The 144,179-nt window shown below is 38.1% G+C and overlaps 7 protein-coding genes, 1 long non-coding RNA gene, 1 other non-coding gene and 3 pseudogenes across 9 annotated transcripts; 8 read left to right on the plus strand and 4 right to left on the minus strand.

Annotated features, from left to right (window-relative positions):
• Positions 1-27,747: 27,747 nt before the first annotated feature.
• On the minus strand, positions 27,748-27,855 carry LOC112787479 (small nucleolar RNA R71). Its single transcript, XR_003194891.1, has one exon. It is a non-coding gene; the product is annotated as a small nucleolar RNA R71 (small nucleolar RNA).
• A 28,039-nt stretch (positions 27,856-55,894) lies between these two features.
• On the minus strand, positions 55,895-57,218 carry LOC112785605 (26S proteasome regulatory subunit 7-like; annotated as a pseudogene).
• A 62-nt stretch (positions 57,219-57,280) lies between these two features.
• LOC140173063 (26S proteasome regulatory subunit 7-like) lies at positions 57,281-57,890 on the minus strand (annotated as a pseudogene).
• Positions 57,891-69,075: 11,185 nt separating this feature from the next.
• Positions 69,076-72,577, plus strand: LOC112785606 (uncharacterized). The gene is made up of 5 exons (XM_029296590.1): positions 69,076-69,170; positions 70,206-70,473; positions 70,699-71,690; positions 71,795-72,191; positions 72,326-72,577. The coding sequence occupies exons 1-5, from the start codon at positions 69,076-69,078 to the stop codon at positions 72,575-72,577; spliced, it is 2,004 nt and encodes a 667-aa protein (XP_029152423.1).
• Positions 72,578-74,951: 2,374 nt separating this feature from the next.
• Positions 74,952-77,553, minus strand: LOC112784308 (uncharacterized protein YDL183C). Its single transcript, XM_025827460.3, has 8 exons — positions 77,316-77,553; positions 77,116-77,180; positions 76,921-77,019; positions 76,712-76,759; positions 76,487-76,556; positions 76,328-76,399; positions 75,816-75,944; positions 74,952-75,296 (listed from the first exon to the last, which is right to left on the minus strand). The coding sequence occupies exons 1-8, from the start codon at positions 77,517-77,519 to the stop codon at positions 75,150-75,152; spliced, it is 834 nt and encodes a 277-aa protein (XP_025683245.1). The 5' UTR covers positions 77,520-77,553; the 3' UTR covers positions 74,952-75,149.
• A 1,451-nt stretch (positions 77,554-79,004) lies between these two features.
• Positions 79,005-79,547, plus strand: LOC140183001 (uncharacterized). The gene has a single exon (XM_072230990.1). It carries the CDS (start codon positions 79,005-79,007, stop codon positions 79,545-79,547), a length of 543 nt encoding a protein of 180 aa, XP_072087091.1.
• Positions 79,548-79,682: 135 nt separating this feature from the next.
• Positions 79,683-80,384, plus strand: LOC112785607 (uncharacterized). The gene has a single exon (XM_025829064.1). It carries the CDS (start codon positions 79,683-79,685, stop codon positions 80,382-80,384), a length of 702 nt encoding a protein of 233 aa, XP_025684849.1.
• A 14,894-nt stretch (positions 80,385-95,278) lies between these two features.
• Positions 95,279-106,144, plus strand: LOC112785608 (uncharacterized). The gene is made up of 5 exons (XM_072230992.1): positions 95,279-95,396; positions 96,353-96,435; positions 102,967-103,034; positions 103,149-103,279; positions 105,392-106,144. Exons 1-5 carry the CDS (start codon positions 95,279-95,281, stop codon positions 105,949-105,951), a joined length of 960 nt encoding a protein of 319 aa, XP_072087093.1. The 3' UTR covers positions 105,952-106,144.
• Positions 106,145-108,802: 2,658 nt separating this feature from the next.
• LOC112785610 (lectin 7-like) lies at positions 108,803-122,152 on the plus strand. The gene is made up of 3 exons (XM_025829067.2): positions 108,803-108,943; positions 117,710-118,213; positions 121,985-122,152. Exons 1-3 carry the CDS (start codon positions 108,803-108,805, stop codon positions 122,150-122,152), a joined length of 813 nt encoding a protein of 270 aa, XP_025684852.2.
• A 2,863-nt stretch (positions 122,153-125,015) lies between these two features.
• On the plus strand, positions 125,016-128,059 carry LOC112785611 (V-type proton ATPase subunit a3-like; annotated as a pseudogene).
• Positions 128,060-128,995: 936 nt separating this feature from the next.
• Positions 128,996-129,445, plus strand: LOC140182757 (uncharacterized). Its single transcript, XR_011878853.1, has 3 exons — positions 128,996-129,093; positions 129,191-129,231; positions 129,393-129,445. It is a non-coding gene; the product is annotated as an uncharacterized lncRNA (long non-coding RNA).
• Positions 129,446-134,748: 5,303 nt separating this feature from the next.
• On the plus strand, positions 134,749-136,848 carry LOC112785061 (probable mannitol dehydrogenase). Its single transcript, XM_025828468.3, has 5 exons — positions 134,749-135,352; positions 135,430-135,543; positions 135,623-136,136; positions 136,212-136,368; positions 136,442-136,848. The coding sequence occupies exons 1-5, from the start codon at positions 135,249-135,251 to the stop codon at positions 136,651-136,653; spliced, it is 1,101 nt and encodes a 366-aa protein (XP_025684253.1). The 5' UTR covers positions 134,749-135,248; the 3' UTR covers positions 136,654-136,848.
• The last annotated feature ends 7,331 nt before the right edge of the window (positions 136,849-144,179 follow it).

The following is a 144,179-nucleotide window of genomic DNA, read 5'->3' on the forward strand; positions in this document are numbered from 1 at the left end:
TTGAAAAAAAAGAAAATAAAATAAAAGCAAATTGAAGACTAAATTAATTAATTAATTAAAAAGATTTTGGAAATTAGCAATAAAAAATATATGATTGAAAATTATTTTGAAAAAGATATGATTGAGAAGATATGATTGCAAATTAAAAAAATATATGATTGAAAAGATATGATTGAAGAAATTAAAAAGATTTGATTTTTGAAAAAGATTTGAAAAGATCAATTTTTTAAATTAGAATTTTGACTTGACTAAAAAAAAGATATGATTTTGAAAATCTTTGACTAATTTAATACAAAATTTCGAAATTTATGAGTAAAATAAGGAAAAGATATTTTTTTGATTTTTGAATTTTAATGAGGAAAGAGAAAAACAATAAAATGACACTAAACTTAGAAATTTTAGATCAAAACAAAGAGAACAAACAAGAAAACTTTGAATGTCAAGATGAACACCAAGAACACTTTGAAGATCAAGATGAACACCAAGAACAAATTTTTGAAAAATTTTTAAGTGAATAAAAGCACAAAAACACCAAACTTAAAATTTTTATAAAATCAAACACAAATTTTCAAAAATTTAAAGGAAAACACAAAGAAGACACCAAACTTAGAATTTTTAAAGATCAAGAAAGAACTAAGAACATGCAAATTCGAAAAATTAAAAGAAAATAAAAGCATGCAATTGACACAAAACTTAAAATATGAAACTAAACTCAAATAAAAGACTCTAAACCAACAAAAATAAATTATTCCTAATCTAAGCAACAACATAAACCGTCAGTTGTCCAAACTCGAACAATCCCCGGCACCGGTGCCAAAAACTTGGTGCACGAAATTACAATCACACTTTTGCAACTCCGCACAACTAACCAGCAAGTGCACTGGGTCGTCCAAGTAATACCTTACGTGAGTAAGGGTCGATCCCACGGAGATTGTCGGCTTGAAGCAAGCTATGGTTATCTTGTAACTCTTAGTCAGGATATCAATAATTCTCATATTTAATTGTAAAAAGTAAAAGAACATGAAATAAATACTTGTTATGTAGTAATGAAGAACAGGTTGAGGCTTTGGAGATGCTTTGTCTTCTGAATCTCTGCTTTCCTACTATCTTCTTCTTCATGCACGCAAGGCTCCTTCCATGGCAAGATTTAAGTTGGGCATCACCGTTGTCAATGGCTACTTCCCGTCCTCTCAGTGAAAATGTTCCAAATGCGCTGTCACCGCATGGCTAATCATCTGTCGGTTCTCGATCATGTCGGAATAGGATCCATTGATCCTTTTGCGTCTGTCACTACGCCCAACACTCGCTAGTTTGAAGCTCGTCACAGTCATCCTTTCCCAGATCCTACTCAGAATACCACAGACAAGGTTTAGACGTTCTGGATCTCAGGAATGACCGCCAATAATTCTAGCTTATACCACGAAGACTCTTATCTGAATCATGAGGCTAAGAGATATGCATTCAATCTAAGGTAGAACGGAGGTGGTTGTCAGGCACGCGTTCATAGGTGAGAATGATGATGAGTGTCACGGATCATCACATTCATCAGGTTGAAGTGCGAATGAATATCTTAGAATAGAAGCAAGCGTGATAGAATGGAAAACAGTAGTAATTGCATTAATTCATGAAGAACAGCAGAGCTCCTCACCCCCAACAATGGGGTTTAGAGACTCATGCCGTAGAAGATACAATATGAAATGTGTAAAGTGTCATGAGGTACAAGATGAATCACTAAAAGTAGTTTTTATAGTAAACTGGTGACCTAGGGTTACAGAAAATGAGTAAGCTAGGGTGTTTAGTGTAAAAATCTACCTCCGGGCCCACTTGGTGTGTGCTTGGGCTGAGCATTGAAGCTTTCATGTGTAGAGACTTTTCTTGGAGTTAAACGCCAGCTTTTGTGCCAGTTTGGGCGTTTAACTCCAGTTTTTATGCCAGTTCTGGCGTTAAACGCCAGAATTCTTGAGCTGACTTAGAACGCCTGTTTGGGCCATCAAATCTCGGGCAAAGTATAGACTATTATATGTTGCTGGAAAGCCCAGGATGTCTACTTTCCAACTCAATTGAGAGCTTGCCAATTAGGCTTCTGTAGCTCCAGAAAATCCACTTTGAGTGCAGGGAGGTTAGAATCCAATAGCATCTGCAGTCCTTTTTCAGCCTCTGAATCTGATTTTTTTTCAGGTCCCTCAATTTCAGCCAGAAAATACCTGAAATCACAGAAAAACACACAAACTCATAGTAAAGTCCAGAAAAGTGAATTTTAAATAAAAACTAATAAAAATATAATAAAAACTAATTAAAATATACTAAAAACATACTAAAAATAATGCCAAAAAGCGTATAAATTATCCGCTCATCAAGTCCAAACCTCATTCTTTTTGAATTGGAGCAACGCTTCTTCCATTGCTTTAACCCACGATAGATCTTCAAGATCGTCCTTCACATTTGAGGCTCTATTTGAGATAAGAGAGCAAAGTTATTGATTTCGGCTCTCTTTCTACTTGAGGATCTAGCGGTGACTCCTTGGGATGGATCTCCAATGATGAATTCATGTGGATAATTCTTCAAGAACTTCCATTCTCTGGGCCTTTGTAAAGAAATTTCAGTTTGGTCTTGATTTTGTTATGCAGTGTTCACATTTACAGAATCTCCAACTTCTGTGGAAAGCAAAATAGAATTGTCTCATCAATTTTGATTAGCAGAGTTAGAGCTAACATTTTCCACAGAAGGGACCGATTTATCCCTTCCTTGATCCTTTTGTGAATTTGAATCATCTATATTTCCTGCAGCATCTTCTACAACGGTACTTGAAATGGTGTTAGTATCACAAAATGAGACATGTATGAACTCCTCTATGCTCCGATGTTATTTGAGATAAACTCTATATGCTTTATTAGAGGTTGAGTAACCAACAAAGATACCCTCATAAGATTTTGGATAAAATTTTTTAAGATTGTCTTTAGTATTCAATACAAAACATTTGCATCCAATAATATAAAAATACTTAAGATTGGGAGGTATTCCTTTCCAAAACTCATAAGGTGTTTTCTTTAAAACTTTTCTAATGATGGTTGATGGACGAAAATTCTTATGCCGGTATAGAAATTAGCAATGAGTCCGATCGTGAGTATAGTCTAACCGACACACAAATATCACATCAAACAATTCTAAAATCTATGACCGAGAGTGTTAATCCCGGGTCGTCCTCCCTATGAATTGCCTTAGAATGCACATTATTAATTAGGAAGTTTTTTGTGATTTTGAGAGTTGACGCAAGAATTCAAACTAGCAAAGGTGTACAACAATTAATTGGAATAAAGGCCTTGGCCAAGGGTGAGTAATGGAAGTTCCATCATTGTAGTTTCCTTCAATTGTGATAAGAGTTTATTATTACTTCACTTAGTTAACCCCCTAATAATGGAGGAAAGTCAAGTGAAAGTAACTAACTTGAGTCACAAGTCCTAGTCTCACCCTAGGAAAGTCTAGCTTTAGTGCACTCCAAGTCAATTAGCAATTCTCAATTCCTAATCAATAATTGATATCCACTACTCAAGTGTCTCCAATAACTCAACCCCTAAGCCAAGTAAGAGAAATCTACTCCATAGCTAGGGTTATCATTTTCTCAAATAATTGGTAGGCAATCATAGAAGACATGATGAAATTGAGAGAAAAGAATTGAATTAAAGCTATCTAATTCAAGCAATCATCAACAATCAAGCAATTGAATGAGACTCCTCAATTCATTAAGCAAAATTCAAAGTAACAAGGTCACAAATCTAGATCCAAGTGATTGAATCAAAAGAACACTAATTAAGAGTAGAAGAAGATTAGATCTACAACTTGTATCAAAGTAAAAGTAAATTAGCAATGGATCTCACCAAGAAGTCAAAGGAGAATTGCAATAGAAAGAGTAAAATCCTAGAGAGAAGTTAGAGTTTCTCTCTCTAAAAGCAAAATGTAACTAGCTACCCAAAAATATCTAGAATTATGCCTAATTGTCTCAACCCCCCTAATCCTTGGTCTTCTTATGCTTTTCCCTCCAAAATTCTGCCCCAAAACAGGGCCTACAACTGCCTGAAATCGCTGGTCACGTTTTCTTCTTAAAAAATCACGTGCGCCCATCGGTGCGTACGCGCACAGTACGCGTACGTGTCCTTGGGGTTTTTCGCGACCTACGCGCAGGCGTACAGTGCACACACGCGTCCAAGGATTTATGGCCCAGCTATATAAGCGCGCCGGCTTCTCGTCTCGGCTCTATCGCGCTGGCTCTGAGGGTGCACATCCACGCGTACGCGTACGGTGCGCGTGCGCGCCCATGCCCAAATTCCAAAACTCTAATTTTTTCCATGCTCCTTTCATTCATACATGCTTCCTTCATCCCTCTTAGCCATTTTTGCCTTATAACTTCTGAAATCACTTAACAAACGGATCACGGCATCGAATGGTAATAGATGGAGGTTACAATATATCAATTCTAATGCAAAAGAAGCATGTTTTCATCTATGAAGTAGAGTTGGGAATGAAGCACAAAATCATGCATTTTTGTATGAAAAAGTGTGGAAGATCATTGATAAAACCCTCAAAATCTATACATGATAAACCCTGAAAACGGGGTTTATCAACCTCCCCACACTTAAGCTATAGCATGTCCTCATGCTAAGGGAAAGCAAAAGATCAAAGGATCACAAGAGAATGAGACTCATGGGATGCAATCTACCTACATGAATGCAACTAGGTTGTATGCCACTATCTACTTGGTCAAAAGCAATTCAATCTTCCTAGAACATATATATAGGTACAAAGGGCAAGACGATGGCAATGCATGAACTCTACCAATTTTAATCATCAAAGTGAAATGTGCACAACTTGCATGAAGAACGCTCGCGAGAGCCGGAAACAAGGAATTGAGCTTCGAACCCCTCACCGGAAGTGTTTGCACTCTATTCGCTCGGTGTATAGGGTTGATCACTCAATCCTCCTCTACTTCATGCTCTTCCAAAGTTTGTTCTTCCTCTAATCAATCAACAATTGTCCTATGCATGCATACATATATCATGAGGTCTTTTCTTAGGTTGTAATGGGTTAGGGTTAAGGTAGGGTTATATATTTGGCTAAGTGGGCTAAAAATTGAATCCTTTGATTAACTTAAGCTCCCCACCTAACCTATATAAATCCTATAAAATTATGTACTAACCTAACTACCCGTTCCTCACTTTTTCACATACTCATGCATTTACTTTTGATCATTATACATATGCATTGATTTATCTTTAAGTCTTACTTTGGGGCATTTTGTCCCCCCTTTTTTTTCTTTCTTGCTTCGTTTGAATTTCTTTTCTCTCTTCTTTTTTTTCATTATTTCTTTTTTTTCTTCTTTTTTTCTTTTTTTTCTTATCAATGCATATGGTCTACACATTTGGTCAACACATGAGTATGTATCCACTTCCCAATATTTTTAACAAAAACAATAACATGCTTTTACCTTAACCAATGCTCCCTCCCGCGCTCTCTCACATTTGAATGACACACACACTCTAGCCTAAGCTATTCAAGGATCCAAATAGGGACATTCATGGTTTTCAGCTTTTGGCTTGTAATGTGCTAAAATTATTGATTAGGAAAGTCCGCAAATATGCTCATCATGCACCTTTGGAAAGTTGCTGGTGCATTGCATAAGCCGAATGACATATGCTTATAGGCATAAGTTCCAAAGGGGCAAGTAAATGTTGTTTTTTCTTGGTCCTCTAGAGCAATGTGTATTTGGAAGTACCCCAAATAGCCATCTAAAAAGCAATAATGAGATTTACCGGATAATCGATCGAGCATTTGATCGATAAACGGAAGTGGAAAATGATCTTTTCTAGTGGCTGTGTTCAACCTTCGGTAGTCAATATAATGCATACCCACCAAGAGTTTTGCACCCGTGTAGCTATGAGTTCTCCACTTTCATTCTTGATGGTGGTTACTCCAGACTTCTTTGGCACAACTTGAACGGGACTCACCCATTCACTATCCGAAATAGGATAGATGATGTCCGCCTCGAGTAACCGGGTTACCTCTTTCTTGACAACCTCTAAAATGGTAGGATTTCAATCGTCTTTGAAGTTGTCACACGGGCCTAGCTCCTTCTTCCAAGAAGATCCGGTGCTCACACACTTGGAGGCTCATCCCCACTAGATCCGCCAAGCTCCACCCTATTGCCCTTTTATTCTTCCTCAAAACACATAGCAACTTCTCCTCTTGTTGAGGATTTAGTTCCCTTGCCACGATCACCGGGAACTTATGGGCTTCATCAAGGTATAAATACTTTAGGTGGGGCGGTAGTGGCTTCAACTCTAGCTTTTGCTCTTGACTCGACACTTGAACTTCTTCACTTGGGTCTTCACTACTTTCTTCAATCACATGTTTCTCATCTAGCTTTGCATAATGCACTTCGGCCATAATATTGTCAATTAAATCACACCGGAATATGGAATGGTTCTCCAGTGGGTGCTTCATTGCTTCTTCTAAGTTAAAACTTACAACTCTCCCATCTATCTCAAATGAGTAGGTTCCCAAATAGGCATCCAACTTGAATCTAGAGGTCCTCAAAAACGGCCTCCCAAGTAGGATAGATGATGTCCTTTCGGATTCACTTGGTGGCATCTCAAGGATATGAAAATCAATTGGAAATACCAAACCCTTTATGTTGACCAACACATCTTCCGCAATACCCGTCACAGTTATTATGCTCTTGTCTGCCAAGACAAACCTAGCCGTCGACCGCTTCAACGGTGGGAGCTTCAATATATGATAAACAGAAAGAGGCATAATGCTAACGCATGCACCAAGGTCACACATACAATCAATGAATTGGACTCCATCAATGATACAAGAGACTAAACAAGGGCCCGGATCAACACACTTTTCCGGGATGGCTCCCATCAAAGCCGAAATAGAACTCCCCAACGGAATGATTTCTAACTCATGGATTCTATCTTTGTTTATACACAAGTTCTTAAGAAATTTCGCATATTTAGGCACTTGATGTATAGCATCAAATAGAGGGATAGTTACCTCCACTTTCTTGAACATTTCCACCATTTTTGGGTCGAGTTCTACACGCTTCTTAGCCTTTCTTGCCAATGTAGGAAATGGGATTGGTTGAGTAACTTCCTCTAAGACTTGCTCCTTTCTAAGGACTTCACTCCTTGGTTGAGGGTCTTCATCTTCGACTATCACATGTGCTTCCTCTTCCTCTTCTATTTCTTCTACCTCCACCACATCCTCCTCCTGAGGAACTATCATTGGACTAGATGCCTTTGAGCTCTTTTCTTTCAATTGAGTTCCGGACCTCAAGGCTACGGCATTGATGCCACCCTTGGAGTTCGGTAGAGGTTGAGAAGGTATGACACTAGAGTTTGGAGCTTGAGGAGTAGAAGTAGAAGGTGGCTCCATACGAGCAATGAGGGCTTGGAGGGTGGAAGTAAGACCATTAAGACTTGAGTTGAGTGTATTTTGGAGTTCTTTTTGCCCTTGGAGTATGGATCGGAGTGTCTCATCTTAATTTGAAGAATGGGAAGGGTATGTGATTTGTGGTGCTTGTGATTGGTTGGGTTGAGGTAGTTGTCTATGAAGTGGTATGTAGGTTTGGTAGTTCCTTCCTTGGTTTGGTTATTGAGGTGGTGGGTTTTGGGAGTATCGGTTTTGTGGGTTGATGGTATTCCATCTTTGATTGCCTCCATTGTCCCTACCTCTTTGTTGATAATTGTCCCGCCAACCTTGATTGGAGTTATCCCTCCAACCTTGATTAGAGTTGTTACTCCCTTGGTTATAATTGCCTCCTTGTTGGGGGTACCCTTGGTTGAAATTGCTCCCTTGTGAATGGTATCCTTGATTAGGGCGTTCATAGAAGGAGCGATCATAGAAGTTATGGGTAGCCGCTAGAGTGTTATCTTCTTAGAGACTCGGACATTCATCCGTGTAGTGGGAGTAGCATGAACAAATACCGCATACTTTTTGAGGGACCAATTGTTGGCTTTGTTGGTGTTGAGGAGATGGTGGAGGTTGTTGTTGATTCACTTGGAGTTGCTTTAGAAGACTTGTCATCTCACACAAGGTCTTAGTAAGGGTAGCGGTCTCACCACTAGAAGAGACTTCATTCACGGCCTTTGGTTGGTTGATTCTTCGTCTAGCATGTTGAGTGGATTCGTCCAAGTCGGTAATGAGTTGCTATGCCTCCTCTGCTATCCTATAATTTGACAAAGAACCGTTGCTTGAGGCATCCAATAGATTCTTATCTTGTTCCCTCATGCCTTGGCACACATAGCTTAGCAATACTTGGGTGTCAATCATGTGGTTCGGACATGAGTCAAGAAGTTTGCGAAACCACTCCCAATACTCATATAGGGTTTCCATCTCGCCTTGTACAATACATGAGATCTCCTTTCTTAGCTTGTCCGTCATTTCCACGGGCATGAATTTATCAAGGAATTCTCTTTTAAGCAAGTCCTAATCAGAGACAACATTCACTAAGTAAGGTATAAAACCACTCCTTAGCTCTTCCCTCAAGAGAGAAAGGAAAGGCAAACAACCATATGGCCACTTCATCAGATCCTTCCCGCCTAGTGGTCGAGCAGACACCATGAAAGACCTTGAGGTGTCTAATTGGATCTTGTGCGGGAAGTCCATGGAACTTTGGTAAAAGATTGATGAGAGCGGTCTTGAGTTCAAAGTTTGCATTCAAGTTGGGATGAAGCACATGAAGAGGTTGGAGAACAAAGTCCGATGCACCCGCTTCCTTGAGAGTAACTCTCCTTGGAGCGGCCATATCGTCAACACCTAAATCAAAAGAAAAACTATTAGTAGTATCAACGGAAGAGTAATTAGTGCCTTCTTTGAATGACGATTCGGAATTCACCTCGGATATGGTTGGTGAATTGGTAAAAACTTTTTCACCTTCCTCAAAGGCCAACCGCCTCCGAGCTTGCCTAATATGAAGCAAAGTTCTTTCAATTTCCGAATCAAATGGGGCTAAGCTCGGATTCGGTAGTGAATGCGTGATAAACCACTATTTTATGGTTTATCTTGTGTTTAATTGAGTGGTTTTTGTCAAGCCTTTACCCACTTATTCATATGATTTGCATGATTTTATAATCCCTTCCTAGTATTGTTTTATGATCGAAAACTTGCTTCCTAGATATCTTTAATTAGTATATTTTAATTCTCCTTTATACCATTCGATGCCATGATCCGTGTGTTAAGTGTTTCAGGCTTTATAGGCAGGAATGGCTTAGAGAATGGAGAGGAAGCTTACAGAAATAGAAGGAACACAAGAAACTAAGGAGATGACCAGCGAACACTGACGCGCGCGCATGGCTTACGCGAGCGCGCGGAATGGAGAAAATTGCGGTGACACGTGTACGTGGCTGACGCGTACGCGTGGATTGGAGTTTGCACGAATGACGTGCACGCATGGACGACGCGTACGCGTGACAAGGAAAGACGCCAAATGACGCGCACGCGTGACTGACGCGTCCGCGTGACCTGCGCGATCTACAAAATTAACAGAAAATGCTGGGGCAATTTTGGCCCGCGTTTTGACTCAGTTTTTGGCCCAGAAACACAGAATAAAGCCAGGAAACATGCAGAGACTCAGGGGAGACGGAGATACACAATCACATATTCTCATTAGGATAGTTTTTAGGTTTCTAGATCTGAATCTAGAGGGAATTACTCTTCCTCTAGTTTCCCTTTACATTCCTAGTTTATTGCTTTCGCTTTTTGGATACTAAAGAGTCATTACCTCCGTTGAAGATACTATTATAGTTTGTTTCCTTACTTACTCTTTTATTTATTTATTCCATATTCTTAATTCTTGTTTAAAGTGATAATTGGATTATTTTCATGGATTGTTAAGGCAAAGGATTACTTTTACTTTTAATTAATTTCCAATCCCTATTTTATTTTGAATTATTATGTCTTCTTCTTATATTTCTATGAGCGTTATATCCATGTCAATGGAGTAGATTCCATACTTGACAAAGGAGTTGATTAAAATGAGACACTTGAGTTGGAAGGCTTAAGTGCTGATTAAACTGGAAGTTATTGGCTAGTTCTGTATTTACTAATGCTAGACCTTCCCAAGGGAGAGGACTAGGATTTGCGAATAAGAGTTAGCTCAATCACTTGACTTTCCCTTATTTAGTAAGGGTTAACTAAGTGAAAACAACAACCTTTTTGATACTACACTTAAGAGATCCCAACAAGGATAGAACTTCCAATTAATCATTCCCCCAGTCAAGGCTTTTTATCTAGAATATTAATAATCATTCTTAGTTTTTATTGCTTTAATTCACAATTATTTAATTGCTCATTATTCAACTCTCAAACTCTCTTGGAAACTCCTAATTAATAAATTAGCATCCTTCCTTGCAACTCGTTGGGAGACGACCTGAGATTCATACACTCAGTATTTTTATTCTAAACTTTTTTGTGGCAACCTTTCTAAATTGATGAGGCGAATTTTTGCTGGTTAAGAGCTATACCCGCAACGCTATTCTATTATATTATAATCTCTTAATTGGTCTAACTTCTGTAGCTCGTCAGGTTTTGGCGCCGTTGCCGGGGAGTTGCAATTGTGTGCTAAATTATTAATTAGTGTACATATTTTTATTTTTATTTACATATTTTATTTTTATTTATTTACCATGAGCTATATGTTTCTTTCCTTGAATGACGCGTTCACTGTCTGATCCGAGCTTAGCCACATTTGATCCTGAAATTGAAAGAACTATTTCACGTATTAGGCGAGCTCGACGTCGGTTAGCCTCTGAGGGTGGTGAAGTGATTGTTATCGATTCACCAGTCTCATCTGAGGGCAAATTTAAACCGCCATCTAAGAGCGAAATAAGCTCCTTTACTACTGATTCAGTTTATTCACGTGCAGATAGCATGGCAGCACCTAGGAAGATTACTCTCCAGGAAGCTGGAGCCCCAGATTTTACACTGCAGCCATATCAAGTGCATCACCCAACTCTGGCTGTAGATTTTGAGCTGAAGACTGCATTAATCAACTTGATGCCCAAGTTTCATGGCTTACCTGCTCAGGAGCCTATCAAGCACCTAAGAGATTTTCAGACTACCTGTTCTACTATTAGGCGTCACGGTGCGAATGAAACTTCTATTCTGTTAACCGCCTTCCCGTTTTCTCTTGAGGGAAAGGCAAGGGAGTAGTACTACTCCAAACCTAAAGCGACTGTTACCAACTGGGATACGCTCAGGAGAGAATGCCTGGAAAAATACTTTCCAGCTGAGGTTACAGATAGACTGAGGAAAGAGATCTCCTGCATTGTTCAAGGAGAATCAGAAACTCTTTATGAGTACTGGGAGCATTTTAAGAACCTTCTGGATACATTCCCCCATCACATGAATGACAGGCTAGTGTTAATCAGCTATTTCACTCAAGGCATGAAGTCTCAGGATAAAACTACACTAGATGGTGCTAGTAATGGTTCTCTGAAAAAGTACAAGACTGCAGATGAAGCATGGCAACTGATCACCGACTTAGCTGAGTCTACTAGGAATCACAGGCACAGGAATAGCCACTCAAAAGATGTTGTAGAAGTTTCTTCTAGCACTGATACTTCTGCTCTTACACAGAGTATATGTGAAATGACCAACCTACTGAAGCAAATGCAGTTGAACCAACAACAACAAGCTCAGCCTTCCACACCACAACAAAACCAACAGCTAGTTCCACAAAGAGTATGCGAAATATATGTTGATTATAGTCATTATACTGATGAATGCCCTCAGCTCCAACAAGAAGATAATACTGTGGCAGCTACTCATAACTTCTATGACCGCCCGAATCAAGGATACAATCAACAAGGCGGCAACTACAACTAAGGTGGGAACTACAACCAAGGATGGCAGGACAACTCCAACCAAGGTTGGAGAGATAATTCTAACCATGGCTGGAGGGACAACTACAATAGAGGAGGTAGAAACAACCAAGGAAATCAGAGGTGGAATAATAACGACAGCAGAATCAGAACCAACCTTACAGAGCTCCTCACCTAAGATAGTCACAAGGACCCCAGCATAACCAATAACAAGTCCCACAGATCACTTATCCTACTTCCTCATCAAATGACGAGATGCTTCGTTCTCTTGCACAAGGACAACAAGACATGCAGACTACACTGAACTATACTCTGAATGGTTTGAATGCCACTTTACAAGCTCTCGCCGCCCGGATAGATTCATTACCTACTTCTACTAACTAACATTTAAGCTCCAGTGGAATTCCTTCTCAACCCTTACCTAACCCCAAGGGTGGCATCAATGCCATCACTTTAAGGTCCAGAACTACACTGCCAGAGAGGAATCAGGAGGAGCCAAGCCTAATAAAACACGCCCCAATTGAAGACTCAATGGAAGTGGAAGATGCTGAAATGGAAGATGCTGAAGAGGAAAATGAAGTACAAGACAAGGTTGAAGAAGAAGTAGCTCAGCCAAGGAATGGAGCACCAAAGGATGCAGAAGCTGCAAGTGGCGCCATCCCTATCCCATTCCCACACCTTGCAAGGAAATCCAGAAAGCAGACGGAACTTGATCCCAAAATGGTAGAAATTTTCAAAAAGGTTGAGGTAACTGTTCCCCTTTTTTATGTTATTCAGCAAGTACCTAAATATGCAAAGTTTCTGAAAGATTTATGCATACATAAAGATAAAATTAATGAACTAGAAACTATTCTTTTAGGTAGTTCTATATCTGCTTTAATGGGAGGTATACCTGAAAAATGTAGTGATCCAGGTCCATGTATGGTAAACTGTACCATTGGAGGTATAAAATTTTCTGATTGCATGTGCGATTTAGGAGCATGTGTTAGTATAATGCCATTGTCTATATATGATACTTTAAGACTCCCTCCCTTAAAAAGGTCGGCAGCTCATTTTGTGTTAGCAGATAAAAGCATTATTACAATAGTTGGAATTGCTGAAGATGTATTAGTGAACATTAAGGGGCTCACATTCCCCATTGACTTCTATATCCTGGAAATGCCCCCTAATGACTCAGGAAGACCATCATCAATCATGCTTGGAAGACCATTCCTGAAAACTTTGAAGTTCAAGCTGGATGCATTCTCAGAAACTTACTCCTTTGAAATAGATGCCAGAACAGTAAGTTTCAGTTTAAATGAGGCTATGAAGCACCCTCCGGAAGATCATTTTATCTTCCAGTGTGACATCATTGATGAAACTATGGCTAAAGTTCACCAAGAAGAAGTAGAAGAGAAGCACATGGAACAAGGTCCAAGTGTGGGGACACCATCTGAACATAATGAAGACACTTTACCATTACCACTAGCCCCGGATGATCCAGAGCCCAGCCAAGAGCAGAAATTAGAATTGAAGCCCCTTCCTCCACACCTCAAGTATGCTTACCTTGAGGACAATCAGAAGTTCCCAGTTATCATTGCAAGGGAACTCACTTCACTACAGGAGGAGCAACTGCTTAGTGTGCTGAGAAAACATAAGAAAGCGATTGGATGGAGCTTGGTGGATATAGTAGGCATCAGCCCTAAAGTTTGTGAGCACAGAATTTATTTAGAAGAGGAATCAATACCCGTCCGTCAACCCCAAAGAAGATTGAATCCCACCATCTTAGAAGTTGTCAAGAAAGAAGTGATCAGGCTACTTAAAGCTGATATCATTTACCCCATCTCAGATAACGAATGGGTCAGTCCAGTACAAGTGGTGCCCAAGAAGTCTGGAGTCACAACAATAAAGAATGAGCATGGAGAGCTCCTGACAACTAGAGTGCAGAATTCATGGAGGGTTTGCATTGACTATAGGCTTCTCAACCAAGCTACTCGCAAGGATCACTACCCCTTGCCATTTATTGATCAGATGCTTGATCGCCTGTCAGGTAAATCCCATTACTGCTTTTTAGATGGTTATACATATTATTTTCAAATTCATATAGCTCCTGAAGATTAGGAGAAGACTACTTTTACATGTCCCTTTGGAACGTATGCATATAAGAGGATGCCTTTTGACTTATGTAATGCACCAGCAACTTTCCAAAGATGCATGATGAGTATATTTTCAGATCTTATTGAGAACTGTATGGAAGTATTTATGGATGATTTTAGCATATATGGTGATTCATTTGACCTTTGCTTGGATAGTTTAACTAGAGTATTAGACAGGTGTGTTAGTTCAAACCTTGTATTGAATTTTGAAAAATGTCATTTTATGGTAGAACAAGGAATTGTTCTAGGACACGTTGTCTCTAAAACTGGTATTTCTGTAGATCCAGCAAAGGTGGATGTCATTTCTAGTTTACCTTACCCCTCCTCTGTGAGGGAAGTCCGTTCGTTCCTTGGCCATGCAGGTTTTTACAGGAGATTCATTAAGGACTTCAGTAAGGTAGCATTACCTTTATCCAGACTGTTGCAGAAAGATATTGAGTTCGAGTTCAGTAGGAGCGGCGCTGGCCCAGCACGAAGGTAATGATCCTTTCGTAATAGCTTACTGTAAATCATGTTGCTTGTATGCGAAGTTTGTATTCGTAGGTTTTGATGAATGACAAACCAACAAATGACATGAAAGACAAACCAACAAACTACTTGAATGAACAAGCATGTTGAAAGATCAACCAACATTCAACGTTGAGGAATGAAGAGTTGAAAGCAACACAACAACAACAAGAAACTCAAGTCCAGAACATTTGAAGACAAGTATAGTGTCTTAGGACTTAGGTAACTTCTTGTTAAGAACCAATTGCTAAATCTCTCAACACACACTCACAAAATGTTTTGATGCACATCTTGCAATTCGATGCTAGCCAAATGGTTTAAAAAACTTGTTTTCAAAGGTACAAAAGCATAGGAATTGACTCCAACAAGTTTGAGATCAATCCTAAGTATTTTGAAGTGATTTTAAGCCATTCTTTAAGGTTTGCATCGATGCACACTCATCTTGCATCGATGCAAAGCATGCAACGACTTGTTGCATCGATGCAAAGATGTTTGCATCGATGCAACCTAGCTGAAAATTCAAATTTCAGCTTCAAAGACACATTTGCATCGATGCAAAGTGTTATGCATCGATGCAAATGATTCAAAAACATAAAAAACGGCTAGTTTTAACAAAACGGCTCCATCCCATTAACTCCCCAACGTTTCTAAGGTTTGGGAAGTCTATAAATAGATGGATTGAAGCCTTTTTTCACTAACGTGAGTATTTGCAAACTATCTTGTTCATATTCTTTCATTCTACACATTTTTAAGGTGTTATAATACACAATTTGAGAGAGCAATATCAATTGGTTCAATAGTGCTAAACTTGTAATCATACACTCTTCTAGAGAGTACTCATTTCATCTCAACAATTCTTTGAGAATTGTTTTCTTGTAACACTTTGTAAATTGGAGTGTGATCTCCAAGGTTGAGTCAAGAGTTATAAACACTATAGTCGGTGAGGATACCAAAGAAGTATACTAAGTACTCAAGGCAAATCTTAGAGAAGGAGTCTCTAAGTGGAGTGGGTTAGTATACGAGTGGTGATCATATACCGTGAGGTGTTAGAAACTAAGGACTCGGATTGTAAAAGGTTTTGTGCGAGCACCTTGAAGCTTGGCAATAGTGGAACTTCTCAATAGCGATTGAGAAAGAAAGTGGACGTAGGACAAGGATTGTGCCGAACCACTCTAAATAGCGTTTGCATCTCTCCAAACTCATCTCTTCTATATTATTGTCTTTTACCTTTGAGCAAATAAATTGTGATTGAAAAGTAGCTTCGTAAGTACTTAAGAAATAGCTTAAGTCCGATTGGTGAAAAGCTTGATCAATTTATTTGAGTTGGTGTCTATTGGAAAGTAAAAGCTCCTTATAAATGCTTAGCAATTGAGTTAAGCTCTTGGAAAAATACTAATACAATAACACTTTTGTATATTGTCTTTAACTTTCGCAAAAAGATTCATTGTTGTTGCAATACTCAATTCACCCCCCTCTTGAGTAATTGTGCATAGGTTCTACAATGGCATCAGAGCTTAACCCTTTGAAAGACTTAACCGTTTAAGGGAAAAGATCATGGCAAGCACAAGCTTTAACAACAACAACACTAGTGAAGGTAACTCAACCGCTAGACCTCCTCTTTTTAGCGGAACAAATTACTCTTATTGGAAAAATAAGATGAGAATTTGGATCCGTTCTCAAGATGTGAGAATTTGGAAAGTGATTGAGAATGGAAATCACATTCCAACAAAGACAACAAGCGCTAAAGAAGGAGAAGTCTCCGTCTTAAAGCAAGTACCGAAAGGAGAAAATGAATATAGTGACGATGATTGGAAGAAAGTGGCAATGAATGATAAAGCCATCAACTTCATCCATTGTGCACTTAACGAGCATGACTATATGAAGATCTCTACATGTGAAACCGCTAAAGAGATTTGGGATAAACTCCAAATCACTTACGAAGGAACCGACCACGTTAAAGAATCAAAGGTATTTATGTTGGTTCATGAATGGGAAAATTTTAAAATGAAAGATGAAGAGAGCATTGAAGAAGCTCTTGAAAGACTCTCCAAGATCTTCAACAACCTAAGCATGCTTGGCACAAAATACAATGATAAACAAATTGTGACCAAGGTGCTTACAAGCCTTACACCAAAATGGAACTCCAAAGTGAACGCCATTGTGGAAGGAAGGCTCTATGATCAACTTACATTTGATCAACTACGAGGTAATCTTCTCACCTATGAGATGACTATGCTAAATAGACAAAAAGGTGAAGAAAGCAAGAAGAAAAGTCTCGCCCTTAAAACAACATCACTACAAGAAGAGAGTGATGATAATGAAGAAGAAGGAGATGAAGAATTTGCACTCTTATTAAAAAGATTCAATAAGTTTGCAATGAAGAAAAACTTCAAGAGCAAAACAAAGGTACCAAAATGCTATGAGTGTGGAGAAGTTGGACACATTAAACCCAATTGTCCAAAACTTCAAAAGGAGGACAAAAACAAGAAATTTAAGAAGAAGGAGAAAGCATACATATCATGGGAGAACGAGGATGAATCCGACTCCGATGACGACGAGGTTGCAAATCTTTGCTTAATGGCAAGCGAAGAAAAGGTTAGTAATGACAACTCCACTTCTTTTAATTTACAAGATGAATATGATGCCTTACTTGAGGTGTACACAAAACTTACCCAAGATTATTCTCTCCTAAAGAAAAAGAATATGGATCTTTTAAAACAAAATGAGATGTTGAAAAATGAGAATATCAATCTTGGAAAAGATAAGTGTAGCACAAGTAGTGATCCATACAAATCTTGTAAAATGCATGAAAATGAAATTACAAATCTTAAGAACACTTTAGCTAAGTTCAATGAATCTTCAAAGAACTTAGATAAAATGTTGAAAAACCAAAAGCATGTTCATAATAAGGAAGGTTTAGGTTTTGAAAAAGGAAAATTTAAAAATACTAAAACTCCTATTAGGCAACCGCAAGCCCAAAAGGCAAGCATGCCTAAAAGGAATGAAGCCTTTAAACATCCTCCTCAACATGCTTCATTTAGAAATTATAATCACAATGCATATAGATCAAAAGATGTTGCATTTAGGAAACAACCTAGGCAACCATTTAGAAACATGCATAGGATGCATAATCCAAATGTCATATGTCATTATTGCAATAAAGTAGGTCATATAGCACCCGTATGCTTTACTAGAATTAAACATATAAACTTTCGTAGTCAAGATACGAGATGGGCACCTTATGGGCATTATGCTCATACTAACCATCAAGGACCCAAATTCACTTGGGTACCTAAATCCCAATTTTAATTGTTTTGTAGGTACGTGTTGGAGCTAAGGATACAAATTGGTATGTTGATAGTGGATGCTCCAAACACATGACCGGCGATGAATCAAAGTTCACCGCAATAGAGCCTACAAACGGAGGAAACGTGATCTATGGAGACAACAACACCGGCAAAGTAATCGGCGTTGGAAAAGTTGGTAAAAATTCTTCTACCTCCATAGATAATGTTATACTTGTCAAAGGTCTCAAACATAATCTCATTAGTGTTAGCCAACTTTGTGACAAAGGAAACTTAGTTACCTTTGACTCAAAATGTTGTTTGATAAAAAGGCAAGACACTAATGAAATTGTGCTAATTGGACACCGTGTTGACAATGTATACATGATTAATATAGATGAAGTTTCCTCAAATGATGTGAAATGCCTTGTTAGTAAAAATGATGAAACTTGGTTATGGCATCGTAGAGTAGCTCATGCTAACATGGACCATCTTAGCAAGTTGGTCTCTAAAGAGTTAGTAATTGGCTTACCAAAGCTACGTTTTGAAAAAGACATCCTTTGCGACACATGTCAAAAGGGAAAACAAGTAAAGGCCTCTTTTAAATCTAAAAACATTGTTTCAACAACAAGGCCATTACAACTTTTGCACATGGATTTATTTGGTCCTTCCAGGACTATGAGCTTTGGTGGCAATTACTATGCTTTAGTTATTGTTGATGATTACTCTCGATTTACATGCACCTTGTTTCTAGCAAACAAGAGTGATGCATTTCGAGCATTCAAAAGATTAGCCAAAGTTATTCAAAATGAAAAGAATTTGCATATATCATCTATTAGAAGTGATCATGGTGGAGAATTTGAAAACAATCTTTTTGAAACTTTTTGTGAAGAAAATGGCATTGAGCATAATTTTTCCTCTCCTAGAACACCACAACAAAATGGTGTGGTTGAAAGGAAAAATCGTCATTTAGAAGAAATGGCGAGAACTATGCTCAATGAGGCTAATATTCCTAAGTACTTTTGGGCGGATGCGGTTAGTACCGCGTGTTATGTTATGAATAGGATTATCATTCGACCTATTCTTAAGAAAACACCGTACGAATTGTACAAAGGAAGAAAGCCAAATATTTCCCACCTTCACGTCTTTGGCTGTAAATGCTTTATTCTAAATAATGGAAAAGATAACTTAGGCAAATTTGATGCTAAGGCTGATGAAGGAATCTTCTTAGGCTACTCTTTAACTAGCAAAGCTTTTAGAATATATAATAAACGCATCATGACTATGGAAGAAAGTATTCATGTCGCTTTTGATGAAACTAACCGTTGTTGTGCTAGAAAAGATTTTGATGAAAATGTAGAAAACTTTGATTCACTAAATTTGAATGGTGAAGACAAAGAAAAAGATTTAAATGAAGCCTCTACAACAAAGGATAGTGTTCAAGTTGAAGAAATTGAACCATCACAAGCACAAATAAATGCACTTCCAAAGGACTGGCGTACTTCAAAGGATCATCCTCTAGACAACGTCATTGGTGATGTTTCGAAAGGGGTAACAACTCGATCTACTTTTAGAAATTTATTCACATATAGTGCTTTTGTTTCTCAAATTGAACCATCTACCATTGAGTCCGCAATTGATGATGAACATTGGGCTATGGCAATGCAAGAGGAGCTTAACCAATTCAAACGAAATGACGTTTGGGAATTGGTGCCTAAACCAAGTAATCAAACAATTGTAGGAACAAAATGGGGTTTTAGAAATAAACTCGATGAAAATGGTACAATTGTTAGAAACAAAGCTAGATTGGTAGCTAAAGGTTATAATCAAGAGGAAGGCATTGATTATGATGAAACTTATGCTCCCGTAGCTAGATTAGAAGCTATTAGGATGTTACTTGCTTTTGCATCCTCTTATAACTTCAAACTTTATCAAATGGATGTTAAGAGTGCCTTTCTTAATGGTTTCATTCAAGAAGAAGTATATGTTGAACAACCTCCCGGTTTTGAGGATTATGAAAATCCTAATCATGTTTTTAAACTCAAGAAAGCTCTTTATGGTCTTAAACAAGCTCCAAGAGCTTGGTATGAACGTTTGAGCAAGTTTTTAATAGAAAATGGTTTTAGAAGAGGGAAGGTTGATACAACTTTATTTATCATGATTGAAAACAAAAATATCCTTTTGGTACAAGTTTACGTCGATGACATAATATTTGGTTCAACTAACGAATCACTTTGCAAGTTTTTCTCAAACCTCATGCAAAGTGAATTTGAAATGTCCATGATGGGCAAACTCAACTTCTTCCTTGGTCTTCAAATCAAACAAGGAAAAGAAGGAACTTTTGTTAGCCAAACCAAATATTGCAAGGAATTGCTCAAAAGATTTGGAATGGACAATGCTAAGGCAATGGACACACCAATGAGCACTACTTGCTACCTTGACAAAGATGAACAAGGTAAAAACATAGATGTAAAGAAGTATAGAGGCATGATAGGATCATTACTTTATCTAACGGCAAGTAGACCAGATATCATGTTTAGTGTATGCATGTGTGCGAGATACCAAGCTAATCCTAAGGAATCTCACTTAAGTGCGGTGAAAAGGATTATGAAGTATCTCATAGGAACATTAAATGTTGGATTGTAGTATCCGAAAGGATGCACTTGTGATTTGATTGGTTATTCCGATTCCGATTTTGCCGGTTGCAAATTGGATAGGAAAAGCACTAGCGGCACTTGTCACTTGCTAGGAAACTCTCTTGTTTCATGGCATAGTAAGAAACAAGTAAGTGTAGCCTTATCTACCGCCGAAGCCGAGTATGTAGCCGCCGGTAGTTGTTGCGCCCAAATTTTATGGATGAAACAACAACTTGTGGACTATGGACTCATGCTTGATCACATTCCTATCAAATGTGATAATACTAGTGCAATAAATTTAACCAAGAATCCGGTTCAACATTCAAGAACCAAGCATATTGAGATTAGACATCACTTCATAAGAGACCATGTTGAAAAGGGTGATGTGGTTATTGAATTTGTCGAAACTAGTAAACAACTAGCGGACATCTTCACTAAACCTTTATGTAAAGAAAGTTTTTTTAACATCCGAAATGAACTTGGTATCTTGGATTCTAATCTAATATGATTTGTTTGAATTCATTGCATTTATATTACTATTTTTGTATCTCTTACTAACTTAAGCATTGGAGATATCCAATTAGCCATTGTTTTGTAGGTTTATGAGTTGATCTTGAGGTAGATTGAAAAAATTTGAAGATTATAAACAATGGAGGATCAACAAATTGAAGTCTATAATGGTTTAATTGATATTTCCTTCATAATTTTGTTTAATGATTAATGCTTGTATGCTTATTTGGTGAATAACTCAAAATAGGCTTGGTACCCCTATTTTAAGTTAATGTGCATGCTTTAATATATTTCACTTCTTTAGGGGGAATTATGCATGCTTGTTATATATAAAAAGAGGAAATCAAATTCTTTTTGAAAGGGGGAATATCTCATCCTTAAGATTAATAGAGATATTGAACTTAAAAAAATTCATTGTTTTATGCATGCTTCTATGACACATTTCAAACTCCTTTCTTTTTGATAATGTCAAAAGGGGGAAGAAAAGTTTGAGGATATTTGAAGTTTTGAACTTTTGAAAAAGAAGAAGTTTGAGAATTTAAAAAGAAGAAATAAGTTTGCGAAACAATGATTTCAAAAAGACTTCCGCTAAGAAAAAAACTTTTGATATCTAAATCGTTTTCTTTGAAAAACGCCCTTTAAGGGAACAAATGCACATATTTAGGGGGAACTCCTGCAAAATTTTTTTGTGAAGTCTTCTCCAAAGCTTTCTATAAAACAAAGTGCATTACTGTTGCTTTCAAAATCATTTATAAATGCATATCCTCAAAATTGGTTTGTCATTATCAAAAAGGGGGAAATTGTAAATCATGTTGCTTGTATGCGAAGTTTGTATTCGTAGGTTTTGATGAATGACAAACCAACAAACGACATGAAAGACAAACCAACAAACTACTTGAATGAACAAGCATGTTGAAAGATCAACCAACATTCAACGTTGAGGAATGAAGAGTTGAAAGCAACACAACAACAACAAGAAACTCAAGTCCAGAATATTTGAAGACAAGTATAGTGTCTTAGGACTTAGGTAACTTCTTGTTAAGAACCAATTGCTAAATCTCTCAACACACACTCACAAAATGTTTTGATGCACATCTTGCAATTCGATGCTAGCCAAATGGTTTAAAAAACTTGTTTTCAAAGGTACAAAAGCATAGGAATTGACTCCAACAAGTTTGAGATCAATCCTAAGTATTTTGAAGTGATTTTAAGCCATTCTTTAAGGTTTGCATCGATGCACACTCATCTTGCATCGATGCAAAGCATGCAACGACTTGTTGCATCGATGCAAAGATGTTTGCATCGATGCAACCTAGCTGAAAATTCAAATTTCAGCTTCAAAGACACATTTGCATCGATGCAAAGTGTTATGCATCGATGCAAATGATTCAAAAACATAAAAAACGGCTAGTTTTAACAAAACGGCTCCATCCCATTAACTCCCCAACGTTTCTAAGGTTTGGGAAGTCTATAAATAGATGGATTGAAGCCTTTTTTCACTAACGTGAGTATTTGCAAACTATCTTGTTCATATTCTTTCATTCTACACATTTTTAAGGTGTTATAATACACAATTTGAGAGAGCAATATCAATTGGTTCAATAGTGCTAAACTTGTAATCATACACTCTTCTAGAGAGTACTCATTTCATCTCAACAATTCTTTGAGAATTGTTTTCTTGTAACACTTTGTAAATTGGAGTGTGATCTCCAAGGTTGAGTCAAGAGTTATAAACACTATAGTCGGTGAGGATACCAAAGAAGTATACTAAGTACTCAAGGCAAATCTTAGAGAAGGAGTCTCTAAGTGGAGTGGGTTAGTATACGAGTGGTGATCATATACCGTGAGGTGTTAGAAACTAAGGACTCGGATTGTAAAAGGTTTTGTGCGAGCACCTTGAAGCTTGGCAATAGTGGAACTTCTCAATAGCGATTGAGAAAGAAAGTGGACGTAGGACAAGGATTGTGCCGAACCACTCTAAATAGCGTTTGCATCTCTCCAAACTCATCTCTTCTATATTATTGTCTTTTACCTTTGAGCAAATAAATTGTGATTGAAAAGTAGCTTCGTAAGTACTTAAGAAATAGCTTAAGTCCGATTGGTGAAAAGCTTGATCAATTTATTTGAGTTGGTGTCTATTGGAAAGTAAAAGCTCCTTATAAATGCTTAGCAATTGAGTTAAGCTCTTGGAAAAATACTAATACAATAACACTTTTGTATATTGTCTTTAACTTTCGCAAAAAGATTCATTGTTGTTGCAATACTCAATTCACCCCCCCTCTTGAGTAATTGTGCATAGGTTCTACACTTACGCATCTAAAACCTTAGACGCTGCTCAGTCTAATTACACTACAACTGAAAAGGAGCTTCTAGCTATTGTTTTTGCTCTGGACAAATTCCGAGCATATTTACTTGGTACTAAGGTAGTAGTGTACTCGGACCATGCAGCTCTAAAGTATTTATTAGCTAAAAAAGAGTCTAAACCAAGACTAATACGTTGGATACTTGATGAGCGGATAATTTATACGCTTTTTGACATTGTTTTTAGTATGTTTTTAGTAGGATCTAGTTACTTTTAGGGATGTTTTCATTAGTTTTTATGTTAAATTCACATTTCTGGACTTTACTATGAGTTTGTGTGTTTTTCTGTGATTTCAGGTATTTTCTGGCTGAAATTGAGGGACTTGAGCAGAAATCAGATTCAAAGGTTGAAGAAGGACTGCTAATGTTGTTGGATTCTGACCTCCCTGCACTCAAAGTGGATTTTCTTGAGCTACAGAACTCGAAATGGCATGCTTCCAATTTCGTTGGAAAGTAGACATCTAGGGCTTTCCAGAAATATATAATAGTCCATACTTTGGCCAAGAATAGACGACGTAAACTGGCATTCAACGCCAGCTTTCTGCCCAAATCTGGCGTCCAGCGCCAGAAAAGGATCCAAAACCAGAGTTGAACGCCCAAACTGGAACAAAAGCTGGCGTTCAACTCCAAGAAGGACTTCTACACGTGCAACACTCAAAGCTCAGCCCAAGCACACACCAAGTGGGCCCCGGAAGTGGATTTATGCATCAATTACTTACTCTTGTAAACCCTAGTAGCTAGTTTATTATAAATAGGACATTTCACTATTGTATTTGACATCTTTGGATTATCTTTTGATCTATTGATCACGTTTTGGGGGCTGGCCATCTCGGCCATGCCTGGACCTTTCACTTATGTAATTTTAACGGTAGAGTTTCTACACTCCATAAATTAAGGTGTGGAGCTCTGCTGTTCCTCAAAAATTAATGCAAAGTACTACTGTTTTCTATTCAATTCATCTTATTTCCCTTCTAAGATATTCATTCGCTCTTCAACCTGAATGTGATGAACGTGACAATCATCATCATTCCCTATGAACGCGTGCCTGACAACCACTTCCGTTCTACATTAGATTGAATGAGTATCTCTTAGATCTCTTAATCAGAATCTTCGTGGCGCAAGCTAGAATGATGGCGGCATTCAAGAGAATCCGGAAAGTCTAAACCTTGTCTGTGGTATTCCGAGTAGGATTCGATGAATGAATAACTGTGATGAGCTCCAAACTCGCGATTGCAGGGCGTTAGTGACAGACGCAAAAGGATAGTAAATCCTATTCCAGCATGATCGAGAACCGACAGATGAATAGCCGTGCCGTGACAGGGTGCGTTGATCATTTTCACTGAGAGGATAAGATGAAGCCATTGACAAGGGTGATGCCTCCAGACGATTAGCCATGCCGTGACAGGGCATTGGATCATTTTCCCGAGAGATGACCGAAAGTAGCCGTTGACAATGGTGATGTATCACATAAAGCCAACCATGGAAAGGAGTAAGACTGATTGGATGAAGATAGCAGGAAAGCAGAGGTTCAGAGGAACAAAAAGCATCTCCATTCACTTATCTGAAATTCCTACCAATGATTTACATAAGTACCTCTATCCCTATTCTCTTATTTATTATTCGAAAACACCATTATCAATTTATATCTGCCTAACTGAGATTTGCAAGGTGACCATAGCTTGCTTCATACCGACAATCTCCGTGGGATTCGACTCTTACTCACGTAAGGTATTACTTGGACGACCCAGTGCACTTGCTGGTTAGTTACACGGAGTTGTGAACCATGGTCTTGGCATCATGTTTTTGGCGCCATTTCCAGGGAAAGAAAGAGCAATGAATTTTACATAATTAAAGTGTAATCACGATTCCGCGTACCAAGTTTTTGGCGCCGTTGCCGGTGATTGTTTGAGTTTTCGGCAAGCTTTTGGTCCGGTAACATCAGTGCCAAGTTTGATCCGGCAACAGCACCAAGTTTTTGGCGCCGTTGCCGGGGATTGTTTGAGTTTGGACAACTGACGGTTCATCTTGTTGCTCAGATTAGGTAATTTTCTTTTTGTTTTCTTTTCAAAAAATTTTTCAAAAATATTTCAAAATTTTCTCCTTTGTTTTCGAAAAAAAAATTAATATAAAAATGTTTTCAAAAATTTTATTCAAAATTTTTAAAGAATGAATTCTAGTATTTCATGAAGCATGTGAAGCCTGGCTGGCTGTAAAGCCATGTCTAAATTTATTTGGACTGAAGCAGCAATTTGTTATCAAGAGCAAGCTAGTTGTTGCTAATCCACCTGCTGCTGTTCCTGATTCACCTGCTGAAGCTTGGCTGGCCATTGGCCATGTCTAGTGTTTTGGACCGGAGCTTTCATTGAAAGCTTGGCTGGCTAGTGAGCCATGTCTAATTCCTGGACTGAAGTTTTAGACTAAGAATGCAAGATTCCTGGAATTCATGTTAAAAATTTTGGAATCCTTATTTTTTTCTTTTTCATATAATTTTCGAAAAAAAAATCCAAAAAAATTAGAAAATCATAAAAATCAAAAACATTTTTTGTGTTTCTTGTTTGAGTCATGAGTCATGTCATAAGTTTGGTGTTATTTGCATGTGCATCTTGCATTTTTCGAAAATTTCATGCATTCATAGTGCTCTTCATGATCTTCAAGTTGTTCTTGGTAAGTCTTCTTGTTTGATCTTGATGATTTTTTGTTTTGTGTTGTATGGTGTTTTTCATATGCATTCTTGAATTCTTAGTGCGTAAGCATTAAAGAATTCTAAGTTTGGTGTCTTGCATGTTTTCTTTGCATTAAAAATTTTTCAAAATTGTGTCTATGATGTTCATCTTGACATTCAAAGTGTTCTTGGTGTTCATCTTGACATTCATAGCATTCTTGCATGCATTCATTGTTTTGATCCATAACTTTCATGCATTGCATCATTTTTCCTGTTTTCCTCTCTCATCATAAAAAATTCAAAAAACAAAAAAATATCTTTCCCTTTTTCTCTCATCAAATTCGAAAATTTGAGTTGACTTTTTCAAAAATTTTTAAAATCAAGTTGTTTCTTATGAGTCAAATCAAATTTTCAATTTGAAAATCTTATCTTTTTTAAAATCTTTTTCAAAAATCAAATCTTTTTCAAAATTCTTAGTTATTTTCGAAAATTCCAAAAAAAAATATTTTTCAAAAATTTTTTTCTTATTTTTATATCAAATTTTCGAAAATAACATAATCAATTAATGTTTTGATTCAAAAATTTGAAGTTTGTTACTTGCTTGTTAAGAAAGATTCAAACTTTAAGTTCTAGAATCATATCTTATGATTTCTTATGAATCAAGTCATTAATTGAGATTTTAAAAATCAAATCTTTTTCAAAACTAATTTCTAAAATATCTTCTTATCTTACCTTTTTCAAAAAGTTGGTTTCAAAATATCTTTTCTAACCTCCTAACTTCTTATCTTTTCAAAATTTGTTTCAACTAACTAACTAACTTTTTGTTTGTTTCTTAACTTTTTCAAAACTACCTAACTAACTCTCTCTCTCTAATTTTCGAAAATATCTTCCCTCTTTTTCAAAAATCTCTTTTTAATTAACTAATTATTCTTATTTTTATTTTTGATTTTAAAAATTTTCGAAAAATACTAACATTTTTCAAAAACCATTTTCGAAAATCACTAACTCTTTTTCAAAAATATTTTTCGAAAATTCTCCCTCTCCCATCTTATTCTATTTATTTATTCATTTACTAACATCTCATCTCACATCTCAACCCTCCTCACAGTTGTGTTTCTTCCATTACATTACATTCTTTGTCTCCCCCTCTTCTTCTACTCACACAGGGATCCCTATACTGTGGTATAAAGGATCTCTATTATTATTATTATTTTTCTGTGCCCTCTTCTCTGTCATATGAGCAGGAGCAAGGATAAGAACATTCTTGTGGAAGCAGATCCAGAACCTGAAAGGACTCTGAAAAGGAAACTAAGAGAAGCTAAAATACAACAATCCAGAGATAACCTTTCAGAAATTTTCGAACAGGAAGAGGAGATGGCAGCCGAAAATAATAATAATATAAGGAAGATGCTTGGTGACTTTACTGCACCTAATTCTAATTTACATGGAAGAAGCATCTCCATTCCTGCCATTGGAGCAAACAACTTTGAGCTGAAACCTCAATTAGTTTCTCTGATGCAGCAGAACTGCAAGTTTCATGGACTTCCATCTGAAGATCCTTTTCAGTTCTTAACTGAATTCTTGCAGATATGTGATACTGTTAAGACTAATGGAGTAGATCCTGAAGTCTACAGGCTCATGCTTTTCCCTTTTGCTGTAAGAGACAGAGCTAGATTATGGTTGGATTCTCAACCCAAAGACAGCCTGAACTCTTGGGATAAGCTGGTCACGGCTTTCTTAGCCAAGTACTTTCCTCCTCAAAAGCTGAGCAAGCTTAGAGCTGATGTTCAAACCTTCAGACAGAAAGAAGGTGAATCCTTCTATGAAGCTTGGGAAAGATACAAACAGTTGACCAAAAAGTGTCCCTCTGACATGCTTTCAGAATGGACCATCCTGGATATATTCTATGATGGTTTATCTGAGCTATCAAAGATGTCACTGGACACTTCTACAGGTGGATCCATTCACCTAAAGAAAACGCCTGCAGAAGCTCAAGAACTCATTGACATGGTTGCTAATAACCAGTTCATGTACACTTCTGAGAGGAATCCTGTGAGTAATGGGACGCCTATGAAGAAGGGAGTTCTTGAAGTTGATACTCTGAATGCCATATTGGCTCAGAATAAAATATTGACTCAGCAAGTCAATATGATCTCTCAGAGTCTGAATGGAATGCAAGCTGCATCCAACAGTACTCAAGAGGCATCTTCTGAAGAAGAAGCTTATGATCATGAGAACCCTGCAATAGCAGAGGTGAATTACTTAGGTGAACCTTATGGAAACACCTATAACTCATCATGGAGAAATCATCCAAATTTCTCATGGAAGGATCAAAAGCCTCAACAAGGCTTTATTAATGGTGGAAGAAACAGGTTTAACAATAATAAACCTTTTCCATCATCCACTCAGCAACAGACAGAGAACTCTCAAAAAAATACTTCTAATTTAGCAAACTTAGTCTCTGATCTATCTAAGGCCACTGTGAGTTTCATGAATGAGACAAGGTCTTCCATTAGAAATTTGGAAGCACAAGTGGGCCAGCTGAGTAAAAGGATCACTGAAATCCCTCCTAGTACTCTCCCAAGCAATACAGAAGAGAATCCAAAAGGAGAGTGCAAGGCCATTGACATAAGCACCATGGCCGAACCTGTGAGGAGAGGAGAGGACGTGAATCCCAAGGAGGAAGACCTCCTGGGACGTCCAGTGATCAATAAGGAGCTTCCCTCTAAGGAACCAAAAGACTCTAAGGCTCATCTAGATACCATAGAGATTCCATTGAACCTCCTTATGCCCTTCATGAGCTCTGATGAGTATTCCTCTTCTGAAGAGAATGAGGATGTTACTGAAGAGCAAACTGCCAAGTTTCTTGGTGCAATCATGAAGCGGAATGCCAAATTATTTAGCATTGATGCTTGGGAAGTTGAACCTCCCTTGTTCATCAATGAACTAAGTGATCTGGATCAACTGACATTGCCTCAGAAGAGACAGGATCCTGGAAAGTTCATAATACCTTGTACCATAGGCACCATGATCTTTAAGGCCCTGTGTGACCTTGGTTCAGGAATAAACCTCATGCCCCTCTCTGTAATAGAGAAACTGGGAATCTATGGGGTGCAAGCTGTTAAAATCTCATTAGAGATGGCAGACAGTTCAAGAAAACAGGCTTATGGACAAGTAGAGGACGTGTTAGTAAAGGTTGAAGGCCTTTACATCCCTGCTGATTTCATACTCTTGGATACTGGGAAGGAAGAGGATGAATCCATCATCCTAGGAAGACCTTTCCTGGCCACAGCAAGAGCTGTGATTGATGTGGACAGAGGAGAATTGATCCTTTAATTAAATGAGGACAACCTTGTGTTTAAAACTCAAGGATCTCTCTCTGCAACCATGGAGAGGAAGCATGAAAAGCTTCTCTCAAAGCAGAGTCAACCCAAGCCCCCACAGTCAAACTCTAAGTTTGGTGTTGGGAGGCCACAACCAAACTCTAAGTTTGGTGTTGAACTCCCATATCCAAACTCTAAGTTTGGTGTTGGAGAGTTTCAACAATGCTCTGCATATCTGTGAGGCTCCATGAGAGCCCACTGTCAAGCTATTGACATTAAAGAAGCGCTTGTTGGGAGGCAACCCAATTTTTATTTATTTAACTATATTTTTTTTAGTTATATGTCTTTGTAGGTTCATGATCATGTGGAGTCATAAAATAAATATAAAAATTGAAAACGGAATCAAAAATAGCAGAAGAAAAATCACACCCTGGAGGAGCATCTGTCTGGTGTTCAGCGCCAGAACAGAGCATGGTTCTGGCGCTGAACGCCCAAAATGGGCAGCTTCTGGGCGCTGAACGCCAGAACAGGCATGGTTCTGGCGTTCAACGCCAGAAATGGCACACAAATGGGCGTTGAACGCCCAAAATGGGCACCAACCTGGCGCTGAACGCCCAGAGTTGTGTGCAAGGGCATTTTGCATGCCTAAATTGGTGCAGGGATGTAAATGCCTTGACACCTCAAGATCTGTGGACCCCACAGGATCATCTCAGGATCTGTGGACCCCACAGGATCATCTCAGGATCTGTGGTCCACACAGGATCCCCACCTACCTCCACTCACTTCTTCTCACCACTCTCTTTCACACAACCCCATAAACACTCTTCCCCAAAAACCCTTCACCAATCACCTCAATCTCTCTTCCCCATCACCTCCTCACCACTCACATCCATCCACTCTTCCCCATAAACCTACCTCATAAACTCCACCTATCTTCAAAATTCAAAACCAATTTCCCACCCAAACCCACCAATATGGCCGAAACCTTTCCCCCCTCCCTTCCCTATATAAAGCCCTCCATTCTTCATCAAATTCACACAACACACCCCTCTACACCCTTCTTGGCCGAAACACTTCCCACTCTCCCTCTCCTCCATTTCTTCTTCTTCTTCATCTATTCTTTCTTTTATTGCTCGAGGGCGAGCAAAATTCTAAGTTTGGTGTGGTAAAAGCATAAGCTTTTTATTTTTCCATTACCATTGATGGCACCTAAGACCGGAGAATCCTCTAGAAAGGGGAAAGGGAAGATAAAAGCTTCCATATCCGAGTCATGGGAGATGGAAAGGTTCATCTCCAAAGCCCATCAAGACCACTTCTATGATGTTGTGGCCAAGAAGAAGGTGATCCCCGAGGTCCCTTTCAAACTCAAAAGAAATGAGTATCCGGAGATCCGACATGAAATTCAAAGAAGAGGTTGGGAAGTTCTAACAAATCCCATTCAACAAATCGGCATCCTAATGGTTCAAGAGTTCTATGCCAATGCATGGATCACCAAGAACCATGATCAAAGTAAGAACCCGGATCCAAAGAACTATGTTACAATGGTTCGGGGGAAATACTTAGATTTTAGTCCGGAGAATGTGAGGTTGGCGTTTAACTTGCCCATGATGCAAGGAGACGCACGCCCCTACACAAGGAGAGTCAACTTTGATCAAAGATTAGACCAAGTCCTTATGGACATATGTGTAGAAGGAGCTCAATGGAAGATTGACTCCAAAGGCAAGCCGGTTCAACTAAGAAGATTGGACCTCAAGCCTGTGGCTAGAGGATGGTTGGAGTTCATTCAATGCTCAATCATTCCCACTAGCAACCGGTCTGAAGTTACTATAGACCGGGCCATCATGATCCATAGCATCATGATTGGAGAAGAGGTGGAAGTTCATGAGATTATACCTCAAGAACTCTACAAGGTGGCTGACAAGTCCTCCACTATGGCAAGGTTAGCCTTTCCTCACCTCATCTGCCACCTATGCAATTCGGCTGGGATTGACATAGAGGGAGATATCCTCATTAAAGAGGACAAGCCCATCACTAAGAAAAAGATGGAGCAAGCAAGAGAGCCCATTCATGGAGCTCAAGAGGCGTATGAAGCTCATCACCATGAGATCCCGGAGATGCCTCAAATGCACTTTCCTCCACAAAACTATTGGGAGCAAATCAACACCTCCCTAGGAGAATTGAGTTCTAATATGGGACAACTAAGGGTGGAACATCAAGAGCACTCCATCATGCTTCATGAAATAAGAGAAGATCAAAAAGCAATGAGGGAGGAGCAACAAAGACAAGGAAGAGACATAGAAGAGCTCAAGGACATCATTGGTTCCTCAAGAAGGAAACGCCACCATCACTAAGGTGGATTCATTCCTTGTTCTTATTTCTTCTATTTTTCGTTTTCTATGTTATGTGCTTATCTATGTTTGTGTCTTCATTACATGATCATTAGTAGTTAGTAACTTTGTCTTAAAGTTATGAATGTCCTATGAATCCATCACCTCTCTTAAATGAAAAATGTTTTAATTCAAAAGAACAAGAAGTACATGAGTTTCGAATTTATCCTTGAACTTAGCTTAATTATATTGATGTGGTGACAATCCTTCTTGTTTTCTGAATGTATGCTTGAACAGTGCATATGTCTTTTGAAGTTGTTGTTTAAGAATGTTAAATATGTTGGCTCTTGAAAGAATGATGACTAGGAGACATGTTATTTGATAATCTGAAAAATCATAAAAATGATTCTTGAAGCAAGAAAAAGCAGCAAAGAACAAAGCTTGCAAAAAAAAAAATAGGCGAAAAAAAATAAATAGAAAGAAAAAGGAAAAGCAAGCAGAAAAAGCCAAGGCTCTTAAAACCAAAAGGCAAGAGCAAAAAGTCAATAACCCTTAAAACCAAAACGCAAGGGCAAATAAAAAGGATCCCAAGGCTTTGTGCATCAGTGGATAGGAGGGCCTAAAGGAATAAAATCCTGGTCTAAGCGGCTAAACCAAGCTGTCCCTAACCATGTGCTTGTGGCGTGTAGGTGTCAAGTGAAAACTTGAGACTGAGCGGTTAAAGTCAAGGTCCAAAGCAAAAGAAGAGTGTGCTTAAGAACCCTGGACACCTCTAATTGGGGACTTTAGCAAAGCTGAGTCACAATCTGAAAAGGTTCACCCAATTATGTGTCTGTGGCATTTATGTATCTGGTGGTAATACTGGAAAACAAAGTGCTTAGGGCCACGGCCAAGACTCATAAAAAGCTGTGTTCAAGAATCATCATACTGAACTAGGAGAATCAATAACACTATCTGAACTCTGAGTTCCTATAGATGCCAATCATTCTGAACCTCAATGGATAGAGTGAGATGCCAAAACTATTCAAGAGACAAAAAGCTATAAGTCCCGCTCATATGATTGAAGCTATGTTTCATTGATAGTTTGGAATTTATAGTATATTCTCTTCTTTTTATCCCATTTGATTTTCAGTTGCTTGGGGACAAGCAACAATTTAAGTTTGGTGTTGTGATGAGCGGATAATTTATACGCTTTTTGACATTGTTTTTAGTATGTTTTTAGTAGGATCTAGTTACTTTTAGGGATGTTTTCATTAGTTTTTATGTTAAATTCACATTTCTGGACTTTACTATGAGTTTGTGTGTTTTTCTGTGATTTCAGGTATTTTCTGGCTGAAATTGAGGGACTTGAGCATAAATCAGATTCAAAGGTTGAAGAAGGACTGCTGATGCTGTTGGATTCTGACCTCCCTGCACTCAAAGTGGATTTTCTTGAGCTACAGAACTCGAAATGGCATGCTTCCAATTTCGTTGGAAGGTAGACATCTAGGGCTTTCCAGCAATATATAATAGTCCATACTTTGGCCAAGAATAGACGACGTAAACTGGCGTTCAATGCCAGCTTTCTGCCCAAATCTGGCGTCCAGCGCCAGAAAAGGATCCAAAACCAGAGTTGAACGCCCAAACTGGCACAAAAGCTGGCGTTCAACTCCAAGAAGGACCTCTACACGTGCAACACTCAAAGCTCAGCCCAAGCACACACCAAGTGGGCCCCGGAAGTGGATTTATGCATCAATTACTTACTCTTGTAAACCCTAGTAGCTAGTTTATTATAAATAGGACATTTCACTATTGTATTTGACATCTTTGGATTATCTTTTGATCTATTGATCACGTTTTGGGGGATGGCCATCTCGGCCATGCCTGGACCTTTCACTTATGTAATTTTAACGGTAGAGTTTCTACACTCCATAAATTAAGGTGTGGAGCTCTGCTGTTCCTCAAAGATTAATGCAAAGTACTACTGTTTTCTATTCAATTCATCTTATTTCCCTTCTAAGATATTCATTCGCTCTTCAACCTGAATGTGATGAACGTGACAATCATCATCATTCCCTATGAACGCATGCCTGACAACCACTTCCGTTCTACATTAGATTGAATGAGTATCTCTTAGATCTCTTAATCAGAATCTTCGTGGCGCAAGCTAGAATGATGGCGGCATTCAAGAGAATCCGGAAAGTCTAAACCTTGTCTGTGGTATTCCGAGTAGGATTCGATGAATGAATGACTGTGACGAGCTCCAAACTCACGATTGCAGGGCGTTAGTGACAGACGCAAAAGGATAGTAAATCCTATTCCAGCATGATCGAGAACCGACAGATGAATAGTCGTGCCGTGACATGGTGCGTTGATCATTTTCACTGAGAGGATAAGATGAAGCCATTGACAAGGGTGATGCCTCCAGACGATTAGCCGTGCCGTGACAGGGCATTGGATCATTTTTCCGAGAGATGACCGAAAGTAGCCGTTGACAATGGTGATGTATCACATAAAGCCAGCCATGGAAAGGAGTAAGGCTGATTGGATGAAGATAGCAGGAAAGCAGAGGTTCAGAGGAACGAAAAGCATCTCCATTCGCTTATCTGAAATTCCTACCAATGATTTACATAAGTACCTCTATCCCTATTCTATTATTTATTATTCGAAAACACCATTATCAATTTATATCTGCCTAACTGAGATTTGCAAGGTGACCATAGCTTGCTTCATACCGACAATCTCCGTGGGATTCGACCCTTACTCACGTAAGGTATTACTTGGACGACCCAGTGCACTTGCTGGTTAGTTACACGGAGTTGTGAACCATGGTCTTGGCATCATGTTTTTAGCACCATTTCCAGGGAAAGAAAGAGCAATGAATTTTACATAATTAAAGTGTAATCACGATTCCGCGTACCAATACTGTTGCTACAAGAATTTGATTTAGAAATTAAGAATATGAGTAGTAACCAGAATTTAGTGGCAGACCACTTGAGTCGCCTTGAGCACATTAAGGATGACTCCACTCCTATCAATGATACTTTCCCATTTGATAGTTTGCAAGCAGTATCCGAAGTAGTTCTTTAGTATGCACCTGTAGCTAATTATCTAGTTAGCTACACTTTCCCTCCAAATTTTACTAAGCATCAAAGGGACAAGCTGAAAAGCGAGTCTAAATATTATATATGGGATGACCCATACTTATGGAGGTGTGGTGGTGACCAGGTAATTATAAGATGTATGCCCCAAACAGAATTCCAGTCCATTTTAGAAGCCTGCCACTCTTCTGAGAGTGGAGGACATTTTGGCCCTCAAAGAACAGCTAGAAAAATCTTAGACTGTGGATTCTGGTGGCCTACTCGTTTTAAAGACGCTGCTGAATTTTGTAAATCTTGTTCCCCATACCAAAGGTTTGGTAATATATCCAAGAGGGATGAGATACCTCAACAGATTATGCTTTTTTGTGAAATTTTTTATGTTTGGGGAATTGACTTCATGGGTCCATTTCCAAACTCTAATGGTTACCTTTATATACTGTTAGCTATAGATTATGTCTCTAAATGGGTGGAAGCAATTTCTACTCGTACTGATGATGCTAACACTGTTGTCTTCTTTGTTAGAAACCATATTATCTGTCGCTTTGGATCACCACGAGCCATTGTGAGTGATCAAAGCACTCACTTTTGTAACAGGAGACTAACAGGATTACTGAAAAAGCATGGGATTGTTCATAAAGTAGCAATAGCTTATCACCCCCAGACCAATGGACAAGCAGAAATATCTAATAGAGAAATTAAATGTATTCTGGAGAAGATAGTAAAGCCTCATAGGAAGGACTGGAGTGCCAGGCTACAAGATGCACTCTGGGCATATAGAACAGCGTACAAGACACCCATTGGGATGAGCCCCTTCCGCTTAGTATACGGAAAGGCTTGCCACCTTCCAGTAGAGGTGGAACACAAGGCTTTCTGGGCTATAAGGGAATGCAACATGAATTTTGAAGAAGCTGGTGCTGAAAGAAAGCTGCAACTAGCAGAATTAGAAAACATTCACCTAGAAGCATATGACAACTCCAGGCGATACAAAGAGAAGATGAAGGCTGTCCATGACAAGCACATAAAAAAGGAGAGAATTCAGACCAGGGGAGTTATTTCTTCTTTATAACTCCAGACTGAGGCTTATGCCAGGTAAACTGAGATCAAGATGGGAAGGTCCCTACAGAGTAGAAAAGGCAGAGCCATACGGAGTTTTTCACCTGCGTCATCCTTCTAGCTCCAAATTCATGAAGGTCAATGGACATCTCCTAAAGCTTTATCATGGAGAAAAGATTAAGGATCACAAAGAGCTAGAGGTTTCCTCTTGGAAGACCCACCAACAGAAGCAGAATGATCCTGAAGAACGTCCAACTTAAGGACGTAAAAGCAAAGTGATAGGTGGGAGACAATCCACCATGGTATGATCGTTCCGTTTCAGTCTTAGTTTTATTTTACTTTATTCTATTTTAATGACTCTTCTCATAACCTCTGCATATAGTTGCATTTGCATTTGCATTCTGCATATATAAAAAAAAAGGGGGGGCACGCGACGCGCAAGCGTCGCTGACGCGTCCGCGTCATAGGTGCTTTCGCAACAAGAAGAAAAGAAGTAGAGTTGCGCGGGAGCGTGGCTGAAGGCGTGCCTAAGGCACAAAACACGCTCACGCGTACGCGTCCCTAACGCATCCGCGTCAAATTGCAAAATAGCCTTCCACGCGAGCGCGTCACCCACTCGCACGCGTGACCCTACGAACTCGACGTAAATGGGTATATGGTAGAGAGTTATGATGGAGTGGGGATGGAATGGTGCTGGAAGCACAAGCCCCACCACGCGAACGCGTACCCCATGCATCCGCGTCATTTTCAAAAAGAAGCCATTCACGCGTGCGCGTCACCCACGCGTGCGCGTCACCCACGCGCACGCGTCACCCAAAAATTTGGCAATATGCGAACGAAACAGAAAGTTGCGCGAACGCGAGGCTACTCTCGCGCCAATAGCACAATTCATTTCACGCGAACGCATGACCCACGTGTCCGCGTCACTGGAATATAGCGCTAAGCATGCGAACGCGTGACCCACGCGTCCGCGTCACATGCAACGCACAATTTATCCAAATCAGCGCCAGATATCTTATCTTTTCTTCTCCAAATCCAAATCTTTTCTTTTCCCTTCTTATTTCTCTCTTCTCCCTTCTCCCTTCTTTATTCCTTCTTATTCTTTTACCTTTCTCCCTTCTTTTTCACATCCATTATCAAGGTTCTTTTCTTTTCTTTCCTTTTTACTTTTCCATTATTATTATTATTATTTATGTTCTTTTTCTTCTATTTCTTTTTCTTTTTACTTCCATTATCTATATTTTCTTTTTCTTTCTTTTTCTTTTTATTCCTTTAATTGGTGTTAGAAATTTAATTGGATGATTGTTTTCTTCTATATTTTGCTTGTGAGTATATTAAGGAATTATTTGACAATTAATATTAGTTCTTAAAGGGTTGTTTTCATGTTCAATTTAATACTTTCCATAACATCGTTATCATGCATGCTATGTGTTTGTGAAAAAGTCCGTATGGCATTCCACATTATTTTAAATTATTCTATTCTACTACTCTAAATGCCTGTTATTTTTCACAAAACCCCTTTTATATTTTATTGATTAAATATAATTGTCAATACAAACAGATTGTTAGTTTGAAAGAGTTGATAATCAAACTTGGATATTTAATGCTTGATCTATGCTACTCATGCCTTTGTCGGCATGCCAATAAACATCTTGCATCTACTTGCCATCACATGCACTTGCTATATTTCCATTGATGAACTTTTCACATGGATTCGCGACCATGTGTTAATGACATCCTTCTTTACCGTGCATTGATTATCACTTGTACCATCCTCTTCCTTGCTCTAACCCTTACTTTTAAAAGTTACTTACTTTTTTCCATTTTCAGGATGGCCACCAAGAAAGGTAAAGAGAAAGCTACTCCCAAACAACCAGCAAGGAAAGGAACAAAAAGAGCACTAGTGGCAGAGCCATCTTCAACAACAGTAAAGCCCTCAACAAAGCGAATCAAGAGGATCATCAAGGTCGATGAAAAAGAGAAAGCTTTTCCAGCAAAGGACACTGCGCGGTTCACTAACAGCTACTGTGAGCAGATGTTCCCCATCCTGGCCAAGAAGAATTATAACAATGAGCACCTTCTCATTCTTCCGACCCACATTATTGAATTTGTTGAGCCCCGCATTGAGCAAAGACAATGGGAATTCCTACGGAGACAGCCACGGCAGGTTAACCTCTCATGGGTAGTTGAATTCTACTCCAATTTTCACATGCCAACCATGCCGTCTATCTATGTCCGTCAGAAGCAAGTTCCCATAACTGAAGAGGCCATTCAAAGAGCTCTAGATCTTTCCCCTGCACCAGAAGGATTGGATGCATTTCAAAAATCCTCATTCAAGCGCCAGAAATATCAAATTGACTGGGACGCCGTTCTCAGAGTTATAGCACAACCTGGCAGCAGATGGATCTATGGATACCATCGATCTCGACCTAAGAGCATATTGGCTTCTGCACTCACCTTGGAGGCTCGAGTATGGGCACAGATCATGTCCCATTACGTCTTTTCGAGCACTCACGAGTCCTCCTTCACTGCAGACATGGATGTTCTACTCTGGTGTATCCTTACAAACCAGCACCTCAATTTACCAAGACACATTCGGCATGCTATGGGAAACATACAGATTTCGGATAACCTACCTTTTTCCGCCTTGGTTTCAGATCTAGTCTCAGCAGCCGGAGTCTCCTACAGAGCTGGGGACACCAAGGCCATGATTCCACGAGATGATCAAATTGTCCCTAACGGAAAATACATCAGACCTCCAGCAGCCACTACTAGCCGGCCTGCAGAACCGGCCGAAGATATTCCTTCTGCTTCCACATCACAAGCACCTTCAACAAACCAACTGCTCCATCAGATAATTGAGAAGCTAGACAGGCTTGACCGAAAAGGAAAGCAAAGGGAGCGCCGTAACAAGCGCCGATTTACATACCTCAAGGAGCTGCTTGTTGGTAACCACCCACCTGAAGAAAACCCAGACACCCTGGACTCCACTTCATTTACCAGCATAGGGAGCCATGACGGTCCCGATTGTGGAGATGCTGCTACCAGCCCCCCTTTGTTCCTGACTGATGGCACCGAGGACGGTGCCAAGCTTTAAGTGTGGAGAGGTCGGTCAGTACCTAACTTTCGGAGGTAAATGCTTTTTCTTAACACCAATAAATTATTTATTTTTCTTTTGTTAGGATAGGATAAAATTGCATAGTAATAGGTTATTTACATGGATGTTCTAATTGGTTAAAAAATAATAAGTTTCTTTATAAGACCCTATTTTTTAAAAATTTTACTAATTTAAATCAAAACTTTGGTGTTAAACTTGTTTGGAAGTTGTATTTAGAACATAGTTAAAAGATGGAACATACAACCTGTGAGATTTGAGCTTAATTACATGGTTACATTATTTAACCATAAAAATTTTATTATTGTGTGTTTACTTCTCTATGATTGTAATCTATATTTTGTTCCATCCTATATGTCTAATATTTAATGTGTTATATGCATGCACATGATTGAGGCCATTATTTTATTAACTCACTTATCCCAAATAGCCTACCCTTCCATTTACCTTTGTTAGCCACTTTGAGCCTTTTAAATCCCCTTTGTTCTATATTTTACCACATTACTAGCCTTAAGCGGAAAAATAAGTAATACCCCAAATTGAATCTTTGGTTAGCTTAAGATAGAAATTGTGTGTCAATTAAGTGTGGGAAAATTGTGGGAACATGGGTTAATAAGGGAATGTGTCATGATAAAATATTGGGAATTTAGGTACTTACTCATGTGAAACTAGAAAAATTAAAAATCCATGTGCATTGGCAATGTTATGTTTATTTTTATGCCTCAAAAAAATCCCAAAAATATTCAAATAAATAAGTAATTAGATAAATGAATAAGGGGACAAAATTACCCCAAAGTTAAGTTCAATAAAAATCAATGCATATGTGATACAAGTTAAGAGAAAAGTTGATGCATGAGTATGTAATACAAAAGTGGGAAAATTTTGGGTAGCTAGGCATGATTTAAGAAAAGTATAGAGTGTATGTATAGGTAAGAGCTTAGGTTAATCAAAGATTCAATTTATAGCTCACTTAGCCATATATATACCCTCACCTTTACCTTGGCCCCATTACAACTTTAAAAAGACCTCATGATATTTGCATTAGTACATTAAATACTTGTTGATTGGTTAGGTGAAGAACAAGGTTTAGAAAACATGATTAGAGAAGAGTAGAGTGATTACCCTATACACTAGAGTAACTAGAGTGCATATACACCATCAGTGAGGGTTCAATGCTTAATTCTATGTTCCCTGCTCTCATGAGCTGTCTTCTTACAAGTTTACTTGTTTTTACTGTATAGTTTGAATTGGTGGAATTTAAGTTACTTTTGTCTTGAAGAACTTATTTATTTTTAACCAAGTAGGCAAAAATCATTTTAGCATATAGTTGCATTCATATACATAGGTTGCATTGCATTGCATGAGTCTTACTTTTTCTTACTCATTTATTTTATCTCCTTAAGCTAAGCATGAGGACATGCTAATGTTTAAGTGTGGAGAGGTTGATAAACCACTATTTTATGGTTTATCTTGTATTTAATTGAGTGGTTTTTGTCAAGTCTTTACCCACTTATTCATATGATTTGCATGATTTTATAATCCCTTCCTAGTATTATTTTATGATCGAAAACTTGCTTCCTAGAGATCTTTAATTAGTATATTTTAATTCTCCTATATACCATTCGATGCCGTGATCCGTGTGTTAAGTGTTTCAGACTTTATAGGGCAGAAATGGCTTAGAGAATGGAGAGGAAGCTTGCAAAAATGGAAGGAACACAAGAAACTAAGGAGATGACCAGCGAACACAAATGCACGCGCATGGCTCACGCGAGCGCGCAGAATGGAGAAAATTGCGGCGACGTGTGCGCGTGCCTGACACGTACGCGCAGATTGGAGTTTGCACGAATAACGCGCACACATGGACGACGCGTACGCGTGACAAGGAAAAACGTCAAATGACGCGCACGCGTGACCTGCACGATCTGCAAAATTAACAGAAAACGCTGGGGGCTATTTCGGGCCGCGTTTTGACCCAGATTTTGGCACAGAAACACAGAATAAAGCCAGGGAACATGCAGAGACTCAGGGGAGATGGAGATACACAATCACATATTCTCATTAGGATAGTTTTTAGGTTTCTAGATCTGAATCTAGAGGGAATTACTCTTCCTCTAGTTTCCCTTTACATTCCTAGTTTATTGCTTTCACTTTTTGGATACTAAAGAGTCATTACCTCCGTTGAAGATACTATTCTAGTTTGTTTCTTACTTACTCTTTTATTTATTTATTCCATATTCTTAATTCTTGTTTAAAGTGATAATTGGATTATTTTCATGGATTGTTAAGGCAAAGGATTACTTTTACTTTTAATTAATTTCTAACCCCTATTTTATTTTGAATTATTATGTCTTCTTCTTATATTTCTGTGAGTGTTATATCCATGTCAATGGAGTAGATTCCATACTTGACAAGGGGGTTGATTAAAAAGAGACACTTGAGTTGGAAGGCTTAAGTGCTGATTAAACTGGAAGTTGCTAGCTAGTTCTGTATTTACTAACGCTAGACCTTCCCAAGGGAGAGAACTAGGATTTGCGAATAAGAGTTAGCTCAATCACTTGACTTTCCTTTATTTAGTAATGGTTAACTAAGTGAAAACAACAACCTTTTTGATACTACACTTAAGAGATCCCAACAAGGATAGAACTTTCAATTAATCATTCCCCCAGTCAAGGCTTTTTATCTAGAATATTAATAATCATTCTTAGTTTTTATTGCTTTAATTCACAATTATTTAATTGCTCATTATTCAACTCTCAAACTCTCTTGGAAACTCCTAATTAATAAATTAGCATCCTTCCTTGCAACTCGTTGGGAGACGACCTGGGACTCATACACCCAGTATTTTTATTCTAAACTTTTTTTGTGACAACCTTTCTAAATTGATGAGGCATATTTTTGCTGGTTAAGAGCTATACTTGCAACGCTATTCTATTATATTATAATCTCTTAATTGGTCTAACTTCCGCAGCTCGTCAACGCGTCATACAATGAAGGAGATAAGAAGCTCATGACATCAAGTGGTACTTAAGCAAGATTAGTCCTAACTAACAATCAAACAAACAAACAATCAAGAGAGAAATGTAAGTATCAACATATTAACATATTCACACTAACCAATAGAATGGCACACATAAGCAATTTCCCGGCAACGGCGCCATTTTGATGGACGAAAATTCTTATGCCGGTATAGAAATTAGCAATGAGTCCGATCGTGAGTATAGTCTAACCGACACGCAAATATCGCATCAAACAATTCTAAAATCTATGACCGAGAGTGTTAATCCGGGGTCATCCTCCCTAGGAATTGCCTTAGAATGCACATTATTGATTAGGAAGTCTTTTGTGATTTTGAGAGTTGACGCAAGAATTCAAACTAGCAAAGGTGTACAACAATTAATTGGAATAAAGGCCTTGGCCAAGGGTGAGTAATGGAAGTTCCATCATTGTAGTTTCCTTCAATTGTGATAAGAGTAGATTATTGCTTCACTTAGTTAACCCCCTAATAATGGAGGAAAGTCAAGTGAAACTAACTAACTTAAGTTACAAGTCCTAGTCTCACCCTAGGGAAGTCTAGCTTTAGTGTACTCCAAGTCAATTAGCAATTCTCAATTCCTAATCAATAATTGATATCCACTACTCAAGTGTCTCCAATAACTCAACCCCTAAGCCAAGTAAGAGAAATCTACTCCATAGCTAGGGTTTTCATTTTCTCAAACAATTGGTAGGCAATCATAGAAGACATGATGAAATTGAGAGAAAAGAATTGAATTAAAGCTATCTAATTCAAGCAATCATCAACAATCAAGCAATTGAATGAAACTCCTCAACTAATTAAGCAAAATTCAAAGTAACAAGGTCACAAATCTAGATCCAAGTGATTGAATCAAAAGAACACTAATTGAGAGTAGAAGAAGAGTAGATCTACAACTTATATCAAAGTAAAAGTGAATTAGTAATGGATCTCACCAAGAAATCAAAGGAAAATTGTAAAGGAGAGAGTAAAATCCGAGAGAGAAGTTGGAGTTTCTCTTTCTAAAAGCAAAATGTAACTAACTACCCAAAATATCTAGAATTATGCCTAATTGTCTCAACCCCCCCAATCCTTGGTCTTCTTATGCTTTTTCCTCCAAAATTCTGCCCCAAAACAGGGCCTGCAACTACCTGAAATCGTTGGTCACGTTTTCTTCTTAAAAAATTAAGTGCGCCCATCGGCGCGTACACGCACAGTACGCGTACGCGTCCCTGGGGTTTTTCGCGACCTATGTGCAGGCGTACAGTGCGCGCGCACATCCAAGGATTTATGGTCCAGCCATATAAGCGCGCCGGCTTCTCGTCTCGGCTCCATCGCGCCGGCTCTGAGGGTGCACATCCACGCGTACGCATACGGTGCGCGTGCGCGCCCATGCCCAAATTCCAAAACTCTAATTTTTTCCATGCTCCTTCCATTCATGCATGCTTCCTTCATCCCTCTTAGCCATTTTTGCCCTATAACTTCTGAAACCACTTAACAAACGGATCATGGCATCGAATGGTAACAGAGGGAGATTATAATATATCAATTCTAATGCAAAAGAAGCATGTTTTCATCTATGAAGTAGAGTTGGGAAAGAAGCACAAAATCATGCATTTTTGTATGAATAAGTGTGGAAGATCATTGATAAAACCCTCAAAATCTATACATGATAAACCCTGAAAACGGGGTTTATCAATGGTTCTATTCAAAATATAATAAGCTGTGTTTACAGCCTTTGCCCAAAGGAATTTTGGAACTTCATTTTCACAAAGCATTACCCTAGCCATTTCTTGGAGACATTTATTTCTCCTTTCAACAACTCCATTTTGTTGGGGAGTTCTAGGACATGAAAAATTATGAGAGATTCCAAATTCATCATAAAAAGTTTTAAAATCTTGATTTTCAAACTCTTTTCCATGATCACTTCTTATGCAAACAATTTTCAAATCCTTTTCATTTTGGATCTTTTTGCATAAAGTTAAAAAAGCAATGAAAGTATCATTTTTATGAGGCAAGAAAAGAACCGATCCATATCTAGAATAGTCATCAACCACTATTAAGCCATAATGCTTGCCTCCTAAGCTTTGAGTTCTAGTTGAACCAAAAAATCAATGTGTAGCATTTTCAATGGCCTTTTGGTTGAGATGTCATCCTTGGGCTTAAAAGAGGATTTAGTTTGTTTGCCTAATCGACAAACATCACAAGTGATGTCTTTGTCGAATTTTATGTTAGGAAGACCTTTAACCAAATTTTTCTTTATTTAGAAATTTGAGACATGCTTGCATGTCCTAATTCTTATGCCATAGCCATTTTTCGGATTCCATAGAAGTAAAACATGCTACATTTTATTCTTTTAGTTCCTCTAAAGTAAGTCCATACACATTGTTGTATCTTTTAGCTTCAAACAAAATTTTACCGGATTTTTCACACACAACTAAGAATACCAATTTCTTGAAAATAACCAAATATCATAAGTCACATAGTTGGATAATGCTTAGTAGATTGTGTTTTAATCCATCAACTGGGAATACATCATTAATGAAAGAAGAGAAACTTTTACCCACTTTACCTATGACCACAATTTCATCTTTTACCATTATCACCGAAAGTCACAAAGCCTCCATCATATTTATCAAGCTTGATGAAGAAAGTAGACTTTTCGGTCATATGCCTAGAGCATCCACTGTCCAAGTACCACATCTCATCCTTCTTCTTGGATGCTAGGCAAAACTCATCAGATTGGCTGTGGTCGGCCATGAGGCAGGCTTGAGAGCTGTTGTCAGAATCTTCTTCTTCATCGGAATCATTCTCCAGATTTTCCCAAAAGACCATAAGCCCTTTCTTCTTGTCTTTTTGGGTCTTGTCTTCTTTCTTCAATTTTGGACAATCGTATTTGTAGTATCCCGCTTCCTTACAGTTGTGAAAAATGACCTTGCTTAAGTCCTTCTTTGGTCCTTTTGAGCCGCTTCCCCTGCTTCTTCCTCTTAGTTTCATCATTCTTCTGAGTTTTCTAGCAAAAAATACAAATTCGTCATCTGAACAACAATTACTGGATTCATCATCAAATGACTTAGCACATGATTTGAGAGCAACTCCTTTCTTTTTTGTGTCATTTTTTAAGTGAGTGATTTCATAAGTGGGTAGTTTTCCTCTCAGCTCATCATAAGTCATTTGACTAATGGTACTGCTCTCAGATATGACTATAGCCTTAGTTTTTCACTCTTTTGTTAGACTTCTTAGGACCTTTCTCAGTAGCATATATTCAGAGTATGTAATTCCCATAGCATCTAAGCCGTTGATGATGATGGAGAATCTTTCAAACATGTCACAATGGATTCTCGTTCCTTCATAGAGAACATCTTGTATTCTTTATACAACATGTCGATCTTGGTTTGCTTGACTTGAATAGTTCCTTCGCGTGTGACTTTGAGCTTATCCCAGATCTTCTTTGCTGTTTTGCATCTTAAAACTTTTCAGTATTCCTCAAAGCTGATTACACAGCTTAGCATGTTGACAGCCTTGGCATTAAGTTCTACCTTTTTCTTGTCATCTTCATTCTATTTGGCTTCAGTTTTAGGAGAGACAACTCCGTCAACGCCAGTTTTAGTGGAGATTTAGGGGCCATTCATGATTATCTTCCATAGGTTGTAGTCCACTGACTGAACAAAGATCTTCATTCTTTCTTTCCAGTAGTTGTAGTTTTTTTTCATTGAAGAATGAAGGTATGTTGTTGGACTATCCTTTTGTCAATTGTAAGCCACTAGGTTTGAACCACCGTTGCTAGCCATCAGGATCTTTTTCTCAAGCTACAAAGCTTGATCTCTGTGAGACCAACCTTTGATACCAAATGATGGTAATCAGTGGCTAAGAAAATAGGGGGTCAAATCTTGGCCTCCTTTTAACTTTGCTTGTAACTTTGCTTTCTGTTAAGAGAATACATGAGAGACTTTGATTTTGTCTCCTAACATGGTAGGAGCTAGAATAGAGTTTCTTGAAGGAATAGTAATGGAAAAACGTAGCTGAGTAGAGAAATCAGGAGATAATTTATTTTTGTCTTCAATATAGCAGAACCAGTAACAGAGAAGAGAGTAAAGAGTGACACGCAGATGTATTCTGGTTTGGCTACTCAGTACAATATAGCCTACATCCAGTCTCTATCACAATAATGATGGAATTTTACTATCTTTTCAACAGATTACAAACACCAATTCTCCCTAGGATCTACCCAATCCTATCTGGGATAAGTCCAAATTCTAACCCAACCTGAACTTGACTAGGACTCACCCTAGCTTTCAATTGCAAAGTGCTAACCCAACTTGCAGGAGAATCTCCTCAGGATCATGACATAAAATAGAAATACTAACAAAGGATTTCTGAAATAACTTAGACTTTTTCTCTAAGCTTAACTCTCTGCCTTTTTTCACTCATTGGCTTTTTTTTACAAAGCTCACCATGTTTGGCCTTTTCCAATGAAAATCAGACATACTAAACTGAGAAAAGATAAACTAAATGAAGAACACGAAGGAAAAGAATAAGAACAGCTTAGGGAGTTATGGGAACCCAAACCAGTGCTCTTTCTCTCTTGCATCAATCCTTGGTCGTTTACCTCTATTATAGAGGAGTGAAGCTTCCATGGCTTGAGGCATCTTCAACACATGGTTTGTCTTCTTCTCCAACAATCAGAATCCATAGTGGCGTGGTTAGAGTAAAGAGAAAGGACCAAGGCATTGACATGCTACCATACCTTTCTCTTTCATCCTTTTTCTTCAAGCTTCTTGACTTTGAGCCATTGATGTTTGCTTTGGCCCCAAGTTTATTTCTTTCCCGTTGATGAACCATTGAGTAGCTTTGACTTCATAACCTTCATAGTTTCTTGAACAGTGCTTGGGACACAAAATTTTTCTTCACAGTTTTTCGTTGAAGCATAAATGAAGAAACCACCTTTTTTGTGATTCTTTGTTGCGTTGAGATCTTACCTTTGTTGTAGCCCTTTTACTTTTCCTTCTTGCCTGAAAATGGAAGCTAGCTTTTCGTTCTTCTTTTTGCCCTAGCTCCAGATCTTTCCTCTTTCTTCTTTCTTGATTCAGAGATTAATGTGAATAGAAAGAAAAAAGGAAGAGAGAGAAGAGAGAGTTTTTTTGTTCGGTATAAGTGAAAGAAGATTCAAATGAATTGAAGTTTAAGTTTAGGAGTGTGAGATTTGGTTATGGATCACCGAGTTCGGTTTGAAGTGGATATGGGATCACTTTCCTTCTTTTCTCGCATATGGTTCAGCAGCTTGTAATGAAACAAAGTTTGGTTATGTTTAATATGATAATGGGCTAGAGTGCCTGTATGTGTATGTAGGCTTGTTCATGCTTAATGGGCCAGTTTCATTCTTCTTGAGCCAGTTGGATCAAATGATTTTTCTACACGCTAAACAAAATACATCAGACAACCAATTTGATATATATCCCAATAATGTTTAGTCATCACTTTAATCATGGTTTAGTTGTCTAAACTCAACAAAGACTAAAGTGAAAATCCTTAAAACTTTACTGGATCAAAACAAAGAATAAAATTTACAGAAACCAAAACAAAAAAATATTTCATAAAGATCAAAATCATATATAAACCCAAGTTATTTGATCATTGTAAGTTGTATGTCAACTCTATTAGGACTTTCGAATAAATTACCATTTGGACCCATGAAAGATGCAAGCGTTGACAATTGTACCCATATAAGAAAGAAACGACGATTGTAACCATAGAAGATAACCTCCATGTGGCAAAAGTATCCAAAGATTGGTTACGCATTTACTTCGTTAGTATCTGAACCTACGTGTCAATAAAAACCTCCCAAATCTATCTACGTCCACTGTTACTTTGACATGTGAGTGTTTCAGAGCTAGGAAATACAAAGATTCAAACCCTAGCATCCCTTTCTTCTCCAATCATTCCTTTCTTCTAGATCCCTTTCTCCTCCAATTTGAACTATGCCCTAGAAATTAACAGCATTATATTTTACGTTGGTCCTAAAATACGAACCGTGGTTGAGGACAACCCTTTAACCCCGAGAGATGTCTCTGCGTAAATTTAACTTCGTTACAAGTAATGCAAGTTGCAGCAACGCTTCGAGTTCGAAGTAGAAGAAGAAGAAGGAGGAGGAAAAGAAGCTTGACGGGAGATGTTTCTGTGAGATGAAGGTTGCGTTGATGGAGTCCAGCACGATGACGAATCCAAATAGATGGTTCATCTGATGTCCTCTTTGGAAGGTAATGGATATGCGTTTATTTTTTTGTGAAGGTTCCCCCTTTTTATTTGAATTTTAATTGACACTAGGGTGAGTATATATGTTGATGTTCCAGGTAAGAGACTGCAAATATTTTGTGTGCATTAGGTGGATGAGATCGAAGAAGGTTGGAAGAGTCTGGAAAAATCGTTAGTTAAAAGAAATATGGAGCGTTCTCATGCGAGACATGAAGATGGGTTGACAATTATTGCAGTTGGAGGGGAGAATCATGAGGTTTTATCGATGATGACAAGGAAGATGGAAAAATTTAAGGCTGAAATTAAAAGGAGCAGATTGTTGTTTGCAACCATCGCCTTGGGGGTGATGTTTTGTGTAGCTTGTAACTTGTATTTAGTGATCAAAATATATGAAGGGTGTATTTTGATATTGTTGTTTTCTATGAAAATAGTTTCTTGTTCTTTGAATCAGGATGTGGATTCGTGTGGATTCTCACTGTAGACCCTGGGTTAGTCTTGATTATCTCTTTTGCATAATCACGAAGTCTTGCATACTGAGCAATCTTAGAATCCCTAATCCTCTCCTTTGCTTTGACCATGGATCTGTAAATTTTTCTCTCATTGATCAACACATCATACTCAGCTCTAAAGAATTGATCAGCGTTCCTCACTGTTAAACTTGGTTGCAACCTTATTCTCTCCTCCAATTCATCAACAACCCGCTTTTCATCAGCTAACTTACAATGATTGTCTCTGCTGCAGGTATGTTCATTAACAAAAGTCTTCACCTGATAACTCAGAGGAAAGGACCTCTTAGCACAGTATATTTGCCAGGAAAAATCCTCATCATAGCATATTGCCTTACTTCTGGTTGAGTCACAACGAGGAAAGAATATGTTTCTTCCAAGGTTGATGTTAAACTTTCAGACTGCCTTTCTGAATTGATTAAGTGTTTCAAACTCCATCCCCAACTCCAACCGGACTTGCCTAACATGAGCATCAACATTGCTCTGAGGGAAAACTTGAGGTTGATCTGCATCTTCATCATTTGCTATGCTCCTCAGTTCTTCTGACTCATAGCAATGATATAAAATATTTTCATTAGAATAGTCCTCCTCAACAACAGGGATATAAAAGGATGGAAGCTTCTCAGGATCAGGGTTAGGTATGAATGATTGTCTAATAGGAAGAGGCATCTTTGCTGATCTTCTCTTGTTCACTTTAGGCCTTACCTCAGCTTGCTCATTTGGATTGGATTGATTATTTTAGGGAGTACTATTCGTATCAGATGGTAGAATTGGGTCTCATTGTGAGAGTGGGTTCTTATATGGCTGTGGAATGTACTGGGTTAATTGTTCAACTGCTTGGCCTTCGTTCTCACTGGATCCTAATGCAAAAACTTGTGTTAGAGATGTTGAACTAGCATTATGCCTTGGCTGCTGGTCATGCTCATTGGGGTGTTGTGAAGGCTGGGACTGATTGGATGAAGGCTCGTTTGATTGCACAAGCGTTGTGGGAGGCTAAGATACCTGCTTTGGTGATTGAGTTGGTTGAGTTGGTTGTTGAAGTCTTTCTTGGGCCACATTGCAACTGTCCTCATCCTGGGACTGAACTTCAATATGCTTACTTGCTTCATGGGCCTCCTCCCTATTTTAGGCCTGACTCCTGCTATGGGCCCCATGACAGCCTGTACATGACCCACTATTTCAACATCATCATCATCTTCAACAACTATAAGTCTTCTTTTTAGAGTCTTTTTTGGAGTTGGAATTCTCTTAGCACATGTCTTTAACCTCATTTTTGTATGAGTGATGTTCTCTTCAACTATAACAGGAATATTTACCGGGTGCTCTGTATATAACTCAATCCTGTTACCATTTTACAGCTGTCTCATACATTTTAACTATGTCCATATCAGCTCTTAACATTTTTATCCCATTATCAAGCTCTTTACCCGGTTCTAGCCAATAAAAATCAGTGATGGACGTATATCCAATGTCCTTCCGCAAATCACTGATGAAAAATTCATTCAGGGTATCGACATTAACCCTCTCAATCTCTGTTACTTCCCCACCAACATACAACAGCTTCCTACATGGACCTCTCTCAAACCTTCCTCTATGATTAATAGAAAGAGTTATATGGATGGTGGCCATCTCTGCAAGAAAGACAATAAAAGATCATTCTGTGTAACTACATCAAATTCAAGTGTACGAGAATAAATGTTGAAACTGCAGGTGAAAAACTGAATTTTTAAAAAATGTTAATTAAAGATAAATTTCAATAAGATAAGCAAAGGTAAATTCAATTTGACATGTTCACATATATAAAAGAAAGATAACAGAAATTAAAAAAAACAAACAAGGCAATCCAATTTCCTCCCTTATAGAACATTTGTTCTGTTCTTAGACGCCAACATTAACAATCAATCTTTGTGCAATGTCATGCATATATATAAGAGAAATCCAACAACAACAACAACAATAACAACAATAATAATATAAATAAACAAACAAACAGTGGTACTTCGATCGCTAATGGATAATGGCATAAGAGATTTCTTCAAAATTGATAATGGCATACCTCTATCATGAAGCAAAGACAGCGAAATGTTTTCCACAATGTTTTACTCCGTACAATCGCATTGATTAGACGGGGGAAATTATTTGTCGCGGCATGGAGGTGCGTCATTGTCTTCTCCGACTTTGGACAGTGGTGGTGGCAACGATTGAGCTCTGCTAGGGCACACAGTGGTGTGAAGAGCTTTTTTGTCCAATTTCTTTAACAAAAAAATGTTAAAGTATACGTAGATAGGTTCGAAGGGGTTTTGTTGCCACGTAGGTTCGGATACTAATGGACCAATTGCGTAACCAATGTCCGAGTACATTTGACACACGAAGGTCATCTTGCGTAGTTACAATCGTCGTTTCTTTTTTATATGGATATATTTGTCAGCGTCTACATCTTTTATAAGTACAAATGATAATTTATTCTTTGACTTTCCATACAATACAAGCCCTTCTTTCAAAATATCTCTAGCTGCTGCTACGATGCTCAATTTTTAATTCCTTATTTTATAAATATTTAAATACAAAAATTTAGAAACATGTCAAGTTTTAATAAATTGCACTGAAGAAAATAATTTGAAGGGGATAACTTAAATCTATGAAGTCTAACTTAGTACATGATACATTAAAATAAATTAGTTAGACATCTGATGAAAAATATTAATATGATGTTAACGTGATGAATTATGCACTAAAATTAGTCATAACGTCATAATTTGAATGTTAAGCTTCTAAGCTCTTTTCTATCATGTAAATATGTGCAATTGCACACAGAAATTTGATATCAAATTAGATTTATCAAATTAGATTCCAAATCGAATGCAAGTGATAGTTCGAATGATGATTTTATGCTCGACGGCCTAGGCAACATTCCTTATGAATATAAACATGCTATTGGATTATCTGAATCTATACTCTAACCTTGGGTTAAGCTATCAGATGATAGTCCTCTTCCCAAAAAGCCTTTTTTGTTTCCTCCATCTTCTGGCTTGTTATTAAGCCATAACAAGACTGTTAAACATGCTTCGGAACGTCAAGAGTATTTCCATAGACGTATTTCAAGTCCGAAACTACCACCCAAGTTAATAAAGTGTGACATAATTGGATATTTGCAGTATTATTCAAGGGGTGTTGTAACATTTTGAAGAGGTTGGAATTTGCTAATGTTGTTACAAATATTATTCTTCATGCTTTGCAGGTGGCACAATTTTTTGTTTGTTTCTTGGGACTGTATTGTAACTTCGTTTTAGTGTCTTTGTGCAATATGTATATTATACTAGGTGGTTGTATAAAAGAATTTTGTAGGGCTAGAGTTAGCACCAATGAAAACTATACAAAAAAGAAACCGGATAGAAGTGGATTTAGAATTAAAATAAAAAATCCGAACTTACATGACCGTTAACGTTATCAATATCAGAAGTGTGATATATATTGTATATTCATTAGCTAGAAGTGTAGTTTTTATTTGATGTGTGTTTGGTTATGGTGTTTGACTATCAACAGGTACTTAGCCTTCATTTTTATTAATGGAATTGAAAAAAAAAATTTTGTTTCAACCCAAAACAAATACATTTAAATTCTTGGAAAGTATTTAATGGCACTAAATTAGATATGATAATAGAAATTGAAGACCTGATATAAGTATCGATTTCCACTCAAACATCAGTCTACCTCAATTCTTATACATGATCTTCATTTCTTGATAAAACACAGATTGTTTTAATTAAGCATATTGATTAATCAAATTCATAGGGCAAGTAACCATTATTCAGCAACAAAATCATTCTCGCAGCCTGAAAAAATTACATTTGAGTATAGCCGCTTTTGGGTTATTGACATAGCAGAATTACAAAATCTAACCTCACAAATGTAAAACGCTTTCTTCAGTCTCACTTCTAGCTTGTCACCTTGGAACTGATAGACCGAGCTCTCTAGAACAAATGAACAAAGTCTTAGTTAGAAACATCCTGGAGAAAATAAAGAATGCTTACATAAATCAACGAGCCAGAGTGAAAGAACATCAACAGATCAACTTCAAACAACATAAAATTCCTATGGCAACTGGAAGATCTAAGATCCATTAATCCATAGCAATGGTGTTTGTACAATTTTAGTCACAAACATGTATGGACAGTAGACACATTATGAGGTGACTATTATCTATTATTCTCCAAGCGCTTCGGACAGCAAAGAAAAATATCCCACCTTAAGAACAACATGCATGTCTCACGTCCAATCAATTCCATCTGGCGAAAGTAGCAGTTATGTTAACTACCAACCGTATACTTATTTACTATAAAAGGATAATCTGATTTATATAAATTTTAAGCCAAATGTTCTCATCCTAGAATCAGGTTGTTCAATAACAGTCCTTGATTATCTATTCAACATTAATGCACTCCTAATTTCAGTTTCCTTACATTTTTCCTTTCATTTCTTAATATATCCCACCAGTAAATTATGGAGATTTATACCAACAGATCGATAACACAAGAAAGATGTGGTATAACCATCGCGTAGCATGGTTGTTTTATTAATTTGAAGATTTCTTATTAAAATCACATATATGTTATCTGTTAAGGTTAAGGAGCAGCGAAAGTATTGTAATAAATTGACCTCAATGAAAACTTTGGAATCTAATTGTATCCATCACACCAGAATCATCATACTAATTAATGGATGGAAGAAACATTGCGACTAATCCAATGGGACATCAAACCAAAATACAACAAGTACCACAATTTACTAAGTCTTGACCCAATAGATGAGTTTGGCAACAAAAAATGATTAGAAGACGCATGAAATCCTCTTCATATTTAGATTGCTAAGTTCTAAATTGTTTTAACAGTTTTTTCCATGGTTTCCAAATCTCCCTCCACCGCTTCCATTAGACTAAGCATTCATCTTATCCACTCTCCCTTCCTCCTTACAAGGACTTGTATAGGCTTCCTTAACGCATCAAACTGAAATAGATTACCAAAAATACCCCCATCTAATGTTTTAATTGTTCATCACATTTATTACATTTTAAGTACATGAAAAATATCAAAGAACTAGTCATTTGGGGTTTTCTAAAGGAAATCACCAGACCTCTTTCAAAGAACAATTGATTGCAAGTGCAAGATACTCAACCTCAAGGCCTTAGCAAGAAAATATTGAGTGAAGAAAAAGGAATGAATGTTGTCAATTATTCTAGAAATGATGCTTAAATTGACTTCACAATTTTCACTCGTAAAACTTCTTAATTTCAGTTTTCAGTTTTCAGTTTTCAATTCCAAAACAAAAGAAAACAGGAGGGCATTACTGCACATGAAAATATGAAATCCATTATCCTAACGTACATTTTGTGAAAAAAGCACAACATTTTTATGAAACAGATATGGCTGTATTATAAGATTGCTAAAGAGATTATTATTAAATGTTAAAAGAACACTTAATCTTTTCATACTTGGTAATGAGGCAGTAGGTCAAAAGTGACTGGTCCTGCAAGCTCCCAATTATCTATGTGCCTGCAGGAACCAAATTTTATAGTTAGTTGATAACATCGCATTCACTTTGTACTTTTTGGCATTCAAACTGTTTTATACACAAAACCAATCTACCCAGCTAACAATGCCCCCACTATAAATTAGAGTCAAATTAGACCATGCGTGAGGCTGTTCCACCTTCCAAAACATTTAAAAATGTTCTAGATAGATTGAGCAGAGACACACTACATTTCAAGATTGTGGTAGAAACCAATAAGAGGATCCAGTGGTTCAACAAAGTCCAAAAACCCAATGCAACTTTCTATCAACTCACAGTAGAAAATCTTGATTTCATCCGAGCAATCTATCTAACGCTTTCCATGTAACTACTGTTGGTTCATCCGTATTGTAGTAGCTCGATTCTTAAATAATAAACATACATTCCTTTAGTCCATATATAACAATGTCTTTTCCACTTCAAGAGCTTATTGTGTTTTCAGATTTCCTCCTTCTATGTTTAGAGCAGCATATTAGGAAGGGGAAAAAATGCATCTTTCATCAAAGCTAATCCAATATCTAAACATGTTACTCAGTACAATTCACAGAGAAATTTCAATCTATGAAGCAAGGAAACTAGCAACTCACAGTTGAAGAATTTTTATGGAGGAAAAAGTAAGTATTATAGGCTGGGAGAGGTGCAGCAGAGAGTACCCTGTGATAGCACTCGGCAGCTCCGAGATGTTCTCAGGCATGACGTCATCCTCGCCGTCGCAACCGCACTTTGCAGTGGCAGCATCGACTGCGCGCATCTCAGTTCCGGAGCAACCCTACAACAACAATCACAACGAGAACAACACTGGAATAAAAATTTCGAGCTTTTGAGGAGTTAGTTTTCCTTGGGAACTTGGAAAATAACGACACAGTGGAAAAGAAACCTGGTTAAAATGGATCGGCGAAGAGGAGAAGTAGTGGTGGCGGTGTTGGTGGCTGAGTTGGAGAAGGATGAAGAGCGAAGAGTGGATTTGATGGTTGATTTTATGGAAGAAAATGAAGCTGCTCTTTGCGCGATTCTGCTGCACGCTGAAGCCATTTATGAAGAGGATCGTGAGAACGGTAACAGCGCGATGCAAAGGGTTTATGGTTTTGCGTCTTGCACTGTTGCACTTGCACCACAACGTTGATGCTCATTTTTTTTATTCCTTAATCCTTATTATACACACCTATTTTTTTGCATGATCAGACTCACAACGCAAAAAGTACGTGACGATATGTAATTGGATACTTAAATTGATATTTCAATACAAAAATTTGGAAACCAAAATGTCAAATTCTAATAAATATTATCCACTGAAGAAAATAGTTTGACGGGGATAACTTAAATATATGAAGTCTAACCTAGTATATGATACATTAAAAAAGTTAGTTATTGAAATCCGATGAAAAATATTAATATGTTAACGTGATGAATTATGCACTAAAATTAGTCGGTCATAACATTGAAATTACAATGTCAACTTTCTATGCTCTTTCCAATCATGTAAATATGTGCAATTATTGTACACAGAAATTATTCAATTACTCCTCTGATAACTTTGTTGTTCCAATTTTCCCAAAATAATAATGGCAAATTAATTTCCATCAAATCCATACTTTAGTGTAACAAGGGAAAAAGGTTTGGTACAAGAGAGTAAACCTTAAAAGTATGCATTCCAACATGCAAGTTTCACAAACTACTGATGAAAATAATAACCAAATACCCCTTGAAACATTTTTATGCTAAACTGGTCTCTTATAGAAATAGGCAACAAAAGAATGAACTCAGTTGTAGACCATATACTTCGGAGTTGCACTGAGCTTCTGGTATCCCTTGATCACTTTGTTTACTGCTCAAGGAAGTCCTTCTCTGTTACAGTCTTCGTTCTGGCCCGGATTCCGTACATATCGGCTTCGGTGCACACACTCCTTATATCAGCTCCTGAAGATAAACAAGAAAATCAATGTCTACTAGCAACCGAGAATGGAGCACAATGGAACCACAGAGTTATCAAATTTGCTCAAGAAACATTCAAGTATTTCTCAGTGTGGCTGGAGGGCTTGAAAAACAACAGAAACTGGAACATGAAATATAGATAATGCCGAAATAGAAATGCATTAACAGTATGGGCCTAAGTTAAGAATACTATCCACAATGCTGAGATACTTAACAGTGCTAGTGTGGTTAAAAAGTATGGGCCAAAATTAAGAATCGCCAAGTTTTAGAGGAATTCTCACCAGTGGAATTCGGGCAAATCCGAGCTAGAAGTTCGCAACGGATGTCCCTTTCGCAGTTCATGGTTCTTGTGTGAATCTTGAATATCTGCGTCCTACTTTCTAAATCAGGAAGACCAAATTCCACTTTACGTTACAATCGTCCAGGCCGTAGTAGTGCCGGATCTAGTGTGTCGGGTCTAACAAAAAAGCCATAAATGATCAGACATCTAGCACCTTACAGGGTTTGAAAATAACAAATTTAAGTGCATACTTGATCATTCTCATCAAAACATCTATAAAAACATTGAAATAAAGGGGGAAAATAATTTGATGGGCAAATCAACCAACCTGTTGGTTGCCATGAGAACTTTGATGTTTCCACGAGCATCAAACCCATCAAGCTGATTCACAATTTCAAGCATTGTGCGCTGAACCCCATTGTCACCACCGACACCATCATCAAACCTTGCACCAGCAATTGCATCAACTTCATCAAAAAAGACAATGCAAGCATTCTTTGAACGAGCCATCTGCAGGAGATAACAATTTTAGTTGAATGATATATCAAACAATGATCAAAAGCTAAACACGGGTCCTAGGAAAATATTTACCAGAAATAGTTCCCAAACCATCCGAGCTCCCTCACCAACATATTTCTGAACCAGTTCACTTCCAATAACCCTTATAAAACAAGCATCAGTCATATTAGCCACAGCCCTTGCTAGAAGTGTTTTGCCAGTTCCCGGGACAATAACAAAGAACTCCCTTTGGAGGGTCAATTCCAAGCTTGACAAATTTCTCTGGATGAAGCATAGGAACTTCAACGACCTAGAAAGGAAATTAATAATTTAGTGCCACGTAATATAATTTATTTCCTTTATTATAATTTAGAAAATGGAGAATTTGTAGTATTTACTTCTCGCATCTTTTCAATCTGCTCCTTACAACCACCAACATCATTATATGTCACATCAGGCTTCTCTTCAACCATCATCATGGTAACACTCGGATCAATCTTTGGTGGCAAAAGGAATTTGAATCTGATATTTGTTTCTATCAACCCTGCAATTATAATATGAAGGTCAAACAAACAGCACACATGACAATAAAGTTCCTCTTTTTTACATGGTTATTATTAAATTTACTGATAAAAGACATACCCAACACACATCCCTTCCTCTATGTCAGTGGGGGAAACTTTGTCACCAAGGCCAACAACAAACTGTCATCAATAAAGCAAAAGGAACATTAGACCCAATTTCAAGAAATGAACAAAATGAAGAAACTTGGCATCACATTTGGATTTCATAATGCTTGCAAATCATTGAGATGCAAGTTATGTTCATCAAGTGAAGCTGAACATCTTGAAAACAAATAAATTATCCGAAAATAGGTAACAGTATAGGCACCTTAGCAATCTGTTTCACATTGATAACATATTTAGCATCTTCGGAGTTTGGATTTATAATCTTTGTGCACCTTGCCACCTGTTAAACAAATAACAATAGTTAAAAATTGTATGAAATTTAAAACATACGAAGAAAATCAATCCCACCCGCTCCCCAACTGCCAAAAAAAAAAGGACCTGAAGAGGCTACTCCTCCTGCATCATTTGCTTATCAGACACAAGATCCCACTGGCTTGGTGCGGCTAAACCAGTATCAGATTCCTTGATACCTATTACCACAAGAGGAGGCTAACATCTAAGACACTGAAAATGTAAACAGCAATGAAAATGGCAGATGTTCATTTCTTGAGACCAGTTTACTTTGATGAATGGGCACAAACTAATGACACCACTTATGTGGAAGACGTGATAAATTTCGGGATAGGAGAAGGATACTAAATTAACAACCATTTATAGTCATCAAAACGGGAAACAAAGATAATCAGCAACAGCTACATCTTGATTCAACTTACTTTAATTTAGCAACTTACTTTAATTTAACAACAAAATGCAACTTACTTTAATTTAGCAACAGAAAGATCTACCAAGAAACTAAGATGTGCAGTAACAAGCTAAATATTTTGCACATACCACATAAGTCATTCACTTTCTTTGCCATATCTTTGATTTACTTGTCAACTTTTTTGATACTTGTGGAGTATGGTCCCAAACCCTGCATACATAAAATATATTGTCGAAGTCTGTTTGAAACACACCAACGATGAGAAAACCAATGATCAAGGAAAAGCATTTTTGGTGAACAACAATATAGAGAATCCAAGAGGAAGTCAAGCATCAACAAATGAGGAAACCATCTCTGTATCAAAGTATTACTTATTTTCCTTTAAACTATGGAAGAAAGACATTCAACAACTTACACATGAATTGACAAATCAGAAAATGCTCTTTTTAAACAATAGCATTCAAGCTTTTCTCAATAGGAAGATTCAGCTGCATGAATCAGAAAGTGCCATAGTGCCCTATTGTAAACCATATATATAGTTAAACCATCAAAATCTAGACCTTTTTCTTAAAAAACAATTTTGCTTATAACTTATCATGGTCTTATTCTACCTTAAGCCATTGAGCTACCATATACCTTAATTGTAACTAAATTCTCTGATTGGGCACCCTCATTATCTTTTCAAGCTAGATACAACTAAAATCTCAAATTTACATAACCATTACAAAAAACAACACACAAATCCCAATCAGCAACCTAAAAACCCTTGGCATCCAAAAAGCTCACAATCGCAGGAATATCAAATTTTTTCAAAATAAATATAAAATTCAATCATTTCGAATTTTATACATATTAATAATATAAAAAAAATAATAAATTACCATTTGTATCCATAAAATATATAAATACTGACAAATGTATCCATATAAAAATAAAACGACAATTGTAACCACGGAAGATGGTCGTCGTGTGCCAAAAGTACCCGGACGTTGGTTAAGCCATTTGTCTGTTAGGCTACTTTTGGCACACATAAGCCATCTTCTGTGTCGTTTTATTCTTATATGGATACATTTGTTAGCGTCTATATCTTTCATGAATACAAATGGTAATTTATTCAAATAAAAAACTAATACTCTAAATTATTAAACTAACTAATTAGTTTTAGTGGTTATTCATTTATTGTAAGTCATTACATAAAGAAGATTGTGGATTCAACTCTCACTTCCTTTATTATATACCTAGTTTTTATAAAATATGTGTTATATATGAAGTACGGATAGAGTAGAGTATGATAGAATACACCCTAAACTCATATCTTACTCGCAGATCGAATAACCTACTGTTCATACCCTGACCCAACGCTAAGGCCCAGGACCCAAGTAAAAAGGCCCAACCCAAAGGGTTGACCTCACCCAGTACCAATCTTCGTCTTAGGAAGTCGGTACTCGTCACGACTTGCTCTAAAGAAGTCGGGAACGAGGGTTAGCTGGCAGATAGGCACTCATTTGAATAAATAACTGCCCCTAGAATCTCTCTACCCACTTCCACAAGCCATATCTTAACTTCCCTAAGATAAAGGGACGGTTAACACCCTAAAAAAGTGGCACTACTCCAACGGTGGTTATTGGTTCACCACTATAAATACACTGACACTTCTCAGGTATCTCTAAGTCCCAATACTCTCTAGACCTGTTAACACTCTTGCTAACTTAGGCATCGGAGTGTCTTTGCAGGTACCACCCCCCATTCTTTCGCATGCACAAGTCGGACGGAGGGCGCCGAGTTGCAGATCCACTTGAGATCCTCCTCCTTCATACGTTTGGGCCAACCAACGCCGTCCAGCCCATTAATCTCTGGTTACCCATCATAACATTGGCGCCGTTGCTGGGGACCCGAGAGATCAACCAGTGATGGCGGATAGATCCCCTGAAGAGGGTCATGTAGAGACAGATTCTGAACAAGAGAATCTGAACACCGGAAACAATGAGGTAGACCTGACCCTTCACCAGGAAGCCAATGACCAACACAGGGAAGGCACCTCCGGAATACAAAATCCGAAGGTGAATTCTTCAGAAGGGCGCGAATCAGAGATAGAGGGACCATCCCATGCAACTGAGCTCATGGGATTAGTCCACAGTCGCCTCGAACAGTTAGAACAGGAACGGGAGCGACAAAAGGAAACTGAAAAGAACCTAAAAGAGGAGATGGAGCGACGAAAAGAGTTAGAAAGAAAACTCTTAAAGTTAGAATCCTCCCTCAAAGGTCAGAACTCCCGTGACGGTAGAGAAGAGTCGCCCCTAGGGGGGAAGATCCTTTTAGTGAGGACATAATGAGGGCAAAAGTTCCGAGAAACTTTAGAAGCCCCGATATGGACCTCTACGACGAAACCACTGATCCGAAGCATCACTTGAGCAATTTTAAAAGTCGGATGTATCTGGCTGATGCTTCTGATGCTACGCGATGCAAAGCTTTCCCGACAACCTTGTTGAAAGCGGCGATGAAGTGGTTCGACAGCCTCCCCCCGAGGTCGGTTACTAGTTTTGAAGACCTCTTAAGGAAGTTCTTGATGAGGTTCTCTATCCAGAAAGACAAAGTAAAACATGCACCAAGCCTCCTGAGAATAAAGCAGGAGGTCGGAGAATCCTTACGAGCCTGTATAGAAAGGTTCAACAAAGCATGTTTAGAGATTCAAGACCTGCCCACAAAGGCAGTCATAATGGGGTTAGTCAATGGGCTTAGAGAAGGTCCCTTCTCACAGTCCATATCCAAAAGACACCCCATCTCTTTAAGCAATGTGCAGGAAAGAGCTGAAAAGTACATCAACATGGAGGAAAATGCTAAGCTGGGAGACCTGAGTTGGCGACCTGGGCACCCTCCCTCAACAAAAGAGAGGGAGAGGGAAACCAAGAAGAAGGAAGAACTCGGTCTCGATAGACCAAGAAAATATCACTCTTATACTCCTCTAAAAGTCTCCATAGTGGATGTATACAGAGAGATTTGTAATACGGAAAGGCTGCCACCCCCCAGACCCATTAAAAATAAAAAAAGGGGGAGCCGCAACGACTACTGTGAGTACCATAAGATATATGGTCACTCCACAAATGACTGCTACGACCTTAAAAATGTGATAGAAAAGCTGGCTAGGGAAGGTCGGCTCGACAGATATCTCATAGAAAGGTCGGATAGTCATGGGAAGAGAAAGCGAGATGATACGGATAGAAGAGACCCAGCACCACAGACTCCGGAGAGACATATCCACATGATCTCAGGAGGGTTCGCGGGAGGGGGACTCACCAAATCCTCTCGCAAAAGGCATCTCAAGAGAGTCTACCAGGTCGGAGGAGAGTCATCCGACCTCCCTACTATTTCATTCACGAAAGAAGATGGGCAAGGAATAATCCCTGGACATGATGATCCAGTGGTAATAACTATGATCCTGGCGAATGCCCATCTCCATAGAACCCTAGTGGACCAAGGAAGCTCAGCGGACATCCTTTTTAAGCCCGCTTTTGATAAACTAGGGTTGGATGAGAAAGAGTTGAGAGCTTACCCCGACACCTTATACGGATTAGGCGACACGCCAATAAAGCCACTGGGATTTTTGCCCCTCCACACCACTTTTGGAAAAGGGGAAAAATCAAAAACTCTGAGTATAGACTTCATAGTCATCGATGTAGGGTCAACATATAATGCTTTAATCGGCAGAGCTACCCTTAATCGACTCGGAGCGGTGGTATCCACTCCTCACCTTTGTATGAAATTTTCGACCCAGCGGGGATAGCAACGGTAAGGGGGGACCAGAAATTGGCAAGGAAACGCTACAATGAAAGCCTAAACCTGAGGGGAAAGGGCTGAGAAATCCACACAATAGAGCTCGGAGGTGCAAGGGTTAGAGAAGAGCTACGACCACAGCCAGGAGGAAAAACCGAAGAGATACAGGTCGGCGAAGAAGAAGGAAAAGTCACTCACATAGGAGCCAACCTAGGGGAAACCCTAAAACAAGGGTTGACTAAGCTCCTAAGAGATAACTCCGATCTCTTCGCCTGGAAGGCCTCCGACATGCCAGGAATAGACCCCAAGCTCATGTCCCACAGGCTTTCGGTCTACTCGGGGTCCCGACCTGTACAACAAAGAAGACGCAAGCTCGGCCCGGAACGAGCCCTGGTAGTAGAAGAGCAAGTACAGGCACTCCTAGAAGCTGGCTTCATCAGAGAAGTCAAGTACCCAACATGGCTAGCCAATGTAGTGCTAGTCAAAAAACAAAATGGCAACTAGAGAATGTGTGTCGACTATACCGACTTAAATAAGGCCTGTCCCAAGGACCCTTATCCACTGCCAAGCATTGATACCCTAGTAGACTCCAGCTCGGGGTATCAATACTTATCATTCATGGACGCCTACTCGGGATATAACCAAATCCCGATGTATGTGCCAGACCAGGAGAAGACATCATTCATCACACCCAGAGCTAATTTCTGCTACGTGGTCATGCCATTTGGATTGAAAAATGCAGGGGCCACATACCAGAGGTTGATGAATAAGGTGTTCACCTCTCACCTGGGAAGCCTAATGGAAGTATACGTCGACGACATGTTGGTGAAAACCGAAAAAGAAGTCGACCTCTTGTCAGATCTCTCACGAGTCTTTGACACCATAAGGTTACACGGGATGAGACTAAATCCCGCAAAGTGTGCCTTAGTGGTAGAGGCAGGAAAATTTCTAGGGTTTATGCTGACACAAAGAGGGATCGAAGCAAATTCCGATAAGTGTAGAGCTATCCTGGAGATGAAAAGCCCGACTTGTTTAAGAGAGGTCCAACAACTGAATGGCCGACTTGCAGCCCTCTCCAGATTTTTGGCAGGATCGGCACTAAAATCCCTTCCGCTGTTCTCCCTATTGAGAAAGGGATGTCAGTTCGAATGGACTCCTGAATGCGAGGAGGCGTTCTAGGAGTTCAAAAGATTCTTGAGCCAACCTCCTATTCTAACTCGACCTATAGCTGGAGAAGACCTCGTCCTATACCTATCTGTAGCAAACAAGGCCGTCTCATCGGCCCTGATAAGAGAAGACGAGGCCGGTCAGCACCCAGTATATTTCATCAGTAAAGTTCTACAAGGCCCTGAGCTAAGGTACCACAAACTAGAGAAGTTTGCCTACTCCTTAGTAATAGCCTCACGAAGACTACGGCCTTACTTTCAAGCTCACACAATAAAAGTCCGCACGAACCAACCCATGAAGCAAATCCTCCAAAAGACGGATGTTGCAGGGAGAATGGTTCAATGGGCAATAGAGCTCTCCGAGTTCGACTTGAAGTATGAAACTCGGATGGCGATTAAAGCCCAGTGCCTCATCGACTTCATTGCAGAATACGCAGGAGACCAAGAGGAGAAACCAACTACATGGGAACTCTATGTAGATGGATCCTCAAACAAAACAGGAAGCGGTGCAGGCATAATACTGGTGGATGAAAGAGGAACCCAGATAGAGGTCTCCCTCAAATTTGAATTCCCAGCTTCAAATAATCAGGCAGAGTATGAAGCCTTGATTGTTGGATTGAAGCTGGCGGAAGAAGTGGGCGCTACAAAGGTGATGATATACAGCGACTCACAAGTGGTGACCTCCCAGATAAGTGGAGAGTATCAAGCAAAGGACCCAAATATGAAAAGGTATTTGGAAAAAACTCTGGAACACCTTGGGCGCTTTGCAGAAACCAAGGTCAAACACATAACTCGGAATTTAAATAGCAGAGCAGACGCCCTATCCAAGTTAGCAAGTACCAAGCCAGGAGGGAATAACAGAAGCCTGATCCAGGAAACTCTCCAGGAACCCTCCGTGGTAAAAGTAGAAGACAAGCAAGAGGTCCTTGAGGTAGTCGGACTAAACCTCGGATGGATGAACCCCTTGGTCAAATACATGAAGTTCGACATCCTTCCCAAGGAGGAGAAAGAGGCTAAGAAAATCCATAGGGAAGCACAATACTACACCTTGGTGAAAAATATTCTCTACAGGAGGGGGATATCAACACCATTGTTAAAGTGCGTACCGACCTCAAAAACCACCGAGGTGTTAGAAGAAGTCCATAGTGGGATCTGCGGAAATCATCTCGGGGCAAGGTCATTAGCCAGGAAAGTAATCCGAGCTGGATTCTACTGGCCAACCTTGCAGAAAGATGCCACAGAATTCGTGAAAAAATGCCAGCCATGTCAGATGCATGCAAATTTCCACGTGGCTCCCCTGGAGGAACTCATCAGTATCACTTCTCCATGGCCCTTTGCAAAATGGGGAATGGATTTGTTAGGTCCTTTTCCCCAGGCGCCAGGACAAGTCAGATACCTGATCGTGTGAATAGATTATTTCACAAAGTGGATAGAAGCAGAACCATTGGCCACCATCACCGCCCAAAGAAGTCGGAGGTTCCTCTACAAAAATATCATCACAAGGTATGGGATACCCTATTCCATTACTACAGATAATGGAACCCAGTTCACCGACTCTACCTTTAGAAGCCTAGTAGCCAGTATGAAAATCAAGCACCAGTTCACCTCGGTGGAACACCCGCAAGCCAATGGGAAAGCGGAGGCAGCCAACAAAGTCATACTGGCAGGGCTAAAGAAAAGGCTACAAGATGCAAAAGGAGCTTGGGCTGAAGAGCTCCCACAAGTGCTATGGGCTTACAGGACGACCCCCCAATCCGCCACTGGAGAAACACCATTCCGACTAGTTTATGGCGTAGAAGCCATGATCCCAATAGAAGTCAACGAGCAAAGCCCAAGAGTGATTCTCCATGACGAGATCGGAAATATACAGGGGCACAAAGAGGAGCTCGACTTGCTCCCCGAAATCCGAGAGAAAGCCCAGATAAGAGAAGCAGCGTTGAAGCAAAGGATGACTACAAGGTACAACAAAAAAGTCATTCGAAGAGCATTCGCCCCGAACGACTTGGTCTTGATCAGAAACGACATTGGAGTCAACAAATCAGGGGAAGGAAAGCTCGCTGCAAATTGGAAGGGACCTTACAAAATTAATGAGGTCTTAGGAAAAGGTTATTATAAGGTGACCGACTTAAACGGCACCAAGTTACCAAGGTCGTGGCATGCTTGTAACATGAAAAGGTACTATAGCTAAAAGCGAACTCTACTCCCTGATGTACTCTTTTACCAACTTCATGATTTTTTCCCAAAACCAAAGGGTTTTTTCTGGAGAAGGGTTTTTAACGAGGCATCATAGTATGGGCTAAGGGAAATAGACTGTCAAAAATCCTTAGCAGCAATAAAGTACCTCCCCAATTAATAAAGATCTTTTTACAAATATCTCTTAAATTCCTTTGTTGTTTTCTCTTTCTACGAAACGCGCCGACTTAAGCTCCACAAAACGTGAAAATCCCATGAACCGACCTAGATGGTCGTCAGGATAAAACGACGAGGTACAAGTCGGTGTAAAGAGGTTATAATAGGTGATCGTAAGAAACTCGGGAACATTCCGACTCATAAGTCGAAATGAAAAGACCGAGTAGAAATAGAAAACGAATCGCAAAAAATAACCTAATTCATGAAAACTCAATAAAACAAAATTGAGTACGAGAAATAAACAAAAGAGATCGAAAAACCCGGGAAAAGATCAGAAAGCTGTCCTTAAAATCCTTAAAACAAAAAGGTGCAGAAAGACAAACAAAGAAAGGGTTTTTTCTTTAGAAAAGATTAAGGAGAGTTCGAAAAGTCATTATCAAAAAGCATGCACATACAAGATAACTTAAAAACCCTTATCCAAAAAAGGGTACTTATTTTAACTTAAACCCTTATCAAAAAGGGGTATTTTTTGTTTACGGCCTTAAAAGGCCAGAAAGAAATTGTTCAACAAACAAACATAAAGAGTTTAAAAAAGGGGGGACCCATAGGCCGGGCCCCCATATAGCCAACGAAATTATTTTTTCAAGGGAAGAATAGACGGATCACCACCACCAGAGTCAGAAGGAGCACCACCAGGACCAGGAAGAGAGGCATCCATAGGAGAGGAAGTCGGAGGAACAGTAGAAGAACTCGGAGCGTCTTTAGGGCGAGGAGGGGACTCTATAATCCTCTGCCCCGAGTCTTCAATTCTGACTCGGAAATAATCACGGGGACAGGGGGATCCACAATGGCACCGTCAATGACAACCTTATCAGGATCTAAAGGAGAAAGGTCCAAGTCGGGAGCAATGACTCCGACCTGCTCCTTAAAGACCCTCCAAGCCTCCTCGGCGCCATCAGCAATAGAGTCCTCCAACTCGGCATAGGCCTTCCGAGAATTCAGCAGATCATTCTTCACAGCCACAAGATCTTCAAATAATTTTTGATAGCTGCCCTGCGCTGTCTTCCTCAAGTCCACCTCCATGTTGCATTGTGCTTGCAACTTCCTCCCCTTCTCTCGGAGATTATCTCTCTCCTCATTCAGTTTGGCGACTTCCTCCTTCAACTCCCTCTCATGCTCTTGATATATACGAAGCCTTCCTTCCAGCTCCTCGACCCTCGAGGTCATTCCTAAAGAACTGAGAGGAGCCTTCTCAAAAATATCCAAGAGTTTGTCACAAACCCCCGCCGCCTTGAAACTCTCCTCAACCAGAGTGGTAAGGTGGTGACGAACAGACACATCATCCATGCTTATACGAGCATGGGGGTAGATGTTCTTTCGGACGAATGCAAGAGCATCCGCCTTTACCTCACCAGAAGAGCCAGACTCTAAGGTCTTGCGCTTCTTATTCTCTGGCTCAGGAGAAGGTCGGGCAGAGGGGGGCGGCTGAGAGGAAACAGAAGAAGAAATCACAATGGGCTGGGAATGAGTCCCAACGTTCCGAGGAGGAGGAGGAGGAGAGATAACCGCCCTGGCACCACCAGTCCTGGCGCGAGACCTTGCTTTAGCCTCCTGGACTCTCTGGTAAGACTCCTGAGCGTTTGCCTTCGTCATCTCTGAAAAAACAATATATAATAGATTAAGACAAGTCAGGAAGGCCAATCGGACAAGTCGGTAACCTAACAAACAAATAAAAGCTACCTAGCTGTGCTTGGACAAAGGTCGGGACCCCTGGAGAAACTTTTTAGTGTCCAAATATGGGGCCATCCCCCACACTTCTCGGAGGAACCCCACAATGGCTGCTTCTACCTCGTCCAGGTCGTCCAGACCATATTTCTCGCAGGGGGAGACCTCCAGCCAGTATAAAGGAAATCGGGAAGAAGAATTATCATCCAGAAAAAAGGGGTGGTGACCCTCTACAGCTTGAACTTTGAAAAAATAATTTTTAAAGTCATGGAAGGATTCGTCAAAAAGGGTAAAAACTCTCCGACCCTGTATGGCTCGGAAAGACACCCACTGTTGCTTATTGTTTAGCCCACTGAAGGGTTTGGTCATATGAAAGAGATAGAAAAAAATCTTCAAAGAGGTCGGGAACTCCAAAGCTTGGCTAATAAATTGATAAATTTTCAAAAAACCCCAAGAGTTGGGGTGAAGCTGGGTAGGGGCAACTCGACAGTGATGCAAAACAGACATCTCAAAGTTTGAAAAAGGAAGAAAAACACCCAAACGGGTGATCATACATTCATACATAAAGAAAAAATGAAGGGCCGCCTCATTGGCCCTCCCAAAGCAAACTCGGTCTTCAGGACCCGGGACTACCAACTCATACTTCGGCTCGTCCTCCTCGGAAGTACAAATTCTGTGGTGAGTACGAAGGTGGGTGATAAAATCAGTATCGACCGAGGGTTCCTCCCCTAGGACCGTGACATCAACCCACTGAGAAAAGACATCTACGAAAGCCATTTCTTTTTCTTAAAAAGGTAACAAAAACCTACAAAGGAAAAAAGAAAAGATAAATCAAAAACACGGTCTCTAAAGGGAGGGAATACGGAACTAAAGTCTACAAACCAACCTATCTACAAAATAAAGGCATGCAAATAGAAAAGCATGTTCCAAAAAGAACTAACCTTTATCTGGAAATGAGGGTTGGAGGAAACGAAAGCCTTCGAAGATACAAGAATGCAGCACGAACGAATGAAGGGGAAATTTGAAAAATCGTAGAAACGAAACAATGAAAGAGAGGGAAAGTATTTATAAGTACGTTAGGGACACAATGGTAAAAACGGGGCAGTCATTAAAGACGCACCGTTACCAAGGCCATTAATCCCTACGCACATCCCTAACAGACACGACGCTTGATTAGACGTAACTGTCAGAACCAAAAGGTCACAAAAAGTCACGTCGGTTTCGGACCATCACGTTGGTCCTCCAACAAGTCGGCTACAACCCCGAGTAGTATACTCGAACCCAAATCTTAAAAAGAAATTGGGCTCGAGTAGGGGCACTGTTCATACCCTGGCCCAACGCTAAGACCCAGGACCCAAGTAAAAAGGCCCAACCCAAAGGGTTGACCTCACCCAGTACCAATCTTCGTCTTAGGAAGTCGGTACTCGTCACGACTTGCTCTAAAGAAGTCGGGAACGAGGGTTAGCTGGCAGATAGGCACTCATTTGAATAAATAACTGCCCCTAGAATCTCTCTACCCACTTCCACAAGCCATATCTTAACTTCCCTAAGATAAAGGGACGGTTAACACCCTAAAAAAGTGGCACTACTCCAACGGTGGTTATTGGTTCACCACTATAAATACACTGACACTTCTCAGATATCTCTAAGTCCCAATACTCTCTAGACCTGTTAACACTCTTGCTAACTTAGGCATCGGAGTGTCTTTGCAGGCAAGGTAGCAAAAATCGCGTCTTTACTCGTATAAACGGACGATGTTACGAGTTCGCAGGTCATTCCCGTTCTCGTTTCTACTTCCGCGCCTGGTGAAGCTGGAATTCATGGAATCGCCGTGGAAGATCGTGAAATCGTGCAATCGTGCCGTCTCTACCGCGTCAAAGGAAAGGAAATCCAGAAGAAGAGGATTTGTGGGTTTGAGACGACCCGGCTGGCCCAACCCGAATCCCACTAAAAACTCTTCGATTTCTGTTGCACTTCCTAAACGGTTACTTATCTCCCACTCTTCCACTACTCTCAATCTCTCATTGACCCATGGTATTCTGCATTTTTTTTAGGTTTTTATTCAACGATTTTACACTTTTTTTTTTCTACTATTGTTAGCTTGTTGTCTTCTTAGTTCTTGTCAACACAGCTTTATGAGACTGACTCCATGAGTGTGGTGGCCTCTGCATGATTCATCTCTGTTCTGTGCTTGTGCGCTGCGGACCTGCGGTACCTTGTGCAATCTTATCTGGTAAGTACATAATAAATTAATAACATATTTAGTGATTTATCATCATTACAAATTTACAATTAGTGATTGTTATGCCTTTTGTTTTGTTAATAGTTTAAGGATAAAATAAAAACATGACAGTGATTAATGAACGTGAGTAGTGCTATATCTTACCAAAATTTCTCTCATTCTAAATTTTGTATTTCAAAGATTCCAATATAAATAAGGAGCACCAATATAATACATATATAGTACTGTGCTCAAATATAAGAAAAGTAGAAAATATCAACATCTCTCTCATTCTTAATTTTGTATTTCAAAGATTCCAATATAAATAAGGAGTACCAATATAATACATATATATAGTACTGTGCTCAAATATAATAAAAGTAGAAAATGTCAACGAAACATAATTGGATTGGGATTTAGGAACCTTGTTTTTCATTTAATTTTTTGGTTCTTAAAGCTTTGCTAGTTAAGTTTTTTAATTGCTACCTACAACCTAAATGCTTACATAGTTAATTATATATTTGTTTATAAGTTTATTTATTTTAGTGTAGTGAATTTGATATGGACTACAGAATTTTCTTTTAAAAATAATGTGAATTTATTACTACTGTGTTCTCATTTTAGATTTCATAGATTATAAATTATGTACTTCTATTTGTTTAGGTTTAATATGGCTTCAAATGCGGATAATGGTGAAAATAATACTGGAGTTGAAACTGATCGTGGTTGTGCATCCAAGAAGATCGCTAAAAATACTGCAGGAAATAGGAGTGACAAAGCTTTGAAGCATGGAATTTCGGTTGATGGAGATGCCAAAAAAATAAAATGCAAGTATTGTGATAAGGTGGTGACAGGAGGAGTATATAGGTTGAAACATCATTTGGCAGGAACAAAAAAAGATGTTGAACCTTGCATGGGTGTTTCTGATGAGGTTAAAAAGGATATGTTTGATATTGTTGTTGGTTTGCAAAAAAATTTAGTTAAGAAGACAAGAGAATTTGAAGAAAAGATACAAAGTAAAGATGAAGGAATAGAAGAAGAAGGGGATGCCTTACTTGGTGAGAAGAGAAGGGGAAAAGAAATACAGACACCAGCAAGTCTCTTTAAGAAAAGGGGTGTGAGCACTCAAACAACAATCAACTCAATTTTTAAGAAGGGCTTAAGGGAAGAGGCGTGTGATGAAATTGCTTCGTTCATCTACAATAATGCTATTCCCTTTAATGTTGCAAGGTCTGAAGAATACCATAACATGTTTGAGAAGGTTGCCCGCCATGGATTAGGATTCAAGCCACCTTCTTATGATGAGTTAAGAGGAAAATTATTGAAGAAGAAGGTAGAGTCAACCAAACTAACATTAGAAGAACATAAAGCTGAATGGAAGAAAACTGGATGCACTATTATGACAGATGGTTGGACAGATAAAAGAAGGAGAACTATTCTCAACTTTCTTGTGAATAGTCCTAAGGGAACTATTTTCTTGAAATCCATTAATGCTTCTGATATATGCAAAACAGCTGAAAAGATATTCAAGATGATTGATGAAGTTGTAGAGGAAGTGGGAGAAGAGAATGTGGTTCAAGTTGTAACTGATAATGCAGCTAACTACAAAAAGACAGGACAAATGTTGATGGAAAAGAGAAAGAATCTTTATTGGACTCCTTGTGCCGCTCATTGCATTGATTTGATGCTTGAAGATTTTGAGAAGAATCTAGATCTTCACAAAGACACCATTGCCAAAGGAAGAAAGCTAATTACTTACATATATTCTAGGACTTCTCTAATTTCCCTTTTACAACAGCACACCAAAGGAAGAGATTTAGTGAGACCAGGTATGACGCGATTTGCTACGTCCTACCTTACTTTGGGTAGTCTTAATGAGAAGAAGAATCCAATAATTAGAATGTTCATCTCGGATGAATGGAAGGAAAGCAAGTGCTCAAAGACAAGAGATGGGAAAAACATTGAAAATATTGTTTTGGATAAAACATTTTGGGGAAACATTATCCATTGCTTGAGAGGTGCTTATCCTCTTCTTCATGTGCTTCGTATAGTGAATTCAGAGGGTAAGGCAGCTATGGGATATATGTATTCTGAAATTGATCGTGCTAAAGAAAAGATTAAAGATGCTTTTCAAAGTGTTGAACTAAGGTAATAAAACTAGTAATAAGTAAACATTTTTCTCTCAGTTTTATCATTTAATTATTTACTAATTAACTAATTGTCTAATTCACTATTTGTATGTTTTTCTTTAGTTATAAACCTTTGTGGGATATTATTGATGCAAGATGGGACAAGCAACTCTTTAGGCCTTTGCATGCTGCAGGCTATTATTTGAATCCACAAATTCATTATAGTCCTAATTTTAAGGTTGAGTATGATGTTAAAAAAGGACTTTATGATTGTTTGGATATACTTGTGGGAGATCCTGCGCTCATTACAATTATTGATAGTCAACTTGAAGATTTCAAGAGTAAGGCTAAATTTTTTGGTAGAGATGTAGCCAAGAATGCTCTCAAAACCAAAACACCCTCACAATGGTGGGATTCTTATGGGGATGAACATCCAGAACTTCAAAAATTTGCTATCCGTGTCTTGAGTTTGACTTGTAGTTCATCAGGATGTGAGCGCAATTGGAGTGCTTTTGAGATGGTAAACTTTTAATTTGATATTAACTTAGGAATTTATTTTCTAAACTATAGAATTAGTTAATTATTTAATTCTATTTTTTTAATTAGCATATGTTAATATATTAAATACATACTTGTAAATTTTGATATTATTAGGTTTACACGAAAAGAAGAAATCGTTTGAAGACAAGCACAATGAATGATGTTATTTTTGTGATGACCAATTCAAGATTGGCAAGAAAGAAGTCATCAAGAAATACTGCTGATTATAGCCTTGAAGACTTGGATTCAGATGAAGAATGGATTGTGGAAGATGAAAATATGATAGAAAATATAGAAGAATTTGACACACAAAATGGTGTAAACTTAGCCCCTCAAGAAGATAGAGGTAAAGATGGGGTTCTTTGATTGATTTGGAGATTCCTCTTCTTGATGATGATGTTTTCAATGAGCTTCTCAACTTTTCTCCTAATGAAAATCAAAATGTTGGAGAACATGATGATCATGACTTTAATAAACTGCTTTAGTCTTTATATTTTTTAGTACGATGTTATGTTATCTATTTTGAATTTCAGACTTGTGGTTAGTTTATATTTTTATTTTTGAACTTTACAAATGTTACATTTTATTATATATTTATGCTACTTTATCTTTATTTTATCATTATGTTATTATTTATGATACGTTTGTCAAATTTAAATTCTCATTTTTATTTAAATTATTTAATTTTATCATGTTATATTAATGTTATAATTGATATTGATAAATTTATATAATTGGTAGAATCTTATGTTCCGTTTTACGATTTTACGTTCTACGATTTTTAATTAATTTTCTGATTCTATGTAAAATCTCGATTTTTGCTACCTTGTTTGCAGGTACCACCCCCCATTCTTTCGCATGCACAAGTCGGACGGAGGGCGCCGAGTTGCAGATCCACTTGAGATCCTCCTCCTTCATACGTTTGGGCCAACCAACGCCGTCCAGCCCATTAATCTCCGGTTACCATCGTAACACCTACCCTACTCAAACGGAATGGATCGAATTGGGTGTCCACAGATAGAGTATGAGTATAAATTGCCAGCAGTTGGGAACTTGCTTGAGAGAGAAGCGGAACGCAAGAAGGGATTTGAAATTGAAGTTGCGCATTGAGGGTTTTCTTGGACGACACTTTTAAAAAAGATTTATTTTAAATAATATTTTTTTAAAAAAATTTATAAAAATAAGAATAATTTTATATTTAAATATTTTATCTAAAATAATTTTTTTATTTATTAATTATATTTAAATAAAATAAGATAAAAGTATAATTTTTTTATTTATTAAATAAAAAAAATTTAAAAAATATCTTATAAAAATATAAATTATAACTTTTTAAAAAAATATATTTTTTATTATTTTAATATTTTATTTTATTATTAAAAATTTGTTAAACATACTAAAAAATAAAAAAATATTTGTTATTAAAAAAATATCTTTTTTTATCAATTTAATGACGGCTACATAAACGGCTAATTATTTTTTGTTATGGAAGTAAAAGTGGTGATATACTTTAACATGATAATTTTTGGTATTTTTTAAAATTGTGGAAGTACACAAATTCGTGAGACTGATTTCTGTACTTAAAATTTTTTAATTTTTTTTAACACAAATCTCTGGGACCGATTTGTGTACCTCTCAGAAATTCCTGGGACCGATTTGTGTACCTCTCACAAATCGGTCGGTCCGATTTCTGTACCTCTAGTTAAACGATCCCACATTTAAGTATAACATCCCAACAATTCACATTTAAGAAAAACACCACTACCACTCCAATATTAAAAATAAAAAATTCTACATAAACACCGAAATTTTTTATTTATGCAGTGATAATCGAACTGCTTCTAGACACTACTTCTCCCTGCAATTCTATATAAAAAAATGTTATTGATGAAAAAATTAAGTATTATATATTATATATTTTTAATTAAATAATTAATTATTAAAGTCATTAAATTTGTCTTAATAAAATAATTAAATATATAATAAATAATTAATTCTGATATAATAAAATATTTTAATATTGTATTAAATTTGTGTATTTAAATTATTTTTTAATCAAAACATTTAAAATAAGATGTAAAGGTGTTGTTTGATTCATGTGGTCGATCTTCTTGTTGTTGTTTAAATTTCTATAAAATAAATAATAAATTATTACTTACTCAAAAAACTATATTATTGGACAAAGAAATTTTGGGATCGGGTGGTTTTGGCCATGCTTTAATTGTATAGAATTAAAGATAAATAAAAAAATGAGTAAAAAAACTTAGAGCTAAAAATAAATAGTTCATATTCAAATGTTAAATTCAATAGACAAATAAAAATGGCACTAAGGGATTTTTTTTTCTTTTGTTATCTTTAGACAAACAAAAAAACTTAAGAGCTTTCCAAAATATAAGCTTTTTGTTATCTTAAATTTGACAAATATAATAAAAATAAAAATTACTCCTAAAAAATATTTAAAGAGAAATATCTTTTATAGTTTTTTGAAAATATATATATACATTTGTCTTAATTTAAACCAACTATAACTAATTTCCTAATTCCTATAAAAGAAATTTCCACAAGAATTTACAGGCAATTCAAGTTTAACCACCGTTTGATTATAGAAATTAGTGAATAACAAGGTTATGATACGAAACCATGACACTACTCAAAACTCCCTCATTTCATTTGTTGTTATATATTATTTTGTTTACCAAAGATAGTAAGGGGAGAAATTAGAACTAGAACAAACGACCAATACTCAAAGTCTCATTCATACAATTGAAATTACACTACCAAAGATGAAGTTATTCACGAGTAATATGTACTCAAAACTCTGAGCTGAGTTAGTATCTCTGTAAAATCCTACTTACAAAAATTCATGTAATTACACCTAAAAATGTAAATGAATTAATTGGAGAAAAAAATAGCATGTTGCATTACAAAATTGTGATGATCAAAAAGTAGACTTCTCGTATTTTAGAACATCTTTGGTGTTTAAATCATATATCTTGCAAATTTTTGTGATGGCTTCTTGACTCAGGCCGTCTTTCCCATCTTCAAGTTCAACAAGATCCTTAAGTTCTTCCGATGGCCGCAATTTCTAAGTCATATTTATTAAAAGAAAAAACAAAGTACAAAATGCATGTTAGCACATAAAATAGTATTACACACTTTGGAAAGAGGGGGATATGACATGAGATTAGTTGGGAACTAAATTAGGGAAAGTCTAGGGAGCCAGCAGATTTATTAAAATCTGGCCAGCACTTAGCCAGCAAAAGGAAAATGAGTGATTCTCCACCATTAGATGAAATCTCACACCATTAAATACACTATTGATGGCTACAACTTACAAAATCTGCTGTCCCCCTAGCACTCCTCACTAAATTATATGATTAAAAGGTCAAAATTGTAGCATTAACTCAAATGTTCATTAAGCAAAACAATAATATGCTTTCACTTTTGCACATCCAATGTAGCAAGGGTTTAAAAAATAGTTCTAGCCTACAAAACTATGAAGCATGCATTCTAAATATAATAACATATTTTGCAAATTGTTAAATCAATTACACTTGACAATGTCTATCTTGATGCTATAGATCAGATTGCATGAGACACTTACCAAGTGTGGTTCATGTGAACTATTATGGGTTTCATTGGTTGGGTCCTTATGCTCAGTTTCCTTCTTATGAGTCGATGTGTTAAACATCTTGCTGCCATTCGAGGCGAGTTGGAATAGCTTCTCACTTCCCTAAGAAGGTAACAAAAAACATAACAGAAACTTATGCACAACTCAAGATAAATCAAGTCAGAAACGAAGCTCGAAACATTATACAAAAATACTAAGGATCCATTGGCCTAATTGAAAGTGAACATATATCAAGAACCATGCAATTTTCAAAGTCCTTCCAAATCAAATGATGCCCCTTCCGAAACATACTAGGCATAAATGAACCCACTGATTGCACATGACAATAAAACATGGCACTATCATATGAAAGTAGAGAGCCAAGACAAACATGAGCAGTAGAGACATCTCTGATTGTGGCAGCAAAACAGACAAATTACCATAAATTATTATAGAGAGAGAAGAATAAACTGCAAGTGCATTGCAAATCTAAGAGTATTACAAACCTGAAGGGCTCTCCAATGAGAATAAGCCCGAAATGAAACCCAAAAGAATGGGACATTAGGCAAAGGTAAAACCTACAATGTACAATTAAGAATGGGCATCAATTGAAGCAAAGGATAGATATTAAAGACCAAACACAAGTCCACCGAGCACATACATACCGTCAGTGCAGAGGTCAATGGAATCACTGAAACCGTAGCATATAAGTATTTCCGGTGGATAATTGTTCCCTGTAAATGAGACAATAGTTCATATGACAATGAAGATTTAAATACAGAATTAAATTGGACGCTACAATAACAGATTCCAGATTAAATTATTGTTCCAACACCATCAACTTTTGCTGTTTTTTTTTTTTTTGGAACAGGTGTTTGAGGGAGAATTACCTCATAGCAATATGTCTTAATCTTCGGCGAACAAGTTGTGCATTCAGACTGCAATAACATTTTAATTGTCATATATCAGGCAAGGTTTCTAAGCACCTAGGTGAATCTACTATTAAGAGTAGTAAACTACTAAACTATTCCAACAGAACTTCGAACAGCATATCCAAAAACCAAGCAAGTATGCATCAAAACAAGGCTGCGGCACCAACCTTGAAGGGTAAATGACTTCGACGCTAGTGACTTCCTTTGATATAGATTTCAAGAATATCTCTGAGGGCTTAACCCGTGACAAAAGCCATAACCCCAACCTGCAACAACTCAAATCACATTTGAGCATATTATGCATAGTGTAATCAACACTTTTAAAAGACTATCATTCAAAACCCACAATGTAACAAACTAACCCATGAATCTTCTTCTTGATAGACCCATCCGGTGCTTTTTCCAAACCAATCCAAGCCTTATTCATCTATTAACCGCAAACACAACCAAATAAAGCAATTGGTTAAGAAAATAGTACACACAAGAATGTGACAACCCAAGAAACAGAAATTGACAAAGAAACAAAGTTAATACAATGATCGAAACAAAAAAAAAAAGGCACCTTGTTGGCACAGTAATCAGCAAGAAGCTCAGCTTTGGCATTAAAGGGTTTATCACCAACATTAACGTCCTTCCACAGTTCTTTGAACGTTGAAGGAGAATGGGAGGAAGAAGCAGCTGAATTCTTCTTAAGAGAATGATCAATGGATCTGCTGAAGCACCAGTTTCTCCCTCGTATGGGGAACACAACCAATTTGGCTCTCATGTTGATTACGTCCCTCTTTTGGCGGCAAGAACCCTAGAAAGTTTCCAACCAGAGAAATGTTCAATCTTGGCGGTGAAGTTACAATCTTTGATGTGAAATGAAGCAGAGTCCGAATCAGCGTAGTTTGAATATTCAGTGTCAAACTCGAAAAAGTAAAAAGGAAAAGAAAAATAGTAGTGTTAAAGAAGAAGAACTGAAAAGGGGTTAGATTTTCTTTTCTTTACCCTGAAAAGGAACAAATTACGAATGAGGCATGAATGACAAAAGAGATTATGTCAAAACGATGCGTTTTGTGGGGGGAGAGTCACAAACGGACAAGAAGGTAGTTTCAGTAATGGCAATTATGCGGCATTAATGGACAAGACATATTCCCAGGGATCATATGAAACATTCAGAAGATACGCTTTCTAATAATTATGAAGGAGTGGTTTGTCAAGCACATGATGGGATGAGGAATGGTAAAGGGCTGGAAACTACTAGGCCCAATAAAATTGTCATGGATCATGCTTGTTGGGTGAGGGGCAAGGCAGGGCGGAATAGGCCTTCTGCTGGGTTACCTAACCGGGTTTGTTTTGACCCAGTTCTACCTTTGACCCGGCAGGATCACATACTCTTGGTTCACGATCCATTGAAGACGGCGCCTCCAAGGTTCGGTCACGAACACGACGGGACACGCCATGAGGGGGAGCTGGATTCTGGAAGCCCCGAAGCGGAGACAAGGGGTAAGTCCGACGAGCCAACTCGGCAAGGAAGGAGGAAAGATACCGCCGGTTCGGAGCATGGCCGCCTGAACGAGGCAGAGCGTGAGACGCGAAACCGGGGAGAGGAGGGCTGTGGACAGTGCCGCGAGACGGCTGAGGGTGCTCCGGAATTAGCGGCTGATGGGACTCAACAAGGATCGACCTGCGAATTGGAAGTCATTATTGACGAGCGTGAACGAGAGCTGTTGAGGAAGGAGACGGCCTTGAGAACTGAATTGAGACATGGTCAACGAACTCCCTGTAACTCGGACGTTTTGGAGAGGACGCGAATTCCAGGAGATACGAGCCAGGGAAGGGTTGTCGGAATAATCACAAACTGCAATGAACCAGAAGCAGACAGGCAGAGTCGAGGTAAGTATGGCTTGGGACTGGAAGAGAAGGAGACTGTGCTGGATGGATTGGCCCAGAATGGTAACGGACAAGAGGACGAGAGGGATAATAGTGCAGAATCAGGGCCAGAGATGAGAGATTGCTTGAATGATGGTACGAAAACAGGTCCTGAAGATCAGAGGCCGAGTTGGGAAGAAGAGATGGCTGAGAACAAAGAGGCTTGGAAACTAGCTGTAGAGTCAGGAGCTCAGTGCAGTGATGAGGAGGACATCATGGCTATTTTGCAAGAGTAGAATGAAGCTATTGCTATGAAGCGGAGGCAGGCTAAGCAAAAAGAAAAAGTCCGAAGAAGCCGACCAAAAAACCGTAAACAGGTGTGTAATAGTTTGATTAAATGATCTTTAGTTCCTGGAATATACGGGGGTTGGGAGGTGCTGCAAAAGTTGGTATGCTAAAGACTTTCAAAAATAAATTTAAGTTGGATATGTTGGGCCTGATAGAAACAAAAAAGGAGTTAATAACTAAATTCGATGTTGTGCGTATCTGGGGAAGTGACAGAACATTTTGGGAGTCTATAAGTTTCATTGGGACTTCTGGAGGGTTATTGCTAATGTTGGATGAAGCGGCTTTTAAACTGTATAACTGCTATAAAGGAGATAGATGGATGTGTATAGAAGGAGTTGTGGTAAAAGATAATTTTCATTGTGCTATTTGCTTAGTGTATGGTCCGCATGAGAGAGCTGAGAAGATATCCATGTGGGAAGAATTGAGTTATATTGCAGGATTGTGTCAGGTGCCGTGCTATTTCTTGGGGGATTTTAATGAAATTGTGCACTTGGAGGAAAGGAAAGGAGCGACTACATTATCAGCATCTGTGGCAGAGTTTAAGACATGGATAAATGATATAGAGTTGATTGATTTGGCACTGAATGACTGAAGGTATACATGGTTTAGAGGATAGTCGTGCAGTCGTATAGATAGGAGCTTAGTCTCCGTGGGGTGGCTTGATGTATACCCGGAGCTGTGCCTAAGGAGTGGCCCGAGAGGTTTATTGGATCACTGCCCTTTGGTTATGGAAGACAGCAGAAGAATTGAGGGGCTACGACCGTTCCGTAGCTTGAACTCGTGGTTCACGCATGAAGGATTCTTGAGAATGGTGAAGGAAGAATGGAGGGAACTAGGTGATGTGCAATTCTTGCAGAAGATGAAAACACTGTCAGAACCACTACGTAGATGGCATAAGCAGCATTTTGAGGATATGGCTGAGCGGATAAAGAAGCTTGAGGAAGAAATTAGGAAGGTGGATGATATAGTTAGTAGCGGACAATATGACGGTACAACAGAGGCTAGGAGAAGGGCATTAATGAGGTGCTGCGAAAAGTGGTATCTAAGACAGGAGATGCATTGGAAGCAAATGTCAAGATCTCGGCACGCCAATGAGATGGATCGGAACACTAGGTACTTCCATAATATAGCTTCGGCGAGAAGGAGGAATAACCGGATTGAGTCGTTGGTTCTTAATGGGAGGCTAGTGAGGAATCAAGCAAGAATCAAGATTGCGGTTCAGGACTTCTACAAAAGCCTGTACCACCAGGAAGCGTCCCCAAGGGTGACCTTTAGGGATGGATTAGTTAATCGCTTAGAGAGGGAGGAAGCGGAAACTCTAGAGACGCTACCATCAGTAGAGGAAGTGAAGGAGACAGTTTGGGATTGTGAATCTTCTAAGGCTCCAGGGAGTGACGGATACAACATGTATTTTATAAAGAAGTGCTGAAATGAGATTGGAACAGAATTCACTGCAGCTGTGATGGGTTTCTTTGAGACTGCAAGATTATCAGTAGACGCTAATGTCACATGGGTAGCGCTAGCCCCAAAATTTGTTGGGGCTAAGGAGATAAAAGATTTTAGACCTATCAGTATGGTTGGGTGTGTCTATAAGGTAATCTCTAAATTGTTGACACGAAGGATGCGGAGTGTTATGCCAGGCTTAGTTGGAGAGTCACAGAGTGCCTTTGTGAAGGGGAGAAAGATACATGATGGAGCATTAATTGCATGTGAAACAGTACAATGGTTGAAACAGAAGAAGAAGGCATCAGCGATTATTAAACTCGACTTCCAAAAAGCGTATGACAGAGTCAAATGGTGTTTTGTTGATACTGTGCTGGAGAAGATGGGATTTGGAAGAACATGAAGGGCATGGGTTAGGGAGTGTGTTACATCGGCTTCAATCTCTATTCTGGTTAATGGGTCACCATCGAAACCATTCAAAATGGAGAGGGGATTACGTCAAGGTGATCCTTTATCACCATTTTTGTTTGTCCTAGTGGTGGATGTGCTTAACAGGATGATAGGGGAGGCAGTTAGGAATGGTCGGATATATCCACTCTTAGTCGGTAGGGACAATATAGAGTTATCACACTTACAATTTGCTGATGACACTATATTGTTTTGTCCGCCGGAGGAGGAGATACTGAGAAACTATAAGAGGCTTCTGAGGTACTTTGAAATGATGCCTGGCTTGAGCATTAACTTTGAGAAGTCTAACTTGATACTAGTGAACTGCAGCTCGGAGTGGGTGAATCGGATGTGCCAGCTACTAGGTTGTAAAGAGGCAGCTCTACCGGTGAGATACCTTGGCATTAGCCTAGGAGCAAATCCGCGGTTGGTAAAAACTTGGAAGCCGGTTCTAGATAAGGTGAAAGAGAAACTTAGCTTGTGGAAAGCCAAAACTCTTAGTAAGGCTGGTAAGCTGGTACTTATTAAGTCGGTAATTAACAGCCTACCTATTTATTACCTGAGTTTGTACAAGATGCCTAATGCGGTAGCCCGAAGAATAATATCCTTACAGAGGAGGTTCTTTTGGGGGAAGGATGATGGTCGACCTAGTGTGGCCCTTGTGAAGTGGGAGCTAATCCAGGCACCAAAGAAGTTAGGAGGATTGGGGGTGGGTGATGCGGTGGTCCGGAATATAGCCTTACTATTTAAATGGTGGTGGCGGTTCTCGAAGGAAGACTGCCCTCTATGGAAACAGATTGTATGCTCCTACAATAACTTGAATCCAAATCACTTGTTGTCAACTCAGACATTGCCGAAAAGGGGGGTCCGTGGAGAGATATATGTCAAGTGCAAATAAAAGAGCAACATGTCAGGCAGAAGATGATTGATGGCCTTGCTATGGAAGTAGGAGATAGAAGATCCACCAGATTTTGGGAGGATACATGGCTACAAGTGGGGAAGCTGAAAGACTCCTTTTACGAGACTCTTCTTACTTTCAAACCAAAAAGGATCAGTGATTGGGGAGTGTGGGTTCTGGGATAGGATAAAGTGCGTTTGGCACTTCCAATGGAGAAGAGAACTACGACAGTGGGTGATGAGATAACTTTTGCGTGGTCTAGAAAATTGCGGATAAATCCTCGTTACAAGTATAGTTTCTAAACCTTCAAAAGTCCTTTCATACAAACATTTTGGGTGTCACAAGTAACAAACCCCTTAAAAATTGTTAACCGAGTATTCAAACCTCGGGTCGTCTTCTCAAGGAACTGCGAGGAAGTATGTTCTTATTATTGGTTATAAAGGTTGTAATCGGGGTTTAGAATGTGAGAAGCAAGTAATTTAAATGACGAGTGAATTAAATGGCAATTAAAAATAAATAATAACTGTAAAACAACTTTTAGCAAGGTAGAGGAATTAGAGGTCCAACTTAGTTATCTCTCTCAACAATAATGAAAGTTGAATCTAAACTCCACTTGGTCAACCTTTACCAAGGCAAGGAAAAGTCAATGGACTAATTAAATTGACCTTTGAATCCTATTTATCTCCTAAGAAAAGGTTGGGATTACTCAAGTTCAACTCAATTAGCAAGATCACGATTATCAATTGTGTTGAGTTTAATAACTGTTGAGTTACTAAATTCTTAACCAGAACCAAAAGGGAAAAAAGTAAAATTGCTGGAATAATAAAAATATCTTTAGATGGGAAGCAATGATAACTTAAGTCAAAGAGAACAATCATGAACTGAAAATACCTCAAATATCATTAATTCAAATAACTGTCTGTAACATGGAATAATTCATAAATCAAATTATAGTAATCAATTCAAATGTTGGAATCAAATAAATAGAAGTAAAAACTAAAAGAACATTAAAACCTAGATCCAGAGTTACTCTTAAAACAAGAAGAAATCCTAAATCCTAAAAGAGAGAGAGAGAAGATCTCCCTCTCAACTAAATCTAAATCATTGAAAGGTAAAAATATGCGAGCTCTCCCTGAATGGATGCATTCCCTCACTTCATAACCTCTGGTCTATGCTTTCCGGACTTGGATTTGGGCCAAAAAGGACTTTAGAACTCGCTGGGGCGTGTTCTGTAATTTTCTGGTGCGTGGCCTCTGTCACGCATCCGCGTGGATCACGCGGTTGCGTCATTCGGAGCTTTTCCTTGCCACGCAGTCGCGTCAGTCATGCGACCGTGTCATGTGCGTTCTGCTTAAGGCTCGCGGTCGCGTCAGTCATGCGGCCGCGTCGCTGAATCTTCGCTTCTGGCACGCGATCGCGTCGTCCATGCGATCGCGTGAACACCAGTTTCCTTAAAGCTCCGTTTTGCTTTCTCCTTCCATTTTTGTATGTTTCCTTTTCCATCCTCTAAGTCATTCTGCCTTAGAAAATCTGAAACTACTCAACACACTAATCATGGCATCGAATGGAAATAAAGGTAATTAAAATAATTAATTTTTAAAGCTTAGGAAACATGTTTTTCACAATACGACATAATGAGGAAGGGAAAGTAAAACCATGTAATTAATGTGAATAAGTAGATGAAGGATTATATAAATCACTCAAATAAAGCACAAAAGAACTCATGAAATATGGGTTTATCAACCTCCCCACACTTAAACACTAGCATGTCCTCATGCTAAATCCAAGGTAAATAATTAAGGTTAAAGTGATGGAATGTTATGAAATGCAACTTATGCTAAATGCATCTACCTAATGAGTCATGCAATTCTAATTCATCCACTCATATATAAAGCCTACATGTAGTCAAGTTATTTCACATTCTCAAGGAGATATATATATATATATATATATATATATATATATATATATAGCTAACCCTTAAATAATAAAGCATTTTAGCAAATGAGATGGGAAAGAAAACTTTGTACAAACTTGCAAAACAATTAGTAATTTAAGTACAGATATATGTTGATGAGTTATTGAACCCTCACTGGATTATGTGTTTACTCTCTAGTCACTCAGTGTTTATTGGGTTTATTCACTCTATTTCTCTTTTTATTCTTAATTTCTATAGCTTTGTTCTTCATCTAACCAATCAACAATTATAGAATATAGTCATACCAAAACTCATGAGGTCTTTAATTAAGGTTGTAATGGGGTCAAGGCAAAGGGTAAGGATATATGTATAAGGCTAAGTAAGCTAATAAGTGAATCCTTAATTAGACTAAGATCTCACCTAACATACATATTTAGTAAAATAAAATTTCTTTACCTATTTTCTCATATTTCCCACTTATTGTTACATGCTCATGTTTCACTTTTTATTTTATTTTTTTATTCCATGTGCATTGTTTTCATTAGAGAATTTTCTTTTTGTATTCCCTCTTATTTAGATGCTGAAAAATAACTTTTTTTTAATGCACATGATAATTAGATCACTTAGATTTTCTCATGAGCATGCTTCCCAAATTTTACTTTATTCCTTTTTACTTTTTCTACCTTTTTGGTTCTATCATCCATGTTCCCAAAAGGTTTCCCACATTTAACTCTATTCATGATTTTCTATCTTAAGCTAACCAAGGATTCACTTGGGATTTTCTTTTGTTTTTCTGCTTAAGGCTAGTAATTTGGCTAAATAGAATAAAGGGGTTTTAATAGGCTCAAGGGGGCTAACAAGGGTCATGTAAAAGGCAGGCTAATTTGGGGGTGAGTGAGCTAAAATCAAATGATGGCCTCAATCATTCTCTTGGTATGTATCTATTCTATATTCTATAATTGAACATATAGATTAAAGCAAAAGAAAGAACATCAGAATAAAAAGAAATGTAACACACAGAAATGAAATTATGGTTTGAATGCAACCATACAATTTAAGCTCAAGACTCACAGGCTGTGTGTTCTCTAACTCAAGCATCATATATCATTTATATATTGTATGCAGGTTTAGTTAAAAATTCCCATTATTCTCTTGAAAAAAATTATTTAGGGTAGCTTTTAAAGTTTTAATGTTCCTTCTTGATGAAATGTTGTCAACTAACATGTAATGCTATATATACAAGGTGTGGGTTGTTTTGATTCTGTTAAAGTTTCTAGTTTACTTTCTTTTTTTATTTTTTTATTTAAACTATACTATCTTATGCTAAAAAGGGTAAAATATACTAATTAATCCACTAATAAATCAGAATTGCAAACTAAACTAAATAACTAAAATAAACTAAATAACTCAAATATGAACAAAAAATGTAAAATGCAGAAAATAGAGTAAAATATACAAGTAGCAATGTATAAGTACTCAAAAAATAACAATAAAAGAAAAAGAGAAAAATATAGAAAAATATCCAAAATGAAAGAAAAAGTATGTAGTAGTTCACCAAAATAAATGCCAGAGATGGCGACCTCCCCACACTCAAAATGAAGCATCGTCCCCGATGCTCAATCAAGCCGGGTGTGAAGGAGTGTCATCACTGGGAGGGATGGTAGCTGGGGTCTCTGTGGCGGTGGTGGGCTGAGAGTTTGGCTGCTGTAGAGGGAAGACTAACTGGATTGGGATCTCTGGATCTGCAGCCTCAAGCTGATGTGGGGCAGTCTGCTCTGTGGCTGCCTGCTGAGGAGTCTCTGCATGGGAATGAGGCTCCTCCTCGTGCTCATCCTCCTCCTCCTCTGATGGCTCTGATGGTGTGTCGGGCTCGGAGGGGATGTCGGCGCCCTGTCTGATCATCAACTTCAGATGGGAATAGCGTCGCCTGCTGCGGCGCTCCAATCTCTCATACTGGCGCCTGTTACGGTGCTCCATCTGATCAAGCTGGCGGAATAGACGGTGCACGAGGCGATAAACCGGCTCAGAGGCGGGTGGAGGTGCAGTGGTGGCAGTAGGGGTAGCTGGGGCAGCTGTGAAGAGGGTCCAGCAGACGGAGGGGCAGTCTCATCAGTAGCAGTGGCAGGTGGTGGTCTGTAGCCCAGAGCAAGGAAGTTCCTGCTGTGAGGAATGATCTTCCTGCAGTCCGCTGCTGGTGGTCGCTCATCGGCATCCTCCCAAGGCACATCAGCCTGACGGCCTAGCCGTGTAACCAGATAAGGAAAGGGGAGGGTGCCTCGGATGTGGGCCCTGGCCATATAATGCCGGATAAAACGAGGCAAGTACAGGTCCTTACCCTCCAGAACACACCAGAGGAGGGTGATCATGGCAACCGGGATCTCAGTCTCATGAGTACTCGGCATCACATAATTGCTCAAGATCTGATGCCATAGCCGGGCCTCATCATTCAGGTACACTCTCTTGAGCCCTCTAGGCATGGTGGTGTTCTGACCCATCTCCCAAGAAACAGCAGGGTCGAGAGCAATCCGTGCCTTCACAACATCCCAATCAAACTGCAACTGACCCATGTCCTCCTCAGCTTGTGCATAACCATCTGGCTGATCGGACTTGGCTGGGAGCTGGAGAATGGTCTCTATGGCCTCTTCAGTGACCAGAATTTGTTTTCCCCTCAGGTTCACTGCATCAAGGGTAGTAAGGTAGTAGTTGCAATAGAATTCCCAGACCCAAGATGCATTGACCTCTGTCAGTGATCTCTCCAGAAAGAACCAGCCCCTTTGCTTGATTTGCTCAGTAGTGTATTGCTGGAGGGCTTCTGGAATCTTCAAGGTGCGTTCCAGTTATAGATTTCTGGAGTTTGCAAAAGTCGGGTACTTCAGCTCACAGTACCGGTTTGCAAATTTTATAAGATCAGTAGAAGGGAGCAGCTGGTCAGCTTTTTCCTGCTGTGTGAAGTTCTTCTCCCGCCATGATGAATCGTGCATTAGAGCAATGATGGACTGGGAGGAATCTCCTCTCTTGCGCTTGCCAGTGGCCTTGCCTTTGCCTTTCCTCTGTGAGGCAGACATCCTGAAAAACAGAAAACCAGGAATTGGATAAAAAAATAGGAAAGCAAATAGGCAATTAAATAAAGGAAACTCCAAGCGGCAAAGGAGAAATAAAATAAGGAAAATGAGTATATGAAATGTGATTGAATTAATGTTAAATGGAAAGAAAATAAGCAATATGCCATGGTTAGAAAGTTAGAGGAAAGTGAAAATAATCAGAAAAGAGATCAAAAGGGTTAGTATGGTTAGGATTTGAAAGAGAAATTAGTAAATTAAAATTAGTGAGTTAGGAAAGTAAGTGGCATAGAAAAAATTCCATATAACAAGGATTCATAGGTAAGAATAGAAGTACTCATAATCGAATAGAGAAAACAGGTTGATGCTGATTCGAATAGAAAATCAGAAATTGGAATCAATGAATCACAATTGCAGGTTATAAACCAGGAAATCAAAGAGGATAAGAACGTGGCCCTAGCATTCATGAAATGGTTTGGGGGAAAGCAGAGTAAAACAGAGTTGCCAAACCAAAATAAGAATGAAAACAATTTTTAAAAAAAAATTGGGCAGCATTCTGGCTAAAATTGGATTGTCCCGGAAATTAAACAGCAATCATATCAGTTCATATGAATTAAAAGAAAGCAAGCTGCATGTACATAGATATAGAATAAACATAAAAACTCAATGTAAACAGCAGCAACATACAAGAAAGCAGCATATGAATCATGATTACAGCAGCAACATATTTGCACATAGGATAAAACAGAAGTAAGAACAGTGCAAGTAAACAGACCTAGATCCACTAACCACAGTCTAAGCTACCTAACAACCTAAAAATCCACTACAACATGCAAGTCTAGCTATCCTAATCATGAACATAAACGGAATAAAAAAATACAGAAAAGTGACGAACGGATAAAAAGGATTGCGTGTTACGGAACCTGGTAAGCGGAAGGGGTGGAACAGGGAAGAAGGTGGCTGCGGCGGCATCCGGCGCGGTGATGGTGCACGACGACCCGGTGGCGGCTGAGGGGGCAGTGGCGGCGAGGGTTTTTGGGTTGGTGATAGAAGAGGGGGGTGCGGTTGGGTGGCGGAGAGAGAGGGGGCGCGGCTGGGTGGCGGTGGTGGCGGCTGGATGGTCGCGGAGGCAGTGGCAGAGAGGGGAGGGGAGAGGAGGAAGGGAGAAGAAGGGAGGGGAGGGGGTTGGGGCGGCGGCGTACGGGGTGGCGGCGGCGTCTGGGTGGCCGGCGGTGTCGGCTGGGTGGTGCTGGGTGGTGGTTGGAGGGAGAGGGGGCAGAGAGGGAGAAGAGGATTGGGGGTGGGGGGGTCGCGACTGATAGGGTTCGCGGGCTGGGGGTTATATTTTCAAATCCACGCGGCCGCGTGGGGGACGCGGTCGCGTGGTTGGGACGAAAATGGGAGTGACGCGATCGCGTGGGGGGCGCGATCGCATGATAGGGGGGAAGAAGGGTGACGCGATCGCGTGGGTCGCGCGACCGCGTCGCTGGAATTTGTGCTAAACGCACGACTCCAGCGCCGTTTTAGCGCGACTCTCTGTCTCCTTTTGGGTTGATGCGCAATCCATGCGACGCGATCGCGTCGCTCACGCGGTCGCGTGGGATTGGTATTGGGTAAATGACGCGATTGCATGGGACATGCGATCGCGTGGGCCAATTTGTGCGAAACGCACAAGCGCCGCACGATTCCAGCCTAACTTTCTGTTCGTTGGATCCGTACGTCGATATATATATCACGCGGCCGCGTGGTTCACGCGGTCGCATGGGTGGTGTTTTGCGCGATACGACGCGATCGCATGGGGCATGCGGTCGCGTCGTGCAACTTTTTTTTTTATATGCATGAAAAATGCAGAATGCAATGACTATCATGAATGCTTATGCATGATTCCAGGTTTAATAAATTAAAATGAAAAAGGAAAAATGAAAGTAATTAACAAGAAATAAATTGAAAAAGAAGCGACCATACCATGGTGGGTTGTCTCCCACCTAGCACTTTTAGTTAAAGTCCTTAAGTTGGACACTGGAAGGGTATCCTGTTATGGTGGCTTATGTTTAAATTCGTCCAAAAATTTCCACCAGTGCTTGGAATGCCAATAGCTTCCGGGGTCCCAAACTAGGCATGTAAAGCTTCTGAGCAGCTTCAAACCGATATTCAGCCTCCCGGGATGATGAATGTTAGAATATAATCCATGATCCCAAGCTGTGTTTTTAGATTCGCCTTCGTTTTGATTTGCAAGTTTCCATTCGGGCGGGTTAAAAAGTAGAATCTCACCGTGGCGACCAAACGTTCTCCGTGATCCATGTAATTGAGCATGATACCAATCTGTGTACTTCGAGGTGAAGCGTGGAACCTTATTGAACCTGGTGTACCAGTTCTGAGTACGAGCCAATTCCCTCTTACCCTTAAAGCCGCAGAGAGCTCTGAGTTGGCCATCTGTTTCAAGCAAACCATATTCAAGTGAATAAGTAAAATTATAAGTTAAGGATTGTACCCACTTGAAGCTTGTATTGGGTGGTAATGGCCTTGGGATAGGTGTTTTTGGTGGTTCTGCAAGTTCCGTTTCCTTGTGCTCTTCTATGAATTCTTCCACTTCCTTGCAAAGATCTTCAATTGTATCTGTATCCTGGTCAAAGTCTTCTATGTCTTCCTCATCACTCGAGTCATAGATTGGAGGTTGAGAGAAATCTACCTCCGCATCGTCTTCATATTCACTTGGGGAAGATTCTTCGATCTCAGAGAATTCACTTGCGGACGCAAGTTCATCACTCGGAGAACTAGATTCTTCTTGGATTATTCCGTCTGATTCTTCGTAAACGACTTGCCTTGGAGATTGTACGGTATCCTCCTTAGCATTAACTGTGGCATCTTGGACGGGGTTTTCCTCAATTCTGGATTCCCAAGGAAGTTCAGCATCGCCTAGATCTTCAACCAACTCTTCTTCTTGAACAATGACAGCTTCTTCCACTTGTTCTAGTACGAATTCATTCTCTGTCTTGTCCACTGGAGCCTCTAGTATTTCCTTCATGCTACGCTCTTCATCGGGCTGTCCACAGGGAGCTGTGGTTGATCCTTGTATTTTTGAGCGCCTAGTGGCCCATTGAATCAGTGCTTGCTCCAGTTGTTGAACGGTGTTTGAAATTTAATTACTGTTTCTTTTAGGCGATCCTTTGCTTCGCGGTTTGCCAGACTTGGACATGATACAAAGGAAAGTGGTGATGATTGGGAACCATTGGATTGGTATTGGGGTAAGGAAGGATCATATGATGGCGAATGGTGAAGAGAAGCTTGTGAGTGTGGTGGTTCGAGATTATGTTGAAAGGATGGTTCATATGCACGGGGTGGGGCTTGTTGGTAGTTACAAGGTTGTCCACCATGTCTTTCAGCTGGGTATGCACGGTGGAATGGTCTTTGTCCATGATATCTCGGAGGGTGTTGCTGCCAAAAGGGTTGATTAGATCCTCTTGGTTCCATCCATCCTTGATTGGTCTGACCTTGATGCACATTCCTGCTGTAACTTCTATTTCCTTTAACAATATTAGAACCAAACTCAAAGCGAGAGGGGTGAGAGTTCATAGTAGCAAATAAAGATAAAAAGGAAAAACAAAAATAAATAAACAAGCAAAAGAAAAATATTTACAATAACCAATAATAAGGCAAACGTTAGCAGTTCCCCGGCAACGGCGCCATTTTGATGAGATAACTTTTGCGTGGTCTAGAAAATTGCGGATAAATTCTCGTTGCAAGTATAGTTTCTAAACCTTCAAAAGTCCTTTCATACAAACGTTTTGGGTGTCACAAGTAACAAACCCCTTAAAAATTGTTAACCGAGTATTCAAACCTCGGGTCGTCTTCTCAAGGAACTGCGAGGAAGTATGTTCTTATTATTGGTTATAAAGGTTGTAATCGGGGTTTAGAAGGTGAGAAGCAAGTAATTTAAATGACGAGTGAATTAAATGGCAATTAAAAATAAATAATAACTGTAAAGCAACTTTTAGCAAGGTAGAGGAATTAGAGGTCCAACTTAGTTATCTCTCTCAACAATAATGAAAGTTGAATCTAAACTCCACTTGGTCAACCTTTACCAGGGCAAGGGAAAGTCAATGGACTAATTAAATTGACCTTTGAATCCTATTTATCTCCTAAGAAAAGGTTGGGATTACTCAAGTTCAACTCAATTAGCAAGATCACGATTATCAATTGTGTTGAGTTTAATAACTGTTGAGTTACTAAATTCTTAACCAAAACCAAAAAGGGAAAAAGTAAAATTGCTGGAATAATAAAAATATCTTTAGATGGGAAGCAATGATAACTTAAGTCAAAGAGAACAATCATAAACTGAAAATACCTCAAATATCATTAATTCAAATAACTGTCTGTAACATGGAATAATTCATAAATCAAATTATAGTAATCAATTCAAATGTTGGAATCAAATAAATAGAAGTAAAAACTAAAAGAACATTAAAACCTGGATCCAGAGTTACTCTTAAAACAAGAAGAAATCCTAAATCCTAAAAGAGAGAGAGAAGATCTCCCTCTCAACTAAATCTAAATCATTGAAAGGTAAAAATATGCGAGCTCTCCCTGAATGGATGCATTTCCTCACTTCATAACCTCTGGTCTATGCTTTTCGGACTTGGATTTGGGCCAAAAAGGGCTTTAGAACTCGCTGGGGCGTGTTCTGTAATTTTCTGGTGCGTGGCCTCTGTCATGCGTCCGCATGGATCACGCGGTCGCGTCATTCGGAGCTTTTCCTTGCCACGCGGTCGCGTCAGTCATGCGACCGCGTCAGTCATGCGGCCGCGTCGCTGAATCTTCGCTTCTGGCACGCAATCGCATCGTCCATGCGATCGCGTGAACACAAGTTTCCTTAAAGCTCCGTTTTGCTTTCTCCTTCCATTTTTGTATGTTTCCTTTTCCATTCTCTAAGTCATTCTGCCTTAGAAAATCTGAAACTACTCAACACACTAATCACGGCATCGAATGGAAATAAAGGTAATTAAAATAATTAATTTTTAAAGCTTAGGAAACATGTTTTTCACAATACGATATAATGAGGAAGGGAAAGTAAAACCATGAAATTAATGTGAATAAGTAGGTGAAGGATTATATAAATCACTCAAATTAAGCACAAAAGAACTCATGAAATATGGGTTTATCAGTGGGAGACAGATACATTGAACCAACTGCTTTATGTCCTGCAATCTGTTAGACTAATAGCAGATGTACAAGATAGAGTCTTGTGAAAATTTAATAAGGAAGGCATTTATTCTACTAATTCCTTTGTGCAGGATTTGCAGGAAGAGATTTTGGATGAGGAGCTACTGAGATACAGGTTCACGAAGGAGATCTGGAAAGGCCTAGTTACTCCTCGAGTGGAGTTATTCGCCGGGTTTGTGTTGGTAGGCCGGGTCAATACAAAGGACCGGCTAAGTAGGTTGGGGATCATACAACAGAATGATGTTTTGTGCGTGCTGTGTAAGAAACATGCTGAAAATATACAACATCTATTTATTACTTGTGAGTACTCTTGGCAGGTGTGTTGTGCTTGGATATCGGCGTTTGGAGAGACGTGGGTTGCTCCTGGTAACTTGAAAGAGCTTTATGAGAATTGGAGATCTGTGCCGATGAGAAAAGAGAGGCGTAAGTATTGGATACTTGGATTCTTCTCAGTCATATGGATTATTTGGCTATGTCGGAATGATGTTATATTTCACAGCAAGGAAACAGGAATTGGCGAATGCGTGGAGCAATCATTTTCATGTGCTATGGAATGGTGTTGTAAATAACTCATGTTGTTGATGGCTATGCCGGAGATGACATAGGAGTTGTTAAGTATTTATAGTTATTGTCTTAGTATTACTTTGCTCCACTTGTGTGTTGAGCTCTTACTTTCAAAAAAAAAAAGGTAGTTTCAGTATTCAGTATGAAGATGATGAAATAGAAAAGGGGTTAAGAATTCTCGGGGAAGAGAATTTAGATGATTATGGCAATGAGCGATAAACTTTTCAATTTTTTTTAACAATTGAGGGAGTAAAGTATGATTTTCTGTTATTAATTTTTTATTTAAGACTAAAAATAAATATGAAAGAAAAAATAATAAGAGATTAGAGATCACACTTCACGCTTTCAATTTTTTTTAATAATTGAGAGAATCCATTTCCATAAGTAATATTGAGGGGTAAATCGGTTTCGGTATTTAGCTTTACTCTCTAATATAATAATGGGTTACTCTTTATGTTTTAATTTCTTTATTAGCAAAACATTGTACAACTGTAATAATAAAAAAGATTAAGTATGATTTTAGTCTTTAAGTTATATGCTGAAAAAAATTTTTATTTTCAACCTTTTTTTACATACAAAATTGTCTATAAAATTTAATATAGTTTTAAAATCGTTCTTCAGATCAAAATACTCTTCTCTTCTTCTTTTTCTTCTTCTTCATCACAACATCTCTTCTTCTTCATCAAAAGCAAAAATAAAAGCAGAAATAGAAATAGGGAGCCAATGATACCTCTTCTTATTCTAGAAACAGAGATATTGTAGCTCTCTTTTTCCGTTTACACTCTTCACTTGTAAACACCAACCAAGAAAAAAAGAAAACCAAAAAAAAAACTAATTCATTAATTAATGGATTCGATAAACTTGTTCAAGGGGTATGGCAAAGTGGACGAAACAGAGTAGCAAACCTTCTAAAAAAATGCTCACAAGCGCCTCATCATACTCATAGTATCCTCCATGCTCCTCATCACTATCATCATTGCCACCATCCTAGGCACTGTCTTACACAGCCGCCGTTCCTCCTCTTCTTCCTTTGGCCCCTCAAAGAAACTATCTCCACAGAATCAAACACAAAAATAGAAGTAGAAACAAACGCAGAAACAACTGCTCATGGACGTGCAATAAGATCAAAGAAACAGAATTCGAATCAGAAGCACAAGAATAATGAAATAAGAATTAGAATCACAAGTACAAGAACAATAAAATCAGAATCAGAATCAGAGGTAGAAAATCAAATCAGAAGCAGAAGAAATTAGAAACAGAAGTAGAACGAATCAGAAACAGAACCCTAGAGAGGACCAACGGCGAGGAGCAGGACGAGGAGCAGGGTGAGGACGTGGAGCGGCGGTGAGGACCAGAAGCACTAGCGGCAGTGGCAGCAGTGGTGGAGCGCGACAGTGACGAGGCACCCCTCTTCCTCTCCCTAGCCATGCTTTTTCTCCCTGGCCGTCCCTCTTTTTTCCTTTCTCTTCTTCTTCCCTCCCCCCTCGCATGATCCCCCCTTCTTCCCTCTCATCTGTTCTATTTTTTTTAATTTATAAATTTTTAGGGATAATTTAATAATAAAAATTACAGTTTTGGTAAAAAGAATGATTTTAAAACTAAGTTAAACTTTAGGGATGATTTTGTATGCAAAAAAAGATTGAAGACGAAAAAAATTTTTGGCTTATACCTTAAGAACCAAAATCATACTTAATCCTAATAAAAAAGTTTATTTATACTTCACAATCAATTTTTTTTCCTTAGAAGATAAACGAAATAAATATGTAAAAAAACTGTAACATCAAAGTTGGAAACTAGGATTTTTTATTTAAATAAATAAAATAAATCTAATAATTAGCAAAATAAATAATTTAAAAAATATTTACCAATTTAAATACCTTAGTCTTATCTCGTTTACAGTGTAAACGAGATAAGGCACATCGGCTGCACCGCGGATATCTCGTTTACACTGTAAAAGAGATAAGGTCGTACCGCGCCTATAAGTATAACTCATTTACAGCGTATATCTGGGCCCCTTTTTGACTTAGTCAAGCTCTTTCTCCCCTCTTTTAATCGTTTCCTACCATATTTGAGATTGATACGGTGATGGCACGCCAGGCGGGGAACGACGGAGACATCAATAGATTGAACGAGACATCGCATTACGCTGGGGCAGCCGACTTCGAGGTTAGTTGCATACTGTTTGGTTAATCTAAGTATGTGGACATTGTTAGGGTAGTCCTGTAGTGACAAGCACTGAGTAAAATGCTTTAGGGATTGGTCTGTAGGATGAATTTAGAACTGTATTTGTTTGTGTAAGATTGTTATAACTTAATTAGGATTTGCTTACTGGCATATGTAACTTAGAGACATGTGTAGACTAGAAACATGGATGTATGTTCTTAAGTAGAAGTAGCTCTATGTTCTTTAGTAGACTACAAAATTTTTTTATTATTTCTTTATAAGTTAAAAAATATTTTTTTTCCACAGAGGCGTTACCTTCTACTGCCCTGACGAGTCAGCCATACCCTTCCTCCACCGGACGCCATCGTCCCGTATCTGGCTGAGGCCGGATTCGGCGACACGGTGCCACTCAGGGACTTCACTTTTGACAATTCCCTGATTTCGACACTCGTGGAGCGATGGTGTCCGGAGACGTACACGTTTCATCTCTCGTGGGGTGAGGTCACTATCACCCTACAAGACGTGGCGTACCACCTAGGCCTACGCGCACAGGAACCCGTTGGGGGTGCCTTCGTGACTTCGGTAGGTGGCACGGCACAGAGACGTGGGCCATGGTGGAGCAGTTGCTTGGTGCCAGGCCTCCGGTGGCGGCACAGCAAGCTGCGCAGAGGAAGAAGTCCTTCACACTGAAGCTAGTGTGGTTGCGTGATCGTGGCACGGCACAATTATGTATGGACTATTGTTGGGCATTAATGCCTTGAATTCGTGAGAAATATGAGACACAAAAGAGAGAAAAAAAGTTTGTGAAAAATACCAAGGGTTACACATGCTTTTATAGCTGCTGCGATTGTCTTATATATATCTTATTTACACTGTAAACGAGATACATTTCAATACTGTTTACACTGTAAACGATATATATAAAGGTTGGACTTGTATGGGTTGAGCTTGTACTTGTAAAGAAGGATCTTGTAAAGGTTCAGAATCCATTTGTAAAGATCTAAGGGCTTGTATTATTGATTGTATATCATAAAATCGTATCATATTTTATACATGAAGATAATTCATTCTTCTAACATGATGAATGCGTTTATTCTTAATGCTTTTCTTAACGGTTTTTACTGATTTTATGGTTTTAATCTGTTGTAGCAACTTTTTGGTCTTGATTATTTTCTTATTTATCTTCTTTATTTCTATTGTTAAATCTGAAGATTCAGTTATTAATTCTCCTATTTTTCTTCTTATTGCCATTACTCTTATTTTCATGTTTCTTCTAACTAGCTTTAAAGATTTAAGCCTTTTTATGAAACTTTTTCATGTTATAAGAATAGAAATAACAATAAAGAAAAGAAAGGTAGTAGACTTACAAAGATGAACTTGTACTCTTATTGCTTATAAAGTTGATACAATTCTTGAAGATGATTACAAATATTTGGAGAATATATAAAGTAAGAAGATATAAGAGTAGTGAGGTTTCTTGAGCTTTCAAGTTTTTGATGATCTTGAATGAATGGGGCCTTTGGTATTTATAAACCCCAAATGATTACTGTTTGAGTACTATTTGCCGACAGTACTGTTTGCTTTTACTGTTTGCCGACATTTACTGTTTTGCCGACATTTATTGTTTGCTAATTTTTTTTACTGAGATCATTTTTCTTTACTATTGGGCTTTTACATTGATACAGTTCTTACTACATTTCGAATGGATCTTGAGAGTCTTGATAGTAATGAGCCAGGCTGGACTAGACCTCTTCGTCTTCTCCAAGAGGTACTGTTTGTATTGCTTGTAGAGAGTTTTGGATATCTTCCTCTGAAGTTGCTGCCGCTAAGGCTGCCATAATTTGTCGCTTCTACGCTAAAAATTGGGTCTCTTTTTTATAAGCTATGTGTTTATTGGTGGTGCTTGAGGCTGTTATTGCTGGACGCTTTTGTGATGTTGTTAACCATTAATCAATAGCTGCTCTTCTTAGTAGATTTATATCATATTTCTTCCACCATTTTATTTTTATTACTCTTACCAAATATTGTATGCTTGGACATTCTTCATATGCTGCTGAGTCATATTCCCATGTCATAATCCAGCTTATTCCCATGGCGGCTATGAATGAAATAAATTTGTATTCTTGTAAAAATGATGACATGCTTTTAAAATATTCATACGCCATGCTGGCTTCTTTTGGGAAGAAGGCTTCTATTGGTCCAAAATTCTGGAACCATGGTTAGAACCATTTGGAAAATTATAATGATATCCCTTTTCTGAACCAAATGAACCAAGAATGGGGACTTGGAGATAGAAATAAGATATGATTCCAGGCTTCCTGGTAATCATAGTAGGTATAACTCTGAGGTTCAAACTTTAACGAGAAACTCTTAGACTAATATGGGGGTACTTTCCACTCTTGTAAAGATAATATTTTTATTATTTTTATTTTTGAATAAATAGGCTACTTGGTATTGGAATCCCTATAATGTGTCAATTCAACGGATCTTGTGTCTACTAATATGAATTCATAGAATTTTTGAGTTTTTTGTGGGTTAATAGGAATATAATGGAAAGTATTTGAAAAAATAGTCTTATATAGGGTTTTTCTGTCTTTCTTGAACCATTCTTTTTTGATGGTTAATATTTTTTATAGGATTGGGTTTTTCATAGTAAGAAAATTGTTCTTTCAAGGGTTGAGTGTTATATAGATCAGATGGTTGTAATAATGTGAATTTATTATTAGTAGTAATTAAAGAGCTCTTAGAAGGTGATGATGATGATGATGCTTTTACAACCTGTGACATCGTCATAGGTCTTAATGATAATTGTTTTGCTGGTACAACAGTAATGGGTAATTTTCTTTCTTTTATTTGGTCAAAAGGTTGGCCATAATCTTTACTGGAGGCTAGTTTTTGCTCCATTCTTTTCCTGCAAAAATTCTCTAGTAAGAAAGTCAGGGAGTGAATTTAATTCTCCTTTTATATGTTCAATAGTAAAGTCAAAATATGATAAAATAGCTTGCCATCTTGCGACTGCTTTGCAATCAGTTCTTATTATAAATGTTTTGTTAAATAAATCTTTTTGAAATTTTGAAACACATGATACTATGGCAAGTATTTCTTTTTTAACTATTGCATAATTTTTTTGTGTCTGGTTCCAAATTCCTGAATGATATTTTACTATTTGTTCTTTTGAGCTATTAGGAGGTATTTGTTTAAGAATTCCTCCATATCCTAATTTTGATGCATATGTTTCAACAATTAATTTAGCTGATGGATCTAGTATACTTATACAGGGTATTTCTTTTATTGCATTTTTTATTTTTATTATTATAGAAGTCATTTCAGCTGTCCATGGAGGTGGATTTTTTCTTAGTCTCTTATAAAAAGATTTGCATGTGACCCTTATTTCAGGTAAGAATTTTGCCACATAATTTAAACATCCCAAAAATCTTTGTAATTATTTTTTGTCAGTTATTTCATTTGAAAATTTATCTAGAAATTCAATGGCTCTTTTAATAGGTACCATAGTTCCTTGATAGATTTCATATCCTAAAAATCTTACTTTAGTTATAAAAATTTTCATTTTCTTTTCTGATAAAACTAATCCTTGTTCTTTTATAATATTCATAAATTTTTCTAGATGATATATATGCTGATTTATTCCTTTTGAATATACTAAGACGTCATCAAGATATACTATAGTAAATTATATATGCAGATAAAATATATTATTCATTATTTCTTGGAACTCGCTTGGAGCATTTTTTAATCTTTAGGGCATTACATTCCATTCATAATATCCAAAAGGTACTATAAAAGCTGTTTTATATCTATCTTCTTCTTTTACCGCAATCTGATAATATCCTGATTTCAAATCAAATTTTGAAAAGATATTTACTTTATTTAATCTTGTAATTAAATTATTTTTATTTGGTAAGGGATACTTAATCCATTTTAATACATTATTAAGAGGCTTATAATTGATAACTAATTTTGGAGCACCTCTTTCTATTTCAGATGCTTTCATCACATAGAAGCATGTACAGCTCCAAGGTGATTTTGAAGGCCTTATTAATCCCTTATTCAAATACTCTTGTATTTCTTTTTTATAATATTCTAAATATTCTTTAGTCATATGTATAGGTTTTGCTTTTGTTGGTATATCTTTTTCATTAAACCCATCTTCATATGGTAAAGATATTTCGTATAATTTTCTATGATGAAAAGCTTTAGGGTTTAGGCTACATAGTTCTTTTTTAATTTTTTCTTTAATTCTTTTTATTTTATTTTGTATTTCAGGAGTTTGTAATTGTTCTTCTATTCTTTTATATATAACTTCTTGATTTAAATAATTAATTTGCCTTGTTTTTCTTTCTATAACGTTAATTTGAATTGGTAGATGTTATAAAATTTTCTTTTGGTTTAAATAGTTAACTGGCTTTGTTTCTTTTTCCATAACATTAACTTGTATAGATAGGTGTTGTAACATATTGAGCTCATGTTGCTTTGGTCTAGTGAGAAATTCAAAATGGACAGGATGATTGGGGATTCGTGTACAAGTTATTCCGTCGATGTCGACATTAAAGGGATATAATAATAAAGTAAAAGGATTTCCTAATTAGATATATTTCTTGCCAAAAAGAATGTAGTGGCAAAGTATACTCTATTTTTATAAATTTTTGCTTTAGACAATTTATAATCTATAGTCATTCTGTCATTTTCTGCTTTTAGAACGTTTTCTGTAGTTTTTTCATAGTATTTTGTAGGTATTAACCCTTCTTGTATACAATTGACATCAGCTCCTGAATCTACCTAGCTATGAAATCAAATTTTTCTTCTCCTACAATTAAAGTTATCGTAGTGAACTACTTTTGGCTTACTAATAAAGTTAGTATATTTATGTAATTTTTTGGTCCCATGTTGATATAATTCTCGAAAATTATTATGTTACTTATTTCTTCTGTTTTATTATTATTACTATTTTGCAAAGTTTGTTCTTAGATTTTTATTGTATTTTCTCCTTCTATTTTTAGTAATCTATAGTTCATATTGATATTTTGTTACTTTAATTCTGAAACTTCTCTTTTTAACTTTTTTATCTCCTCTTTGAGAGAATTAAGGGAAACTTCTTCTTGTGAGTTTTTAAAACGATTATAAATTTCTTTTATTTCTATTGGTCTTATTTTTTGATTACTTTCTTCTTCTTTTTTAATTAACTCAACTAATTGTCTTATGAACTCATCTATTAATGGAGTATCTTCTAACTTGTCTATTATTTTGACTAGTGTAGAAGTTTGTTCTCTACTTAAAACATTTACAGTTTTTTCACAATTTCTACAGTTAGATAATCCTATTCCTAAACAATTATTCTGTTCTTTTTTTCTACTATTTCCTTCAAAGCTTTCTTCTTCTGACATAAGGTCTAATTGTTGTATAAAATAATCTTCAATTTTAAAAGAATCCTCATAAATTGATTCTTCTTCTGATTCTGAATTGATTAATATGGCTGTCAAAGCGTGTTTAATCTCTTTATTTTCTATTTTATTTATCTTTTGTTCTGTTGTACATTTATTAGCGTAATGTCCTTGCTTTTTACATTTTCAACATGTTACTTGTTTTTTCTTATTAGAAGATTTGGTTTTTCTTTAGGATTTTTATAGGCTTTTCTATAATGTTTCTGTTCATAATAAAGATGTTTGTCTATATTATTTTTAGGTTTTTTATAGAATTTTTTCTTTTTAATTTTATGCTGACCACTAGGTGCTTTTTCAGGAGTTATTCCATATTGATAACAGAACGTGCCAAGCTCTCTTTTTCCCATGATACTTTCTTGTTTTATTTTCTGTTGTATCTTGGTATCTGTGCATACTTCTATACCTGTTTGTATTATTATATTATTCAATTGTCCAAAGGTTAATGAGTTATAGAAAATCTGGGTCCCAAGCTGTGTTTGTAGTTTTTGTAATACTTTTTCAGAGAATAACTTTGGTAAAGCTGCTACGAATCTTTCTTTCTAGAAAGGTGCATGTGCATCATCTCTTATCGTAACTTTTGACATAAAGACATCTTTATACCATCTATAATCAGACATAGTTGGACATCTTAAATTCATTAATTGAGTTCCTATCCTATCTTTAAAAGTACTGGGATCTCCTACAAAATTTTTAATAATGGTATATATTAATGTGGATGTAGCATCTGGTAACTGATCTTCTTGCTTAATTCTATTAATAATTAATTCTTTTTCTTGGATGCTGAGAAAATTATCCCACAAACCTTTTAATTGTCCTGTAAATCCTTGGGTTATCATGATAGCTGCTTCTTTATCGGAAGCTTTTCTCATCTTATAAGCAGTTGCAGCCATAGTCATATTACACATTTGATCTAAAATGCCTTGTTCACTTAATCTATCTATATTTCATTCTACTAAATTTGATCCGAAGAAACTGTTTTGTACTAATTGTGTTCTTTCTTCTGAGCCTATATCTACTGGTGATGGCCTAGGATAATAATTTCTTGTTTTAGGAAAAATTTTTTTATGAGATATTTTATTTATTTCTAATTCTCCTTCCTTTTGTAAGGTATTAATCGTCATTTTTCCTAGACAAATACTTCTAAGTTTTTCTTTTAGTTCTTCAACTTCTTCTTCTACTTTAGATTTTAAATTAATATTATCTAAATTCTGTAATTTATATATAGGTTTTTCTACTTTAGTGGTTTTTTTTCCATATTTTCCATTCTTCCTAATTGATTTTTTATTATATCTAACATGGTATTAGTAAAGTTTAGTTGTTGATGTAATTTTTTAATATCTCTTTTTTCTATATTTTCTTCTGCATTGCTATTTTTATAAGGTGTGGCTTCGACTTCTAAATCTTTTTCAACTGGTATTTTAATAGTTTCTTTAAGGGGATATTCAGATTCTATTATTGATCCTGAGCTTGTTTTCAATACAACAATTGATTTTGTCAGAGGACATAGTTTCTTATTATTTTCAGAGTAATAATTAATGTATCAGTCAAAGAAATATAAATTAATTCTATTTCCTTTTATAAAATCATAGAATAATTCTCTTAATCTAATAACTTTATTTTCAGAATGATTGGTAAAATACTAATTTTTTAATGATTTATTATAATCAGCATTAAAGTCTTGTCTTATCCATTCTTTATCAATCTCAAAAGGTTCCTCCTTAATAATTACTAATAAAATTTGTGATTCCTTGGATCAAATTCTGAAGGTATTTTATATATAGGAGTGGCTATATGAGGCCTTATGTTATTAATTCCTATAATACTATCCATATTTCTTATTGATAAATTATCTATAGAATTTTTATGACTAATAATTTTAATATCATCAGAAACTCTTAGTGATTGGGATCTATTCATCCTAATTTTAATATCTGGTCCTTCTCTTATTATTTTTCTTAATCTAGTATTTTCTATTTGTGGCTCTTCAATAACGTCAGGTATTACCCATTCCTCAAGCATTTTGTTTATTAATTCTTCATGTCTTAATTTTCTAGGAGTTTGTATATTAGATCTTTTTATATTCGCATGCATAATTATCGTCTCATCTTTTGAGGAGTGTTTTAATGCCTTGAAATTATAATTAACCTTAGTAATTTTATAATATATTCTATAGATTATTTCAAATGGATCATATTTTTCATTTATAATTTTTTCATCATATCGAACTTGCAATTTAAGGCTTGCCAAGTATATTCATTTTTTAGATTCATAGCATAATTCGGATAACAATTAAAGAAAACTGATCCATCATGATAGTTACTTTCTAATAATCCTATTAATGAATCCTTAAAATCTGTAAATCTGGTATCTCTTAAGGTCAATAATATAGGAAGATTTATTCCTATTCTAAAATTAGGTTTTATTGCTACTTGTATTAATCCTATATGGATGAAATTGTACCCTTTGTCACTATGTGCTTTTAGCTTATCCTCTTCTAAAATGGTAATAATTTTATTACTACTTGTTTGGGCGTTTACAATATTCTAACATATTAATTTCATAATTTCTACCTTCCCACAAATTTCTCTTTTTATATACTTCATCTTTATCTATTATAGGTATATTCCAATTATGAAAATTTTCTTCTAACTTAGCTATTTCTAATTCATTTTTAGTTCTAGAGGTGGATGCTTCATCATTATCTGTTCTTACTACTAAAGAATTATTTTTTCCTAAATTTAAACTACTCATCGGTCTTAATAAACTAGCCATTTTATGGTTAGAACTTTGTGAGTTACAGGACCACCCTCGTTAACCAACGAATTCACTGCCTCACGTAGGACTTACAACCGAGACTACAATCTGAGCTGACCAATGTATTAACAGTTCTCACTGCTACTTCAAAATTGTAACTATAAAATTTTTGGTTTATCAAAAAGACTTATAATAAAAATCCAGTTTAAAATAAGTTCTTTATAATTCGTATTAACGATTCTCACTGCTACTACACTCATTTTTTGAGTTGGCCGAAAATTGAGCTAGACCCTTTTTTCGATTTCCTTAATTTTGACACCGCTGTAGCTGCCGCCACCAACCCCAACAACAAGGTTCAGTCACCACTTCCTGAGATCCCAGGAGATAACAACAACAAAGGTATTGTTTTTATGCTCTGGCCTATTTTTGGATCATATATTTTCCTTTAATTTGTATATAGCTTTCTTGGCTTTATTTTCTTTTTTATGTATGCTTATAAATTGTCTATGAGTTAGGATTTAAATTTTGCCTAACTTACTTTTTGTAATAAATTTTGATTTTTTAAAAATTATTTATTGTTATATCTTTTAAATTAAATATTATTTTTTAACCTTTTTTAGTAAATACGTATCACTTTTTAGGCACCATAGTATTCACCGTGTATTGGGAGCTAAAAAGGAGTTCAAGAATTTTTTTATTTTTTTAACATTAAACAAAATTAGATGAAACGCAAAATAATGGTGAGAACTCTATATTTTCATCTTTTTTTATCTATCAGCTTTTTGGGGTTTTGGTGGATTATTGTGGTAGATATGGGCTTGAATGACTTAGGATGGAATTAATTTCAAGCATTATATTCACTTGTTTGACATTAACGGGACATGAAAATATCTTTTTTCTACTCTGTTTTTTGGTACCATTTTCTCTATTTCTTTAACGTTTACTTTTTCTCTAACAAGTAACAAGCCTTGTTCCTTTTCAAAGGTATGAATTTTATTTATTTCTTTTTTAAATTTAAAAAAAAAAAGCAGAGGAAAAGGTGATATAACTGGATTTTTCAACATTAAAAGCAAAAGCGTATTTGATGAAATTAATTAAAAAAAATAAATCAAATACATACACATTGTTAGACATAGCTCAATTTTAATAATGCTAGAGAACCAAAAGAGTATTAGTCAAAAATCAGCCAAATACCTTTGGATAAATTTAAAATCTCTACGAGTTAATATATATGGATGTTTCTTCTGCTAAGTATCAGAATATTTCTTTTTCATACTAAATGGATGTTTTTTTATATATTTTTTGAATTTTTTGTATTACAAATGTAAATGTCTCTATTTCTTTAAGAATTTCATAATTTTTTTTAAATTTTATAGATATTTAATTATTTTTGCTAAAATATAACTGGATATTTCTTTTGTTAAGTATTAGGATGTTTTTTTTCATATTAAATGAATGTTTTTTTATATTTCTGTAATTGTTCAAGGACTCCTTTTAACTAAGATCAAGTGTGTAGTTTACAGTCTCTTTAATCATCAAAATGGCACCTAATATCCCAAAACGATTGTGTACAAGGTAGAATCTCTTCATACAATGTGATGAAATCCTCGACAGTGTTTAACTCCTGTGTTTCAACAATGCAGCAAATAATAAATACCAATTAGCACATGGCAAAGATCAAGTAAAAGGCCACTTGAAAATTTTTTTTCTATTTTTCTGGATTAGAAGGAAAAGATAGAGGAAGCAAATCTCTCTTCTCCCTTCATTTCAAATCTCCAAGGAGATTAATAATTATAGATATTTTTTAAAAAAAGAAAAGAGTGTGTCCAAACACAAAAGGAGCGCATTCCATGGAAGGGAACTAGATCATAATAGTTAAGAAACTCCCAGGAGAACATAAAGAACCAAAAGAAATATGAATATAACCTTGAATCCGATCTGGTTCGCGAAAGAGAAACGGTTCTTGTCGACAGTGGCGAATCCGACAAGCCAGATGTCGGTGATAGATGAGGAGTGGGTCGCGGTGGGGAGGTGGAGAGGGCCTGACGGTGAAAGAGAGGGGTCTGTGTGATTGTTGGAGGTGGGTAGGTTAATGTAAGAGAAAAGAGGAAGGTTTTTATAGGTTTTAATTAGGTTTACTTAATCAATTTTAAATTTTTTAAATTTTGAATCTAAAAAATTTAAAATTAATTAATTATTAATATAAATTAATGTGGTTTTATTTAGTTTTTGGCTAATAACCTTTTGGTTCTATATACTTTTCCTTTATCTTATTTAGCATTCATTAATTGTCGCAGTGATAATTAATGAATGCCAAATAAAATAAATTTTGGCTGGTTTTTTATTTTTTTTTTATCTAACATTACCGAAAAGTAAAAACATACTTGAGAGGATGAAAATTTGTAATTTTTTAATTCAAAATAACACCAAAAGAAAATTATAAAGCTTTGTGTAGTTTAGTTGTGCGAGGTGGGTTTATAACGTATTAGTGATCTTGTTCATGTGTGGCAGTGGCAGCATGTGACGAGGTACTAGGAATGGAAAAAATGGTGGTTGGTGGTGCAGAAGATAAGAAGCAGCCCGAGAGGAAACTTAAGAACGTGTACAGGGGAATCAGGCGCAGGCCCTGGGGAAAGTGGGCCGCGGAGAAAAGGGATCCACACAAAGGGGCCCGTGTCTGGCTCGGCACTTTCAACACTGCCGAGGAGGCTGCTAGGGCCTACGACATCGCTGCTATACACATCCGAGGAAACAAAGCCAAGCTCAATTTTCCGAATACTATCAAGGACAACGGCGTCGAAGTCCTTCCATTGGCTAAGAAACCATGCCTTAGCGATGAGACCCAATTTCCCATGTTAACACCTCTCTCTGCCACGTTTGACAGTGATGATGGAAGCATGGAGGGATGGGAATTCAACCTGACACAGCAGATGTCGGGTCTTGAATGGCTCCTTGGATTGGAGAATGAGCAACCATCCCAAATGGGGGGTGATGATGTCTTTTCGAACAACCTTAACAACAACAATGATAGCACGCCAAAAACAATAACAACATGGACCTGTGGATGCTAGCTGACGTGGTTATACCCAACTGTTATGCCCAAACGTTTTGCGGACAATAATCCTCACTTGGAAAATACAACACCCGTGGTGCATGGATTTTACTTAGGCTTATTAGTAGCATTCCGTATCTTCTTAGAGTGGATACTATTGTATAAAACTATGTGAAAATTGTGATAGTTGAGTGCTCGAGTTTTTGTTGTTGATGTTGTTATCTGGCTTTCTTTTCTTTCTTTTTTTTTTTTCTGATGATCAAATGATTTTTGTTTGGATTGTAATACGGTGATGATTATGATTATGTGCGTATAAATAGAAAGGGAATTAAGTATTACGCCGTGGGGGTATGCAGTATGCCGCGGGTCGTGCATGTTTAATTAATTAAAGTATGAGAAAGTATATATCATTATGATGTGATTTGTGTTTCGTATACATTATATTTTGGAAAAGTATAGGTAGATAATAAAAATACTAAATAATGTGAACAATAGATATATTGGATGTTCATTTTACTAGATATACAGATAGTTATTTTAATATTAAGATTTAGATGATTAATTTAAAAGTGTAATATATTTTTATTTGATTGGTGATTGTTCATGTTGTTCAAAATAATTATTGTTTACCTAACACTCCCCATTTATTTTTTTATGTGGAATTTGATGCTTTCGTCGTTATATAGCGTGCAAAGATTTGGATTAAATTCGTGATTCCAATGTTGGTGATGAACCTCACCGTGACTATATCAAACTTTAAAGCTATAAGTATTGTTTATTGTTAATAAAAAAATTGATCTTGTAATTTGTATGCTATTATAAGCAAATATTCTTAGGATTGAGCAACAACTTTTATTACCAAAAGGAACAATTTCTCACGCTTAAAATATAATTACGTACAGAAGTTTTAGAGGATTAGTAATTTTTTATTAACACACTAAATTTTTGAGTTATATATATATATGTTACGGTGGGTAACCGGAGATTAGTGGGCTGGATGACGTTGGTTGACCCAAACGTGTGAGGGAGGTGGCCAGCTAGTGCACCTGAAACTCGGTGTTCCTCCGTTCGACTTGTGCGTCTGGAAGAATGGGGGGTGGTACCTGCAATGACACTCCAATGCCTAAGTTAGCAAGAGTGTGAGCAAGTTGAGAATGTATTGGGACTTAGTGATACCTGAGGGATGTCAGGGTATTTATAGTGGTGAACCAATAACCACCGCTGAAGTAGTGCCACCTTTTTAGGTGGATAACCGTTCCCATATCTTAGGGAGGTTAAGATATGGCTCTATGAAGTGGTTAGAGAGTTTCTAGGGGCGGTTACTCATTCGAATGAGTGTTATCTGCCAGCTAACCCCCGTATCCGACTTCTTTGGAGTAGGTCGTGTTCAGTACCGACTTCTGGGGATGAAGGCCGGTACTGGGGGAGGGCCAACCCCTTTGGGTTGGGCTTCTTTGCTTGGATCCTGGGTCCTATTTATTGGGCCAGGGTATGAACAGTGCCCCTACTCGAGCCCAATTTATTTTTAAGAGTTGGGTTCGAGTATTCAACTCGGGGTCGTAGCCGATTTGTGAGAGGACCGACGTGATGGTTTGAGAACCGACGTGATTTTTCGTGACCTTTTGGTTCTGACAGTTACGTCTAATCAAGCGTCGTGTCCGTTAGGGGTGTGCGTAGGGATTTAATAGCCTTGGTAACGGTGCATCCTCATTAATGATTGCCCCGATTTTACCGTTATGCCCCTAACGTTCTTATAAATATTTTCCCTCTCTTTCGTTGTTTCGTTTCTGCGATCTTTCAAATTTTCCTTGCCTTCGTTCGTGCTGCGTTCTTGCGTCTTCAAAGGCTTTTTGCTTCCAACCCTTATTTCCGGATAAAGGTTAGTTCTTTAATATGCCTTTGTAGATAAATTTGATTTGTAGACTTTAGTTTCGCATCCTCCTCCCTTTAGAGACCGTGTTGGTGACATTTCTTTTCCCCTTGTAGGTTTGTTACCCCCCTTTTTTATAAAAAGAAATGGCTTCTGTAGATGCTCTCTCTCACTGGGTTGATGTCACGGTCTTAGGGGAGGAGCCCTCAGTCGATTCTGAGTTCATTACCAACCTTCGCACTCATCACAGAATTTGTACTTCTGAGGATGACGAACCAAAATACGAATTGGTAGTCCCGGGTCCTGAAGACCGGGTTTGTTTTGGAAGAGTCGATGAGGCGGCCCCTCATTTTTTCTTTATGTATGAGTGCATGATCACCCGTTTGGGTGTTTTTCTTCCTTTTTCGAATTTTGAGATATCTGTTTTGCGTCACTGTCGAGTCGCTCCCACCCAGCTTCACCTCAACTCTTGGGGTTTTTTGAAAATTTATCAATTTGTCAGCCAGGCTTTAGAGTTCCCGACTTCTTTAAAGATTTTCTTCCATCTTTTCCATATGACAAAACCCTTCAGTGGGCTAAACAATAAACAACAGTGGGTGTCGTTCCGAGCCATACAAGGTCGGAGACTTTTTACCCTTTTTGACGAGTCCTTTCATGACTTCAAGAACTACTTTTTGAAAGTGCAAGCTGTAGAGGGTCACCACCTCTTTTTCCTGGATGATCATTCTTCTCCCCGATTTCCTTTATATTGGCTGGAGGCCTCCCCTTGCGAAAAATATGGTCTGGATGATTTAACTGCGGTAGAAGCAGCCATTGTGGGGTTCCTCCGAGAAGCGTGGGGGAGGGCCCCATACTTGGATACTAAAAAATTTCTCCAGGGGTCGCCGTCCTTTGTCCTAGTCACAATTAGGTAGCTTTTTGCGTTTCTTGCTTGTTTCCGACTTGCAATTTCTTTTACCGACTTTGTCTGATTTTGGCTACCAATTTGTTTTTTGTAGAGATGGCAAAGAAAAACGCTCAAGAGTCTTACCAGAGGGTTCAGGAAGCCAAGGCAAAGTCTCGAGCCAGGTCTGGAGGTGTTAGGATGGTTGTCTCTCCTCCTCCTCCTCCTCGGAACGTTGGGACTCCTTCTCAGCCTATTGTAATTTCTTCCTCTGCTTCCTCTCTGCCACCCCCTTCCGTCCGACCTACTCCCGAACCAGAGCCAAAGAAGCGCAAGACCTTAGAGTCTGGCGCTTCTGGTGAGGCGGACGCTCTTGCGTTCGTCCGAAAGAACATCTATCCTCATGCTCGTATGAGTATGGATGATGTTTCTGTTCGGCACTACCTCACTACTGTGGTTGAGGAGAGTCTCAAGACGGCGGGGGTTTGTGGCAAACTCTTTGATATATTTGAGAAGACTCCCATCAGCTCTTTAGGGACGACCTCGAGGGTCGAGGAGCTGGAGGGTAGGCTCCGTATATATCAGGAGCATGAGAAGGAGTTGGAGGGGAAAGTCGCCAAACTGGAGGGGGAGAGGAACAGCCTCCGAGAGAAGGGGCAGAAGTTGCAAGCCCAATGCAACATGGAGGTGGAGTTGAGGAAGGCAGCGCAAGCCAGCTACAATAGTTTATTTGCTGATCTTGTGTCTGTAAAGAACGACTTACTGAACGCTCGGAAGGCCTACACCGAGTTGGAGGACTCTATTGCGGATGGTGCTGATGAAGCCTGGAGGATTTTCAAGGAACAGGTCGGGGTTATTGCTCCTGACTTGGACCTTTCTCCTTTGGACCCTGATAAGGTTGTTATTGATGGTGCCATCGTGGATCCTCCTGTCCCCATAGTGGAATCTGAGTCTGATTTAAAGACTCGGGGGCAGAGGATCGTAGAGTCCCCTCCTCACTCTAAGGACGCTCCGAGTTCTTCTACCGTTCCTCCGACTTCCTCTTCAACTCCTACCCCTGGCGTTCCCCCTGATCCTGCTGGTGGTGATCTAAAAAAGTGATTTTTGGCTATCGGGGCCCGGCTTGTGGGCCCCTCTTTTTTGAACTCTTTATATTTATTTGTTGGTGTTTTGAACAATTTTGGCCTTTTAAGGCCGTAAACAAAACAGTGATGCCCCTTTTTAATAGGGGTTTAATTTAGCGTTAAATAAATGCCCTTTTTGGATAAGGGTTTTGAGTTACCTTATGCGCACATGCTTTTCGTGGTTTATTTGACTCTTTGATCTTTTGTGGAGAAAACCTTTTCTTTGGGACTTGCTTGCTTTTCTGAATTTCCTTGATTCTCAAAGCAGCCTTTTTCTTAGTTTTTCCTTATCTCTTTTGGTATTCCTAGTACTCAATTTTGTTTTATTGAGTTTTTCGTGACTTAGGCTACTTTTGCGATTCATTTTAATTGTACTCGGTTTCGCATTCCGCCCTGTGAGTCGGACCGATCCCGAGTTTATCATGATCGACTTCTATAGCCTCTTTACACCGACTTGTACCTCGTCGTTTTATCCTGACGACCATCTAGGTCGGTTCATGGGATTTTTACGTTTTTTCGAGCTTAAATCGGCGCGTTTCGTAGAAAGAAAATTTAAAAGGGAATTTTGAAAGAGATATTTAAAATGAAAGAGTTCTTTATTAATTGAGGAGGTACCTTATTGCTACTAAGGGCTTTTGCTAATTTATTTCCCTTAGCCCCTACTGTGATGCCTCGTTAAAAACCCTTCTTCAGAAAAAACCCTTTGATTCTGGGAAAAAATCATGAAGCTGGGAAAAGAGTACATCAGGGAGTAGGGTTTGCTTTTAACTGTAGTACCTTTTCATATTACAAGCATGCCATGACCTTGGTAACTCGGTGCCGCCTAAGTCGGTCACCTTATAATAGCCCTTTCCTAAGACCTCCTTGATTTTGTATGGTCCTTTCCAATTGGCGGCGAGCTTTCCCTCCCCAGATTTGTTGACCCCAATGTCGTTTCTGATTAAGACTAAGTCATCTGGGGTGAAACTCCTTCGAATGACTTTTTTGTTGTACCTTGTAGTCATCCTTTGTTTCAATGCTGCTTCTCTTATCTGAGCTTCTTCTCGGACTTCAGGGAGCAAGTCGAGTTCTTCTTTATGTCCCTGTATATTCCTGATCTCATCGTGGAAAATCACTCTTGGGCTTTGCTCATTGACCTCTATTGGGATCATGACTTCCACGCCATAGACTAGTCGGAAGGGTGTTTCTCCAGTGGCGGATTGGGGAGTTGTTCTGTAAGCCCATAGTACTTGTTGGAGCTCTTCAGCCCAAGCCCCTTTCGCGTCTTGTAACCTTTTCTTCAGCCCTACCAGAATGACTTTGTTGGCTGCTTCGGCTTGCCCATTGGCTTGTGGGTGTTCCACCGAGGTGAACTGGTGTTTAATTTTCATACTGGCTACCAGGCTTCTAAAGGTGGAGTCGGTGAACTGGGTTCCGTTATCTGTGGTAATGGAATAAGGTATCCCATACCTTGTGATTATATTTTTGTAGAGGAACCTCCGACTCCTCTGTGCAGTGATGGTGGCCAGTGGTTCTGCTTCTATCCACTTTGTGAAGTAATCTATTCCCACTATTAGGTATTTAACTTGTCCTGGCGCTTGGGGAAAAGGACCTAACAAATCCATTCCCCATTTTGCAAAGGGCCATGGAGAAGTGATACTAATGAGCTCTTCTGGGGGAGCCACGTGGAAATTCGCATGCATTTGGCATGGCTGGCACTTTTTCACAAATTCTGTGGCATCTTTCTGTAAGGTTGGCCAGTAAAATCCAGCTCGGATTACTTTCCTGGCCAATGACCTGGCTCCGAGATGGTTCCCGCAGATTCCGCTATGTACCTCCTCCAACACCTCGGTGGTTTTTAAGGTCGGTACACACTTTAACAATGGTGTTGATATCCCCCTTCTGTAGAGAACATTTTTCACCAAAGTATAATGTTGTGCTTCCCTTCGGATTTTCTGGGCTTCTTTTTCCTCCTTAGGGAGGATGTCGAATTTTAGGTATTCGACTAAGGGGTTCATCCATCCGAGGTTTAATCCGACCACTTCAAAGACTTCTAGTGTGTCTTCTGTTTTTACCACTGAGGGTTCCTGGAGGGTCTCTTGAATCAAGCTTCTGTTATTTCCTCCTGGCTTGGTACTTGCTAGCTTGGATAGGGCGTCTGCTCTGCTGTTCAGATCCCGAGTTATGTGCTTCACCTCGGTTTCTGCAAAGCGCCCCAAGAGCTCCGAGGCTTTCTCCAAGTACCTGTTCATAGTTGGGTCTTTTGCCTGGTACTCCCCACTTATTTGAGAGGTCACCACCTGGGAGTCGCTGTATACCATCACTTTCGTAGCACCGACTTCTTCAGCCAGCTTCAATCCTGCGATCAAGGCTTCGTATTCTGCCTGATTATTTGAAGCTGGGAATTCGAACTTGAGGGAAACTTCTATCTGGGTTCCCCTTTCATCTACCAATATTATGCTTGCGCCGCTTCCTGTTTTATTGGAGGATCCATCCACGTAGAGTTCCCAGGTAGTCGATTTGTCCTCTTGATCCCCTGCATATTCAGCAACGAAGTCGGCGAGGCACTGGGCTTTAATCGCCGTCCGAGTTTCATACTTTAAGTCGAACTCGGAGAGCTCTATTGCCCATTGTACCATTCTTCCTGCAATATCCGTTTTTTGGAGGATCTGCTTCATGGGTTGGTTCGTGCGGACTCTTATTGTGTGAGCCTGAAAGTAAGGCCGTAGCCTTCGAGAGGCTATTACTAAGGAGTAGGCAAACTTTTCTAATTTGTGGTACCTTAGCTCAGGGCCCTGTAGAACTTTACTAATGAAGTAGATTGGGTGTTGCCTGACCTCCTCTTCTCTTATCAAGGCTGCTGAGACAGCCCTGTCTGCCACGGAGAGGTATAGGATGAGGTCTTTTCCGGCTATAGGTCGGGTCAAGATAGGAGGCTGGCTCAAAAACTTTTTGAACTCCTGGAACGCCTCCTCGCCTTCGGGGGTCCACTCAAACTGGTGCCCCTTTTTTAGTAGGGAGAATAGTGGAAGGGATCTTAATGCTGATCCTGCCAAAAATCTGGAGAGAGCTGCTAGTCGGCCATTCAGCTGTTGGACTTCTCTCAAACAAGTCGGGCTTTTCATCTCTAGGATAGCTCTACACTTGTCGGGATTGGCTTCGATCCCTCTTTGTGTTAGCATGAATCCTAGAAATTTTCCTGCCTCCACTGCGAAGGCGCACTTTGCAGGGTTTAGTCTCATCCCGTGCAACCTTATGGTATCAAAGACTTGTGAGAGGTCGGATAGGAGGTCCACTTCTTCCTTGGTTTTTACCAGCATATCGTCGACATAGGCTTCCATTAAGCTCCCTAAGTGGGGGGCAAACACCTTATTCATCAGCCTCTGGTATGTGGCCCCTGCATTTTTCAATCCAAATGGCATGACCACGTAGCAATAGTTGGCTCTGGGCGTGATGAATGATGTTTTTTCCTGGTCTGGTTCGTACATCGGGATTTGGTTATACCCTAAGTAGGCGTCCATGAATGACAGGTATTGATACCCCGAGCTAGAGTCCACTAGGGCGTCAATGCTTGGTAGTGGATAGGGGTCCTTGGGACATGCCTTATTTAAGTCGGTGTAGTCGACGCACATTCTCCATTTACCATTTTGTTTTTTGACTAGCACTACATTGGTTAGCCATGTTGGGTATTTGACTTCTCTGATGAAGCCGGCTTCTAGGAGCGCCTGCACTTGTTCTTCTACTACTAGGGCTCGCTCTGGGCCGAGCTTGCGTCTTCTTTGTTGTACGGGTCGAGACCCTGAGTAGACCGAGAGCTTGTGAGACATGAGCTCGGGATCTATCCCAGGCATGTCGGAGGCCTTCCAGGCGAAGAGATCGGAGTTATCTCTTAGGAGCCTAGTCAACCCTTGTCTTAGGGTTTCCCCTAGGTTGGCTCCTATGTGAGTGTTTTTTCCTTCCTCTTCGCCGACCTGAATTTCCTCAGTTTTTCCCCCGGGCTGTGGTCGTAGCTCTTCTTTAACCCTTGCTCCCCCGAGTTCTATTGTGTGGACTTCTCTGCCTTTTCCTCTCAGGTTTAGGCTTTCATTGTAGCACTTCCTTGCCAGCTTCTGATCTCCCCTCACCGTCGCTATTCCCGACGAGGTCGGGAACTTCATGCATAGGTGGGGCGTCGATACCACCGCTCCAAGTCGATTAAGGGTAGCCCTGCCGATTAAAGCATTATAAGCCGACCCCACGTCGATGACTATGAAGTCTATACTCAGAGTCTTTGATTTTTCCCTCTTTCCAAAGGTGGTGTGGAGGGGTAAAAATCCTAGTGGCTTTATCGGCGTGTCACCTAATCCGTATAAGGTGTCGGGGTAGGCTCTTAACTCTTTCTCATCTAAACCTAGCTTGTCGAAAGCGGGCTTAAAGAGGATGTCTGCTGAGCTTCCTTGGTCTACTAGGGTTCTGTGTAGATGGGCATTTGCCAGGATCATAGTAATTACCACTGGGTCATCGTGCCCAGGGATTACTCCTCGCCCGTCTTCCTTTGTGAATGAAATGGTCGGAAGATCGGGGGACCCCTCTTCGACCTGGTAGACTCTCTTGAGGTGTCTTTTTCGGGAGGATTTTGTGAGTCCCCCTCCCGCAAATCCTCCTGAGATCATATGGATATGTCTCTCCGGAGTTTGTGGTGGTGGATCTCTTCTATCCGCATCTTCTCGCTTTCTTTTTCCATGACCGTCCGACCTTTCTATGAGATATCTGTCAAGCCGACCTTCTCTGGCTAGCTTTTCTATCACATTTTTAAGGTCGTAACAGTCGTTTGTGGAGTGTCCATATATCTTATGGTACTCGCAGTAATCACTGCGGCTCCCCCCTTTTTTATTCTTGATGGGTCTGGGGGAGGCAGCCTTTCAGTATTGCAAATTTCTCTGTATACGTCCACCACAGGAACTTTCAATGGAGTATAAGAGTGATATTTTCTTGGCCTATCAAGGCCGAGCTCTTCCTTCTTCTTCGCTTCCCTCTCCCTTTCTTTCGTTGAGGGAGGGGGCCCGATTCGCAAACTCGGGTCTCTTAGCCTAGCGTTTTCTTCCATATTGATGTACTTTTCAGCTCTTTCCTGTACATCATTTAAAGAGGCGGGGTGTCTTTTTGATATGGACTGTGAGAAGGGACCTTCTCTAAGACCATTGACTAGCCCCATGATGACCGCTTCGGTGGGCAGGTCTTGAATCTCCAAACATGCTTTGTTGAATCTTTCCATATAGGCCCGTAAGGACTCCCCGACCTCCTGTTTTATTCCCAGGAGGCTTGGTGCATGTTTTACTTTGTCCTTCTGGATGGAGAACCTCATCAAGAATTTTCTTGAGAGGTCTTCAAAACTGGTAATTGACCTCGGAGGGAGACTGTCGAACCAATTCATCGCTGCTTTGGACAAGGTTGTCGGGAAAGCTTTGCATCGCGTAGCGTCTGAAGCGTCGGTCAGATACATCCGACTTTTAAATTTGCTCAGATGATGCTTTGGATCGGTGGTTCCATCGTAGAGGTCCATATCGGGGCTTCTAAAGTTTTTCGGAACTTTTGCCCTCATTATGTCCTCGCTAAACGGATCTTTCTCTCCTAAGGGAGAATCTTCTCTATCGCCTTGGGAATTCCGACCCTTGAGGGAGGATTCTAACTTTAAGAGTTTTCTTTCTAACTCTTTTCGTCGCTCCATCTCCTCTTTTAGGTTCTTTTCAGCTTCCTTTTGCCGTTCCCGCTCCTGCTCTAGCTGCTCGAGGCGGCTATGAATTAGCCCCATAAGCTCACTAGCGAGAGGGGGTCCTTCTTTTTCTGACTCGCGCCCCTCCGAGGAGTTTGCCTTCGGATTTTTGATTCCGGAAGTACCTTCCTTATTTTGATCATTAGCTTCCTGGTGGAGGTTCTGATCTGCTTCATTGTTTCCGGTGTTCAAATTCTCTTGATCAGAATCTGTCTCCACATGACCTTCTTCAGGGGATCTTTCCGCCATCACTGGTCAATCTCTCGGGTCCCCGGCAACGGCGCCAATGTTACGGTGGGTAACCGGAGATTAGTGGGCCGGATGACGTTGGTTGACCCAAACGTGTGAGGGAGGTGGCCAGCTGGTGCACCTGAAACTCGGTGTTCCTCCGTTCGACTTGTGCGTCTGGAAGAATGGGGGGTGGTACCTGCAATGACACTCCAATGCCTAAGTTAGCAAGAGTGTGAGCAAGTTGAGAATGTATTGGGACTTAGTGATACCTGAGGGATGTCAGGGTATTTATAGTGGTGAACCAATAACCACCGCTGAAGTAGTGCCACCTTTTTAGGTGGATAACCGTTCCCATATCTTAGGGAGGTTAAGATATGGCTCTATGAAGTGGTTAGAGAGTTTCTAGGGGCGGTTACTCATTCGAATGAGTGTTATCTGCCAGCTAACCCCATATCCGACTTCTTTGGAGTAGGTCGTGTTCAGTACCGACTTCTGGGGATGAAGGCCGGTACTGGGGGAGGGCCAACCCCTTTGGGTTAGGCTTCTTTGCTTGGATCCTGGGTCCTATTTATTGGGCCAGGGTATGAACAATATATATATATATATATATATGTGGTGTCTCTGGTAGCTATGATTTTGGTGGCTAATAGTAGCTATAGATTGATCAACGAATGAGGAACTGACAACTGGAGTGTGGTATATTATCCTTAAGTCTCATTAATTTGCTAACTACAGTAAATTTGTGGTTCGTTACCGCAAGGCTAATGGTGTAAATAAGTGATGTGCCAAGGGATATGGATATCATTTAGTAAAATGGTCTGTCGGCGATTAAGGGCGTGGCCAACAACCACCGGAAATGAGTGAGATGTGCAGTAGACATTGTTAGAAAAAATCAGCGTGCAGTGGAGGAATGCCACGTGATTTCGGTGTCGAATCTTGTGGGCTTAATCACTTTAGCAGCAATATTTCCGTTCTTCAAGAACATCAAACACGTGAAACATATAAATGATGGAGACACAACGAAGTTTTTCATTTGAAGAGAATATCAAATACTGCAAATAAATCTCGAGGGCGGCAGAGAGGAGGCTTGAGCACCTCGTTAGAGCGGCGGTCGAAAACACCAACAAAGTCAGAAAACTCGAGTGTGCACCAAGGATCAAGCGGTAGCGACAAGCAGCATAGATACGTGCAATAGCACCTTCTGCTGAGGTGGATTAGGTCGGATTCAGGTGCATCAGCGGTGACGGGATGGAATGGCTTGATATCTTCTTGTAAAAGTGTAGAGGAAAGTCCAACAAAAAAGGTGAAGCAGATTCATAGTGGTTCAGTAGAAAAAATGGGTTGGTATTGGTTTATTGGATAAGTTTTTTCAGTTTGGATCAAAACCCGATCTATTTCAGTAAGGACCAGTTTGTTAGCCTAAAGCCAAAAATAAAAAAGGCAAGAAAAAATTGATTATCCACGTCTAACAATTATTGTTCTAATTATGAAAGTTATTATTTTTTCAAGTTTTTCCTTGAGAGTCAAACTACCACGTGTCATGTTATTACAGGTTCATATATATATATATATATATATTCAAATTGGTGGCTAAGATGGCTAGAGGCGCGACATTGTATGTGTGAGATATGGATTCTTTTTGTCTAAGCACCAAGTACCGCGTCATGTGCTCTATGCAAGTCATTTGGCTTCTTCATATAACATTTGATTTTTCTTTATTTATTTATTTATTTATTTTTGGCAGACATTGAGAGTTGAGAGCTCCTTATATATATATATACCTTAGTAATACATTGCTATTATCACAAATCCACAGAAATAGCAAACTCAATTAGAATAATTAATCATATATAACCATGGCCATTATTACCCATATTAATTCATGGATTCAAATAATGACCATTTCATCCCTTATGCTAATCCACAATGTGAATTCAGCACTTTTGGTCACCCACAAAGGACATTGTCTTCGAGGGTGATGCCGATTACTCAAACGGCGGTTTAACTCTCACAAAGATTGTAAACAGTGCTCCCATTGGCAATAGTGCCGGCCGAGCCTCCTATTCTTCCCCCGTGCGCCTCTGGGACGCCGCTTTCACCACCACCTTCTCCTTCACTGTGGAACCATTCCTTTATAAACCCTTCGGTGATGGCATCGCCTTCTTCATTGCGCCCTTCGTATCAGAGCTGCCCAAAAAATCAAGTGGCGGATACCTAGGGCTCTTTAACGCCGACACTGCTTTGGATTCTTACAAAAATCAAATAGTTGGTGTTGAGTTTGATTCGTTTAGCAATGCATGGGACCCTAACACTGCTCATATTGGGATTGATGTGAATTCCATTGCTTCAGTAACAACAACGCCATGGCAACCGGGGAATGTTGCATCTGCCACAATTGATTATGAGCCTGTAAGCACAAACTTAAGCGTTTATGTGAGATATGTGTGTTAGAGAATTATTAGAATCAATTAGTATGTATATTCATTTAGCATATCTGTATATTAATTGTAGGATTTTATATTTTTATTACTTTGATTCATTTAGCACCTATAAATACTTTTTGTATATTGTACCTTTCAACACAACTCAATAATACACTTTTGAGATTACTCTCTCAGTCTCTTGTTTCTAACATGGTATCAAGAGCTTAGGTTTTTTTTTTTCAATAAATATTAGTTCATAGCCCATTGTTTTTTTCCTTTCCGGCAGTGTTCTTTGGCCTATTTTTTCGTTCCCTTTTCGACGCTTTGGTTCGTCACACTCGTAACCATCTTGTTCATCTTGTCGCCGTGATTCCAACGCAACCAGAACCGCCGCCAGACGCGCCTCCACGCGCCGCCAAAAGACGCTGCCACGACCAGGTTGATCTTCCTTCCAGATTCCACCCGTGCCTCTTTGCTCGCATTTTTCGATCTGTTTCCGACGCTTTGGTTCGTCACCTCCGGCATCATTGTGATCTTCTCTTCGTCAGCTTTCCAACGCCGCCGAGATCGCCGCCAAAGACCCCCGGACGCGCCGTCACGCGCCGCTGGAAGTTCGCTGTCCACCTCCATTGTTCCTCCTCCAAGATGCTTCAGTAGCCGTTGGATCTTGCTGCTGATCCCACGTTCCTGGAGCCTCCACGTGTCACTCCACCAGCTTTCCCTGCGACCCGCGCACCCGCTCTTGACCCGATCCGGCCCGCGCGTTGACCCGACCGCCACTTCAACGTCAGCCTGTCTTCTTCGTCCTCTCACGGGCTGCCACGTGGCACTGACATCCCTGCTGACGTGGCTGACAAGCGGGACCCTCCCTAAGGTTTTTTTGGTGAGCTCTTTCCGATTCTGCGCTCCGTTTTCTTGTTTTCTGCCCCGAATTTGCAGTTTCTTCTCCCTCTTTGCTATTATTTCTATTACTATGAAAAAATCGGATGTCTTTCAGCCTATCCCTGTTATCCTTAATGGCTCCAACTATGCACATTGGGTTGAAGCTATGCGAGGATTTCTTAAAGGGCGAAAATTATGGCGATATGTGACTAGTGATATTGCCTGTCCTGTTAAGCCAATTGTAAATGACAAATCCAAAGATGGTGCTTCCAAATCCAAGGAGGATGCTAAGAAGGACTATGCAGAAAAATTGGAAGATTGGGATAGTAAAAATCACCAGATTATCACTTGGTTCCGCAACACTTCTACTCCTCCCACTCGTTCTTCTAGGATAAGAAATCCACCTCCTCATCTTCTTGATTATCATTATTTTTCTACTATTCTTCATCAACATGAACCTAAGTCATTCAGAAAAGCCTCCACAAATCTAAATTGGCAACAAGCAATGCAGGAAGAAATACAGGCACTTGAAAAAGCACACACTTGGGATTTGGTTGATCCTCCTTCTGATCAGGAAGTTGTGGGTAGTAGATGGGTATACAAGATCAAGACTCGCTCTGATGGCTCTATTGACCGTTATAAGGCGCGCTTGGTTGCTCAAGGTTGTACGCAAGAGTATGGTATTGATTATGAAGAGACTTTTGCTCCTGTTACTTGTCTTACGTCTGTTAGAACTCTCCTTGCCATTGCTGCGGTTAAAAGATGGTCTCTCAGTCAGATGGATGTGAAGAATGCATTTCTTAATGGATATTTGAAAAAGAAAGTCTATATGAAACCACCTCCAGGATATCCTTGTCCTTCCAGTAAGGTTTGTCTCCTTCGCAAGGCACTTTATGGACTTAAGCAAGCTCCTCGTGAATGGTTTGACAAGTTCAGCACTACCATATGCAGTCTTGGTTTTATTTCTAGTCCTCATGAGAATGTGCTTTTCATTCGTAAAAGCGAACGTGGAGTTGTTCTTCTACTTTTGTATGTTGATGACATGATCATTACTGGAGATGATGTTGATGGTATCTATGATCTCAAGGCCTCACTTCACCGTACCTTTGAGATGAAGGATCTTGGTTTTCTCAACTATTTTCTTGGTCTCGAGGTCATCCCACAGATGATGGCATTTATCTCTCTCAGGCTAAGTATGCTTCAGATCTTCTTGCTCGCGCTGGGATAACAGATAGTCGCACTGAGTCTACTACTCTTGAGCCTAATGTTCGATTTACCCCTATGGATAACACTAGGGGTGGCAAGCGGGGAAGCCCGCCCCGCCCCGCCCCTCCCTGCCAGAAGCCCGCCATTTGGCGGGATGGCCCGCCCCGCCCCGCCTAGTGAGGCGGTCATAGAATCCCAACCCGCCCCGCCTAATGGCGGGCTGGCGGGCCGGCGGGCTAAGCCCGCCAAATATCCTCTTTTTTTTTTTACTTTTAACTATTAAAATAATATATATAAAAATATAAAAAAATCTCTTTTGTTTTTTACTTTTAACTATTATAATTTCTAAAAGTATAAACAAATTATAATTTTTGTATTCACAAACATTAAAGTCTTTGTAATTATAAATATCTAATAAACATGATTATAAACCAAGTTTTCATCCAAAACATAATTATAAATATTGTTTCCAAAGCAAAATAAACATAATCCAAAACATAATTAACAATATTGTCTCTAAAACAAAACAAACATAATCTAAAACACTCAATTTTCATCTTCATTCTCTTGTAAGTTGGGTTGGGAGAAGTTGGATTTTGGTAAAAAAATTATAAAAATACCCCTTACTAAAAAAAACTAAGCCCAGCGGGGAAGCCCGCCCCGCCCCGCCAAAGCCCGCCAAAACCAGCGGTTTAAGCGGTGCAAGTTAAGCGGGCTTTTGCTATTTGGCGGTTCCAATTTTTCAGCCCGGTCCGCCTTTTTTGGCGGGTTACGCGGGCCGACCCGATGGGTTTAGGCCCATTTACCACCCCTAGATGACACTGTTTTGGATAATCCGACACTTTATCGCCAGTTAGTTGGAGGTCTTGTCTACTTGACCGTCACCCGACCAGACATTGCCTATTCAGTTCATGTCCTCAGCCAGTTTTTGTTAGCTCCTCGTACTACTCACTATGTGGCAGTTCTTCGCATTCTTCGGTACGTCAAAGGCACTCTTTTTCATGGCCTTTATTTTTCTGCCCATTCCTCTTTGACCCTTCAGGCATACTCTGATGCTGATTAGGCTGGTGATCCCACTGATCGTCGTTCTACTACTGATTACTGTTTGTTTCTTGGCGACGCTCTCATCTCTTGGCGTGCTAAGAAGCAAACGTTCACTGCTCGCTCAAGCACAGAAGATGAGTACCGTGCCCTCGCTGACACCACTGCTGAGGTTATCTCGGTTCGTTGGCTTCTCGAAGATCTGGGTGCTCCTCAATCGTCCCCTACTGATGTTTTTTGTGATAACCGCAGTGCTATTCAGATTACCCATAATGATGTATTTCATGAACGCACCAAACACATTGAGATTGATTGTCACTTTGTTCGGCAACGTATCCTTATTGATGCTATTCGTCTCATTGCTGTTGGGACACTGGATCAGACTGCTGATATCTTCACGAAAGCTCATCACCCGACTCGCTTTCGCATTTTGTTATCCAAACTCAAGTTGGTATCCTTAGCTTCCACTTGAATTTGAGGGGGGATGTTAGAGAATCATTAGAATCAATTAGCATCGTCTATATTCATTTAGCATATATGTACATTAATTGTAGGATTCTATGTCTTTATTATTTTGATTCATTTAACACTTATAAATACCTTTTGTATATTATACCTTTTAACATAACTCAATAATACACTTTTTAGATTACTCTTTAAGTCTCTTGTTTCTAACAATGTGAATGGGAGTTCGAGTAGTATCTCGTTTGTGATTGATTTGAGGACTGTGCTGCCTGAATGGGTTAAGGTTGGATTCTCTGGTTCAACCGGACAAGTTGTTGACGTACACAGGATTCTTTCTTGGTCTTTCAATTCAACTTTCTACTAGCTGGCTTTGAAGCATCATCTTTTCTTATCTTTTGTTATTATTATTCCCACTCTATTGTTTGTGGTCTTTATTTATGTCTTCACTATCATTGAATGTTGAAAGAAAGTCTATTAAACTTGGCATTTCTACTTCTATCAAATTGAATGACATTGCTGTAATGCCCTGAAAAGTAGTAATGTGAATCGTTATAATTGCACGTCGCGTGCTTATATTAGCTTCTTCTTCATCATTTATAATTCTTCGCATTTAATCACGTGAAGAATTGTAGTTAAGATATTGAAACACTTCATGATATATAGTGAGGTGATGATCAACATTTACTATTATATTTATCTTATATCTAAATTTAATATAATTCATTTTCTATTTTTTATTAAAACTAAAAATGTTGGCTTCTTTTATTCCTATTCTCGTACGATTTTTTTTCAAGTTGTTAAAAAGTTTCAACGTACTAGGTTATGTGCTTAATTGGTTCCCATATCCACCTAGGTTTTCGTTTTTTTAGCGAAAAAAAAAAAACTTAGTTTGGTAATATGTTAACTATTAATTCACTGTTCGAAAAATTCACGTGCTGACAAAAAAAATTATTAATAAAATTATTTTTAAACAATTTAAAAATATGATAAAAAATTAATAAATATTATATTTTTTATAAATAATAAAAAATTATATTTAATAAATAATTTATTCATTTAATCTAAATTATTATTATTTTGTCGATTTTTAGCAAATCAATGGTAGTTCGATTCTAATGGTCTGAGAGCGAAACTTATTCCTCTTTTGCAGGTACTAATTTTCTATAAGTGCATCAAAGTCTCTCGAATTAGACGAGTATTAGAGTAAAGAGTAAATCAAAATTTGTAAAAGAATAAAAAAAGTGAAAAATAAAGCATTTGAAAAGTAAATTAGCTAAAATCGAAAAAAGGTTGCGGTAAAATTTAAAGAAAGCAATAAAGGTGCCTTCGACTAAGTCAAAGGACTTTGGACATGAAAATTAAAGATACTGAAATTTAAATTAAATTCGAAAATTAAACATTGCTTGAAACATAAATTTGCTTGAAGAATAAAGTTTACAGGGAATTTAAATAGAAAATAAAGACATGTGGAAGGAACCCTACAGAAAATTGACTCGAGGCAGACTCAGAAAGTCCTTGAGATATGAGTGTGCGTAAGTAATTTCTGAAGCAAAGTTCCAACTTTATTCCCTAAAACTTTCTAATATTTATAGTTTACTTCTGTAACCGATTATTAATTACAAGGTGTTGTCTTGTATGCGCACTCTCAAGTAATTGTTCCCGCGCTTTTGCTAATAAACGTTACCCATAAATTCCTCACATACTGAAAGTCCTCAACTTCTCCACTCATGTAACCGTTCGATTCACTATTCGAGCAACTATTCGATTTCTCATTCGAATACTTGTTTGACTAGTCCCGCTCGATTTAATAAGGTGTCCAAAATCGAGTTTGTGTCGAGTAACTTCTAACTAATGCCTGCACGTCACTACAAGATTTATATATATTTGTGGGTGTTTTTTAAAGGGGGTTTTTAAAAACCTCCACAATATATTTTATTTGTGACATTTTAATAAACTCCCACAGATTAAAAATGAAACTCCACCGTTATAATTATCAAGTAATTAAAACTCTTTCAATATCCATGAGAACACTCGAACAGAGAACTAAAGAGTCAGAGCTCATCGAAACCCTAAGCTTGTGATAGACATCTCCGCCGCTGCCTCCGCCGCCGCCTCCGCCGCCATGGCCGCCGCTAGAGTTCATCTCCTTTCTGCTTCTGCCATAAAGCCATTGAGATCGAGTCAAGGCATCTCTTTCACCTACGCGTTTCCAAATCTAATCGCGACGCCCAAGCCTTTGAGATCGAGAGAAAGTACCTCTTCGGTCAACTCTCCTCCACCAATGACGCTTATGTTCTCCATCGGCATTCTATCCCTTGTGTACGCTCTTCTTTCCACTCGTTCTCAGTTTCTGGTTCTCCTTCTCTTTTTCCTTTTTATTCGTTTTTGTTGTTTTTCATCCACAAATTCTGAATGCTTTGCTATGTGATATAACATCGTTTCAAATTATAAAGCATTCCAAGTGTTTGATGAATTGTTTATTCTCTTAATTGAAATTCTGATAAATTAATTTGCTAATTTTTGAATTTTGATTTCGTGATACTCTTTTATTTTGATACTAATATTTCGTGATACTGATAAATTGAGATTCAAGTGTGTTCCCTACAGCATTGGGTGTGAATCCAATGATCACTATTCAGGCTATAGCTTATTGCACAGCACAATCTGTTCTTGAAGTTCTTAGAAGGAAAAGGTGTTGATGAATTATATAAAAAAAAAAACTTTTCTCTGCTTCTATATCTCCAGTGGTCTAGAATGAAAATCTTTATTCAAATAACACACGTTGAGAAAAAGAAAATTGTAATAACTTTTAAGAGAGTTGTTCAATCATTCTGAGTGTTTAGTGTATTAGTGTTTATTTTGTCATAACATCTTTTAGTTAAAACTTTTGAGCCTTTAATAGTCAGCTTAAGTTAGTAAAAAGTAGATTTAGACAACCTTCATGTCCTTACATAACACTGAATATTTTTTCTAATCTTATATATTTCAATGGTACATATATACAGTGAGGGAAACTTGACATCTATATCAAATTGAAATTTAAGATGACAGTGATATATTTTTGGACCAGGTTTAGTAAAAATTTGAGAAGACCATAGCAGATTATCTTTGAAGCTCAAAAATACATTTTCAGTATCAATGAACAAGGCAGCCACATGAGTTTAGAATTCAGATCTGATTAATAACATAATTAATAAATTGATTTTATTTAGAAACAACTATGTTGCATGGTGTTTGTTAAATCTCAAATTGGCTCGAGCGCCGCCTCCATATTCTCGTCTTCAAGTCTGGTATAGCCAAGTCCATCCACCAGCACTACATTAGGTCTTTTTACATCTTTCAACATTTTCCCTCAATTTAGGTTTTTTAAATTTCTAATTATCTATCACTCATGTCTCTTTGTTTTTTTGTGCTTCCTGTAAAGTTTAGAATCTAACTTCCTAAACATTCAAGTAGCTCAAAATTAAAGCCACAGAGGAGGTTGATTGAGCTGGAGGCTTTGGAGAAAGTCATCCATGAAAGAATAGGTTTGTTGTCTGTCATATAGCTCAAAATCTTACATATGTCAATTTCTAAGGTAATTGTCTTGCAAATAAGTATCTGCATAAATTTGCTGCTACTGACTGTGTAACCTTGTTGTATTGATCGATCATTTGGAGGTTGTTATGTGCTCTGAAACTTTTTCCACTCACTTTAATTTTCTGTTTAAGAAATGTATTCCATGTAATGAAACTTCTCTTCAAGGCTAGGTTAAACTTAAAGAACTTGAAGCTGATCTGCTTGAGAATAAGGCAAATAATGAGAAGTTACAACACACCTACAACGAGCTGGTAGAATATAAGCTTGTTTTGGAGAAGGTAAGGGTTGCTAAGTACAACAATAATAGCTACAAATTGCCATCACCAAATTTGATAGGTTCTTCTGTTTTTGAATTATATGCATATTGTAAGTATAGATGGAAACATTATGCTTAGGCTCTTTTTTATCCTAGGTTGAATAAGGCTACTGATAGCAAAAGCAGGACTGTATTTTTGTTTATCATTTCAGGTTGGTGAATTTTTCTCTTCAGCTCAAAACAGTGCTGTAGCTCAGCAGAGGGAGCATGATGTCCAAACAACTGTTAAAGGGTCGATTGACAGCCCATTATTACTAGAACAAGTATCCTATATACCTTTACATATTCAGATTATTACTTTCGTGTTCTGTTCTAATTCTCTTGCTGGTGACACTTGAAAAATTATGTTCTGTAGGAGACAACAGCGTTTTCGGCTAAGCAGGTTAAGCTGGGTTTTATCAGTGGTCTTGTTCCGAGAGAAAAATCAATTTCTTTTGAAAGAATCTTGTTTCGTGCTACAAGGGGGAATGTATTTATGAAGCAAGCCGTGATTGATAAACCTGTGCTCGATCCAATATCAGGAGAGAAGGTTATTCTAAAATATTAAGTTTAAATCTATAGTCTCCTGTAGAAGTTCAAATATATAGTTTGCACGCAAGAGCATTATTACACGTCTTCCTTTTATCCTTTACCACTATAATGCTCAAGATTTTGGTATATTTCTATCTGATATTATCTTTTCCTTCTTCTGATTTGGGCAATTCATTCTTATATTGTCATTGGTTCTTTCTACTTTCTTAATCGGAGTTAGATAATAAAATCTTGACTGTAATCTTACAGGTTGATAAAAATGTATTTGTTGTATTTTATTTTGGGGAGAGAGTTAAAAGTAAAATTCTGAAAATATGTGATGCTTTTGGAGCAAATCGCTATCCTTTCTCAGATGACTTGGGGAAACAATTTCATATGATAAGAGAGGTACATTACTTATTGCCAAGTTGCGTATTTGTTAGAGAAAATTGACTTATGAAATTCGTTCATGCTCTTCATAGCCTGACAGTGGATAAGCCACTTATAATAATTATTGTACATTACAAACTTGTCAGGTGTCAGGAAAACTTTCAGAGTTGAAGACTACCATCGATGTAGGATTGCTTCATTGGAACACCTTAGTCTATTGGACATCAGTATGAGCAGTGGAGCCTTCTGGTTTGCTAACAGCTTTGTTTTAGTATTTCCGATGATATTATCTCTGCTGAAAAAGACACATAAACTAGTATTTTTTCTGCTTTCAGTTTTGCTGCGAAGTACCAAGCTTCTGCGTTTAATTAATTTTCATTCCGACGCTGATATTTCCTTTATTATGTTTTAATTGATAGTTGAGGAGGGAAAAAGCCATTTATCACACCCTAAATATGCTTAGCTTTAATGTGACGAGAAAATGTCTCCTTGCAGAAGGTTGGTGTCCTGTTTTTGCGACAAGTCAGGTTTGCTCTTGAACTAGGAATTTAATTCTGATATAAAGTGCATAAGCTTATATGGATTGCAACTTTACATTTGCTCTTGAACTAGGGATTGTAACTCCTAGGTTGGAGCCATATTTCAGGTTCTCCATACCAAGGAATCACCGTCGACCTATTTTTACACAAACAAATTTACTTCTTCTTTTCAATAAATTGTAGATGCTTATGGGTGAGTTACACAGGGCTTAGCATATCCTTTCCAATGAGCTTTATATTGATCAAACCAGCACTTCTAATAATAACTTTGTATCGATAAATTTTCTGGTCTATTGCTACTACTTTCTTTATTTGCTTATTTGCCTCCTGATGTATTGATAGTCATGGAACTAAAATCACCAGTTGCTAATACCTGACAGAGTTGCCAAGTGCCAGGAGGCAAATCCCGGTGTATACACAATCATCACCTTTCCGTTCCTTTTCGCTATCATGTTTGGTGATTGGGGCCATGGCATATGCATATTGCTGGCTTCTTTGTACCTCGTAATCAGAGAGAAAAAGTATTCGAGTCAGGTACTCAACTCATCGATTTTTGTATTCATGATGATTGCTTCCTCGTCCTCATTTTCCATGCTTGCATTAATTTTTTCTTGTTGATGTCAACGGCAGAAACTTGGAAACATCATGCAAATGGCATTTGGTGAACGCTATGTTATTGTGATGATGGAAATCTTCTCAATCTACACTGGCTTCATATACAATGAATTCTTCTCTATTCCGTTTGCTATATTTGCACCATCTGCCTATGCATGCCGTGATCCATCATGCAGGTGGTTGTCAGTACAATTTATTGAACTTATTTTTTTTCTTCTATGCTAATTGGTCACAGTATATGTATTTTAGTATTATTATTAGAATATATAAAATTTTAAATAAATACATGTTCAATTTTTATGATGCTGGTAGGAAAATGTAAAGAATTTCCTTATCTTGGATTTGCTGTTTTATGATACTTTTGCACATTTACTTTGGTTCAAGATTTTGCTTCTTCTATTCACTTGTACAAAAAATAAAAAGTACTCTTTCTGCTACATGATCCTTTATTTTTAGTTTTAATTTGGATCAGAATAGAATAGAGCTATTCCCTCTTTCTTACTTCTCGCCATATGCTCACAGTACATCTAGTGTAGTGAGTAGTATAATAGTAGACAGGATAAACCATAATTTTAGTTTGCTTGCTTTAAATGACATTCACTAGCAGAAAAGATTAGACTCTACTTTATCAGTGTCAACAGAAAGAGATAATAATAATAATAATAATAATAATAATAATAATAATAATAATAATAATAATAATAAAAACCACTGCTCCTTATGCATGTCTTGTTTCCTAGCAAGTACGTGTATTAGTTATCGATCTACAACCTACCTATATATAATCAATAGCTACCTTCTGTTTATGCTTAGTACAAGTACAATTACTTAGTTAATTAAAGCCCTTCTTCTTCTACCTTATTTCCTATCCTCTTATTCCTGTTTTAGTGTCTTCTTTTATTGTTTAATTTAATGGATCATATTATCCTTCAATTTCTTGACAGATAATAATTATAATTGAAGTGGGTACTGATTTTTCTCTCACCAGTTTCTTGCTATTGCTTTTGAACAAGCACTTGTTGAGGTAAGATAATAATTATATCCTATTTTGGTTTAAATATGTTAGAAGTCTATTATAGATTTATAGTTTATCATGTTAGAAGTCTCATATATATATATATATATATTTTCAGTTTCTGAAGTGTTTCAGGTTGTTTGTGCAGTTTGTGACACTAAGCAGCCGATAAGTATTTTTCTTCCAACTTATTTCTTGGAGATGGACTAGACTGAATTTGATGCATGATTCCAGCTTGGGATTGTTAATATTCTTGCTTTCTCAATGATGCTGAATGTTTTTTTAATCAATCTGCAGATAGGAAAACAACAGTTTCATTGTGATGATTGCGGAATCTGTAGGTGTGGTTCACTTAGCTGTGTTTGAGTAGATCCATCTCTTATGTCACCTGAGTTTATGACATACAAGCTAACTTTTTATGATCTAATTTGGAAACAGGGTTGGTGGTCAAGAGAATTATTTCCACTGCGAGAAGTGTGGTATGCATTCATCATTCAACCAACATTGTGCATTTTTTTCCCTTTTGTTTGTTTTTCCTATGCTTGTCTATACTTTGTTTTTCTTTCTTACTTTGAAAAATAAATTACTGTAAACACTTTAGTAAGGCTATATATGGTGATCAACATTTTATAATCTGCAGGGTCATGCTATTCAGTTACACTGCGTGACAATCATGTGTGTGGAGAACTCCATGGACATGTGCATTACTGGTTCTGTTATTGCAATTATGTAGTTAGATGATATTGAAACATTGAAGTTGTTCTATTTTATTTTTTAATGAAAAATAATAATAGTTATGTAGAACAATATTATATGTAATTATATTTAGAACTATTGACATTAAGAACTTTTATATATAGTTACATTGTCTTAAATTGAGGAATTATTATTTTTTTAGTGTCATTGAGAAATTATTGTGCTATAAAAGATTTAGTTTTTAAATTTTAATATTAAAAAATAATTTTTTATTTGAGTAGTGTGTAAATGAGATGGAATTAATAAATGTTTTAAAATTAAAAATAAATAAATAATTAAAAGGTTTGTGGAAGTTTAAAAATCCCACAAAATAGGTAATTTTTGTTAAACTAGAAAATCAATTTGTGGGGATTTTAAACTGCCACAAAAGTGTTTTATAACCCCCACAAAAGTCCACTATAAAACCTCCACCAAACACACACAAAACCCCCCACTGAATAGATAGTAGAGGTTTATAAAAACCCCCACAAAAGATCTCGTGGCACCTCAAATTTTGGGGGTTTTAGAAACCCCCCAAAAACCATTCAATGGGGGTTATAAACCTCCACAAATAGAAAAAAAAAACCTCCACAAATAAACAAAATTCTTGTAGTGCGTGTACCTTTTTGACATCTGCTTCCATCCCAATCATTTCTCCAATATTTCGATTTAGCTCATCTTAGTCGAAAAATATTTTCGACTAACAAATTGCCCCCTTGGATTAATATGTTTGTCTTCGAAATCATTTTTTGGAAGATGAAACACTTAATAATTTATGAAAGTTATTAAACTTTGATAAATTATAATATCTTAGCATGAAAAAATAGATTATTATTGAGATGATGTGGTACATCAACTATAGCTTTATTAAATATAGTAATAGAATATAGGGTTCAGTTCAATTAATAAGAGAAGAGAAGCAGCAGCTATAGCAAGAAACGGTAGTACGTAGCAGTAGTAAGTAGGTGATAGGTAGGTAGAGGTAGAGATGGAGGATAGTAGAAGAAGTAGTAGGAGTAGGAGTAGGAGGGGGAAAAAAAGTGATGAAGGGAATTGAAGAAGTAGGAAGACAGAAACAAATAGAGGCAGCAGCAGCAACATAATACAGGCACTACTGCCAACACCTTGTCTATTTCCTTCTTTGAAACGTCCCTTTTCCACCAAAAGATTCATTAACTTCACTTTTCTTTCCACAACCCCATTTACTTGTTAAGCCATCAATTATAGGGTTAAGTATTGAAATCGTCCCTAAGGTAAGTGGCGAAAATCAAATTCGTCCCCGATGTTTTTTTGCTATTAAAATCATCCCGAACGTTCAGAAACACTTTAAAATCATCCTTTCCCAAATTTTTGGACAAAAATACCCTTGACTATTAATAAAAAAAAAAGCCCTACCCCCACCCTCACCCATCAGCATCTCTTCGCTTCTCTCCCCCCCCCAACCCCCCAATTTCCCTTCCTCCTACACCCACCCCCAAATTCCATCCCATCCCATCCCATCATCATCATCATCATCATCAGTTCCCACTCCCTCACCCCCTTCACCGTCGCCCCCTCACCCCTTCACCGCCGCCGCCTCACCCCCTCACCGCCGCCGCCCCTGCGTCCAACCCGCCGCCGCTCCGCGTCCAACCCTCCTGCCGCACCGTGGGTCCAACCCCCCGCACCGCACCGCACCACCGCTTCTTCTTCTTTTTTTTCTTTTTCTTCTGTGAACTGAATTTGTTGAATCTGTGGACTGAATTTTTTATAAAATTTGTTGTGCATGTTTGAATTTTCTGTTGATGATGATGATGATGATGAACATGAAGAGAGGGGCATGAGAAAGGGGGTGGGGGAGGAGGTATTACAGTGAGGGGGTGAGGGAGTGGGTGAGGGGGAGGTGGTGAGGGGTAGGAGTGAGGGATGGGGGTTACAGTGAAGGGATGAGGGAGTGGGTGAGGGGGTGGAGGATTACAGTGAGGGGGTGAGGGAGTGGGTGAAGGGGAGGCGGTGAGAGATAGGGGGTGAGGGGGTGGAGGGTTACAGTGAGAGGGTAAGGGAGTGGATGAGGGGTAGGGGTGAGGGGGTGGAGGATTACAGTGAGGGGGAGGCGGTGAGGGGTAGGGGTGGAGGGTTACAGTGAGGGGGTGAGAGGTGGGGGATGAGGGGGTGGAGGGGGTGAGGGTTGGGGGTTTACGGTGAGGGAGTGGGTGAGGGGTGGGGGATTACCGGAGTGGGGTTAAGGTGTTGGTGTTTGTGTTTGTGTTTGTGTCTGTGGTGGTGGTGGTGGTAGTGGTGGTGAAGGTGAAGAGGAGAATGATGATGATGAGGGTATTTTGGTCCAAAAATTTGGGAAAGGATGATTTTAAAGTGTTTCTGAACGTTCGGGATGATTTTAATAACAAAAAAAGGTCGGGGACGAATTTGATTTTCGCCACTTACCTTGTGGACGATTTCAGTACTTAACCCTTAATTATATTATTATATCACATTACATATTGATTATTAACTCTAGTTACTTATGGTGGTTTATACTCCCAAAAGAAATTAAAGAAAGAGAGAGCTAGTTAGTGATTGCAGAGAACTGATAGCTTTTGGGGCAGCACTGCCACTGATTCATCATCAATCGACGATACATACGGATATGGCCCCAGCGGCGATGCTTTGCAACTTAATTGAACAACATTTTTGGCTTAGGAACCTGCCTCAAATACGTAAACTTGGTAACATGACGTCTGCTCTTTTATTTTATACATTTCTCAAGCTCAACTAGTTATTAATCCACATGCAATTGTTTACGGTTACTTGTTAAATTTATTCGGTGAGGAGAATTAATAATTTCCGATCCAGTGTGACTGTGTGACTAAAATATGAAAAGCATAATTTAATTACTCGTTTTCCTGGAAAAAGCTGAGTAGTCTACATATCCAAACAAGCATTGTTGTTACTTTATGATCCGTTGTACAATGTTGTCTTTGTTAAGATAGAGCCTTTAGTTTTTCAAATCTCATATATATGGGATCATTTTAAGGATAAAGCGGTTTTGTCCCCATGTAATCCGTTCTATTTACTTGACATTGTATGTATGTATTTCATACAATAATGTAATCCATTATTCTATAAGAGGATACTTTTAACGGTCATGATCGATCAACCACTTGATTTGATTATTTTATTTGTTTGTCTTGTTATAGCAGCATGGATTCTATATGCATGTATTATCACAAGCTAAGTTTCTCTGATTGCCGTCCAAAAGGGACTACTTATGTTTATGTATGTGTGTGTAGAACAATAGTAATATTAATTTGAGTCAATTATTAGCAAGTTAGGGAGTTCTTGGAAGCACGCACCGACCACGTGTATAGCAGAGAGAGAAACACGTGAGAGAGGGTGGCCGGATTCCCGTGAGACCAAACCAAAAACCATGCTATAATGGAACCCCAAGCGTTACGTTTCACCCACCTACCGTCTTCTACTTCTTCAACCAAGCCAAGCTAAATTTCATCTTCCTTTACTTCAATGGGTTACTATTCCTTCTTATCTGTTAATAATTAGAATACTTTATTATAAATATTCAACTTATATTATTCATACTTTATATCACTTCTCCAAGTAGAAACAATGATGAATTTAGGTAAACCCAAGATGAAACTTGACCAAAAATTACCTCCATCAAGCACATTCATATCCGCTTAATTATTCGGTAATATTATAGGGAGAAAAAAAACACACCGAATTTATTTTATTACTTTTAATTAATTTTTTTATTATTAAACATTTTTATAATTATTTAAGGATTTGATAACATTAAAGAGATAAAAAAAATAGTTGATGATTTGTCTTATTTGATATTCATTAATTATTGTAATAATTAATGAATATTAAGTAAGACAAGTTCTAATTATTTTTTGTTAATTTTTTCGTTATCAAATATTTCTGTTAAAAATTTTGCTAACTTATATCCTAAAAGTAGGATGCTCATGCCAATGAGTTATAGCTCAAATGGCATAGTCTCCCCATACTCAATTAAGAGGTTGCGGGTTCGAGTCTTCTATCTTTGATAAAAAAAAAAGTAGGATGCTCATGACCTGGTTGGACTCAAAGATCTGGTCTAGATCAGACTATTTTACGATTAATTTGGTCTAATTTCGTTGCGATTCGGTTAGACTCGAGATTTCAATAAATGACCTGACTAATTTATTAAATCGAGTTTGGATTGAAATTATGTCACTCGGACCAAGTCCATTGAACTCACATAAAAAAAATATGCACTTTGTTTTTATGAGAGTTTAAATATACATTTTGGTGTGTAATTGACTTTATTATTATTATTATTATTATTATTATAAAATTTTAAATTATTATTATTAGATTCTAATTATTATGTGAATATTGCAATCTTATAAAATAATTGTTTTCAAATATTTAGAGGTTTAAAAGTTGTAGGATTCAAATTTTGGTAATGGTGTTGTGATGCACTATAAAAAAGTATATATTTTTTAAATTAATTTCAATTTTACTAATTTATTTTTAATCAAATTTATTAAATTAGAAATAGATAAAAAAAACTATAAAATTAGAATTTTTGGATAAATTTAAATTCTAATATGAATATCAACTTCTCAATAGTAAGTAAATTTTTTTTTTCTTTATAAATCATAATAATTTGTTAGTATAAAATTTATCAAGACCCGAATTTTATTCGATTTAGATCCAATTTCAGTGTAACTAAAAGATAATGTGATTTTATCAAATCTAGAGTCGAGTAAAGATCTCAAAATAGTCCCGGTTATTATTTAGGAACGGATATGAATCAAAGCCAACCCAGCTTTAACCGATCCATGTGCATCCCTATCTAAAAACATAAAGTAGGAATATTATTAAAAAAAAAATTTATAAGTTATTAAAAAAGTAAATATTTTTATATTTTTAGTACATTAAATATATGACAAATATTAAAAAATTTCTGTTATTATATTTTTAAAATATATCTTCGAAATACAAATTAATTAAATTCAATTAAAAAATTAAAATTAATTACAAAATTATTAATTTTTTGGTGACCATGCCCTGAAAAAATTACCGTTGACCGGCCATATTCTTCAGGTCTATCTAACTTTTATGGATTTCCTTTTTTCTATTACTATATGTAGTAATTTATTGATTTAATTAATCCATTAAAGGCTTAAAGCCAATGGAATGTCAGAGACAAAATCCAGAGGCCTAGTTTCCCTACGCCAAGTATTAAGGTTCGTCAAATGCTTTCACTTCTGATCTGAAAAATGAGATTGACTGAATGTCAAAAACAAAATAGAATAAAATATAGACGTAAAAAATAGAAAAAAGATTATGGTAGGCAGCTACATACCGTGCCTGCTACTGCATCAACATTCAGATATCTTCACTGCCAAGCCTCAACCGATAATGCTATTACCGAGCAGACTAGTAATTTGCTTTCAGAGTTATGCTTTTTAAATGTACGATTTATTTTTAATAAAAAATTATGTGATAAAAAATAAATATTTATCTTCTTTAAACGCCTGATTCTAATTTGTGACATTTTAGACTTTTAGTGTGCATAGTCAAAGTAGAAAAATCAAGAATTGAAGCTCCTCGTTGAAACGTAAACGCTCAACGGTAAACGCCGTCCGTGGCGATAATACTGTTTCCCTGTGCAGTTTTCTTGCTCTAAACGTCAAGACCCCACCAATACATATATATAACATGCTCTACTCTGTTCTACGTACTAACTAATTCAATACATTACGTGTTATTAGAAATGTCCCAAGAAGGTTTAACAGAAGAAAAGGAAGCAATGCGTGCCTATGGATGGGCTGCAAGAGATTCATCGGGAATTCTCTCCCCTTTACATTTCACCAGACGGTATCCACCTACCTAACATTGAAAATATAATTGTCACATGGACTTTAATTTTCTGATCTGAAATTGTTTTGTTCAAGGGCAAATGGTGATACAGATATCACCATTAAGATACTCTACTGCGGGATTTGCCACTCCGATTTTCATATGCTGAAGAATGATCATGGCATAAGCATCTATCCCTTAGTCCCCGGGTATGTAAGCCTTTAATACCAAAAAAATATTATTTACTTTTTATAACATATAGTCGTAATTTACTGTATTATTATTCAGGCATGAGATTGTGGGGGAAGTGACAAAGGTGGGAAGACGAGTTACAAAATTCAGGGTTGGTGACGTGGCTGGAGTGGGTGGCATTGTGGGCACGTGCGGCACGTGTTCCAACTGCACACAGGGCTTGGAAACTTACTGCCCCAAAATGATTCTAACCTCTAGCTCACACTACCATGATGGATCAATAACCTATGGAGGCTTCTCTGATAATTTTGTTGTTGATGAGCACTTTGCCGTCACAATTCCCGAATCTATGCCTCTGCATGCCACAGCCCCTTTGTTGTGTGCTGGAATCACTGTTTACAGCCCCATGTTGCACCACGGGCTCTGCAGGCCCGGTCAGCACTTGGGTGTGGTGGGCCTTGGTGGGCTCGGCCATCTGGCTGTTAAGTTTGCCAAGGCTTTTGGTATGAAGGTCACTGTTATAAGCACTTCTTCCCGGAAGAAGGAGGAAGCGATTAAGCGTCTTGGTGTGGATGCCTTCTTGCTTAGTCATCAGCAACAACAATTGCAAGTAAAATTAAAGTAGCACAACTTTATTTCTTAATTTATTGATCAATATGATTTTATTAAATTGAATCTTAATTAGGATGCGAGCGGGACAATGGATGGGATCATTGACACGGTTTCAGCACCTCATTCTGTGGACCCTTTAGTTGGTTTATTGAAGACAGGAGGCAATTTGGTATTGGTGGGTGCACCTGCAGCCTCATCTCCTGAATTACCGTCTCTGCCACTCATTATGGGTAAGCCTTGCTATACCTAGCTAGCTAGTATCTGTAATAATAATAATAATTAGTATTTGTTTTTATTTAATAGGGAGGAAGTCAATAAGTGGGAGTGCAGGTGGAGGAATGAGAGAGACACAAGAGATGATTGAATTTGCGGCAAAGCACAATATTAGTGCAGATGTGGAAGTTATTCCCATGGATTATGTGAACACTGCTATGGGTAGACTTGTCAACAATGATGTTCAATATCGATTCGTCATTGATGTAGCAAATACTTTGGACACTCCACGCACTAACTAATTAATTAATTCATGCCTACAAATCACGGACTAGATCCAAAATTATATATTTTGACTTAGCTTATACTTTGTAAAATACGTGTGCTCTGTTCTGTGTCTTTACTTTGTAAAATTATATATGTCAAGGTTTTTGAGAACCGAAATAACATCTGGTTGAAATTTTGTAATAATCATGGAATGAAATTTTTGTTATATATATGTCGAGTTGGATTTATTTCGACCTATACCCACGTTATATTTTTTACATTCTTATCCAACTCTAGATTAATAAGATCCTATGACTTTATTTTAGGGTAATTAAACTAAAATCAGTCTTGACTATGCTCCACAATCCACATTCATTTCTTTTTCGACATCTTTACTCTTTATTGTTCGAATTGTAATGTAGTCCTGTATATGGTAAGACTAGAATGTAATTAAGGGTGATAATACTACTCGAACTCATACGTATTCATTTTGTTTTTATCTATTCGGAATGGATAATTACCCGCTCTCGCACCGGAGCGGATTTTAACAGGACGAATTTTTTTGGTGGGATGGGACGGGGTCAGGTTTAGGTTAAACTCGTCTCTACCCACTCAAATATATATAATATATATAAAATAATTAGTAAAATACTCAATAATATTATATTATATTTAAATTTTTACTTTAATTTATGTTATGTATGTAATTATGGTTATATAAATTTTAAAATTTAATTTTATTTGTTAGATTTTAATAATTATAGGGACGTGACAGGTACTCACAGAAGCGGGTTAGGGTTTAGTATTTTACTACGCGAATAGAAGTGGGATAGATTCAATGCGGGCTATTGTAAGGTGGGGTGGAATTGGGTAGGGCAAAAATCCATCCGTACCCGCCTCATTGCCACCCCTAAATATAATTGAACTAGTCAGAAAAATATGACTTCCCTCAATGCAATACTCTAAGAGAATTATAGAGAATTTTCAAAAATTTTAATATAAGAATATTATATTTCTATAAAAGCTGTATTTATAGGATTCAATGTTGATGAGTTTGGAAAACTCTAAATTAATATGTGTGATGACTAAACATTATTAAAATTAATTAATTGCAAAATTATTTAATCTGAATTTTTATTCAATACATTGATGATTATAATTTTGCTGCAGGTTTAATCATGGGCCGGAAATAAATGTATTGTGCTAAGCCCAATTTACACTCAGCCTTGGTTTTAATAACAAAAATAAATGTGGCTGTTTTAATGTTACTTGGGCCCAAATAATTTTCTGATCTAAGCCCAAGTGGGTTACATGCTTTCCACTTGCTTTATGCATGTTCCAAATTTTATCAGGAAAGCAAATGTCATTAATGGGCCAAGATCAAATATTGTTGCTACCAAGCCCAATGTTGATGAATGTTTCCATGCCTTATTCGAATCCATGAAGCAAATGAAATGCCTAAATGCTTTCAACGGATTCCACTTCATTATTTTGAAGGATTTCAAATTTAATTAATACATTGGAAACATAAGAAAAAGAGAGAAGATTGATTTGATAGCTATTATGACACTACACGCTACTCAACAAAGGGAAGTGGGAAACTTGAATTAACTTTTACATTCTCTCTCTTTGTTCATTGATTATTGTTCAAACCCATTGAATATTTTCTCTTTCTTCTCTCTCACAACTCTTTCTCTCTTCGGTCTTTACTCAGAAAATATTGGCAGCCATGGAAGCAAAAGTAAGCTACCGAGATGAAGAGAAAGCAAGCCTAAAGACCATCACAATGATGGCAAGAAAACATACTAAAATAAAAATGAGCTGTGGCTAAGATATTCACCAAATGTGGTTAGATTTGGTGAGGTTATCTTGAGTCTTTCATGCTCAAAATGGAAGAAGAAGATTCGGCCAGCTAGAGGAGATTCTTGAAGCATGGCTTGTCTTCGATTCTGCTCAACCACCACAGGAAGTAGCTAGAGTGGCGAAGTGATGGTTGAAGGCAGAGATTGAAGCAGATGAAGTCATCATCATCATGAAGCATCAAGGGCCAGAATTCCATCTTGGAGAGCAAGCCAAGGATGGAGAGCTCGGATTGATGAAGGGTGATGATCAAGAAAGGACTAGAGGTAATTGCATGTTGGTTAATGCATGGTTATCTCTTCTCTCTCTATGTGGCCGAACCGGTTTTGTTGAAGGAAGAAGAAGTTGGTTCAGTTTTGGCTTCAATAAGTGGAGGCTCCCCTCTTCTATATTAAGGGTGGACAGCCACTGTTTGAAGCAAGGAGAAAAATTGAGAGTGCAAGGCACAGAGTTCTCAGAGCTACCTGAGCTAACAGTTTTCTCTTCTCCTTCAATGTATTCAGTTTTGTATTTTTCTGTTTAATTTTGTCATGTCTTGAGTCTCATGGTAAAAGGCAAACAGTGAGGTTTGTAATGAAAAAGCCATAGAGCGGAAAGAGGCAGAGAGTGCAAAATTAAAAGAAAAAGCCATAGGTGTCTTAGAGTTCCTTTGTTCATCTATGTTGTGTTTCATGATTCTGTGGGAATCCCCTTGTAAGTTGGGTTAGCACTTTACAAGTTGTAATCTGTTGATTATAGTGAAATTCCATCATTGTTGTGATGGAGACTGGATGTAGGCTGCACTGCACTTAGCAGCCGAACCAGGATATATCTTGGTGTAATTTTCTTCCTCTCCTACTCCATTTCTGTTTTCTATTGCACAGGAGCAAAAACCGAAAATGTCTCGTGCCAAGTGACGAGACAAAATGAAAATGTCTCGTGGCTAGGGACGAGCTAAAAACAGAAAAGTCTCCTCTGAATCCAGCAAGTGTTAGCAAGCGAAAAAGGGGCTAAGATTCAACCCCCCCCCCTTCTCTTAGCCACTGAAACCATCAATTGGTATCAGAGCTTGGTCTCAAAGAGATCAAGCTTTGCAGCTTGGAGTAAAGATCCTCATGGCAGAAAACAGTGGCGCAAATGTGGTGTCTTATAATCTAACTGAAGGACAATCAAGCAACAGACCCCCTCTTTTCAATGGGAAAAACTATACCTATTGGAAGGAGAGGATGAAGATATTCGTACAAGCAGTGGATTACAGACTTTGGAAGATTATCCTCGAAGGGCCTAAATTTCCAACTACCACAAGTGCAGAAGGAGTTGTTTCTATCAAACCAGAAGCAAGATGGACCGAGGAAGATAGGAAGAAGGTGGAGTTAAATGCCAAGGCAATAAATCTGCTCAATTGTGCTATCAGCTTTGAGGAGTACCGACGGGTATCAAGATGCACAACGGCAAAGGAAATCTGGGACAAATTGCAAATCACCCATGAAGGAACCACCATTGTCAAGAAGACTCGGGCAGATATGCTAAACAGAGAATATGAAACGTTTGCAATGAAGGAAGGAGAGTCCATTGATGAACTCTTTGAACGTTTCAATGCTATCATTGTTGGCTTAGATGCTCTGGGAATTACACATTCTGATTCTGTGCTAGTGAGAAGAGTGTTGAGATGTCTCACAAAAGAGTGGGAGACTAAAGCTTTAATTATTTCTGAGAGTAGTAGCCTAGACTCCATAACACTTGATGATTTGAGAGGAAATCTTCTTGCTTTTGAAAATACCTATTTGAAAAAAGATACAAAAAAGAAAGGAATTGCATTTTCTTCTGTGACTAACCCCCTGGATGATGAATCCAGTGATAACTCTTCTGAAAATGAGTTTGTTTTATTTGCAAAAAAAATTCAGGAAAATGGCTAAGCTCAGAGGCAAAGGCAGCAGCACAAGGAAAGTGAAGAAAGACCTCAGCAAGGTAACTTGCTACAATTGCAAGGAAATGGGGCATTTCAAATCTGATTGTCCCAAGCTGAAGAAGGAGGAAAAGCCAAAAAGAGGAAAGAAGAAAGGACTGATGGCCACATGGGAAGACTTGGAGAATGATTCTGATGATGATGATGAAGAAACCGAGACCAAGTCACAAACATGTCTCATGGCAGACCACATAGATCAGGTAGTCTTTCATAACCCTAACACTGAAGATCTCCATCTTATGATAGACCACCTTTCTGAAAAAATAAGATGTTTTCTGCTGGAAAATCAAGAACTTGAACAGCAAATTACCATTCTTAAGGCCGAAAACAGTTTTCTAAAAGAAAAAGTGAGAGAGGCCGAAACTGCTTGTGATCTTGTTGAAGAAAATAAGCAGTTAAGAGCCCAAGTTAGGAGCTGTGAAAGTAACCATTGTGTTCTTGCATATGTGGACTGTTTTAAACAAAATGAAGAGTTGCTTAAAAAGGTTAAAAGACTTGAGGAAGACTTAGCCAAATTTACACAAAGTTCTGAAAGTTTAAATCACATCTTGGCTAGTCAAAAACCTCTTTATGATAAGGCTGGGTTGGGGTTTCATAAATCTGAAAATTCACATTTTGAAAATATTGCTTCATCTTCTAATGACATAAGATTTCAAGATCCCACCTACTTTAACAAAAAGGCAACTCCAAGATTTTGTAGACTATGCAATCGGAATGGACACTTTCCCATTCAATGCTTTTTCGGTGAAAGAATGGTTGGTAACAAGGTTTATAAAATTGTTTTTGATTACAATGGCTTAGGACATAGAAGATGGTTTAACGTAAAAGGATCCAAAAAGATTTGGATACCTAAGGTTACTTAAGCATTGTTTTGTAGGTGTGCCTAGCATCCCAAAGGAAAGAAAATGTGTGGTATATGGACAGCGGATGCTCTAGGCATATGATCGGAAAGGCAACCTTCTTCATAAAGCTTGATGACTATGATGGAGGACTTGTCACTTTCGGTGATGATGCAAAAGGAAAAATTGTGGCTGTTGGGAAAGTTGGTAAAAACTTTTCTTCTTGTATAAATGATGTTCTCCTTGTACATGGCTTGAAACATAATTTGCTTAGTGTTAGTCAACTTTGTGATTTGGGTTTTGAAGTTATTTTTAAGAAATCTGTTTGTTTAGTTGTGTGTGAAAAAACTGGGAATGTTCTTTTTGAAGCTAAAAGATGCAACAATGTGTATGGATTAACTCTTGAGGATTTAAAGGAACAAAATGTAACATGCTTCACATCTTTTGAATCTGAAAAATGGCTTTGGCATAGAAAGTTGGGACATGCTAGCATGTATCAAATCTCTAAGCTAGTTAAAAGAAATTTGGTTAGAGGGATTCCAAACATCAAGTTTGATAAGGATCTTACTTGTGACGCTTGTCAATTGGGCAAACAAGTAAAATCCTCTTTTAAATCAAAAGATGGAATATCAACCAAACGGCCATTGGAAATGTTACATATTGATCTTTTTGGTCCTACTAGAACTCAAAGTTTAGGAGGTAAACATTATGGTCTTGTGGTGGTAGATGATTACTCTAGATTTGGTTGGGTACTTTTCCTTGCTCATAAGAATGATGCCTTTTATGCTTTTTCCACCCTTTGTAAGAAAATTCAAAATGAAAAGGATTTGAAAATTGCCCATTTAAGAAGTGATCATGGAAGAGAATTTGAAAATCAAGATTTTGAAAAATTCTGTAATGACTTAGGGATCTCTCACAATTTTTCATGTCCTAGAACCCCCCAACAAAATGGAGTGGTTGAAAGAAGGAATAGAAGCCTTCAAGAAATGACTAGGGCTATGTTGTGTGAGATGAATTCCTAAATTCTTATGGCTGAAGCTGTGAACACAGCATGTTATATTTTGAATAGAACAATCATTAGAAAAGGGTTAAAGAAAACACCTTATGAGCTATGGAAAGGAACCCCTCCAAATCTTAAGTATTTTCATGTTTTTGGATGCAAATGTTTTGTGCTTAATAATAAAGAAAACCTTGGAAAGTTTGATCCAAAATCCTATGAAGGAATGTTTGTTGGATATTCCACCACAAGCAAGGCCTATAGAGTTTATCTCAAGGAGCATAGGACAATAGAGGAATCCATACATGTTACCTTTTGTGATTCTAACTTAATTCCCAGTATTGTGAAGGATATTGATTCAGATTGTGAAGAGGCTGGAACAAGTAAAGAAAATCCCAAATCTGTTCAAATTGAAGAATCTGTCAGCCCGGTTTTGTCTCGTCAGATTGTAGGAGAAACTTCCAATTTATCTCCTGAGCAGACACGAGAAACTGAAACAGTGAGACCATCAGAAGTTCATCAAAGTTCAACACCTGGCCGAAAACCTAGAGAATGGAAGTCTATGAGGGGTTATCCTCATGACTTCATCATTGGTGATCCCTCTCATGGTGTAACAACAAGATCCTCTACCAAAAGGCAAACCGAACCAAGCAACTTTGCTCTCTTGTCACAAATGGAGCCCAACAATGTCAAACAAGCTCTTGAAGATCCATCATGGGTCAAGGCTATGCAAGAGGAGCTGGCTCAATTCGACAAGAATGAGGTTTGGACACTAGTACCTCATCCGGATGGTAAGAAAGTTACTGGTACTAAGTGGGTATTTAAAAATAAACTTGGTGAGGATGGACAAGTTGTTCGTAACAAGGCTAGATTAGTGGCCCAAGGTTACGATCAAGAAGAGGGTATAGATTTTGATGAATCTTTTGCTCCGGTAGCTAGAATGGAAGCAATTAGATTGCTTCTTGCCTATGCCGCCCATAAAGGTTTCAAAATGTTTCAAATGGATGTTAAGTGTGCTTTCCTTAATGGCTTTATTGATAGAGAAGTGTATGTGGCACAACCCCCCGGTTTTGAACAAAAAGAGTTTCCAAATCATGTTTTCAAATTAACTAAGGCTCTTTATGGTCTTAGACATGCTCCAAGAGCTTGGTATGAAAGGCTTAGTGCCTTCTTGCTGGAAAATCAATTTCAAAGGGGTACCACCGACACTACTTTATTTATTAAAGCATCTAATGATGACATACTTCTTGTTCAAGTTTATGTTGATGACATTGTATTTGGATCGGCCAACATTTCCTTGTGTGAAGAGTTTGGAAAACTCATGACTAGTGAGTTTGAAATGAGTTTAATGGGAGAGCTTACCTTCTTTCTTGGCCTCCAAATTAAACAAACTCCTAGTGGTACTTTTATTTACCAAGGAAAGTATGCAAAAGAACTTATCAAAAAGTTTGGCCTAGAAAATTCCAAAGCAATGAGTACACCAATGCATCCCAACACAAAACTTGAAAAGGATGATGATGGTCAAGATGTGGATGAAACAAGGTATAGAGGAATGATAGGTTCACTCATGTACCTTACCTCCTCTAGACCGGATATTGTTCAAAGTGTGGGTGTATGTTCAAGATTTCAATCTCACCCAAAAGAATCCCATCTTACGGCTGTTAAACGCATCATTAGATACATTAAGGGAACTTGTGATTATGGCTTGTGGTATCCTAAATCTGATGAATTTTGTGCAGTAGGGTTTTGTGATGCAGATTATGCGGGAGATAGAGTGGATAGAAGAAGCACGTCCGGCATGTGTTGCTTCCTTGGAAGCTCACTCAACATGTGGTCAAGCAAGAAACAAGCCACAGTGGCTCTATCCACAGCTGAAGCTGAATACATTTCCGCATCTGCATGTTGCACTCAATTAATTTG

This window comes from Arachis hypogaea, chromosome 20, assembly GCF_003086295.3.
Source record: "Arachis hypogaea cultivar Tifrunner chromosome 20, arahy.Tifrunner.gnm2.J5K5, whole genome shotgun sequence".
Taxonomy (NCBI): Eukaryota; Viridiplantae; Streptophyta; class Magnoliopsida; order Fabales; family Fabaceae; genus Arachis; species Arachis hypogaea.

Excerpts from the sequence above, each read along its gene's own strand:
- LOC112785610 (XM_025829067.2), top strand. The coding sequence starts at position 108,803 with ATGGCAAAGAAAAACGCTCAAGAGTCTTACCAGAGGGTTCAGGAAGCC. Across the intron at positions 108,944-117,709 it reads GGACTCCTTCTCAGCCTATT|CACTTTTGGTCACCCACAAA; the intron begins GTAATTTCTTCC and ends ATGTGAATTCAG. Across the intron at positions 118,214-121,984 it reads TAAGCGTTTATGTGAGATAT|TCTCTTGTTTCTAACAATGT; the intron begins GTGTGTTAGAGA and ends TTACTCTTTAAG.
- LOC112785608 (XM_072230992.1), top strand. The coding sequence starts at position 95,279 with ATGGTGGAGCAGTTGCTTGGTGCCAGGCCTCCGGTGGCGGCACAGCAA. Across the intron at positions 95,397-96,352 it reads TCGTGGCACGGCACAATTAT|TTCTTACTACATTTCGAATG; the intron begins GTATGGACTATT and ends ACATTGATACAG. Across the intron at positions 103,280-105,391 it reads AGGAGATAACAACAACAAAG|TGGCAGCATGTGACGAGGTA; the intron begins GTATTGTTTTTA and ends CATGTGTGGCAG.
- LOC112785606 (XM_029296590.1), top strand. The coding sequence starts at position 69,076 with ATGTTACGAGTTCGCAGGTCATTCCCGTTCTCGTTTCTACTTCCGCGC. Across the intron at positions 69,171-70,205 it reads CCGTGGAAGATCGTGAAATC|GTTTAATATGGCTTCAAATG; the intron begins GTGCAATCGTGC and ends CTATTTGTTTAG. Across the intron at positions 72,192-72,325 it reads ATTGGAGTGCTTTTGAGATG|GTTTACACGAAAAGAAGAAA; the intron begins GTAAACTTTTAA and ends TGATATTATTAG.
- LOC112785607 (XM_025829064.1), top strand. The coding sequence starts at position 79,683 with ATGGAAGACAGCAGAAGAATTGAGGGGCTACGACCGTTCCGTAGCTTG.
- LOC112785061 (XM_025828468.3), top strand. The coding sequence starts at position 135,249 with ATGTCCCAAGAAGGTTTAACAGAAGAAAAGGAAGCAATGCGTGCCTAT. Across the intron at positions 135,544-135,622 it reads ATCTATCCCTTAGTCCCCGG|GCATGAGATTGTGGGGGAAG; the intron begins GTATGTAAGCCT and ends ATTATTATTCAG. Across the intron at positions 136,369-136,441 it reads GTCTCTGCCACTCATTATGG|GGAGGAAGTCAATAAGTGGG; the intron begins GTAAGCCTTGCT and ends TTTATTTAATAG.
- LOC112784308 (XM_025827460.3), bottom strand. The coding sequence starts at position 77,519 with ATGAGAGCCAAATTGGTTGTGTTCCCCATACGAGGGAGAAACTGGTGC. Across the intron at positions 76,760-76,920 it reads GAAGTCATTTACCCTTCAAG|TCTGAATGCACAACTTGTTC; the intron begins GTTGGTGCCGCA and ends ATGTTATTGCAG. Across the intron at positions 76,400-76,486 it reads CATTGACCTCTGCACTGACG|GTTTTACCTTTGCCTAATGT; the intron begins GTATGTATGTGC and ends TGTACATTGTAG.
- LOC140183001 (XM_072230990.1), top strand. The coding sequence starts at position 79,005 with ATGATCTTTAGTTCCTGGAATATACGGGGGTTGGGAGGTGCTGCAAAA.